This window comes from Budorcas taxicolor, chromosome 13 (assembly GCF_023091745.1).
Source record: "Budorcas taxicolor isolate Tak-1 chromosome 13, Takin1.1, whole genome shotgun sequence".
Classification (NCBI taxonomy): Eukaryota; Metazoa; Chordata; class Mammalia; order Artiodactyla; family Bovidae; genus Budorcas; species Budorcas taxicolor.
This window is the reverse complement of record NC_068922.1, coordinates 12,414,663-12,534,140: the sequence shown is the minus strand read 5'-3', so window position 1 is coordinate 12,534,140 and position 119,478 is coordinate 12,414,663. Positions and strand designations below refer to the sequence as shown.

General features: G+C 46.2%; 1 protein-coding gene across 4 annotated transcripts; it reads left to right on the top strand.

Moving 5' to 3' along the window:
• The first annotated feature begins 26,248 nt into the window (after positions 1-26,248).
• ITIH5 (inter-alpha-trypsin inhibitor heavy chain 5) lies at positions 26,249-111,813 on the top strand. 4 transcript variants are annotated; one of them, XR_008200483.1, is made up of 15 exons: positions 26,249-26,353; positions 38,402-38,446; positions 52,199-52,362; positions 53,586-53,687; positions 56,065-56,315; positions 72,699-72,868; positions 73,586-73,702; positions 90,740-90,863; positions 95,250-95,559; positions 96,369-96,934; positions 100,619-100,672; positions 102,660-102,776; positions 104,541-104,918; positions 106,977-108,379; positions 110,887-110,934. XR_008200483.1 is itself a non-coding variant. In XM_052650954.1 (15 exons), exons 1-14 carry the CDS (start codon positions 26,264-26,266, stop codon positions 107,264-107,266), a joined length of 2,823 nt encoding a protein of 940 aa, XP_052506914.1. In that variant the 5' UTR covers positions 26,249-26,263; the 3' UTR covers positions 107,267-107,287; positions 110,887-111,022. The 4 variants fall into 4 exon arrangements, 2 of the variants coding, with proteins under 2 accessions (XP_052506914.1, XP_052506915.1); XR_008200482.1 differs by having other exon boundaries at positions 90,695-90,863; XM_052650954.1 differs by having other exon boundaries at positions 90,695-90,863; positions 106,977-107,287; positions 110,887-111,022.
• The last annotated feature ends 7,665 nt before the right edge of the window (positions 111,814-119,478 follow it).

The window sequence follows — 119,478 nt, the reverse complement described above, 5'->3', positions numbered from 1 at the left end:
TTCATGAGCAGTGCTTTTTTCCCTCTCCCTTTGATTACCGAGAACCTATTTCTTGAAAGAACTGGGTGAGAAGCAGTGTGGGAGGCACGCCCTGCAGCGAGGAAGCTTCGGGAACATCTTTGATGAAGAGAACACGGTCTGTTCCCACTGCTTCCGGTCAGCCTCACTCAGGTCGGTGGAAAATCAGCTCCCCCTAGTCCCAGAACCAGGGACAGCCCAGCCTGGAATCCCTTCCTGCTCACAGTCAGGAATCCTAGTAACATTGATGACTAGGATTCATTAAGTTCTCTGTGGTATCGGTCTCTTTTACTTGCATTAACTTTAGCCCTTTACTTTTCAGCTATGAAAGAGCCATATCAGGTGTGTACTACATTTATCTCCATTCACAATGGAGGCAAAGAAGATTCGGTAATTGATTCCCCATCTCACAGTCAGCAAGTGGGGACTTGATTCAAGGTTGAGAATCAAAGTTCAGTAGGCCCCAGGAGAGGCACCCTGGGTTCCCTCCCTGGCATCGGGGTTCTGGGTGTGAATTTAGACTAAAATTTACCTGTGGTCTCCAAGCTGGGTGACCAGTCTATTTGATGAAACTTTTTCTTGAGCCTCTACTCCAGACATCTGCTTTCACACAGCCAGGCTGTGGACGTCAGTCTGCCCAGCTCCCATGTCTTTTCTGGCAGTTTCCTTTACCAGGATGGAACTACCGCCTTTCTGTCCAAAGTTGTTTGATCCAGCACCTGGTCAGAGAGCTGCTGCTGAAATAATTTCTCTAAAAGTTCACTAACACAAGGGAACTTGCACCCCATGAAAACAGGAAGTCTGTGATGACCCGTGTGACCTGCGATGTAGGGCTGTTTCTACTAGATCGGTACCAACCAGACTCGGCTGCTTTCCATGGACCTGACACTCACCTTGTGGATTGCAGTGAACCCAGGACAAACAGATCACTTTTTTGAGATTGTCTTCTGGTTTATTTTAAAGGGACATGGCTTAAAGTTTATTTCAAAAACAAGGCAAGTGGAAAGAGAAAATAACCATACCAAAGAAGAGAAATTGACATTCAAATAATGCAAGATGACCTTTAAAAAAAACTACAAATTTGTGAAATCCAAGCACATGCCCAAAATAACTGGGAGTGTTGCTTCAAATGTACTATAAATGCAAATGGATTACATTTATCTGTAAGATTATGAAGGGTTACTGATTTTTTTTAAATGTTCAACTGTATGCTGTCTCTAAGATTTACATTTTATCTCCAAGGGACAAATGCAGACTGAAAGTTGAGATTGCATTAAAATCTATCTTATTTTTTCTAAATACTTGAAAATGGGGGTTACAAAGATGGTATTGGGTTAAGACAGACGTTATAGCAAATAATAATAAAAGAAAGAGGAGAATTAAATCTAAGATTAGTAACTGTGCACATCGTTGTGAAGTGCCTCTCTCTAGAAATTGTTCATCTAGCAAAACTAAAACCCTGTCCCCAGTAAACAATCCTCCTCCCCCCAGCTCCTGGCAACCACCATTCGACTTGTTTTTTCTGTGAGTACGATTACCTTACATACCTCGTGTAAGTGGAATCATCCAATATTTGTCCTTTTGTGACTGGCTTATTTCACTTAGTATAACGTCCTCAAGATGTATTCATATTGTCATTTATGTCAGGATTTCCTTCTCTATTTATCAGACGTCCCTGGCAGTCCAAGTGGTTAAGACTTTGCCTTCCAAAGTGGGTTCGATCCCTGGTCAGGGAGCTAAGATCCAAAAAAAAAGACAAAACATCAAACACAAGCAATATTGTAACAAATTCAATAAAGACATTTAAAAAATGGTCCACATAAGAAAAGGCTGAATATAATCATCTACTGTATGTATATATCACATTTTCTTTATCCATTCATCCTGCCATGAACACTTGGCTTGCTTCCATTAAACAAGTATGTTTTAAATTTTCCTCTGTAATATTTCACAATTAAACATTTAAAAAACAATTTAAAGAGCAAAGAAAACTGATTCCAAATCAGTTAAAAATATTTTCAGCAAGGAATACAGGTAACCTTGGCAGAACAAAGAAAATCACTTGTTTTACACACCGCCTAATTTTGTTTAAGTAAAATAGAGGTCTAAGCTAACCAGATAAATCTATTAGTTGAAGACAGAGCAGCATTTGCAATGAGTGAAGATGACGTGGGGTCGGACCCCGGATAGTACTGATTTGGTTTTGTTAAGCGTGTACTGCATGACTTCGGTAGTGAATTTACACACACACCCCGCTCCCCCACCCCCCCCAAATGCTTGGTCTCAGCTAAGAGCGAACGTGGTAAGCATTTCTGGGAACATACCAGTTGGTCTGGATTCCACTTCCTCTCCATTCCCACTGTCATTATATTCATTAAGTTTCTGGAATGCTAGCAGTGTTTTCTAGAGGATGTCTTGGCTACAGTTTCTGAATCCATCACACTCACACCATGGCTGAACGCAGCACCCAGGTGCCGCTCTGAAGCAGTTACTCCTTGCTCCAGAGTCTCCACTCTCTTCCTATAGAAGATCCAGCCAAGAGTGATTTCACAGTGGTCAACCCACTACCTTCAGCCTGATCTCCAGGTGACCTACACACCACAAAGTGAAAGTCACTCAGTCGTGTTCGATGCTTTTCGACCCCATGGACTATATAGCCCATGGAATTCTCTGGGCCAGAATACTGGAGTGGGTAGCTGTTCCCTTCTCCAGGGGATTTCCCCAACCCAGGGACTGAACCCAGATCTCCAGCAGTGCAGGCGGATTCTTTACCAGCTGAGCCACAAGGGAAGCCAGGAATACTGGCGTGGGTAGCCTATCCCTTCTCCAGCAGATATTCCTGACCCAGGAATCAAACTGGGGTCTCCTGCACTGCAGGCGGATTCTTTACCAGCTGAGCTACCAGGGAAGCCCTACACCCACCAAAGCCAGACGATTTGCTCAGCTCCAAACCGTTCATCCAAGGGCTTCCCCGACACAGCTTCCTTGCCCGCAATTCCCAGCTTCTCCTCCAATGTCCATCTATCAGCATCACATCCCCTTTCAAAGGTCGTCTTCACTGCGGCTTCTGTCTCCAACAGGATTCCTCTGGCTGACATCCATCACTCGTGTCATTGGGGCATATTTGCGGCACACAGCTCCATGCCCTGCCACGTGTCCTCAAGCGCAGAGAGCACACACACCTTCATCCACTGCTCTTTACGGAGAAAGACAAATACCATACGATATCCCTTATATGTGGAATCTAAACTGTGATGCAAATGAACTTGTCTACGAAACAGGAACTGACTCAGAGACGTAGAAAACAGACCTGTGGTTACCAAGGGGAAAAGGAGGGGGAGGGATGGGCTGGGAGCTTGGGATCAGCAGATGCAAACTATTGCCGATGGAATGGATAAACATCAAGGTCCCATGTAGAGCACAGGGAGCTATATTCAATACCCTGTGATAAGTCATAATGGAGAAGAATAGGAAAAAGAATATATATATATATGTATAACTGAATCACCCTTCTATACAGCAGAAACTAACCCAACATGGTAAATCAACTATATTTCAATAAACTAAACTAAAAAACCCAGTCTTTATAGATAGCCTACTATGTGCCTGGCACTGTATACAACAGTCACCACAGTGCCTTTGAACATAACTGACCCTAAAGTATCAACACTGACTTGAACCACTCTTGGAAGGTGATCTGCCCCAAAAGTAATAACTCTTGCCTTTCATACGTTGTCCTTTTCAAAATATTTTTGCATCAAGCTATTTAGTTTCCAATAATGGAACATGATGTGCTCAGTCATGTCCGACTCTTGGTGACACCAAGGACTGTAGCCCACCAGGCTCCTCTGTCCATGAGATTTCCCAGGCAGGAATACTGGAGTGGGTTGCCATTTCCTCTTCGAGGGGATTTTTCCCGACTCAGGTCTCGAACCCAAGTCTCCTGCATCAGATTCTTAAGCTGAGCCACGTGGGAAGCCCCAGTGGGACATGACACCATCTTCAAAATCTAGAGTCTGTCTCTTACGAGATTAGTGACTGTAGCAGGAGATTTCCTCTCTCTGTAAATCAGTTTCTTCGCCGGTAAAACGGGGCTATACCATCACGTCAGTGCAGCAGGGAGGGAGAGTGCACCAAGAGGACGAGGTTAGGTGCTGGCACAGAGCGAGCGGCTGTCCTGTGCTTGCGTCACCACTGCTACTGTTCTAAACAGCAAAAGATAACCCGCCTGGAACGTAAAATACAATCACAGAGCATGTTACTGAGAGTTGCCTGTGTTTTTCTGCCCAGGTTTTCCCTTCGGCCTTAGAAATTGCACGGTGCTATACTTTCTGGGAAGATGTATCTTCTGGACGCTGGAAGTGAGAAAACCACTCCTTCCCTCCCTTGTGTGCAGGCTGGGCTGGGGGAGCTCCCAGCCAAGTGGGTGCCTCAACCCGGCCCTCACGGAAAAGTGCCATCACAGCTTTGCATCCTCCATCGAGATAATGACTGTTCAGACCTTACTGCATGTTTTGCAAACATAAGTATGAGTTCCAAAATTCTGGCCCCTTCCATTGATCAGTTCCTCTTGATGACTGTAATCTGGTATTTGTAATGACCTTAGGACAAATCAAGCTAAGAGCAGCCTGAGCCAGGCTTCTCTTTTTATGCTGATGACCTATCTCCAAATTCCAAGGTCATGAAAAAAAACCCACCACGTCTGATCTCTCTTGCCATCCAGAAGTGCCAGGTTCCCTACCACGGCAGGTGTGTACGCAGGTCATGGGGTCCTGCACCTGGGCTCCTTTCACTAGCCTTGGGGTCTGGGTGGCTGTCACTGGTGAATGGAAGGTATCCATTGGTACCTTCCATTGGTATTTACACGGTCTGGATTTATAGCATGGAAATCGCTACCACAAATGCTGCAGGAATATTCACTTCCATAGATGTGAGAATCGGTAGGAAATCTAAGAGAAAAAAATTTCAGTACATTTCATAATGTTTAAATAAAAGAATAACTCATTTATTGCCCAATGAGAATTCTCAGGAATAACGATACACTTGGGTTTGTGGCTTTGAGTGTAAGTTTTGGCGGCTTAGATAACGGTGTCGCGATAATTATCACACAGTTACAAAATCCAGTTTTAGTTCTACTGTTGTGAAAGAGAAGACTTTTAAAAGTCTAAAGTCAAAAGGTGATATAACTTACAAATAGCTGTATCTGACCCTTACCTGCTTGTTCAGATGGGGTGTGATATGGACCAGGCCTGCTTTCTACACGGATTTGAACTTAGATGCCTTCTTTATCATAGTCAGGTTAAGATATTTTGCATTAGATTCTTCAAGGATTTTTTTTTTAATTTCTCAAGATGCTACTCTATCATTCTGTCACGTCTTTTTTCTTCTCAAAAGATACACCCATCTGAATGCAGAGTTCAAAGAACAGCAAGGAGAGATAAGAAAGCCTTCCCAAGTGAATAATGCAAAGAAATAGAGGAAAACAATAGAATGGGAAAGCCTAGAGATCTCTTCAAGAAAATTAGAGATACCAAGGGAACATTTTATGCAAAGATGGGCACAGTAAAGGACAGAAGCAGAAGATATTAAGAAGAGGTGGCAAGAATACACAGAAGAACTATACCAAAAAGATCTTAATGGCCCAGATAACCACTATGGTGTGAACACTCACCTAGAGCCAGACATCCTGGAGTGTGAAGTCAGGTCAGCCTTAAGAAGCATCACTAAGCATAACAAAGCTAGTGGAGGTGATGGAATTCCAGTTGAGCTTTTTAAAATCCTAAAAGATGATGCTTGGAAAGTACTGCACTCAATATGCCAGCAAATTTGGAAAACTCAGCAGTGGTCACAGGACTGGAAAAGGTCAGTTTCCATTCCAATCCCAAAGGAAAGGCAATGCCAAAGAATGTTCAAACTACCACACAATTGCACTCATCTCACACACTAGCAAAATAATGCTCAAAATTCTCCAAGCAAGGCTTCAACGGTACGTGAACTGAGAACTTTCGGATGTTCAACCTGGATTTAGAAAAGGCAGAGGAACCAGAGATCAAATTGCCAACATCCACTGGATCATAGAAAAAGCAAGAGAATTCCAGAAGAACATCTATTGCTTCTTTATTGACTATGCTAAAGTCTTTGACTGTGTGGATCACAACAACTGTGAAAAATTCTTAAAGAGATGGGAATACCAGACCTCCTTACCTGCCTCCCGAGAAACCTGTATCCAGGTCAAGAAGCAACAGTTAGAACTGGACTTGGAATAACAGACTGGTTCTAAATTGAGAAAGGAGTATGTCAAGGCTGAATACTGTCACCCTGCTTATTTAACTTATATGAAGATACATCATGCGAAATGCCAGGCTGAATGAAGCACAAGCTGGAATCAAGATTGCTGCAGTCCCTGGGGTTGCAAATAGTCATACACGACTGAGCAACTGAACAACAACAAGCATGAGTGTGGGTTACTGTAAATTACATAAATTTCAGAAGAAAAATGTTAGAAATTTGATAGAGCTTGCATGAGCCAAAAATACAAAGTTAGAGTGTGTGACACATCATACTTTAAAAAATTTTTTTAATTTTATATTGGAGTATAGTTGATTTACTTTCATGCATTGGAGAAGGAAATGGCAACCCACTCCAGTGTTCTTGCCTGGAGAATCCCAGGGACGGGGGAGCCTGGTGGGCTGCCATCTATGGGGTCGCACAGAGTCAGACACGACTGAAGCAACTTAGCAGCAGCAGCAGCAGTTGATTTACAATGTTGTGTTGTTCAATTGCTCAGTCATGTCCAACTCTTTGCAACCCCATGGACTGCAACACGCCTTGCTTCCCTGTCCTTCACCATCTCCTGGAGTTTGCTTAAACTCACGTCCATTGAGTCAGTGATGCCATCCAACCATCTCATCCTCCGTCGTCCCCTTCTCCTCCTGCCTTCAATCTTCCTCAGCATCAGGGTCTTTACAGTGAGCCAGTTTGGCATCAGGTGGCCAAAGTATTGGAGCTTCAGCTTCAGCATAAGTCCTTCCAATGAACATTCAGAGTTAATTTCCTTTAGGACGGACTGGTTTGATCTCCTTGCGGGCCAAGGATTTCTCAAGAGTCTTCTCCAACACCACAGTTCAAAAGCATCAGTTCTTCGGTGCTCAACCTTCTCTATGGTCCAACTCTCACACAATGATGTTGTGTTAGTTGGAGGTACACAGCAGAATGATTCAGTTATCTGATTCTTTTTCAGATTCTTTTCCCATAAAGTTATTACAGAGTACTGAGTAGAGTTCCCTGTGCTATACAGTAGGAATAAATCAAGAGATCCCAACACCAAAATGCACCTTTAAAACTATGTCTGAGGGACTTCGCTAGTGGTTCACTGGTTAAGACTCTGTGCTTCCAATGCAGCAGGCTTGGGTTCAATCCCTGGTTACTGAACTAAGATCCCACAGGCTGCACTCCCCCCACCACTCCCCTAAAAATTAGTCTTTGTTTAAAAAATAAAATGAAATAAAAATAAAACTATGTCTGAAGCACATGGGAAAAAATGAAGAATACTAGGCCTGCAGCCAGGGAAAGCAGGGTAATGTCAACTAGGAGTTTATTTACTTTGGCTTTTCCTTAGAATGGGACCATCAACAAGAAGGAGGAGCATGAGCAATGGGTTAAGAGTGAAATAAACCCGGGAGGAATGTGGTGGTAATAAGCCTGCACTGCACTAATTTAAATTAACCATGTCTTGGCCCACACTAAGGGCCAAGGGAACCAAAAGAAGTTTCAGAGAAACAGCTTGTATATGATTCCCACTGGGTTCCCTCCATTTCCAATAAAGAAGACATTTAGATGTTATGCTTTATAGGTTTCGGAGTTGAGGTTGATTTTATTTTTAGTTATTTATTTCATTAAAGTTTTTTTCAATGTGGACCATTTTCAATGTCTTTACTGAATTTGTTACAATACTCTTTCTGTTTTATGTTTTGGTCTTTTGAGGTATGTGGGATCTTAGTACCCTGGCCAGGGATCGAACATGCAGCCCCAGGATTGGAAGATGAAGTCTCAACCACTGGACCACCAGGGAAGCCCCTTGAGGTTGATTTTATTTTGAAAAAATTAAAATAAAAAAAAAAGCCTGAGTGAATGAAACCATTCAAAAGAGGATTTAATAACTAGAAAAGGGAGCAGTCTGACAAGGTTCTATGTGTGTGGAAAGGGTTTGATGACTAAGGCTCCCTAGATTCTGCAGGACAAGAATAGGGTGAGAGGCACCAGGGTGATGAATCAGAATGGGATTCAGGGGGTGAATGGACTAGAGAAGGCAAAGCAGGCCAGCCTGAGGTCCGAAGTCCTAGAAGGTGGGTGCACAGGAGGCAGAAGGGGGATCTGAAGACCACGGGAAGTGATGAGTGCTGTAAAGACCAGTACTTTGGGCACCTCATGAGAAGAGTTGACTCATTGGAAAAGACTCTGATGCTGGGAGGGATTGGGGGCAGGAGGAGAAGGGGACAACCGAGGATGAGATGGCTGGATGGCATCATGGACTTGATAGACGTGAGTCTGAGTGAACTCCGGGAGATGGTGATGAACAGGGAGGCCTGGCGTGCTGTGATTCATGGGGTCTCAAAGAGTTGGACACGACTGAGGGACTGAACTGAACTGAACTCAAAGACCTTCTCAAGGGTCAGGAAGCAGGAGGGACCAAGCCACCTTCAGAGGAGTGCTGGCGTTGGCTGACGGCCAAACCAGAGGCAAGGGCCCAAGCCTGGCCAGGCACTGAAGGGCCATCTCACCTGTCACCAGAGCCAGGGGCTGGTAACACACACACAATCCATTAACACAATCATGTATCACAGCCTAACTCTCCCCTTGATTTGTGAGTTTGGGGAAGGCAAAAGGCCATTTCCTGCCCTGCCTAAAGGATCGCTGATTATACTATGCTTGATCAAACTAACTTCAGTTCTTTTTATCCCAATGTTTCTACACTGGAGACCCAGAATTCTTACAAGCACAAATGAATTCTAACGTGCTTATCATGGACAAGGTGGAAAATGAAAACGAACGAACTTTTCAAGCCTTCATTACGGAACCTGTTGTTTGAACAAACCCAAGCAGAAAAGCTCTGATGAGTAGATTCATGTTAACATGAAAGAATAGATTTTGTGGTGAGAAAAAAGAATTGTAAAACTTATGGAGCCTGTTCAAATAAAAGAAACTTGACGTAGAAGGGGATTAGCAGCAAAGGGGGTGCTAACTTTACGACATAATGGAAATATCATGACTAATCATGACTGTGGCATGATTATACAACTCTATATATATCAAAATTTATCCAACTACACACTTAAAATTGGTGAATTGTATTGTATACACATTGTTGTTCTTTAGTCTCTCAGTCATTTCCGACTCTTTGCGACCCCATGGACTGTAGCCCAACAGGCCCCTTCATCCATGAGAGTTCCCAGGCAAGAACACTGGAGTGGGTTGCCATTTCCTTCTCCTGTATATACGCTATACCTCAGTAATAATGCTGATTGAAAAAATGAAACAAACAGATATATGCTTGAAGTAGACTTGAATGAAATGCTGGACAAAATTTCAGACAACAAGTTGTTGGAAAGGGTGACTAATATTTGGAAGACAGGTTGAGACTTCAAAGACATCTTGATAGGCAAAAGTGAATTGCAGTTTAGGGTCAGGGCATTCTCCCGTGTAGACTCTACCTGGAAAATTGCCTTCAATTCTGAACAAAATAGCATGAGGGACTCTAAGAAATTAGAGATAAACCACTAGATGGTAGTCAGGATTGTTAAAGATTTGAAAACTAGGTCATATGAGAGCATAATGCTATGCATAATTTAGGAAAAGAGCTGCACAAAAAATGAGAAGATGGAATGGGTATGACAGCATCCAAGTTTGAAGCCCCCTGGCCAGGTTCATTATGGGGTTATAGTTCTATGTAGATACCAAAGCAGAACAGAGGGAAAATTCAGAAGCCAGGCAAAGAATATGTAAGCTGGATGGAGCTGGGCAGGCAGCCAATCTCCGTGGCAGGAAAATGAACAAGACCAACCCTGCTGGGAGGCTGTGGTGGAGAGACTGGAAGAGTGAGGAAGAGTACATTGTTTAGATGTCTATGTCTGGAAATGACATATGTCATTTCCGTCCACAGTTCACTGGCCAGGGGAAGGCAACACAGCCCAGCTTCATTTCAGCGGGGCTGGGAAAGGCAGTCTTTCTCAGGGCGCAGATGGTGAAGAGTCTGCCTGGAGTGCAGGGGATCTGGGTTCAGTCCCTGGGTTGGGGAGATCCCCTGGAGAAGGGAATGGCTACCCACTCCAGTATTCTTGCCTGGAAAATTCCACGGACAGAGGAGATTAGTGGGCCCCAGTCCATAGAGTCACAGAGATCTGGGCACCACTGAGTGACTGATACTTTCACTTTCACTTTCTATGCCAGGAAGTAGGAGGAAGCTGTGTTTTGGTACCAAAAAACCAGCAGAGGAAAGGTAGAACCGAGACTGGGGGTTCAGCAAGATGAAAAGTAGACGCTGCCATAAGAATAAGACATAGAATTTGCAGAAATTTGGGGAGGCCCTTGTACCATGCATGGAACAGCACATTCAAACAGCATTTACGTCAACAGCAAAGGTGTGCAGCTGACAAGAGGTGAGCGGGCATCAGGAGCCTGCATTTTCCATCATGCCCTGTAGCTGCCCTTAGGCACCCAGCAGCACTGCTGACTTTGCCAGAAGCCGCTGCATCACACAGTGAAGGAAGGAGATCTCTGAGATCCTATAAGTAGGGTGGTCTCTTCCAGGACACGTGGTGGGGGCGCGGTATTTTCAATACAAAGCTGCTGTGCAGAATCAAGAAAGGGGGGCACCGGGCTGGGAGAGTCTGAAAGAATGACTTTAGAGCTGTGGCTTAGAGGCGGAAAGATTCTGGTTTTATTCAAAGTTTCTGCCTTTACTGTAACTCCTAACTCTATCCAAAGTGGCTTTTAGATGGTGTGGGTCTGCAATTCCAGGTCAGTAAATCACTGGAAAAGCCCCTGCTGCTGGGAAAGATTGAAGGCAAAAGGAGAAGGGAGCGGCAGAGGATTAGATGGTTAGAGAGCATCACCGACTTGATGGCCATGGATTTGATCAAACTCCAGGAGACAGTGAAGGACAGGGAAGGCTGGAATGTGGCAGTCCATGGAGTCCTAAGGAGTCAGACGCTGCTAAACGATTGAACAAATCACTGGAAATGTTTTTTGTGTAACTCCACTAGATGGCGCAAGGTGCTCACCTATTTTGAGCTGATACACCCATCCTTGGAGAAGACTCTTGAGAGTCCCTTGGACTGCAAGGAGATCAAACCAGTCAATCCTAAAGGAAATCAATCCTGAATATTCATCCGAAGGACTGATACTGAAGCTGAAGCTCCAATACTTTGGCCACCTGACGTGAAGTGCTGGCTTATAAGAAAAGACCCTGATGCTAGGAGTTTCAGCTTCAGCATCAGTCCTTCCAACGAATATTCAGGACTGATCTCCTTTAGAATGGACTGGATGGATCTCCTTGCAGTTCAAGGGACTCTCAAGAGTCTTCTTCAACACCACAGTTCAAAAGCATCAATTCTTCAGCATTCAGCTTTCTTTATAGTCCAACTCTCACATCCATACATGACTACTGGAAAAACCATAACTTCGACTAGACGGACCTTTGTTGGCAAAGTAATAATCTCTGCTTTTTAATATGCTGTATAGGTTGGTCATAGCTTTACTTCCAAGGAGCAAGTGTCTTTTAATTTCATGGCTGCAGTTGCCATCTGCTGTGATTTTGGAGCCCCCCAAAATAAAGTCTCTCACTGTTTCCATTGTTTCCCATCTATTTGCCATGAAGTGATGGGACCGGTTGCCAAGATCTTAGTTTTCTGAATGTTGAGCTTTAAGCCAACTTTTTCACTTTCATCAAGAGGCTCTTTAGTTCTTCACTTTCTGCCATAAGGGTGGTGTCATCTGCCTATCTGAGGTTATTGATATTTCTCCTGGCAATCTTGATTCCAGCTTGTGCTTCATCCAGCCCAGCATTTCACATGATATACTCTGCATATAAGTTAAATAAGCAGGGTGACAATATACAGCCTTGACGTTCTCCTTTCCCCATTTGGAATCAGTCTGTTGTTTCATGTCCAGTTCTAACTGTTGCTTCTTGACCTGCATACAGATTTCTCAGGAGGCAGGTAAGGTGGTCTGGTATTTCCATCTCTTTAAGAATTTTCCACAGTTTGTTGTGATCCACACAGTCAAAGGCTTTGGCGTAGTCAATAAAGCAAAAGCAGATGTTTTTCTGGAACTCTCTTGCTTTTTTCATGATCAAGCGGATGTTGGCAATTTGATCTCTGGTTCCTCTGCCTTTTCTAAATCCAGCTTGAGCATCTGGAAATTCATGGTTCACAGACTGTTGAAGCCTTGCTTGGAGAATTTTGAGCATCACTTTGCTAGTGTGTTAGATGTGTGCAATTGTGTGGTAATTTGAACATTCTTTGGCATTGGCTGAAACTCCAGTACTTTGGCTGAAACTCCAATAATTTGGCCACCTGATGTGAAGAACTGACTCATTGGAAAAGACCTTGATGCTGGGAAAGATTGAAGGTGAGAGGAGAAGGAGACGACAGAAGATGAGATGGCTGGATGGCATCACCGACTCGACGGACATGAGTTTGAACAAGCTTCAGGAGTTGGTGATGGACTTGGAAGCCTGGTGTGCTGCAGTCCATGGGCTCACAAAGAATTAAAAGTGACTGAAACTGAATTGATGCTGGGGAAGATTGAAGGCAGGAAGAGAAGAGGATGACAGAGGACAGGATGGTTGGATGGCATCACCGACTCAGTGCACATGAGTTTGAACAAGCTCTGGGAGATGGTGAAGAGTTATGTGAGGTGAGTCAAACACGACTGAGTGACTGAACAACAGCAATGGTCTTTGTGGGTTTCCTTGCTGGCCCAGCGGTAAGGAATCTGCCTGCAATGCAAGAGACACAAGCTCGATCCCCAGGAAGATCCCCTGGAGAAGGAAATGGCAACCCTTCCCGTATTCTTGCCTGGGAAATCCCATGGACAGAAAAGCCTGGTGGGCCCCTGTCCATGGGTCAAAAAAGAGTCAGACGTGACCTAGCGACTAAAGGACAACGACAAAACGGTCCTTGTGCAAAACAGGGGACCAAGAAGTTTAAAGCAAAACCTTGACCAGACGGTAGGTAGACAGGAACTCCGGTGTCCTTCTAGAATAATCACAGAAGCTCTACTTTAGTGGCATTGCATAGGCACACACCTAATATCACCAGAGTCAACTATGCAGCGTTCCCTTCAAAAACACTGGCTTCACCACACATGAAAACTACGGATTCCAACATACAACGCATACAACTCATGAATACAGAAGACAGATTCATTTCTAAGTCTCACTCAGAAGCTGCACTTACGAAACGGAAGCAGTGGATAAGTACGTACTATAAATAATCAGCCAGTTGAGCAAGCAGCATTCACGAAAATACCTTCTATACGCCCAGTATCCTGACTGAGGCGGGGGTGGGGGGCGAACCCCGGGAGGGGGCTGGTTTGGTTTCCCTCCGAACAGGCTGCTGGCATGCTTTCCCGGGGCTTCCCAGGTGGCGCTAATGGTAAAGAACTTGCCTGCCAATGCAGGAGACGTAAGAGACTGTGGTTTAATCCCTGGGTCAGGAAGATCCCCTAGAAGGTAAATGGCTACCCACTCCAGCCTCCTCTTGCCTGGAGAAGCCCAAGGACAGGGGAGCCTGGCGGGCTGCAGTCCATGAGGTTGCAGAGTCAAGAGTACTGAAGTGCCTTAGCGTGCACTCTGCTGGGGTTACCTTGGCAGAGGCCTGTCTGTCTGAAGATGCTCAGTGACTGGCTCAACTGCTGGCCTCCTGCCTTGTGGTGCCTCCACTGGATCCTGTTGAGTGTCTCTCCGTGCATGGAAAGCAAGTGACCCCAGCCAGCTGCCTCCAAGGGACGCCCATCTCTCTTGAGAATGTGCCCACGTGCACGGACCACATATAGCTGACCCCTCAGTCTGCCCTCTCCCCTCGTAGATGGCTTCAGCCAGCCTCTTGGGGTGGGGAGGTGCCAGGGCCCCCCCCAGCAACCTTCCCCAAAGAGGTCCCTGACCTCAGTCTTTCCAGCATCGGCCCTGGAGGAGGTGATGGCTGAAGGGGCACAGAAGTGGGGTGGGGACGCATCTCCCTAAGACCCGCCTGGGGGCAGCACACATTTTGCAGCGTGGTACTATGTGCCATCTTATTCTTGACCTTGGGGGGTCTGCAGAAAGAGCCTTTCCTCTCTCCTTAGAGGTGAAAAGCACAGGCTTTGGGTGGTTGTTGTTGTTCAGTCACTTAGCTGTGTCCGGCTCTTTGTGATCCCATGGATTGGAGCTCACCAGTCCTCTGTCCATGAGATTCTCCAGGCAAGAATACTGGAGTGGGTTGCCATTTCCTTCTCCAGGGGATCTTCTGACCCAGGGATCAAATCTCTGTTGCCTGCATTGGCAGATGGATTCTCTACTGCTGAGCCACCAGGGAGGGTGCCAAGGAAGCCTTCTGACAGTGTGGTAGGATAAATAAGAGCCCCAGAGATCTTCAGATCTGAATCCCCAGGACCTGCGAATGTATAACTTACCTGGCAAGAGGGATTTTGCAGACGAGATTAACTGATCTTGAGATGAGGACCTGGGTGGACCCAAGGTGATCCCTGGGATCCCTGTAAGACAAAGTGGAGGATGACAGGTCAGGGTCAGAGAGGAGGCGTGAGGCTGGGAGCAGAGGCTGGAGGGATGTGGGCCTATGAGCCAAGGCAGCCCCATGCACCCTCGGAATCTGGAGAAGACAAGGAAACAATTCTCCCCCACAGCCCCAGGAGAAACACAGCCCCGTCCACCCATTTTTAGACTTCAGACTCTCAGAGCTTTAAGAGACTGCATTTGCGCCGTTAAAGCCACCAAGTTCGTGGTCATCTGTCACACCAGCCACAGGAAACCAGTCCAGATGTTCACGGAGCGTCCGTCAGGGACAAATATCATCGATGAGTAATATGAAGCTCTGCGTTAGTCACTCAGTCGTGTCCGACTTTTTGTGACCCCATGAACCCCTCTGTCCATAGGATTCTCAAGGCAAGAATACTGGAGTGGATTGCCATTTCCTTCTCCAGTAATACAAATACGTCATAGCAAATGATACTTCCCTGTTGTGATGACATTATCTCAACAGGAGTCTTGGTACAAGGGGGATACAATGGTATTCCTATTGAAAAAATGGTAAAATCATGGCAGTATAAAAATAAAAAGGAGAGTCCATTCCAAGATCATACTACATAATTGGTGGCATTTTCAATGATGTGTTTCATGACTGTAAAATTTTAGAGTGTAGCAAAGATGGCTTCCCTTGTGGCTCAGCTGGTTAAGAATATGCCTGCAATTTGGGAGACCTGGCTTCAATCCCTGGGTTGGGAAGATCCCCTGGAGAAGGGAACGGCTGCCCATACCAGTATTCTGGCCTGGAGAATTCCACGGGCTGTGTAGTCCATGGGGTTGCAAAGAGTAGGACACAACTGACCGACTTTCACTTTCACTTCAAAGGTGGAATAGTCAACAAGAGCACAGAAGCCTTGTGAGGAAATACCAGCTATGGAGCTGTTCTGAGGGTCAGATAGTCATGGATTTATGACTTCTTAGCGCCACCATTTCCAACTCTGTCGCCTGGCGAAGGACCTGGCCATCCTGAAGTCACCTTTTTATCGGTGTGTTAGAGACTGCCCTGAGGAAGAAGGAAGCCATGGCGTGTACAACACTCAGCGTCACCCGGCAAGTGGTTGCATTAAGTGAGGCAAGCTGGCTGTACCTCTTGTATTCAGTTACAAAGTTATCTTAGCAAGACTCAGGATAGAATCATGAGTCTTAGCATGACACTGGCATTTCATTTAAATGATGGTAGAAGCATGACTATATATATATATATATATATTTTTTTTTAAGATACTCCACTAGAAAGATAAATGACATAATCAGTGGCAGAGCTGAGAAATGACCCCATATAGTAGGATTCCATTGGCCAACAGTGTTCTCTATTAGATATGATGTCATGCCTTATTGATAAGAGTAAGCCAAGAAAGAATGATTTTGTTCATTTTTGATAAGGAAGATCAAAAATAAAGGTGGAGACTACGGTCAGAGGTGGGCGTCCCTGGTGGCTCAGAGGTAAAGAATCTACCTGCAATGCAGCAGACCTTTCCTTTGGTCGGGAAGACCCCCTGGAGAAGGAAACGGGTACCCACTCCAGTGTTCTTACCTGGAGAACCCCACGGACAGAGGAGCCTGGCGGGCTACAGTCCGTGGGGTCGTAAAGAGTCAGACATGACTGAGGGAGTTTCATTTTCAACAGTAAAAGGAGGTACAAAATGACCACACCCCCCGCACACAGATGAACAGCAGGAAAAAAACCTTCCCTTCTCTCCCTACCTCTTCCTCCACCTAGAGTCCCAAAGATGTAGGGTACAATAAACTTTCTTTTTTCAACTTTTGTTTTGAGATGGTTATGGATTCACAGGAAGTTGTAAAAATAATGCATCAGGTCCATGTACCTTCCACTTGACTTCTCTGTTGGTAACATCTCATGTAATTATAGCATAAGGTCAAAATCAGAGAAACTGTCATTGGTCCAACCCATAGACTTGTTCAGATTTCACCAGTTTTCTATGCATGTGTGTGTGTGTGTGTGTGTGTAGTTAATTCTGTGCAATTTTATCACACATGTAGACTTGTGTGACCACCACCACAGTCGATACAGGACAGATTCATCACCCCAAAGGTGTCCCTGGAATTGTTAGCCTGTATAGTTACCCCCTCCATCCCTCCATCCCTCAGTCCCTCCCTGCATCCCTAAACCCTGGCAACCAGATGGGATGATGCAAGTGCCAACATGAACAGATGCATCAGTCAGCTCAGGTAGCTGGAACACAACTCCACAGATGGGGGGCTTAAACCACAGAAGTTAATTCTCAGATCCTAGAGCCTGGAAGTCCAAGATCAAGGTGCCAGCTGTTTCGGTTCCAGGTTACGGGTTCTCTTCCTGGAATGAAGACAGTCACTTCTCACTGTGTCCTCAAAAGGTGGAGAGACAGTTCTGGCGTCTCCTCCTCTTATAAGGGCACTAATCCCATTATGGAAGCCCCGCCCTGGTGACCTCATCTCGCACTGATCACCTCCCAAAGGCCCCAACTCCCAATACCATGTCACCGGGGGTTAGGACTCCAACGTACGAATTTTAGGTGGATGCAAACATTCAGTCCATAACACAGGTGATGACTGAGGACCAGTGGCTCCTCCCTGTCTACTCCCTAATGACTTTATGTAACTTAGGACCCAGCCAACAGAGAGGAAGAAAGGCAAAAAAGCCTAAACTGACTAAGAAAACAACGGTAATTTTAAAGGTCCACACGCATGGTTTGGGGGTCCTCCCAGGTGGCTCTGTGGTAAAAAATCCGCCTGCCAATGCGGGAGACGTGGGTTTGATCTCTGGGCGGGGAAGATCCCCTGGAGAAGGAAATGGCAACCAACTCCAGTATTTGTGCCTGGGAAATCCCATGGACAGAGGATCCTGGTGGGCTACCGTCCAAGGGGGTCACAAAAGAGTCGAACACAACTTAGTGTCTAAACAACAATGCATGGTTTCTCGTGAACGGGCAAGAGTGAAGTCCATGCTACACAGGGGGATGGGAACTCAGTATGGAGGTAACCCTGAGATACGGGGGACAGGATTGCATATTTGGATCAGCAAGTGTGCACCTGGGAGAGTCATACCTGTGGCACGTGTTACACAGACGAGAAGGTTTCTCCCTCGCCAGCCAGGCAGCGAGCCTGTGAGCCGCGGAGAAAGCGTGATGACAGCTCTGCTGTTAAGCCTTGATTTCGGGGAGCGTGATCTATCTCTCGGCATCAACCGCAAAACCAACACTGTTTAGCTTGAGTCAAAACCCTTCCAAAGAGACACTGGCAGCTTTCAGTGAAGGTCGCTGGACACCTCCCAAGCTCTGTCTGGAAAGGATCTGGCAGGTCGTCAGGGAGAAAACACACACTGTGAATGAACTCCAAGCTTTGTGGGCTTCTCCATCCTCCATGCCTCAAGACAAAGAAAAAGCCAGGCGGGGCCCTCCCAGTTGGGCACCAAGGCAGGGTGACCCCTCATCCCTGTCACAGCATCAGCAAAGCCTCTGTGCTGTTGCAAATCTTCTGTGGTCAGGCTAAACCCCAGAACAGCAGGACACCTCTTGTGGTTCTAGGCGTCCTTCCAAAAGACAAGTTGTTGTTGTTCAGTCGCTCAGTCGTGTCTGACTCTTTGAGATCCCAAGGACTGCAGCAGGCCAGGCTTCCCTGTCCTTCACTATCTTCCAGAGTTTGCTCAAACTCATGTCCATTTGAGTCGGTGATGCCATCCAACCATCTCATCCTCTGTCGCCCCTTTCTCCTCCTGCCCTCAATCTTCCCTAGCATCCAGGTCTTTTCCAAAAGATAAGAGAAATTCCTAAGTTTTCACTGAGCTTGTTCAATGTTTAGTGAACACTTCTACAGGTACAGACCATTGCTCAACCAACAAATATTTCTGCAGAACCATTTGCATGGCATTGATATATTCGTTAATGCAAATGCAGGAAAGGGAAGACAGCATCTACAGCTAATGCTGAAGAGTGAGAAGCTGGCTTTGATTTTGTGTGTGTGTGTGTGTGTGTGTGTGTGTGTGTGCATTTCAGGAAATAAGGCAAAACTCATGCTCACTGTGCCTCTGAATGACTCAGGAATATTAAAAAAATTTATGACTACCTATAATCCTTAACATTTTCCAAAGGTTAAAAAATGATATAAATGAACTTATTTACAAAACAGAAAAAGATTCACAGATTTTGGGAAAACAAAGTTACGGTTATCAACAGGGATAAACTAGAAGTTTGGAATTAAGATACCCATACACTTCAGTTCAGTTCAGTTCAGTCGCTCAGTCGTGTCCGACTCTCTGCGACCCCATGAATCGCAGCACGCCACGCCTCCCTGTCCATCACCAACTCCCGGAGTTCACCCAAACTCATGTGCATCGAGTCGGTGATGCCATCCAGCCATCTCATCCTCTGTCATCCCCTTTTCCTCCTGCCCCCAATCCCTCCCAACATCAGGGTCTTTTCCAATGAGTCAACTCTTCGCAGGAGGTGGCCAAAGTACTGGAGTTTCAGCCCCAGCATCAGTCCTTCCAATGAACACCCAGGACTGATTTCCTTTAGGATGGACTGGTTGGATCTCCTTGCAGTCCAAGGGACTCGCAAGAGTCTTCTCCAACACCACAGTTCAAAAGCATCAATTCTTCGGCGCTCAGCTTTCTTCACAGTCCAACTCTCACATCCATACATGACCACAGGAAAAACCATAGTCTTGACTAGACTGACCTTGGTTGGCAAAGTAATGTCTCTGCTTTTCAATATGCTATCTAGGTTGGTCATAACTTTCCTTCCAAGGAGTAAGCGTCTTTTAATTACATGGCTGCAATCACTATCTGCAGTGATTTTGGAGCCCCCAAAAATAAAGTCTGACACTGTTTCCACTGTTTCTCCATCTATTTCCCATGAAGTGATGGGACCAGATGCCATGATCTTCGTTTTCTGAATGTTGAGCTTTAAGCCAACTGTTTCACTCTCCTCTTTCACTTTCATCAAGAAGCTTTTTCGTTCCTCTTCACTTTCTGCCATAAGGGTGGTGTCATCTGAGGTGATTGATATTTCTCTCAGCAATCTTGATTCCAGCTTGTGCTTCTTCCAGCCCAGCGTCTGTCATGATGTACTCTGCAAATAAGTTAAATAAGCAGGGTGACAATATACAGCCTTGATGTACTCCTTTTCCTATTTGGAACCAGTCTGTTGTTCCATGTCCAGTTCTAACTGTTGCTTCCTGACCTGCATATAGGTTTCTCAAGAGGCAGGTCAGGTGTTCTGGTATGCCCATCTCTTTCAGAATTTTCCACAGTTTATTGTTATCCACACAATCAAAGGCTTTGGCATAGTCAATAAAGCAGAAATAGATGTTTTTCTGGAACTCTCCTGCTTTTTCCATGATCCAGCAGATGTTGGCAATTTGATCTCTGGTTCCTCCACCTTTCCTAAAACCAGCTTGAACACCCATACACTACTATACATCAAATAGATAACCAACAGGGACCTACTCTATAGCACAGGGAATTCTACTCAAATACTCTGTAATGACTGATATGGGAAAATAATCTAAAAAAAGAATATATGTATAACTGAATCACTCAGCAGAAACTAACACAACATTGTAAATCAACTATACGCCAATAAAAAAAATTTTTTTTAAAGAGAACAAAACTCAGAAAGATGAAGGTGAGTAGATGAGATGAAACTCAGCCACTGCTGACCCCCAGTCTGAGTTTTAGAAGACACTGAGCTGGTAGTTTTCCTTCCCCATCACACACACCTTGAGAGCACTAAGTTAAAAATGAACTGATCTCACTCTACAGCGCCAGGAACTATGGTCAATATCCTGTAACAAACCAAAACGGAAAAGGACGTGAAAAAGAACACAACTGACTGACTCACTTTGCTGTGTAGTAGGAACTAACACACTGTAAATTAACTAGACTTAAATAAAATGAAAGTTTAAAAAGTATACGTGTTCTTCTCAAATGCGTGCGTGCATCACATGAAATGTTTATTGAGCCCAGTTTACACTGAGAATTTCGTGGCTGTGTAAACATTTCCATCAGAATCCTAAACAAGGTAACCAACCGATCAAGACGGCATCTGGCAACAAGCCCCTTCATTTAACTCTAATGGTTTATTAAGGACAACTTACTTGATTTATCACTGCTTGCTCACTTTTACATGGCTGCATTGAAATTTCAAGTTTATTTGATTTTCAGCTGTACTTTTTGCTTATATTAGGTTAGATCACTTACATTTATCAAGGAAAAATTACTTTTTAAAGTTTTATTAACGGCAAAGACTTGTTCAAAGAAACATATTTAACTACTCACTCTATAGTATTAATAACAGCAGTAAGTATGGGTCACTGAAATAGTAGTAATTTTTATACCACCTAGACATACGGTACCACGTTTGTGGGGGGTATAGGCAGAATTTTGGAATCAACTGGGCATGTTTTCCTCTCAACACCTTCCTGAGGCTCTAGTTCACCACCTCCTCCACTCACCTCATTCTCCCAATATATATATGGCCCCCCGGGAACATACTCTTCTCACACTTCCCCCCAAGGACCCAGAGAGACACCATCACTGATGGGAGTGACAAAAACCTTGAAGGAATGGACTTCTTTTAAAAAGTTAGCTCGATGGGAAAAGTTAGCAGATTTGCGCTTAGAGACTATTCGCTCAAGAACATTCTACAGGTAACTCCCCAAACTTAGACCTTTCCCTCAGCATTTTTTGAATTTTCCACGATGTCTAAAGCCTTTTCCCCACTTGCACCCTCTCCTTCTTCTGTCTCCTGAACACCCCACCCCGTCTTCTCCATCTGGCTTTCAAGTCTGATTCATGGAAAGAATAATTTTTTCTTCCTCCCCAAAGCCTTCTCTAATTATCCTAGACCACAGTCACAATCTCACCCTCCTCTCCACTTAGCATCTCACCCTTGAGCTCAAACTACACTGTTAGTTCCAGCTTCATATCTAAATGGTTAAATTCTTCCAGGATCATGTCTAAAACTCCTGTTATATCATGGCATACAGCTAGCACAGGGGTTCATGACACAGATACACATTCTTCCAATCCATCAAACATACTGCATGTCGACTCTATTCCAGGCTGACTGGAATAGAGATTCCAGGGGATATTTTTATATTCCAGGGGATATAAAAATGAGCTTTGGACAATCCTTGCCCACGGGCAAATCAAGTCTAGGGTCTCAAATGTGTAAGCAGAAAATTCAAATAGAATATGCTGTGCTACACTTCATGAGTGTTGACATATTTAGCAGATCATCAATCAAAAGAAATAGGAAAACTGTATTCTCTGCTTCCTCTCTCATAAGTCTCTCTGGGTAAAAGTCACCATCTGTAAACTAGGTGAAAATTGGCTTTAACCAACTCTGGGAGATAGGGAAGGACAGAGAAGCCTGGCGGGCTGCAGTCCATGGGGTTGCAAAGAATCAGACATGACTTAGCAACTGAAGAACAATCACATGACTCTCAAGATACCAAGGGGCCCTGAGAAATCGTGGAGGCAAAGCCAAAAGGAATCCATTTTCTCCTCCTATCATTTTGATTAAAAAGAAAAAAAAGTCACTAGGAAAAAGAAACTGTCGTGAGTACGCAAAGCTGTCAAGGGTTCAGGAGAAACACAAGGTCATATAAGCAGATCAAAAGGTGAGTCAGAGGAGGTGGGAAAGGGCTGGCCCGGAATAGAACAACGGCCTTCCAGATGTTCAGAAGGAAGCTTGGGTAAGGGGGCCTCTGGGGGGAGGCGTGGAGGAGGAGCTTGAATATCAGAGCAGCTAGACAGAGGGACCAGGAGGTGACCAAGGGTAAATTCGAGGGAGAAGAAAAGAAACCAGCGGCAGAGCCTGCCTTCAGTCTCTCTGCCCTAGCTACGCTGGCCAGGCCTATCCACTGGTGGTCTCACATGGGGGACCAGGGGAAAGCCCCTAACTCCAATGAGCCTAATTCTAAAATCCTGGATCCCTTGCCCCATCCTTCAGTCACACATGGGAGCTACTTCCTGGCAAGAGCCGGCACAGGGGCCTCCCTGACCAGCAGAGCCTCTTCACTCTTGTACTAAGACATCCTTGTTACTGAGCCCTGCACACAGACCCTGCCTGTGAACACATGGGTCCTGACTGGAGCTCTGTGTCTAACTGGAGAATGGGCCCTACAAACCCCTTACAGGTCTCATCAGAAAAATCGGGACTGGGTTTTAGGTCTTTTCCAGCTTTGAGGTTCTCTGAGCTCAGTGGTTTCACACAGTAAAACCAGTAACGCCTGGCATCAAAGGACATATGTGTGGGGATACCTCGGCTCCTTTGAAGGGGGATCATTAATTTATTCATCCTGACTGATAAGGCTAATAGAAATAATCGCCTATGCTTACAGAGACTTTTGGAAAGCTTTCACTGGATTTTATTTGTATGACACCTGCCTAGGTTTAAAGACCATCTGGTCACACAAACTCTCTGATGTCACTCAGAAGCTTAGGAAGTTCGGTAAATACTGGGAAGTTCAGAAACTCTCAAGTTGCGTAGCTAGAAAGGGACCAAGTTCAGAATACAGCCCAGCAGTCTTCCTCCAGCACAGCTAGCTCCCTGCCCCACCAGGCCTCCTGTCCCCTAATTCCATTCATCAAATGCTCCTTAAAGGCTAGGCACGCATTGAGCACAATGTTACAATTTGTGGAAGAAAACTTGGGGTCCTCAAGGAAGTTCTGATCCCTTAGGTCAAAGGTGCCATAAAACAAATGTAACAGTGAACCAGCACCACCACCTAGAGTAGAATTGGAGAGTCCTAGCAGATGGAGAAAAGAAAACTCATTTCCCAGCGACTTGGCCTCTGCAGAAACCAGTTGGGACACAATGGGACGAAGGGCAGATATAAGGTCAAAAAAAAAAAAAAACCAAAAACAACAAAACAAAAGTTGAGTAGGAGAGGGGAGAAGAGAAAGACCAAGACAAGGTCCCCAGTGTTGCCGGAGAATTGACAGATTGAAATAACAGTAGCTGTTATTGTTTACTTTCAAATAAACCAGTTTTGTCCAAATTCAACTTTCAGTTTTTAAGCAGGCGTTTCCTTTTGGAGGCAAGGAGGTGGTGGGGCCAACATTCTAGAAGATTTGGGGCTCTCCTCCTTTTTATTTTATTCTAGTATTTTTCTCCCCCTTAGTTTTAAAATGAGGAGGGGACTGCACATACTTTGCATGCTGCTAAGTTTCTAAGTGTGCCCAGGATGCATCTGTAACTCACGATTAGTAAAGAACCAAGAATAAAAACCCTCTGACTTACTTCAAAGCTCTCCTTTATCGGTGCTTTTGTTGCGGAAACCTTGTTGGACCAGCTTCTGTCACTCCATGGTGGAGGCATGTTTTTTTAATTAGCCCGTGGAAAGGCTATTACACGTTTAATTGCAAATGACAATGATTTTCCTTCCATTTATTTCACCAAAACAACACTCCCCTTGCCCCTTAATGTCTTTAACAATCAACATTTCAACAAGAGGAAACAAAATATTTAAAAAGAGATACTGCCGTAAGCTAACACACCCACTGTTCTCATTCTTCCCTAGTTCTGATGTCCACTCATATGTATTTTTACCCAATTAAACTCATACTTTTGATATGGTTATGTGATCTGATTTTTCCTTTAAATTATGCTGTAAACATTTTTTCTGTTTCCATGCACTTTATGGTTGTTTTATAACAGCTGCGTAATATTCCACAGGATGGATGTTCTGTCTTTTGAGTTAACCATTTCCCTGTTTTTGGCCACTGAGATAGATGCCAACTTATTACTCAGTGTATTAATTTAGAGGGAATTTTTACAGAGACATAAAAAAATGTCTTAAGGTGAAAAATTCAGGAGATGCATGATGATAACAGTTGCATGATAATGTGAACGTACTTAGTGTCACCAAATTGTACAGGTAAATAGGGTTAAAATAGTACTTTTAATTTTATGTGATTTTTATCACGACAAGGAGAAGGCAATGGCAACCCACTCCAGTACTCTTGCCTGGAAAATCCCATAGACGAAGGAGTCTGGTAGGCTGCAGTCCATGGAGTCTGGAAGAGTCAGACATGACTGAGCGACTTCACTTTCACTTTTCACTTTCATGCATTGGAGGAAATGGCAACCCACTCCAGTGTTCTTGCCTGGAGAATCCCAGGGATGGGGGAGCCTGGTGGGCTGCCATCTATGGGGTCGCACAGAGTAGGACACAACTGAAGCAACTTTGCAGCAGCAGTATCACGACAAAAAGCATTTTTAAGTGTCTTTGAGGTGATTGCCTTTTGGAAACAAGCAACTCCAGATCACTGTGCGTCTGCCAGGTACAAAGATGGAGCCCAGACTCTAAAAGGTGGGTGGGTGAATGGTTGGCAGATTATTAATAGTTCTTCCTATGACAGGACAGAAATATGACCAATAGTCTGTAACTATGATAACAGTGACATTCATTTTTATGATTAATAACCAAAAAAATCGGAAGTACTACGGCGTGGTGCCAACTCTAGCTTCCTCCTTTCCGTTCCCTTATGCCAGAGCCATATAAAAGGGGACCACGTTGCTGGTACTTTCCGCGTTAGACTGCTTAGCATTCCCTCCACTGGGCTTGTAGGCATCAGTGCTGGATGTCAAGGGGAACGCACTATTTTCCCAGAAGAAGGTCTCCTGATGCCTTCAGGCGGCAGGTGTGGGAATGGTGGTGGTATATACCGGGTGGGAGGTGGTATGTATTGGAAGTGGGCGGGCGGTATACATGCAGCGCGGGAGCGAGGTCTGTATAGCAGGTGAAGGGGGCGGACTGTATATGGAGGGTCAGGTTGGCCCTTACAGTGTCCTCCTGAGACAGGAATGGCGCGAGTTCACGAAGGAGCGGGAGAGGGGCATGCAGGTGGTAGCAGGTGCCCCCGGCGCAGGTTGGAGAAGGCGAGGGAGGGGCGGGGCAGGAGGGGGGTTGCTGAAGGTACTGGCGGGATGGCGGCGAGCGATGGGGCGCGAACCGTGCGCTCTAGGCTGGGGGCACCCGTTGTGGATGCAGCGGACCGGGGGCGGGCCTCGCGGGAGTGAGGAGTCTGAACCCGCGAGGGGTGAGGAGCGGCGGCGGGGCGCCGCGGGCAGGGCGGGAGGGGCGCAGGGGCCGGAGGGGCGCGGGGGCGGGGCCGGAGGGGCTAAGGGGCGGGGCCGGAAGGAGCGGGGGGCGGGACCGAATAGGCGTGGGGATGGGGCAGAAGAGGCTAAGGGGCGGCCGGAGGGTTCAGGGGGCGGGGCGCGGCGTGGGGGCGGGGCCGGAAGGAGCGGGGGGCGGGACCCGAGTACGCGTGGGGGCGGGGCCGGAGGGGCTAAGGGGCGGGGTCGGAGGGCTCAGGGGGCGGGGCGGAGCGCGAGGCAGGGCCGCGCGAGTCTGCAGTCCCGAGCGCTGCCCGGAGTCCTGCGCTGTATCCGCGCGTCCGGCAGCGTCTTGGTGCAGCCGCCCGGCCTCACCATGCTCCCGCTGCTCGGGCTGTACTTTGCGCTGCCGCTCTGCGCCGGGTTGCTGGAAGAGGCGAGGAGCTGGGGAGACACATCGGATCAAGTAAGTGGAGTTCTAGGGGGCCCCGGGCGGGCCCCGGGCGCCGGCTGCCGTCTCTTACCACCGCCGCCTTCGGGCGCGTGGCTGCGGGACAGGCTACTGGACGCGAGGGAGGGTGGGATCACCCCCATGTCCTGGCACATCGTCCCCCCTTCACCTCTCCGTCCCCAGTGTTCTGCTTGGGAGCTTACCCATCTACTGTTCCCTCGAGGAGAAAGTCTGGCTGACAAAGTTTCTTGCAGAATTGTGTCTGCACTTCAAAGTCCTGCGGAACCAAACCTCTTCGGCTCCTCTTACCTGCGCGGGTTTCTGCTGGTTTTGTTCATTTCTGAGCCAGGACCCTAAGCTAACTGCAAGGTTCTTTCAGATGCGCCTGTGGGGTAGTCTTGGCAGGTTGCTGTTGGCTTCCAGTTGTTCTAGAGAGAGAGCACGTCTAGGAAATGTTCTAAACTCGTGGAAGCCTCCGCTTTTCTCATCTGAAAACCGGGAGAACAGAGTTTTCATCTCTTATTGCTTTAGCAGCTTAAAGGTGGCCAAATGATGGGCGGAGGAGGAAGAACCAAAGGGTCTCAGTTCCCCTGGTTAATACTCTGTGTATCTGTCAGGATTTTTTAAATGGCTTAACCTCACAAGTGAATGAAACCTGCAAATATGAACTCTCAATACAATGTCTTATGGATAGGAAGGCTCTTGAAAGAATATCAAACAGGTTCCCACAGATATCAATGCACATACCTTATCGGGAGAAAGGGCTCTGTCCTGATTAACGAAGGCGGTGCATTTCTGCATCTCCGGTGCTGTTTGCTCACATGTATTTAAATTGTTTAGCCGAAAGCATGCTTTTGCAGGATGAGAGGAAGAGATAAGCAGGTATACTTTCTGACCCCTTTCCCAGAGCCTTGGTTTGAAGGCAGATCTGGAAAACAGAATCTGCCTAAACATCCCATAGTTACTTTCACGTCAACTCTGCCTTAAGGATATGCTTATCTACAAAATGGAACGATTCTTCTCTTGTAGGACTGCCATGAGGAATAACCCATAAAAATTCCAGGAGGCTGTGTGGTGGAGGAGGAATGTGCAAGCTTGGCATCCAGAGAGTGAGGCTGGTCTCTCCTTTGCCCTTTACTACTGTATGGCCTGGACGAGCTCCCCTATACCTCTCTGTGCCTCCCTTTCCTGTCCCTCACAGCAGGGCACACACCTACTCTTGAGCATACTTGTAAGGATCCAGCTGCTAGTTTGTGTAAAGGACCTCGTATACTGTGGTATATGAAATGGCAGATGTTTTGGTTAAGGACGGGGGCTTGATGCCCGCTACCGGGGCTCAATTCCAGATTCAGGCGCTTTTCAGCTCTGTGATGCTGAGCACAGTCCTGAGTGCTTCAATCTCCAATTTTGTACAAAGTGGGAAAGAACGGAGTAGTGAGGGTTGGGTAGGTAATACATCTAAAAGTGCTGGGGATGGTCAGCACTTGATGTTGGCGCCACTGAAGTGCTGAGGGAAGGAATTTAGGGTAAAGATCCAAAAACTTTTTAGAGGGCGGAGGGAGAAGATGTGGGAAGCACTGAAACAAAGATTCTGTGTATGAGCTAAGAGGAGGGATTAAAGCTCTGACATCTGCAAGTCCAAGTAGGCTTAACACTGAACTTCCCTGCTTGTAAGAACACGGGTTTGGCCCATGTTAGTGATTTCTTGCTGTCGTCAGCCCAAGGCACCGTTTATTCTTTGGAAAATGACTAAATCAGGAAAAAACTCTGAATATAAAGTTTTGTGAAAATTTGTGATTTTACCTTTTTATCCCTATCCTCTTAAAATAAAATTTTGTGTGTATAAGATGTGGAATTGAGAGCACAGCCTCTAGAACCAGACTTCTGGGTTCAAATCCTGTCTCTGCGCTTATTGGAGAGTTAGTTCACATCTGTGTGAGTGCTAAGTCGCTTCAGTCATGTCTGTCTCTGCGACCCTATGCACCGTAGACCACCAGGCTTCTCAGTCCATGGGACTCTTCAGGTTTGCATAGTGGAGTGAGTTGCCATGCCCTCCGACCCAGAGATCGAATCTGTGTCTCCTGCATTGTCAGGCAGTTTCTTTATCACTAACGCCACCTGGGAAGCCCTAATTCACATCTACGAGCCTCTATTTACCCATCTCGAGGATGGGGTTGACTAGATTACTTAATTAAAGGATTCTGAAGATTAATTAATATACTTTGAACAATGCCTGGCAATGCAGTTAATGCTGTGGTCTCAATAATTATGGCCTTCAAAATTATGTGTGTACCATTTTTTACAATTTGCTTTTATTGAATTTTAGTTGAATTACAATACAGTTGTAGTTGTATTAGTTTCTGCTGTATAGCAAAGTGATTCAGTTATATATATGTACATTCTTTTTTATTATATAATTTGATTGGGTCACTGTACTGTGACTTATTTGTGTTTTTGTTTTTTTTTTTTAATCTTTTGGCCACACCACAAGGATCTTAGCTCCCCAACCAGGGGATCGAACCCACACCCCCTGCATTGGCAACACAGTCTTAACCTCGGGACTCCCAAGGAAGTCCCGTATTCTTCTTCCGTATTCTTTTCCATTATGGTTTGTCACAGGGTGTTGAATATAGTTCCCTGTGCTATACAGTAAGACCTGTTGTGTTTCCATTCTGTAGCTAATATTTGGCATCTGCTAACCCCAAACTCCCAATCCAACCCTCTCCCACCCCCCTCCTCCTTGACAACCATCAGTCTATTCTCTATGTCCCTGACTCTGTTGGTGTTTCATATAGACAGGTTCATTTGTCATATTTTAATTCCACATGTGGTATTTGGTGAACAGCTTTCAGAGCTTTCCAGGTGGCTTGATGGTAAAGAATCTGCCTGCCAAAGTAGGAGATGCAGGAGACTCGGGTTCGATCCCTGAATTGGGAAGGTCCCCTAGAGTAGGAAATGGTAGGAATGGCAACCCATTCCAGTATTCTTGCCTGGAGAATCCCATGGACAGAAGAGCCTGTTGAGCTACAGTCCATGGGATTGCAGAGTCAGACATGACTGAGCAACTGAGCACAAACAATTTTTAGATGTCAGTGAACTTGTGAATTTTAATGTACCTGAATTTGCCTGTTAGCCTGCATTGTAATTCCTATTACTTGTCTTTAACTGAAAATATTACTAATATATGCTAGATTCAAGATGCTTCTTCCCCCACACCTCATCTATAAACAGTATTACCCGTAGTATAATAAACCCACGATCTGCAGTGGTTTTCAAACTTCATCTTGCAGAAAGACACTCAGGGGCTCTTTAAGAATTCAGATTCCTGAGCCTTACTCCCATCAATTTCCATCCACTAGGTTTGGATGGGACCCCGATGGTCCTGATGTGGGCAATGCATGGACCGCATTGAGACTGATACAGCTTTGAAAGCATCTTTCAGTAAATTAAGATTAAAAAGCAAGTCTTGGTCTTAAAAAGCAAGTCTTGGTCTTCCCTGGTGACTCAGTGGTAAAGGATCCACCTGCTGATGCTGGAGATGAGGGTTCCACCCCTGATCCGGGAAGATCCCACGTGCTTTGGGCCACAACTACTGAGCCTGTGCTCCACAGCCCGAAAGTTACAACTACTGAGCCCATGTTCTGAAACTAGTGAAGCCCACACTCGCTAGAGGCCGTGCTCTACCACAAGGGAAGCCAACACAATGAGAAGCCTGCGTACCGCAACTAGAGTCGTCCCGCTTGCTGAAACTAGAGGAGGAAGCTTGTGCAGCAATGAAGACCCGGCGCAACCATAAATAAATAATTTTTTAAAATAAAAGTAACTGCATTTTTTAAAAAAGCAAATGTCTTATATAAAATCAGTGTGCTTTCAAATTGATATGCTTTCTTTAAATAAGAATGGAACTGCATCCCCATTATTGCAAAAACAGTTTTTAATTTACAGAGTAATAGTAGCTACCAGGTATTGAGTTTCACGGAGAGTTTTCTAGGAGCTCTATATAAAAATTATAAGAAGTAATAAAGTATATAGTTAACAACATTCCAAGTGGAAGTAGGCTGCCTGGGTTCAAATCTGGATCCCACTGCCTACTGGCTGTGTGTACCTGGACAAGTAACTTAACGTCTCTGGGTCTCTTTCATCATCTGGAAGCTAGCACTGTTAATGGTTCCTACCTCATAGGCAGGGGTGGATCTAAATTTTTGAGAGGGGAATCAAGTTTACATAATTGGCAAAGCCTTCTTGACAAAATTCTGTGCTAAAATGAACAGTTATTTATTTATTTTTTAAAATTAATTAATTTGTTTTAATTGGAGGCTAATTACTTTACAGTATTGCAGTGGTTTTTGCCATCCACTGACATGAAGCAGCCATGGGTGTACATGTGTCCCCCATCCTGAACCCCCTCCCACATCCCTCCCCATCCCATCCGTCAGGGTTGTCCCAGTACACTGGCTTTGAGTGCCCTTGAACAGTTATGTAGAATGATAAATCACAACAAACGACACATTTTGACAGACTGACAAGCAACATACTTTTAGAATAACTGTTTTTTCTCAGACTTTTTTTTTGCAATTTATTTATTTATTTTCGGCTCCTCCAGGTCTTCACTGCTGCTCAGGCTTTTCCCTAGCTTAGTGCGAGGGCTTCTCATTGTGGCGGCTTCTCTTGCAGAGCATGGGCCCCAGAGAACAGGCTCAGTAGCAGTGGCGAACCGGCTTAGCTGCCCTGTGGCATGTGGGATTTTCCTGGACCAGGGATTGATCCCGTGTCTCCTGCACCGGCAGGCGGATTCTTTACTACTGAGCCACTAAGGAAACCCAGTATCATCATTGTTAAGGGACTGTGCCAAGTGGGGGATCCTGATGCTTACCTTTCATCAGCTTCTAAGTAATAATAAACTATTAAATAAAAAATAATCAACCCACTGTCAGGTAAAGCACTTACATATAGTAAGACTCAGGTCTCATGAGCCATTTTTATTATTTATGAACAGCCTGGTTGAATCCCTACCACTGCAAGGAAAGCCTCAGCAAGCTTCCTCTCCAAGGAGAAGAACCTTGGAAATCCCCCCAGGGGCAGTGATGCGCCCAAGGGGATATTTCAGAGCCTGAATTAGAACCCAAGTGCCTGACTGCCAAGCTGTGCTCTCAGTGACTCCTCCAAAGACGGCACCACTTTCATATTTACAACTTGATGTGGTCTGTTTAAGGATGACTTTAACTCTTATCTCCTGGCACACAGATAGTGTTGAGCCTCTGCTTCCGGTAACACATTCATTGTGGTGATCTGTTTGTAAGTCCCTGAACTGAGCATTTCTGCACTTTTAACTTTTGTAATCTACCACTTTGCATTTGGGAAAACAGAAAATCAAGACAATTTTTTTTAATTCTTCGAAAAATAAAGTCAAGGCAAGATCTTGTGAGCCCCAGCCCACTCAATCATATCTCCTTTATATGCACGGCTGTGATTGTTTCAGTGGAGTTGTAAGGCTGGATGGGGAAGAAGGATATTGTGGGAGAGATTCCAGAGATTGGCTCACTTCTGAACTAGCCGTGTCTGGTTTCTCTGGGGGTGGGATTGAGGAGAAGAGGGGGGAGTCCTAAGAGCTGAGTGATGAGTCCTGTGTGACCTTGTGTTTCTAACACACACTCCCCCAAAGTCCTGGATGCTCTAAGGTAAAGGAGCCCTGCCCACATGCTGTCAGAGGTCCAGCTGGAAGTCCTGCAAGCTTTCTCTTTTTAATTTTTTATTGACTTTATTACCATATTGCTTCTGTTTTATGTTTTGGTTTTTTGGCAATGAGGCATGTGGGATCTCAGCTCCCCAACCAGGGATTGAACCCACACCTCCTGCATTGGAGGTCTTAACTCCTGGACCACCAGGGAAGTCCCCTGCAAGCTTTCAGTATCTAAGGAACAGATGGTCGGTTTAGGAAGATGGAGCCATCGGATGGAGACCTGAGCTTTTTTTTGTTTCCTACTGGGAGGGTCCCCGACCTCTTCATTATCTTCCCACAAGCCAGGTCCATGTCCCTTGTTTCTCACAGATTGAAAGCAACAGGGTGATTCACCTAAGGCTGGTTGGTTTGGGTTTTGTTACTGTTTTCCTGGCTGCCTGGAAATTGTTTGAAATTTCAACCCACCCAACCCCCCACCCAACCCCAGATAAAGTTTCTTCTCCCATTGCTGAGGTTATGGGTAGCCCACATGGCACGTGGCACGTAGCTGAACAACGTGCAGCCCCATTTCTCCGAAAGAAAACTTTTGTGCCAGTGATAGAGAATTCCCAGAATGAGGCTCTTCGAAGACTGAGTGTCCTCAGCCCAGGTGATGGGTGGCATCTCCCGTGCCATCCAGCCTGTCACCCTGGGGTCGGTGTCAGGTCCTGGCCAGGTCTCTGAGGCAGCTGAGTTCCTGGTCTTAGCTTCAGAATGTCCTTGGCAGATGCAGGCCAATGGGTAGATAAGGAGCTCATGTCTTCAGCCATTTGATGATGTGTGGCTGAGACTGGCCTCAATGCAGTCACTCCTGGCTCTGTGATGGAACCTAGGGCGACAGAGCTGGTGGCAGAGCTCGGAAGGAATGAGGGCTTGAATCCGGCCTTTCTGTCTCTTGTTCAGTGGACCCAGGTCATGAAAGCACCCATCCCTAAAGGGAATGTGTATACGGTGTGTATTTCGAATACCCCTCACTCCTCTCCTCCCTTCCCATGCTCTTCCCCATCTGTGGACTTTCTGGAATGCTTTCTCTTCCCTCCTGGTCCTGATCCAACCCTGTGATTGATCCTGGGGGGAAAATACCATCTCTTTTATCCAGATGATGAACATTAAGCTGTTTTTCACCTGCAGTTGGACCGTCTGATGGTGGGATAGATGGGGATTCCAGTCCCCCAGCTCTGATGGGGTTATTGCTACATTCTTGGTGCAAAGGCAGTCTTCAGCCACCCATGCTCATTCTGGTGGTAAATGCTGCTTGGTCCATGTGAGTTGAAGAGGCAGATAATGAGTGATTTCTTGCATGGTTCTCATGTTGAACCTGATTCTCTTTAAATTTGTCTTCCCCCTTTATTCCACTCCAACCAACATCCTACACACCGACTTCAAGCCATCCCTCCATCGTAGAGGCTCTCTTGGTCACTTGAGAGTGTAGTGAACTCTTCTTTTTTTCCCATTTTCTTTGTAACTTATAAGAATTACCTCATCTGGTAAGTTTTACTGAGCGTATTTTCTTTGACGTTAGGTAGTATGGTCGGTCCTTCATGGCAAAGGTTGTGACTGATACTTCTTATTAAATACTGTGGTCTGCACATCTGTTCTGGCACTGGAGAAGTAAGCTCAGCTTGGAAGGAGTAGAAATTCCTATCTGAGCCATCTCATAAATCTGTGATTTGGGGCCCATGCTCTGAGGTTATTTATTATTCAGAACACTCCTTGCCTTTAAGCTGGATTCGGTTACCTGTCCTTAACCCCCACTTCCAGGTTCTTATAGGGGAACAGGAAAGCTCTCAAACAATAAGAGGGGTCAGGAATTCCTAACTAAAAACAATGAAGATGACATTAGTGTCATTTCCACTTCTAATCCTAGCTGGCACCAGGAATCTCTGTGCACCAGGAAGTTTTGATTCTGGTTTGGTCTGTGTCTAAATCTGGACTCAAGTGTTGCCATGGTGATCGCCTGAGATATCAGATAGCCACCTCAAAAATGAAAAACCAACTTCTCTTGTTCTCCTGAATACTTGTTTATTTTCTTGGAAAACCTATTCTTCAAAGGAGGAGACTTCAAAGAGAATAGTTTAGATCAACCAGAGAACATAATACCTGAGCAGGGCCAGGCTTCCCTTCTGACCATGATTAGTTATTTTAAGTGGCCCCCAGCCGATTCCACAATTTTAGGAAGGGAGAGGCCTGAGACGAACCTGCAGAACTGGCGGACACCTTGCCCAGGACACTGATTCTGGTTTCCTTCGGACCGTTCAAATCATTCCACCTCATTTTAGAAGTAGAAAGCAGCAGCCGCCTAGTGACTGGTTCTCATTTGGCGTCAGAGCACATGTCAACTGAAATCCTATACGAACTCTTCCTATTCCATGTTCTGTAGAATAGGAGACACTACGATGGCTTACAATTGTAGTTTACAGTAGCACATATCTATTTTCAGAAGGGATCAGAAGAGGATCATGATTAAACCAGTTTTTTAGTTTACAGAATGGAAATATCTTTATTGTTTTTTCTGTTTGCAAGTGATACAAAACTAAGGTACTACAGAAGAGTTTAAAGAAAAAAAATTCAGACATCCAGAGGTAATTGCCATTAAAATTTTGGGTGCATTCTGCACATACAGACACTTATACTTAAAAAATGAGATCAGTAAAGATAGCATTTTGTTACCTGATTTAATCGTTCAAAGTGTGTCTGACTGTATCAGTGAGGACAGGCCAGGCAGAAACTGGGGTAAGAACCCCCAAACTGCAATAATTTAAATGACAAACATTTCTTTTTTAAAAAACTTTTTGTTTTATATTGGGGGTATAGCCGATTATGGAGAAGGCAATGCCACCCCACTCCAGTACTTTTGCCTGGAAAATCCCATGGATGGAGGAGCCTGGTAGGCTGCAGTCCATGGGGTCGCGAAGAGTCAGACACGACTGAGCGACTTCACTTTCCCTTTTCACTTTCATGCATTGGAGAAGGAAATGGCAACCCACTCCACTGTTCTTGCCTGGAGAATCCCAGGGACGGGGGAGCCTGGTGGGCTACTGTCTATGGGGTCGCACAGAGTCGGACACGGCTGAAACGACTTAGCAGCAGCAGCAGCAGCAGCATAGCCAATGAACGATGTTGTAATAGTTTCAGGTGGACAGCAAAGGGACTCAGCCATACATATACGTGTATCTATCCTCCCCAAGAACCCCCTCCCGTCCAGGCTGCCACATGACGTTGAGCAGAGTCCCCTGTGCTATACAGTAGGTCCTTGCTGGTTCTCCATTTTAAATACAGCAGTGTGTATATGTCCATCCCAAAGGCCCTAACCATCCCTTCCCTGCATCCTTCTCCCCACTACCTGGCAACCATAAATTAGACGAACGTTTCTTTCTTGCTTGTATGACGTCCATCTTGGGGTGTCAGTGGAGCAAGTGAGACCTTAGGCTTGATGGAGCAGCAACCTCTCAAACGTTACTACTTACTGTGCAGGTGAGAAAAGGCAGTTCTGGAGAATCTCATACCTTCCATCGAGTCCTTGGTGGAGAAGTGACAAGGCCACTTACATTCGTAAGTTATTGGCCAGAACCAGCCATGTGGCTGTCTTCCCACCAAGGGCCAGGAAATGCAATCCTTCCAGCAGACAGCTAGAGAAATATTTAGTGAACAGCTCAGAAGTCCGGTAAAACTAACATTTGACGTAAATAAATATAGGCCCATACCATTATTTTTAATAGCCGTATTCTGATTAATCACTGTATCATAATATATTTAACCAAACCACATTTAAATAATGTTAGGCTATTTCCAACGATCAACAGTTGTTTCAAAAGTTGCAAAGAAGTCTTTTCCTGCTTTCAGTTTTTTGTATTGACATCCCCCCGCCAAGATGATACATTTCTGAAAGTATGATTTCTAAATTATAAGACATGCATACTGGTGGGAATGTAAAATGTTACAGCTACTTTGCAAACTGGTGTATCTATTTCTCAAAAGTTAAATTTACCATATGACCCAGGAATTCCACTTGTAAAGGTAATAAACACAGAGACATCTATGTGAATATCCATGCAAGTTCCACAGTATAAATAATAGCCAAAAGGTGGAAATAACATTAGAGTCCGACAACTGGGAAGTGGATAAACACAATGCGATGTAGCCACACAATAGACTATTATTCAGACATAAAAAAGAATGAAGTGCTAATAAATACACAAGATTATGCTAAGTGGAAAAGGCCAGTAAAAAATGACCACAATAGTACAATAGTACGATTCTATTTATTCGGAATCCCCAGGATGAGTAAATCCATAGAGACAAAGTAGATTAACGGGTGCCTAGGGCCTTATTTAACTTATATGCAGAGTACATCATGAGAAACGCTGGACTGGAAGAAATACAAGCTGGAATCAAGATTGCCGGGAGAAATATCAATCACCTCAGATATGCAGTTGATACCACCTTTCTGGCAGAAAGTGAAGAGGAACTAAAAAGCCTCTTGATGAAAGTGAAAGAGGAGAGTGAAAAGGTTGGCTTAAAGCTCAACATTCAGAAAACGAAGATCATGGCATCTGGTCCCATTACTTCGTGGGAAATAGATGGGGAAACAGTGGAAACAGTATCAGACTTTATTTTGGGGGGCTCCAAAATCACTGCAGATGGTGATTGCAGCCATGAAATTAAAAGATGCTTGCTCCTTGGAAGAAAAGTTATGACCAACCTAGATAGCATATTGAAAAGTAGAGACATTACATTGCCTACAAACATCTGTCTAGTCAAGGCTATGGTTTTTCCTGTGGTCATGTATGGATGTGAGAGTTGGACTGTGAAGAAGGCTGAGCGCCGAAGAATTGATGCTTTTGAACTGTGGTGTTGGAGAAGACTCTTGCGAGTCCCTTGGACTGCAAGGAGATCCAACCAGTCCATTCTGAAGGAGATCAACCCTGGGTGTTCTTTGGAAGGAATGATGCTGAAGCTGAAGTTCCAGGACTTTGGCCACCTCATGCGAAGAATTGACTCATTTGAGGGGACTCTGATGCTGGGAGGGATTGGGGGCAGGAGGAGAAGGGGACGACCGAGGATGAGATGGCTGAATGGCATCACTGACTCGATGGACGTAAGTTTGAGTAAACTTAAAGAGAGATGGTGATGGACAGGGAGGCCTGGCGTGCTGCGATTCATGGGGTCGCAAAGAGTCGGACACGACTGAGCGACTGAACTGAACTGAACTGAACTGAGGGCCAGGGAAAAGCTGGAGTTTGGAAGTGACAGGTAAAGCAAGGTTTCTTTGGGGATAAAAGTGTTCTAAATTGATTGTGGTGATGGTTTGCCCAGCTCTGTGAATATATTATAAAAACTTGAATTGTGCACGTTAAAAGAGCGAATTTTATTGTTTGTAAGTTATATCTTACAAAGCTGTTAAAAAAGGTTTATGCAAAGTCTAAGCATATTTTCCAAGGTTTTGATCGACATTGTCATACTGCCCTCCAGGAAGGCCAACTTATTACTCACAGCAGTGGAGTCCACACTTCTGTTCTTTAAACAGTGATTTATCTTGAGAAATGGTTGGCAACCAGCTAGGATTTCTGCATGAGTCCGGAGGGGCTGGTTAATTATTAGATGATTTTAAAAACTAAGGATGCTATCACTTCCCCGTGCCCCTCCTCTGCCGGTGGGAAAGTATAGCAAATCATCCAGAAAAAACACAGTAAGAAAGTTCAAGGCAAGTTCAGTTTTGCCTTCAGAACTTCCTGGGGTTTTGACCGGAACGAATGAACCCATCAGAGGCAAGCGGACATGTTTACTCATTGTAACAGACACAACAGCGAAGAGTTGATTTTCAGGCCAAAAATAAATGGAAACCAAATACAAGTCCTTTTTTTTTGAAATAGATTTTTCTTTTGATGTGGACCATTTTTCAGGCCTTTGTTGAATTTGTTACAGTATTGTTTCTGATTTATGTTTTGCTCTTTTGGCTGCAAGGCATGTGGAACCCAGCTCCCCGACCCGGGATTGAACCCCAGCTCCCCGCATTGGAAGGTCTTGCCCACTGGATGGCCAGGGAAGTCCCTGAATACAGATATTCTAGTGAACTCTGTTCTGGTCATTTCATCTGCTCCCTTAATAGATGTAAGACCCCTCAGATGAGGAGGTGGTCTGATATTGTGGGTTAAGCAGCCAGCCAGGTCTGAGAAGCATGAATTCTAATCTTGTTCTGGGTGCTTCCTGATTCAAAGTCAAAACTGCTTTTCACGTGGTGGATAACCCTTCGTGTGTCTTCATGGGCCTTAACCCTCTTCGTGTAACTAACCCACATAAGAATGACCTCACAATCGTATTTCATGTTTCTTTCTTCCTTCTAGGTTGGACTCAGGATCCCAAGGCAAGTCAGGCTGTTGCAAAGGCTGGTACGTATATTCACATAAATTCTCTTAAAAGTCTGTACCCTTCACGAGTCTGTGTATTTGGAACCAAGTAACAGCTATGCTCGCAGCTACTCCAAACCTTACAGTTGCATGTAGAAGAAATTGAATGTGAAACAGGATAGCTTTTAAAAAATGTTTATTATGATGATATTGTCATGTTCTCTTTTTTTTTTTTGGCTTCACAACATGGGGGATCTTAGTTCTCCAACCAGGGATCAAACCCTCACCCCTTGCATTGGAAGCATGGAGTCTTATCCAGTCGACCACCACGAAGTCCCCAGCATAGGTTTTATAAACCTTTCTTTGATAAACTTTTTCTTTAAGTAGATGTTTTTCTGAAACGAGACCTGATTATTCCAGTAAAAGTATAAGGACGAAGTGTGAAATTTTCAAAGACCTTCTTAGAAAAAAGCTAACGCCTAAGTGAACCTTTCCTTTTTTTAATAATGTTCTTACACAAGAAATAAAGATGGTGTTAGGAAGCAAACAGTGAAAGCAAGCAGAGGATTCCCACTTGTAGATTGAAGCTTCGTGTGATAGAAGTTGGGCCAGGCTCTCGGTGTATGCTGCAAGCTCCCAGATGGAACTTGGGAAGACGTTCAGGATTCTAAGTGTTTATTTGAAATGACTTCAGTCCTTCCTTCCCACGATGTGTACACTGATGTATCCAAGTGTGGGGACACGCCTTCAGGCTCTGAGGCTACGGAATCCTCTGCACACCCTCAGGGATAAGCCATAAGCCCAAGCCGTTTACCCCCTGCTCCTGGCTGGTATCCGAATTCCTGCTGAATTGCTCATGACCAAGGTCACAATCATTCCCACCTTTTTTTGGACCGGGACTTTGTATTCTCCTCATTTTCTGCATGGCTTCCTCCTCCCCGTCCACCCCCATCCTCCCAATCCTGCCGCCCCAAATGTATTACCCTCAGTCTTTTTCTGTTTTTCTGCATATTCACATAATCATAGACAGACATATGCGTAAGGTATAGTTCGGGCCGAGGCAGAAAAGAAGGAGAGACGACCTCAACGGAAGTAGGTTACCTTTATTCAGGCAAGGAGGGGCGACAGTCATCCTAACAACCAGGCTGAGCGCCCAGAGGGATCAGGGAGGCTCCATATTTATATGGAGGTTTGTGGAAGCAATAATGGAAACGTTAATCAGGCGTGATTTTTTGGGTATTGGTGCTCAGATGGTAAAGCATCTGCCTGCAATGCGGGAGACCTGGGTTCGATCCCTGGGTTGGGAAGATCTCCTGGAGAAGGAAATAGCAACTCACTCCAGTACTCTTGCCTGGAGAATCCCATGGACAGAGGAGACTGGTAGGCTACAGTCCATGGGGTCGCAAAGAGTTGGACACGACTGAGCGACTTCACTTTCACTTTCACTTAGTTGAGATGGCATTTGTAGTTGGGCAGGGGTGATAAGTCTTCTGGGCAGGTGTAGGGGATGGGAGGTTTCTGAACAGGGGGTGATAAGTCCCAGATAGATGCAACTGGCCTGGAGCATCAGGGCAGGACCTAAAGTTTGGTTTTGTTTTCTCCAAAGTTAGATGATTCAAAGGCCTTTGAGACTGCTGTTTTCTTTTCTAGGCCCAAAGACTCCTTCAATATGTGAACATAAATGGGGGGGGGGGGGGGGACGCGACACCTACACACCTGGTACCTGGTTGGTTTGACCACAAGAGGGGTACTGAATACTGAGGGGGTCGCCAACCTCTAGGATCTAATGTCTGATGATCTGAGGTGGAGCTGATATAATAATAATAGAAATAAACTGCACAATAAATATAACGCACTTGAGTCATCCTGAAACCATCCCTCAGCCTCCTGGTCCATGGAAGAACTGTCTGCCATGAAACGGGTTCCTGGTGCCTAAAAGGTTGGAGACTGCTGTGGTATAGCGCAGGGAACTCTACTCAGTACTCTGTAATGACCTATATGGGAATAGAATCTGAAAAGGAGTGGATATATGTATGTGTATAACAGCAGAAACTAGCACATCATTGTGAACCAACCATACTTCAGTTCAGTTCAGTTGCTCAGTCATGTCTGACTCTGCGACCCCATGGACTGCAAGCACCCCAGGCTTCCCTGTCCATCACCAACTCCTGGAACTTGCTCAAACTCATGTTCATCAAGTCGATGATGCCATCCAACCATCTTATCCTCTGTCGTCCCCTTCTCCTCCTGCCTTCGATCTTTCCCAGCATCAGGGTTTTTTCAAATGAGTCAGTTCTTCACATCAGGTGGCCAAAGTATTGGAGCTTCAGCATCAGTTCTTCCAATGAATATTCAGGACTCATTTCCTTTAGGATTGACTGGTTGGACCTCCTTGCAGTCCAAGGGACTCTCAAGAGTCTTCTCCAACACCACAGTTCAAAGCATCAATTCTTCAGTAAAAATTCATAAAAAAGGGAGGAGCCCTTGCTCCCAGCAAGACATAGATGCACATATTCATTCATTCAAGGATTTTGTTGAGTCCTCACTGTCTGCCCAGCACTGTTCAAGACATTGGGAATCCAGCAATGGACAAACAGGCAAAGACACTATCTTTCATAGAGCTTGAATTCTAAAGAGGGGCAGAGATAGGCAAAGGCTATAAATGAATGGTTAAATGTGTTAGGAATGGAGAAGATAAGTACCACTGAGGGAAAAAAAAAAAAAAAAACCCAGCAGAGGAAGGTGGGGACCCTTGTATACATTTTGAGATTTTGAGATTTTTCGTATTTGCTGTCAGACAGTGGGACTATGCAAATACAGCTGCTGTTCCCTGCATGCTGACCACAGGCCAGGTGTTGTCCTGAGTATCTCTTGTGTTCTAGCTCAGCCAAGTATAGACATGTTTTACAGACAAGAAAACAGTCACTTATCCAGGATTACACTTTCCATAAGAGGTGATCGAATAAGGGTTTTGAGTCCCAACAGCCTGGCTTCTGAGTTTGTGCTCATCACTAATACACCCAACTGCCTTCTCACCTGAATGTATTTCTTTCTTATTATTTTCACTCAACAGTGCCTCAGCTGGCCTAATTCTGTCCCTTCTTCTAGATGATGAAAAATATACCATGTCGTTGGCACACCATAGTTTATCAAGCATTCTACTATTGAGCCTTCAGTATGGTTTCAATTTTTTGGCCTCTGTAAATGCTGCTGCAAAAACCTTTTTGCTTTTTCTAGTAAGTGGATGCTTTTACTTTCAGCAGGAGGGTTGCTGGATCAAAGTGCACATACATTTTTTAAAAATGTGATAGATGTAGTCAGACTAGTTTTTGAATACTCCTAGTCCTTTCTGTCTTAATTCCGTTCTATCCGCGATGATGACGATGTACATTTGTGCCAGCAACAGTGAAATTACTCTCTTTGCTTTGTCAGTCTCTGAAATATACAGTGATATCAGTCCTTCAGTGTGTATTCCCCTGACTTCTGAGTTTGGACTTTTCTCCATACAGAGGCGTTCCTCCATGAATTGTTTTTCAGGTCGTGCAGCCATTTTTCAATTGTGATTTCTTTTCAGATTTTTCTTGTTGCTTAGTCATGTCCAATTCTCTGCAACCGCATGCACTGTAGCCCACCAGGCTCCTCTGTCCATGGGATTTCCTAGATAAGAATACTGGAATGGGTTGCCATTTCCTTCTCCAGGGGATCTTCTCGCCCAGGAATAAAACCCATGTCTCCTGCATTGGTAGGTGGATTCTTTATGGCTAACCCACCAGAGAATCCCTCTTTTGTGATTTTTATCTCTTGATTGTCAATATGGGCTTCCCAAGTGGTGTTAGTGGTAAAGAACCCATCTGCCAATGCAGGAGACAAAGAGAAATAGGTTCGATCCCAGGTCGGGAAGATTCCCTGAAGGAGGACATGGCAACCCATTCCAATATTCTTGCCTGAGAAATCCTGTGGACAGAGGAAGGATCCTAGCAGGCTACAGTCCATAGAGTCGCAGAGAGTCGGACATGACTGAAATGACTTAGAATGCACGCACGCACTTATCAGCATGTGGGAGATCTCTGTGTGTTTTGGATACTCTGTATTCTGAATTGGAAGAGTTCTTCCCTAAATCTGTCATTTGTCTATTAACTTTGTTTATGAAATAATCTCAGATTTTTTTCTAGAAATCTAGGAATGTTGAAAGCCTCTCTTTAACAAGTATTATATACATTTGTTAATGTGGACTTCATTTACCCATCCAGACAGTACCAGAATGATCTTTCCAGCATGGGTCTGGTGTATCACTCTCTTTTACAGATGTCTTCAGAGGCTTTGTGGCTTCCCTGGTTTGGCTCAGTGGTAAGGAAGCTGCCTGCCAATGCAGGAGACTTGGGTTTGATCCCCTGGGTCAGGAACATCCCCTGGAAGAGGAAATGGCAACCCACTCCAGTATTCCTGCCTGGAAAATTCCATGGACGGAGGAGCCTGGCAGGCTACAGGCTATGGGCTTGCAAAACAGTTGGACACAACTTAGTGTCCAACTAAAATGAAAGAAAAAATCAGTGACTTTGTATCACCTGTCAGATTAACTCTGAGGATGTCTAAGCCCACCCCCCACCCGACACCCGCTCCATGATCTGGCTCCTGCCTGCCTCTGTAGCCTTAGTTCACCCAAAGCTTCCTTGTATTTCACGTTCTAGCTGTACCACACTAATCTGAATGTTCTCTACTCTGATTAATGAAGAGGATGTGGTGGCAACAGCTGAGATCTTCCTATCACTCCCAGCTCATGGACCCCCCGGGACATGCTTCGATTTTATTCTGAATTAATTAGATACCCTTTTAAGGAAGCGCTCTGCTATCACAGATACCAACAGTGTTTACCTTTTGAAAAGCAGGAGTATTTTTTTGTCGGAGTCTCCCTGGTGCTCGACAACTACTGGCCCGGTTTTCCTAGAATAATTTGCTGTCATGCTTTGACCTCCCGATGGCAGAGCCTCGTCTTGGCATCCCCTTTGACCTCCCGATGGCGGAGCCTCGTCTTGGCATCCCCTTTGACCTCCCGATGGCGGAGCCTCGTCTTGGCATCCCCTTTGACCTCCCGATGGCGGAGCCTCGTCTTGGCATCCCCTTTGACCTCCTGATGGCGGAGCCTCGTCTTGGCATCCCCTTTGACCTCCCTATGGCGGGGTCTCGTCTTGGCATCCCCTTTGTAGCAGAGATTCTAAGATTTGCAGCCAAGATTTGTTTTGAGCGGATGTGGTGAGACACCCAGACACAGGAATGACCATCACGAAGGAGGAGGTTCACACTCACAGGCCCCCAGGGACGAGTGGCATGCAGGGCCACGTGGAGAAGCACCAGGTCACTTGGGGCAGCAGGGTCAGAGAGGAGAGCATGGCCAGGAGCCTTTACTGGGGTTTTTGCAGGAAGGAATTGATGAGTCAGGTTAGGTGTGCCGAGTAACCATAGGATGGGGTGGTGGTTTAGTCACTCAGTTGTGTCTAACTCTTTGTGACCCCATGGACTGTAGGACTGGATAGCTGAAATAATCTTGGCAGGCTCTGGGCTACAGCATCTGACCATGGAGTGATTTGGGGCAGGGGGAATATTGGCTGGTGTGCAAGGGCTTGGCAAAGTGGGTGGCTGGTATGGGGGTGGTGCTGTTACTGACTGGTTGTATCTTGAAGCTGTGCTCACAGGGCAACGTTTGCTCTCTCCAGGAATCAGCTGACCCTGGGAGGGGCGGAGCAACCTCTCCAAGGTCAAATCCCCAGATGCCGGAGCATCAAGAATATAGAACATAATATAACAACGTAAAATTGATGTCCTGTGAATTAGGCACACAATCCCTACTCCTACCCCAGAAGACAAATGGAAAGGACATACAAAGGACCCACCCCACCCCTACTGCCACCAGCATAACTCAATAACATACTCAGCAGAAACCTACCTCTTCTACTGTATCACGTTTGTTTAAAAAAAACATTTATTTATTTGGCTGTATTGGCACCTGGGATTTTTCACTGCAGTGCACCAGGCTCAGTTGCCCCTTGGCATGTGGGATCTTAGTTCCCTGACCAGGGACTGAACCCACATCCCCTGCATTGGAAGGTGGATTTTTAACCACTGGACCACCGGGGAAGTCCCTGTCTTATTAATCTTTAAAATTACACTCAGCCTAAACATTCACTTTTTTTCTTTAGAAGGTAATGTCAATATAGGGCTTCCCTGATGGCTAAGTGGTAAGAATCTGCCTGCAGTACAGGCGATGTGAGTTTGATCCCTGGGCCAGCAAGATCCCTTGGAGAAGGAGATGGCAACCCACTCCAGTATTCTTGCCTGGAGAATTCCATGGACAGAGGAGCGAGTGGGCTATAGTCAATGGGGTCGCAAAGAGTCAGATACAACTTAGTGACTAAACAACAGCAACTCTGTCAGTATACACAGCTAATAAAATGTAGTAACAAGCACTTTATAATCTATAAAAATGACCTATATATTAATATTTGTATGCTGACTACAATCCCAGTTTTCAGTAATTTAATTTTTCTGTAGTATTTCTAAGTATTAAAACATGACTATTTTTCTTGGTGCTAAGAAAAAGGGATATAGAAAAGAAAAAATACAGTCAGTTCAGCAGGCAGCATGGGGCTGGCACTGTTACTTCACTGAGAGCTAGTAATGTATGTATCTCCCTACTCCCAACATCTTGGTTCATCTTTAATTTTTTTTTTTTTTTTTGGCCACAAAAAGGTGAGTGAGTCCTCTATGTTTTTAAACGACTTACGTGGGCATGCAGGATCTTAGTCCCCCAATCAGGGACTGAACCCACATCCCCTGCACTGGAAGCTCAGAGTCTTAACCACCAGACCACCAGGAGAGTTCCATCATGGTTTATCTTAAGAGATAATAGGATTTTCTTTTTCTGAATATAGGTGATAATTGCCTGCTGTGTTTCCTCTCTAAACAAAATGAAATATCACGCCATAGAATGTATTACTGTAAATAGGCAATTCAGAGCTGATGACACCCTCTATCTACAGAGGGGCAATTATTTCCCCAAGGTGGTAAATACAGTCCTCAGGGAGGTGCCGTGTCTGGAGGGCTTCTGCTTCATGTAATAGCAGCATGAACTTTTTCTAGATAAGAAGAAGCATTAAAAAAAGAAGAAGCAGCACTGAGGTTTATTAATAGTTAAGATCTCTGGACTTGAGGCTTCCCCGGTGGCTCAGATGGTAAAGCGTCTGCCTGCAGTGCTGGAGACCCAGATTCAATCCCTGGGCTGGGAAGATCCCCTGGAGAAGGAGTTGGCAACCCACTCCAGTATTCTTGCCTGCAGAATTCCATGGACAGAGAAGCCTGATGGGCTACAGTCCATGGGGTCGAAAAGAGTCAAAAACAGCTGAGCAACCTCAGTTTCCTCTCTGGACTTGGAGCCAGCCAACTGCCAAGCTCCATCGAGTGGGGGAGCGGATGAGGTGGTTTCTGAGGTTCTCTTCCACCTCTGAGATGATTTATTCTAGTGGCTGAGGAACAATTGTTAGCCCAGAATAAAACAGCAGGAGGATAATCCTCTGGGAAGTGGCCTGGCTTCTGGCACTGCCCGTGGCAGACACTCCCGGTCACCTTTCCAGTTGGCATCGTGGGTGATTCGGGGTGTCTTCTGTGTGGCTTGATCTTGAACGGCTCACATGAATCACACGGAAACCTCTGATCCCTGACTAATTCAGACCCTCCCTGCCTCAAAACACTTTTCCATCTGTTTAGCTTTTGTAGGGAAAAATAATGAAGAAATAATTATGTCGCAGGAAGGCTTGGTTTCTCCCCACATCCCTAAACAAAATACTGAGTCGAATACAAATATGGAAAGCATGTTGGATTTTTCAGCACTGTGCTTTGGCAGAGGTTGAGGCCACCGTTTTATATCCTTCTACGACACATGTTTGTCAGCCTCTGCCATTCCAGGTTCTGTGCTCATCCTTGGGGTGGTTCATCTCCTCACGATTTTATGTCCCCGGCCAATATTCTTCACCCCACGCGCCCTCCTCTAACTAAACTGCTCTGTTCTCATGCCAGGAATGGGCTCTGGTTTATTCTTGTTTCTGTGTCTCTTATGTTTCTAGAATTTTGTTTTGTTCTCTTTCACTCCATACAAATTCTATCTCTTTAAAAAGCTTTTTCTTACTCCTACGGTCTTCTCTGTTTTTCTCTTCCTTCTGGACTGTGGAAAGTCTTCTAACCGATAAATAAATACATATGCCTCCTTGTATCTGCCTGTGTTTTCTCTCTCTTTTTTTGCACTTTCTTCCCACCGCACCTTGAGAGAACAGATTGTATGTTAATGTTTCTTCCCAATCCATCCTAGAATGTAGAGTTGCACTTAACACTCAATACTACTTATTACCATTTCCTGTTGGGGAGGATATATATTTTTCTTTAATTGGTCGAGATTCAGAAAACTCAGTTTTATAATTGGTTTTGATTTTGACTCCATGCTGAGAGCTGTGCATGAAAAAAAAAAAAAGTCACGAGCCCTCTTTTCCACATGTTTGCAGTGCAAGAGGGGCACGGGAAGGGAGGGAAAGCTTTTGGGGATGGAGATACAGGAGTGCATAATTGATGTTAATAGATTTTCAGCAGACAGTGCCATCACGGCCAGACAAGGGGTGTTCGTGTCAATAACACAGCCTCCTGTGGGAAACCAGTAACAAGGCAGGCACAGTACCACTAAAATAGTTTCTTGAAACTTTTCTCAGCCCGTCTCTTGGGGCCATGAGCCATGTACTGTGCGTTGTCACATTTTAGTCGCAGTGAAATTCTAACTCATCATTATCTCATAAATGAGACCAAATCAGAGTGACATCAAAGATAGTCTCAAGTGTAGCCGATCTTTCATTACATCAGAAACAGTACAGGGCAGAGACCCTCTACAAAAGAAGCTCAGCTTTGTTCAGAATGCTAGAACTGTCCTCTCTGTTTATCAAAGACGTAAACTTAACAAGATTTTTTTCTATGTTAGTACTCAACTTTTGTGTAAAGAAGTGATAAATTGATAAGAAAAAGACTGGGGGGAAATGTCAGAAGATGACACCAGTGTAGAAAGCATTCAGCTCCCTGCTTTGTCTGGAGTGTTCGTGATTTGATGGGGTGATAACTCTGAGGTTCACAGGTAACTTTGAAATCAGCGTTGTACTTAGGATGTTTTGGCAGCTTTGTATTTTACTGGCTGTCTAACAGTGACCGCTGTGAAAGCCTTGACTGGCCCGCTTCTGCAATCCTTTAACAGAAGAGGCAGGATTGGAAGTTAGGGACTCCCGATTCTTACGCTGGGTCTTGTTTAAAGTATCGTTAAGACTCTGACTTTATTTTTTAGAGCAGCTTCAGGTTTAAACCGAAGTTGAGAGAAAAGTGCAGGTTTCCTATATACTCCTACCCTGACGCAGGCATCGCCTCTGCTATTGGCAACATCATTCTCTAGAATGGGCCATTTTATCCAAAGATGAACCTGTATTGGCCCGTCATAATCACTCAAAGTTTATAGTTTACCTTAGGGTTCACTCTTGGTGGTGTACATTCTGTGGGATTGAACAAGTGTTTAATGACATGTATCCATCATTATCGGAGCTTCCCAACTGGCCCTAGTGGTAAAGAACCCACCTGCCCATGCAGGAGACGAGGGACATGTAGGTTCGATCCCTGGGTTGGGAGGATCCCCTGGAGGAGGGCATGGCAACCCACTCTGGTATTCTTGCCTGGAGTATCCCATGGACAGAGGAGCCTGGCGGCCTACAGTCGATAGGGTCGAACAGAGTCGGACACGACTGAAACAACTTGGCATGCATCCATCATTATCATATCAAAGGAGAAGGGGCGGCAGAGGATGAGATGGTTAGATAGCATCGCTGACCCATGGACATGAATTTGATATTCCTGGTGGCTCAGATGGTAAAGAATTCACCTGCAATGAAGGAGACCAGGGTTCGATCCCTGGCTTGGGAAGATTCCCTGGAGAAGGGAGTGGCTCCCCATTCCAGTATTCTTGCCTGGAGAGTTCCATGGACAGAGGAGACTGGTGGGCTATAATCCACGGGGTCACAAAGAGTTGGGACATGACTTAGTAACTAAACAACAACAACAAAACTGAGTATTTTCACTGCCCTAGAAATCCTGGGCTCGACGGTTCACAGACTGCCCCTCCCTGACTGCCCCTCCCTGCAACCGTCGTACTTTTGCCCTTTCCAGAACGTTGTAGGGGTGGAGTCATACGTAGCCTTTTCACATGGACTTCTTTCATTAGGAATATGCATTGTATGGTTCTTCCATGTCTTATTATGGCTTGATAGCTCATTTCTTTTTACTCTGGATTTCTTAGCTCCCCCTGTGTGACTGGAGGCAAGTACCTTATCCTGATCTTCCATTGGTTAAGCGACGCGATTGAGCTTGAGTTTCTTTTTCTTCATGTTTGCCTTTGCAGCTTACACTAAAACTTCTTCATTTCAGGAGTGTTTCTAATATGCAGAAGTCTAGTTCCCAAAACAAAACCAGTAAAATGTGTCATGATCAGACAGAGCATAGAGTTTGGAACAATTAACCCAATATCTAAATGTAGCTCAAGGGCAACTCCCAACGAAAGCAGGGTTGTAAACGCAAACATCTAAAGAGACAAGGAGGGTGTGCAGTTTTTACTGTTGTGTCAAATTCTCTCCAGACACCGTAGCGCCATGCAACAGGTTTTGTCCTAAAGAGACCAGATGTACATAAAGAATATTTTGTCGTCAGTTTTTCCTGATTTCAGGAATAATTTCCTAAAATCCAAAGCTTTATTCCTTACTTTTGGCTTTGCTTTATATTCTTGGATCTCAAAAGAAGACATAACTTTGGTGATTTATTCAAGCCCTCTCTATTTATATTGTTATTTAGTTGCTAGGTCGTGTCCAACTCTTTGCAACCCCATGGACTATATATAGCCCACCAGGCTTCTCCGTCCATGGGATTTCCCAGGCAAGAATACTGGAGTGGGTCACCATTTCTTTCTCCAGGGGATCTTCCCGACCCAGTGGTCAAACCTGTGTCTCATTCTTGACAGGCAGTTTCTTTACTACGGAGCAACCTGGGAAGCCCTCTCAATTTAGAGATATTGTAAAGTGAGTGAAGTCGCTCAGTCGTGTCCGACCCTCAACGACCCCATGGACTGCAGCCTTCCAGGCTCCTCCATCCATGAGATTTTCCTGGCAAGAGTACTGGAGTGGGGTGCCATTGCCTTCTCTGGATATTATAGGGCTATAGCAGAAATACATGAAGTGTCATCTAGTGATATTAATTTTAAAAAGTGTTTCTCAAACATCAGAGTCCCTTAGAGGGCATGTTGAAACATAGATTGCTGGCCTGGCCCCCTGAGATTCTTGCTCTGTGAGTTTGGGATGGAGTCCGAGAAACTACATTTCTTCTTCTAAAATATTTTATGTTTTAATCAGAGGATAATTGCTTTACAGTGTTAGTTTCTGTTGTACAAGAACGTGAATCAGCTGTATGTATACATATATCCCCTCCCTCTTGAGACTCCCTCCTACCCTCCCCTCCACCCCTCTAGTCATCACAGAGTACCAAACTGAGCATCCCGCGATATTCAGCTGCTTCCCACTCGCTGTCTGTTTCATGCCTGGCAGTGTATATGTGCAGGCTAAGTCGCTTCAGTCATGTCCGACTCTTTGGGACCCTGTGGACTATAGCCCACCAGGCTCTTCTGTCCATGGGGATTTTCCAGGCAAGAATACTGGAGTCGACTGCCATTTCCTCCTCCAAGGGATCTTCCCAACCCAGGGATCAAACTTGCTTCTCCTGGGTCTCCTGCACTGGCAGACGGATTCTTGACAGCTGAGCCACCAGGGAAGCCCGGTACAGTATATAGGTCAATGCTAATCTCTCAGTTCGTCCCACCTTCCTCTTTACCCACTGTGTCTACAAGTCCCTTCTCTGTGTCTGCGTCTCCATTCCTGCCCTGCAGATAGATCATCAGTACCGTTTTTATAGATTCCACGTATATGTGTTAAAGTTTCTGCGTTTTTAACAAAAGTTTCTGGGTGATACTGTTGTTGCTGATCTGTGGACCACATCTTGAGAACCATTGTTTTGAAATAATTCCTTCTCAGACCAAATGAGAGAACTTCTTTTCTTTTTAGGTGAAAATCTTCCAAATGCAGTTAGATTTTTTTTTTTTCCTACTTGAAGTTCAGCCACCGGATGAATAGTCTCCAAAACTCTGCCTTCAACCCCGCCCCTACTCTGGCTTGGCTCAGTGCTTGTGATGAAGACACTTTGCTGAAATTATAATACAATGAGATAGAAGCATATACACATATTATGGATGCACAGAGAACAGTGAATAGTTTTAACCAGCTTTTAAATTTGCACTTTCTAGCTACTGCCCTTTATCAGAAGCTTTAGGGATAAATGTAGTTAGCATACACTTTCCTTTTTTGAGGTTCTAATTCCCCAAATACTTTCTTGAGCTCAGTGTTGATTCTCATTGGATAATAGTGGGATTGTCATCTGGATGGAAAAACCCCACAGTATAGTTTCTCTCAGTGGATATTGAAATTAATTTGGAAGTATGAGAATTTCTTTAGGCATGCTCTGATCTTGTGATCAATTCAGTGATCCTAGAAATGTGATCTAAAAATTTATAAAAGTGTTATGTGCTTCACATACTTATAACATCCCAATAATTTATTAAATTCTTTAAGCAAAATTAACTCTGTTAAGTTGAAAACTTGCATGTGTCTGGTTTTTTTTTTTTTTTTACAGTTAAAAAAATTTTTTTGAAGTAGATTTACAATGTTGTGTTAGTTACAGGTGTACAGCAAAGTGATTCAGTTATATCCATGCATATATCCATTCTTTCTCAGATTCTTTTCCCATATAGATTATTAGAGGGTATTGAGTAGAGTTCCCCGTACTCTACAGTAGGTCCTTGTTGATCATCTCTTTTATACGTGTGTGTGTGTGTGCTAAGTCGCTCAGTCGTGTCCGACTCTTTCTGACCCCATGGACTGTAGCCCTTCAGGCTCCTCTGTCCATGGGATTCTCTAGGCAAAAATACCAGAGTGGGTTGCATGCCCTCCTCCAAGAGAATCTTCCCGACCCCGGGATCAAACCCAGGTCTCCTGCATTTGCAGGCAGGTTTTTACCACTAGTGCCACCTGGGAATCCCTATTTTATACATAATAGTGTGTATGTGTTGGGTTTCGCTCAGCTGGTGAAGAATCTGCCTACAAAGCAGGAGACCTGGATTCGATCCGTGGCTTGGGAAGGTCCCTCTGGAGAAGGGAAAGGCTACCCACTTCAGTGTTCTGCCCTGGAGAGTTTCATGGACTGTATCGTCCATGGGGTCACAAAGAGTCGGACACGGCTGAGCGCCTTTCACTTTCATTGTCATGTATGTGTTAATCCCAGTCTCTAATTTATCCGTCCCTGCTGGGTTCATTTCTTAAAGCTGGGCTAAGCAGGTTGTTTCTCTGTCATGTACTTGTTCAGCTGTGGTTTTCTTACAAGTGAAGGGGAAGATCACAGGAACTCAGAACAAGACAAAGAAAGAAAACAATCACAAGTTCAAGGACTCCCAAATTGAAGATGATTTTCTCTTACAGAAAATAAAGACCACCCCTAACCCCAAATGGTTGAATCATGCTTTTGTGGGCTATGTGTGTGGAAAATACTGTGTTTTTTAAAAATTGAAAGTATGGTTGATTACAGTGTTGTGATAGTTTCCAGTGCCCAGCGTACTGTGCGTTTTGATTCCAACAGAAAGCCAAACCCTTGATGACGGAGTTCTCGGTGAAGTCTACCATCATCTCCCGTTACGCCTTCACCACAGTTGCATGTAGGATGCTCAACAGAGGGTCTGGGGACCAGGAAGTCACGTTTCAGATGCAGATTCCAGCTGCAGCTTTCATCACCAACTTCACTGTGTAGGTGAACCCTGGAATGAAGATTTCTCTGTAGAGTGGTCAGGAGGAGCCTGAGATGCTGTGAGGACCACAGCCTTTGACCCTGAGAATATATACATTCTCAACCCAAAGGACTGTCCATGGGAAAGAAGGTTGATTCCCTCCCCTCTGCCTTCTTCTTTGCATTCCCCATTTCCCCTTTCCTCCTCTCTATTGTCTCTTCTTTCGTCCCATTCCTCTCTTCTTTCCTTCCCTTCATTTCCTCTTTCTTTCCCTCCAACAGATGGCTCCCCACCCCGGGCCAGGCACACTTCAAGGTGATTGGTCTACTTCTTTGAAAAAGATGAGTGTTGCTCTGCTCTAGAAATTCCTCTGGGGAGAAACAAATAAGCAAACAGATGAATAATGAGATTGCCTTCAAACGGTAGTGAGTGCCATAGAGACGACAAGTAGGATTGAGGGGCTCTTTTAGATCGGGGAGTTGGGGAGGTGGCTCAGGGGAGTCAGTGTTGAAGCTGACATCTGAAGGACCAGCCAGCATGATAAGCCTTTGATAACTAGATACCATATATTTCTTCTTTTCACCTGAACTAAGAGGTAAAGAGATGCAAAATAGGTGTGTGGGTTTAATGCTAGGTCTGGGCAGGATTCCAGTTGGTGCATCTTCTTGGAAGTTTGTTTGAGCAGGTCTTTTGTGTTCCTCCTGGAGAATCAGAGACACCATGGGTTGGCTCTTAACACGTGGACCTGTTGAAATTTGCCCCAGAACGAAATGAGTGATGCAAGGGTAGTGCCCTAGTCTGGAATGCATTCCCAGTGCATATCCAAGAGGCAAACAAAAATATTTTCTAGGGTTGTCATGGTTATGAGATCCATGCTTGAGTTTGTCTTGGCTAGCTGGCAGCACAGCTGTCTCTCTTTTTTTCTTTTCAATTAAAGGTTTTATTTTGTATTGTGGTATAGCTGGTTAACAATGCTGTGATAGTTTCAGGAGAACAGTGAAGGGACTCAGCCATACATATGCATGTATCCATTCTCCCCCAAACTTTCCTCGCATCCAGGCTGCGACATAACGTTGAGCAGAGTCCCCGGTGCTATACACTAGGTCCCTGTTGGTTATCCAGTTTTAATACAGCAGCATGTACATGTCCCCTCCAAACTCCCTAACCTCCTCCTCCCATCTCTCCCCCCGACATCCGTAAGTTCATTCTCTTAAGTCAACACAGCTGTCTCTTATGTTTCAGGCTTATTGGAGACACTGTGTATCAGGGAGAAATTACAGAGAGAGAAAAGAGAAATGGTGATAAGGTAAAAGAGAAGAGGAATAAAACCGTAGAAGATAATGGGTAAGTACCATTGAATTCCCTTGTGGCTCAGACGGTAAAGCGTCTGCCTACAATGCAGGAGACCCGGGTTCCAGACCCTGGGTGGGGAAGATCCCCTGAAGAAGGAAATGGCAGCCCACTCCAGTATTCTTGCCTGGAAAACCCCATGGACGGAGGAGCCTGGTGGGCTACAGTCCAAGGGGTCGCAAAGAGTCGGACACGACTGAGCGACTTCACTTCACTTCGCTTCACCATTGAATTCAGGAATTAAAAGTCCACTACAGCCAAGTGTCAAGTTTTCTACCTCTTTGACTTCTCATCTTGTTTTCACCCTGTTTCAGGGATTTATCTTTTTATTTTTATCATATTAATAATCTATAATATAACTGGTTAACAATACAGTAGCTAAGGGTTTATGATCAAAAGTCCACTCACCCCCATTCCGCAGTTCTCACATCCTAGAAAGATCCACTTCTGATATTTCTGTAGTTTTATGGTAGTTACCTCCCTTATTCTAAATATCATGGTTGTTGCTCTTGTTCAGTCACTTAAGTCATGTCCAACTCTTCGTGACCCCATGAACTTCAGCACACCAGGCTTCCCTGTCCTTCACTATCTCCCAGAGTTTGCTCAGACTCATGTTAATTGAGTCAGTAGTGCCGTTCAACTATCTCATCCTCTGTTGCCCCCTTCTCCTCTTGCCCTCAATCTTTGCCAGCTTCAGGGTCTTTTCCAGTGAGTCAGCTCTTCTCATCAGGTGGCCAAAGTATTGGAGCTTTATCTTCAGCATCAGTCTTTCCAATGAATATTTCCTTTAGTATTGTCTGTTTTGATCTCCCTGCTCTCTGAGCGACTCTCAAAAGTCTTCCCCAGCACCACAATTTGAAAGCATCAGTTCTTCGGCACTCAGCCTTCCTTATGGTCCAACTTTCACATCTGTACGTGACTATTGGAAAAACCATAACTTTGACTATAGTCTTGCTTTTTAAAAATTTTCTTGATAAAAATCAGATGTTTATTGTTGATTCTCTGCTGTCAAGAAAGAGGATTCAGCAGGTTTATAATACTCCCACTTCCTCTCTGCATTCCAAATTTTTGTATTATTTCTTTTTCTTCTTCAGTATAAGCAGAATTATACCATCCTGGATGAGCCCTGTTATCTTCAATGGTAGTATTCTCTCTCCTGCATGTCACCCAACCTTTTCTTTTCCTACTTAATCATTTACTTTTGCGTTGTCAGAATTATCAACATTTAAATTCTGATCTGTCATGGTATTTGAATTCTTTGTCTATAAACTGAATCCAAACATTGAAGACCAATAAGTCAATTCACTTTGAATGACTGTAAATAACATTAACTGCAGAGCCACCTAGTATTCTGAGATTTGTTTCCTTCTCTACTAGACCAGTTGAAAAAATTATCTGTTCCTTTTGAAGAAAAACGATCACAGGGTCTAGAGAAAATGGTGTGGGCTTTATGAGGATTATTATTATTATTTTTTACACTTCACAAATTGTTCAGAATCATGCCATGTTATGTTTAGTTGGATCACAGATTTATTTTGGCCACGCCTCGTGTGGTATGTGGGATCTCAGTTCCTGGACCAGGGATCAGACCGGCAGCCCTGCGTTGACAGTGCGGAGTATTAACCACTGGGCCACCAGGGAAGGCCCTGTGTGTTTTTCCTTGAGGTCACCTGTGTCAGTCCTCTTCCCCTTTGCCCCCTCAGGTCTGCGTCAGGGAGAAAGAAATAGAAGAGTTCCATGGTCTTTGAACTCTCTGCTCTTCAGGATTCCTAGGACCCATATAACCTTCCTCTAGTGCAGGCGTTTGGTTCTCCTCCCAAAGCTAAATTCTAGTTTTTCTTTCTAATGTCGACTGAAAAATCACGCACCACCTGGAAGCTGAGGATTATGTTTTCTTGGAGGCATTTTTGAGGACTATAGCCCTGGAGACCATCTCTCAGGCAGCTCTGAGGGACTGTTCCAGAGAGATAAGGGAGGACTAGGATACGGAGGAGGTTCTACCGAAAAAATAAATGTAGTCGAACATCAGAACATGACTGCTAATCAGAAAAAAATCCAGATGTCTCAGGTGAATGGTTTTAGTGCTTTTCTGCGTATGGGAAGGTACGAGAGTCTGGGCTCGTTGAAACGAGTCCTTAGGTATGCACCTTAAGTACCTAGAACTATAACCTATAACTAACTATAGGTCAGGCTCCCATTTCCCTCCATCCTGAAGCCCCTCAGGGTGCATCGTGGGGACGGCTGCAGTGGCTGGTGGCTTGCTGGTAGGGAATGCTGAGGGTTCTCACTCAGAGCGCTTGGCTGGGACCGTCTAGGACTTGAGGGCACCTGGCTTTCTCCAATCCCCCGTCACCTTTTCTCTTCCTTCCAGGGAGAAGGGGACGGAGACATTCAGAGCTTCTGTGGTGCTTCCCAGCAAGGACAAGGCTGCCTTCCTCCTGAGTTACGAGGAGCTCCTGCAGAGACGGCTGGGGAAGTACGAGCACGTGGTCAGCGTGCGACCCCAGCAGCTGGTGGGGCGGCTGATGGTGGAGGTGACCGTGCTGGAGAGGTCAGGCATCGCGGAGCTGGAGGTGCTGGGGCTGCAGAACAGCCGGCAGAGGGGCAGTGGCTGGGGCCTAGGTGAGAGGTGCTGGCGGGTGCGCTCAGGTGTCCCGGCATTAAAGCAGATGGTGCCCCTGCCGTCCAGGCCCAGGGTGAAGCAAGGATCTGAAGGACAGCAGCCAAGCAGAGACAGTGCCCTGTGCATTTTCAAAGACAATTTATTTCTTTGGCTGCATCGGGTCTTGATTACAGTTCAGGGGATCTTTTGTGGTGGCACACAGACTCTCTAGTTGTCCCGAGGCATGTGGGATCTTAGTTCCCTGACCAGGGAGCAAACCCATGTCCTCTGCATTTGCAAGGCAGATACTTTACCATTGGACCACCAGTAAAGTCCCAATAATGCCTTTTTTTTAAGCCATGCTCTATCAGGGGATTTTACAATGTTCTAATCATCTCTCACGGTTGTGTCGTTTCTGGGAATCTACCCTTGGTGAGATATCTAAAATGTTGGGATGGTTATACATACGAACGTGTTTGATAATGTTTGTAGTAGCAAAAGCATTCCTTCATCCTAAATATTCAAGTACATGGATGTGATTAGTAAATTGGGGTTGTAAAAACAATTCGTCGTATAATAAGGAAAAAAGAGACACATTTGTGTGTACGCTTTAATGTTAAATATGGTAACTGTGAAGCTGGCCAAAGTCCAGGAAGTCATATAAAATCATCATTTATGGGTGAGGGATGACCGGTCATTTTCTAATACTGTTTTATTTTACCTTATTTTTAAATACTATGTTATCAAATCAAACATTTAACATTAACACAAACATCTAAATAATGTGCTATATTCTTTCTAAAATTAGAGAAAAATGTGTACTGGAAATTTGATTTAGACACAGACATTTGTGTTCATCAGCAGGATCTCTTAATTTGAGTTTTTCTTAATTTTAATTTTAATTTTTTTAAAGTTAACTAATTAATTAATTTTGGACTGTGCTAGGTCTTCATTGCTTCGTGTGGGCTTTATCTAGTTGTGGTACTTGGATTTCTCTTGTAGATGGTAAACTCTAGGGCGAGCAGACTTCACTAGTTGCTCCTAGAGGGTTTAGTTGCCCCAGGGAATGTAGAATCTTCATTCCGGGTCCAGGCATTGAACCCATGTCCTCTGGGTTGGCAGGCGGGTTCTTAACCACTGGACCACCAGGGAAGTCCCCTCATATTTTAATTTTTTAAGTAGCACTCTTTGCTGAGATGATCATGAAAAATTCGATCTAATTTAATTGCTATATTAACGTCAACTAATAGTTCACTTGCATTTAGCCTCATCCTAAATATATCTGTAAGGTCTAATGTCAAGTTGGATAACGAAACAGATGTGCCCCCAAAATTGCACCAGGGTTAAAATGACAAGACTTTGGGTACCTGTGATGCTGAGGTAAGGGAAAGGCTGAGTGATAAGAGATCACAGAAAACGCAGAACCTGAGTTCAACCTCTGTGACTGCAAGGAGGGTGCCGAGTCGCCCAAGAAGCCTTCTCGTACGAGAATATTTACGGATGAGTTTGCAAGGAAACAAGAGAAATGAGTTGACACAAGGAATGAGAGAATGTCGTTTATCTTACTTGAGGCGAAAATAGTGAAGACCTGGAGCTGTTGGTGGGACGAGTAAACGGTATGGAACCTAGTTGTGCCCCCAGCACGCAGTTCAGTGAACGATTCTGGATGAGAGAGGTAGTTTGCTCTCAAAGACTGGAGCATGGATGCAGGTCTTTATTAGAAGTTAACTCCAAGCAATGAGTTTGCAGTCTGTCCAGATCTCATCAAAAAGTTAAAGATATTGTCAAGAGACCCGACATTCAGAAATGATATGAGATAAAAGACATCATTCTTAGATCATTGAGGTCACCATGGGTAGGGTTAATGGATTTGTGATCAGTTAAGAGTTAATATCCTTGAAAAAAATGACTTGGGCCCTGTGAGACTCAGCTTACACAGCTGTAAATAAGGATTATAACTGTCTCTTAGGGTCATTGAGAAGCTTTCGTGCCGAGTAAGATCTTAATCATCTTCATTATTACAGTTCCCTTCTGTTTAGTTTTTCCTCTGCAAATCTTATCTCTCCTATTAGATCATAAATGATTTTGAAACAGGACTTTGTCAGATTAACCTTTGTCGCCTTGTAATAGTTTTTTAAAAAAATATTTATCATTTATTTATTTAGCTTCATCCAGTCTTAATTGTGGCATGTGGGATCTTAGTTCCCAGACCAGGGATGGAACCAAGGCCCCCTATATTGGAAGCATGGAGTCTTAGCCACTGGACCACCAGGAAAGTCCCTCTGTACGGTATTAAACACTATGCCTTTTAAGAGTAGATAGCTAATTAGGTGTCTGCAAAGTAGAGAAGAAAAGGGAAAAAAAGAAACGAAAAAAATACACACCTAAACTAATAACAAAGAATGTTTTAAAATTTCATTTTTTCCTAATCATAATTGATCAGGAAATTATCCCACATGGGAAGGATGGTCATCCTGCTGTAGAAATAAAGTGCCTTGCGTCCTGCCGGGTTCAGAACCACCATGCCTCTTCCGAGATGTGTCTGTGTGGTGGTGTGTGGGTCGTCCTGTAAGGGGTGGGTCTGAATCCTGATGGTTGTTTGTAAAGTTGCTCACTGCTTATCAGCAGGGCCTGTGGGAATCTCTGAGGAATGTTTCCAGACCATTGATCTCCTGGGAATTTGTTTATTTTTAAGAAAATTGTTTTCCTGGCTCTTTGCACCAGACCAGATATCTGGCCTTACAGAGCAGTAGATCTCACAGGCCGTTCCCTGGGCCAGGTGCGGTGGACTGGGGCCCTTTTTGCTCCTCTGTCGGTCCAGAGCTCAGCTGCCTCTGTTCCTGCAAAACAGCCACTGCAGGAAGGAGCCAGAGGCACAGGATGCTGTGATTGTGCCTGGATGTTGTTGCGTGTGTTCTGAAAGCACCCGGGCAGAGACGCAGCTAGAATAGAACTGAGACCAGGACGTGGGCTGCGAGCGTGTGAATGTGGACTGGAGCCAGCACGGGCCTCTGAGGTCAGACTTCTGGATGCTCTCTGAGCAAACCTCTATCCACTGGACCCGCTGATGTCGTTAGGGAAGCAGTTCTAGGTAAGAATGACCGTGTGCTAGCTACTAGACTCAGCTTGTGCACACCAGACTTCTAGGACAGCCCTCCCTGGGAGTTTTTGTAAAATACTTAGGGTGTGAATTCAGATTCCATGTCTCACCCTAGGTTCATAAAAAGAAGAGAAAGCCTAAAAGCTGTGGAACCTACTTTTGCCTCAGTTTCCTTGTCTGATGTGTTGGGCCCATGGCTATTGAACCATAAATGAATGAACTTTGTCTCAATGTGAAAGCCAATGCTGTGAGACGTAATTTGCAAGTCTACTTTCTGGATTCTACTTTCTGGATTATTAAAGCAGTTAACTTGTGTGTGTGGTTCAAACAGGTTACAAATTGGTGTTCCGTGCAAGACCACACTCTCTCTCTTCTGTCACCCTGCTTCCTTCTCCCTCAGTAACTTGATGATTTGGAGGCTCAATGGAACAGGAGTATTTGAAATTAATTCTTTTCTGGAACATCCCTGGATGTCTGATGATCTTAAGTTATAACCTGGATAAATATTCCACCTATGTGATTGGTTTAAAGCTGGTTACTTCACTCTCTAGGTTAAAATCTCAAACTTCTTGTGGTCCTATGGCACCCGAATCACTGCCCTTTCCATGATTCAGAAAAAAAAACACCCACCAAAAAACCAAAGCAAAACAAAAAACTGGTTGGGGCCATAAAATTTTCTTTTATGATCAGATCCGTGATGGCTCAGAGTAAAATAAAATGAGATAAACAATATTAGAAATAAGGTACCTTGCCTTTTTCACCTCCTTTAGCTTTATATCAGTGATGCTCAAATCTGGCTATACCCTAGAGTCTCCTGGAGAGGTTAAAAAAAAAACAGATGACTGAATCCTCACTCAAACACTTGAATTAGAATTTACCCAGGTTGAGGCCTTGATAACTGTATTTTGAGGTGTGATATTCTGAGTCTATTCTACGAGAAACTGAAAATTTTATGAATGCTTTTAATTTATTTGTAATGCTCAAGAATAATGCTCAGAATTTTTCCTACCACTAAACAGATGTGGCTCTGTGACTTGCATAGTCTATCCTTTATATTCTTTGCTTATTTCTTTTTAAAATTTTTTCTTATTTACTTTTGGCTTTGCTAGATCTTCATGGCTGTGTCTGGCTTTCTCTTGTTGCGGTAAATGGGGTCTAGTGGTGGTCTCCGGGTTTCTCGTTGCTGTGGCTTCTCTTGTTGTGGAGCATGGGCTTTAGGCATGTGGTTTTCAATAGCTGCGGCTCACCGGCTCAGTCGTTCCGGGGCATGTGGGATCTTCCCAGACCAGAGATTGCACCCTTGTTCCCTGCATTGGCAGGCAAATTCTTAACCACTGGACCACCAGGGAAGTCCTGTTCTTTGCTTTTTTAAAAAAGCAGTTTTATTGAGGCTGAGCATAAAATTGACTCATTTTAAGTCTTGTAACTCAGTGATTTTTGTACACTTGCAAAGTTGCGCAACCATCAGCCCAATCCAAGTTTAGAACATTCCTATCACCCCGAAAAGATGTTTGTGCCTCTTTGCAGTCACTCCCTGTTCCAACCTCAGCCCCAGGCAACCACTAATCCACTTTCTGTCTCTCTTCAGACAGCTGCATTTTTCAAAGCACCCCAGGTGGTTTTGACAGTTGGTAAATGTTAGGAGCCTTACTTTGGACCTCCCAGCAGAATGTATGGACATGAACTCTGTTAGGATCCTGACCTATAGAAGCAGCTTTTTTAGATGAATTACTGTCATTCATTAATTTTTAACCATTTAAAAAAGTTGAAGTATAGTTAATTTACCATGTTGTGTCACTCCGGTGCACAACAAAGTGAATCAGTTATACGCACGCGTGTATCTATTTTTTCAGATCCTTTTCCCTTATGTACTGTGTGTGCTTAGCCGCTCAGTCGTGTCTGACTCTTTGTGACCCCACGGACTTTAGCCAGCCAGGCTCCTCTGTCCGTTGAATTCTCCAGGAAATAACACTGGAATGGGTTGCCATTCCCTTCTCCAGGAGATCTTCCTGGCCCAGGGATCAAACTGGGGTCTCCTGTATTGCTGGCAAATTTTTTACTGTCTGAGCCACCAGGGAAGCCCGTATATAGTAGTATATGTTAATCCCAGACTCCTAATTTATTTCTTCCTTTATTTCTTCTTACCCCACCTTTCCCCCTTTGGTAACCTTGAATTTGTTTTCCATGTCTGTGGGTATATTTCTGGTTTGTATGTAAGTTCACTTGTATCTTTTCTGGGGAAAAAAAATGATGCTTTAGGTTTTTAGAACCCATACCCACGCCCCCCCCACCCCCACTCCCAGCCCCCACCGAGTGCTCTGCAAGCAGTGTGCTCTTTGTCCTTTACCTGCCCAGGAACTCAGCCTACAGCTTGCTTTTTAATTGTATCACTCCTAGGTCAGCTTCCCATAAAATAATTCTAAGAACCGAGAAAGCTTCATTAGAAAGAAAAGAACCACTCAAAATACAGTTTCATTACCTTTGATGTTGGAAGATGAGATTGTTGACTCTGCCGGGGTCTTTGAGGATAAATTAATGACCAGTCTTGAGTCCTGCAAGCTCAAGTCACCTTTGACTGCCGGCTAGACTTGTATGTGTCTACAGTGTCTTGTGTATCCGTAGACACCAGTGAGGAGTTCGTTGAATCTGTTTAAAAATCAAATTTTTCTTTCCCTTTGTTTGGTCTGTTAACCTCCTGACCCTGCCGTTTGCTGTGATGGCTCTCAGGATTGAAATGGAGGCACCTAGCATGGTGCCTGCCATAGAATGGGTGCTCAGTAAGTATTTGTTAAAAGAATTTAAGAATAAATAACTGTCAGCAATGAAGATGCCACTGAGTTTTCAGCACCTTCCTGGTTTGTTGTTGCTCAGTTGCTAAGTTGTGTCTGACTCTTTGCGACCCCCTGGACTGACTGTATATAGCATGCCAAGCTTCTCTGTCCTTCACTACCTCTTGGAGGTTGCTCAAACTCATGTTCCTTGAGTCAGTGATGCCATCCAACCACCTCATCCTCTGTCGCCCCCTTCCTGGTTTAAGTTGGTTAAGTTCTCCAGATCTTGGGTGTGGCTCTTATTCTGTTGTGAAGGAGGGATTCGGAGGCAGAGTTTGGTTCCAGAAGACTCGTTATAAGAATGTAGATCCCTCCCTTTTCCAGAATGTCAGATAAAAGAGGGGATGCTGGGTTTAAATTTGAAACTCCAGGTAAACAATGTGTCCCCTACAGTATCTGAGACATGCTTATCCTAGAAAGTCACTGGTGGTGTATCTGAAATTCAGATGTGACAGGGCATCCTTTTTCTTCGCTGAATCTGGCCACCCTGCACTATTAAAGGCTGCATTGTGACTAACGGTTCACCCCCAGCTCCGGTTCCCCGCTGGTGTGTGTCCCTCCCCGGGACCCAGTCTCCAGGCTGCAGCTGGAAGGGTATGGCCCTGCGTGGCCTCTGCACCTTTGCCAGGAAGCAATCTGGCTGTTATGCGAGGGTTTCCAACATTGTTCGGTGCAGAAATCACTGATGTATGAATCATTTGGCTCCACAGTAGGATCTGTTTTGTTTTGTTTTTAATGCTAATAGGAGGGGACCCACACTGTCTCGTCTGTTTGGTCGTCGGCTGTAGCTGGGTGGGGGTCGGCTGTGAACAGGATGGCTCGGAGCCACCCGGGAGGGTGACCTTCTCTCTTTCACTTAATACTGGTGAGCATCCTCCTCTTCTTCAGGAAACCTCACTCTGCTTCTTCCTTTTCCCCGCTGTGTTAGTTTGCTATACGAGGTGGGATGTTGTCCGGGCAAATGGCGCTGTCTGCCACAGGTGTGACTGAAACCAGAGGTGGAAGCATGTGCCCTGTTTCAGCTAGAGCACTGCCACACCCATCAAAACACTTCCAAGATGACCCTCTTGAAGGGTCCCTCCGTCCACCTGCCCGAGTATGTGCCGACGTGTTGAGCCGTGTCCACGTTAAACGCTCCAAGAGCTCACAGCGAGTCCTCACCGTGTTCCTGCTCTGTGCTACAGATGTCCACCGCCATCGTCACTGCCCTGGGAGAACTTAGAGTGGGCAATTTTTAAAAATTGACAACAGTGTTTTTCTTTAATTGACATGTATTTGATTTGCAACTCTGTGTTAGTTTCAGGTGTATGACAAAGTGATTCAGTTTACACATGCACATATCTGTTCTTTCTCAGGGACTTGCCCAGTGGCTCAGTGGTAAAGAATCCACCTGTCATGCGGGAACCATAGGAGATATGGGCTTGATCCCCGAGTCGGAAAGATCCCCTGGAGGAGGACATGGCACTCCGGTATTCCTGCCATGGACAGAGAAGCCTGGCGGGCTCCGGTCCATGGGGTCACAAAGAGTCGGACATGACTGAAGTGCCTTAGCACGCGCACATGTTCTTTTCCAGATTCTTTTCCATATGGTTTATTATAGAATATTAAGTATAGAGATCCTTTTTGATGATTTATTATTTATATATTGTTTCTATTTAGTCATTAAGTTGCATTCAACTCTTTTGTAACCCTGTGGACTGTAGCCTGCCAGGCTCCTCTGTCTGTGGGATTTCCCAGGCAAGGATACTGGAGTGGGTTGCTATTTCCTCCTCCAGGGGAAGCTTCCTGAACCAGGGATCAAACTCACATCTCCTGCATTGCAAGCAAATTCTTTACTGTTGAGCCATCGGAGACACCCCATTTTATAGTATATATGTTCATCTCAAATGCCTGATTTATCCCTCTCCCCTTTCCTTTTTGGTAACCATAAGTTTGTTTTCTATGTCTGATTTGATATTTGTATATGACGCAAAATGATGATCGCAGTGAACCTAGGTGACATCCCTCACCATACACAGTTACAGAATTTGTGTGTATGTGTTAGATGAGAACTTTTAAGATCGGCTCCCTTAGCAACTCGTAAATATGCACTACTGTATTATTAACCATAGTCGCCATGGTGTAATTATATCCCCATCACTTTTTCCGTTAACGCTCTGTCGATTGGCCTGAATTTGTCTTTTTGTCGATGACAGGAGGGTAGTTGCCCGATTATTCATTCCCTCTGTTGAAGAAATCTCCCCACTGGAGCCCAGGTGAGCAGGTGACATAAACAAACACAGGCAGTTTAACCTCTTTTCCAAGGGGAAATGAGACAGTGTTTGGAAATGCTTTTGTAAAATCACCAGGTGTTGGCTGCTTTTCCCTGACAGTGGGCAAACCCAAGGCCCACAGGAAACAGAGGCCAGGAAATCCCCCATCAGTTGACCGAAAGGGGCGTAGCATTCAGCTGATGACCTTGACTGTGGTTCTTTGCTCTTAAATTCTTTCACCTTTAGACACTGTACATAGCAACTGGCTTTCCTTTCCCCCCATGTGGTTGTCTAGGAGGGGAATGTTTGTCTGTAAATAACATCCTGTACTTTTCACCCTTTATGCAAAATAAACAATGTCTTATCATACAAGATAGAATCGATGGGGAAAATAGGAATTTTTAAAAATTATTTATTTGTTTATGTGGCTGTGCTAGGTTTTAGTTGTGGCACATGGAAGCTTTAGCTGCAGCTCTCAGACTATTAGCTGTGGCATGTGGGATCCAGTTCCCTGACCAGGACTCGAACCCCAGGCCCCATGCATTGGGAGTCTTCGTCCCTGGACCGCCAGGGAAGTCCCAAGGATAGGAATACCTCATAGCACTTGTGTGTGTTGTTCTTAACCTTAAGAGGCTCCTTGGAGAATCTGGCGAAAGCTACAGACATCTGTCCAGAGAAAAGTATACATGTACAGTTTCATGCCAAATTCTGTATATAATTTCAGGGAACTCTTGAGGAAGAGTTGTTCCCTGTATGTGAAGCGAAAGTGAAGGTCGCTCAGTCATGTCTGTGTCCATGGAATTTTCCAGGCCAGAATACTGGAGTGGGTGGCTTTTCTCTTCTCCAGAGGATCTTTCCAACCCAGGGGTCAAACCCAGATCTCCCGTATTGCAGGCAGATTCTTTACCAGCTGAGCCACAAGGGAAGCCCAAGAATACTGGAGTGGGAAGCCTATCCCTTCTCCAGGGGATCTTCCTGACCCAGGAATCGAACCCAGGGTCTCCTGCATTGCAGGCAGATTCTTTACCAACTGAGCCAGACATTGTTGGAGTCCCTGTTATGAATGTTTTACACGATGTGCCTTTTTCCCCTCCCAATAATGAATATTTGTTTTTACTAAGTTTTCGGTGGTGCAGAAAAACCTGCTACTTACTGGAAAATGTAAACTATATGTTAACAACATGTCTTTGTTTTCTCATGAGTTGCCTTTCATCCTAGACAGAATAACAAGGTGCTTCTTGAGGGAAAGAAGCTGGGGGCTAGTACGTATTGAGCGTTTATTGTGTGTCTGGTGAGACTTCCTTGGTGGCTCAGACAGTAAAGAATTCACCTGCAGTGCAGGAGCCACGGGCTCGATCTGTGAGTCAGGAAGATCCCCTGGAGAAGGGAATGGCAGCTCACTCCAGTATTCTTGCCTGGGAAACCCCATGGACAGAGGAGCCTGGCGGGCTACAGCCCAGGGGGTCGCAGAGGGTCGGACACGACTCAGCAGCAGCACCGTCCTTAGTTCCCTTTAGATGTGATGTCATTTAATTCTGACCATGATTTAAAGGACATGGAACTAAGGCTCGGAGACGTTACGTCAGTCTTTTGAGTCTTATCAAACCCTGGAGCCCACTTCACTTGATATTGTATGGGTTCTAAAAAACACATATTTTCCAGTTAAAAAATATGGGACTTCAGACAGGAAGAAGGCCTTGTGGGGATGCTGATGATCTGAGAAGCAGGGCAGAGTGGGTGGAGACAGACCAGTTGGTGCATCTTCAGGGGCTGCCCTAGAGGCAGTCCTGTGCCCGTGAAGGTCATCTTGCAGGAGACCACTCTTGCTTGGGTGAAAACAGGGAAATGGCATGAGAAGACACAGCTTCCTCCAATTCAGAGGAATCATGAAGTTCACTGCTAACCCTGACCAAGTGGGTGTGAAGCAGGGCAAGCCAGGATATGTGGGTTCTCCTTAGAAAAGTAGGTCAGATTCTCATTCTCTTCATCTGCTCCCAACCTGTTCCCTTGCACTCTACTTTATGTTTAGGACACATCCCGTGATTGCTGAGGGCCCTGCTAATAAATTAGCTCATTGTGCTTCCAATTTTGCGGCAGGCAGCAGGACCCCTGTTCACACGCAAGAAAAGCTAAATAGTACTATTCTGCTTTTCGATCTTGGTCAGTCATTAGGGGCAGCCTCATTGATTTTTTTTCTTTCTCTAATAAAAAGAGGATTTTATGTTCTAGAAATACTTCTCTGGGATTTTTCCCAGTGGGCCTTTTTTTTTTTTTTTTTTTTGATAGGTAGTGGAAAATTCTTTGAGTCACATTGACTGTCTGATACTTAGTGGGTGGAGGTCAACCTCAGGAACTGGGCTTCTTGGTGAACAACCCGGTTGGGAATCAACCCACTCTTTGAGCACATAAAAGAAGCCCATTTAGAGGAATCTCATGAATTTTCATCACGCACAGTAAACGTCAGAGGTCAGTAGGAAACTAAAATAATAATACACTATCCTTTCTCATGGCTTATATCAAAGAGGCTAGTCAAATTGATTATGAAGAGAGAAATTATACTTTTTAATCCTTGGTGCTTTCATTCAACTATGAATGGTATTAATTCAGGGTAATTGTAAAGACCATTTCAACAAGAAAGACTTGGAACATGAAATGGTAGGTACGTCCTGACAGCGTTGTTCAGTCGTGTCCAACTCTTTGCCACCCCGTGGACTGTGCATGCCAGGCTTCCCTGTCCTTCACGTCTCCTGGAGCTTGCTCAAATTCATGTGCATTGAGTCAGTGATGCCATCTAACTATCTCTTCCTCTATCGTCCCCTTCTTCTGCCTTCAGTGTTTCCCAGCATCAGGGTCTTTTCTAATGAGTTGGCTCTTTGCATCAGGTGGCCAAAGTATTGGAGCTTCAGCTTCAACATTGGTCCTTCAAGTGAGTATTCAGGTTTGGTTTCCTTTAGGATTGACTGGCTTGTTCCCCTTGACAGTGTAAAGAGAGTAAAATCTCATTTGTGTCAACTTGGAAGGTTAGAGAGAATCTAGTGCCGCCCACTCACATACGTCAAAGGCATACTGCCATTGTCTGTGCAGGAACCAGAATCACCTGGGAAGCCTTGTGAAAACACGGACCCCTGAGTCCCACCTGCAGCGTTTCTGACTCCAGGTTTCTGGGACGAGCCCAAGAACTTGTGTTTCTAGCAAGTTCCCAGGTGATGGCTGCTGGTCCAAAGCCACAGTAGAGCTGAACTCATCTGGGGCTTGCTGGAGCACTGCTGGAGAGACGAGTGTGAAAGTACCTCTGCCAACAGGTCACCTTTCTCAGAGCTGAGGGGCGCGGAGGGCTTCCCTGGTGGCTCAGTTGGTAAAGAATCTGCCTGCCAAGCCGCAGACTGCCTGCAGTGCAGGAGACCTGGTTTCAGATCCCTGGGTCAGGAAGATTCCCTGGAGAAGGAAATGGCAGCTCACTCCAGTATTCTTGCCTAGAAAATTCCACGGACTGAGGAATCTGGTGGCGACAGTCCATGGGCTTACAAAGTCGGATACAACTGAGCATGCACACTTAGGGACGCTGCACAAGAAATTGTTTCCCTGGACCTCTGTCCCTGGACCTCGTTCTGCCAGCTATTACACTGTGTAATGCCACCAAGTATTACTGTGAATGTATAAATGCCCACAGAAAAAGATTTACCCTAAGACAGAGGTCCACTTGACAAATAATACTATGTTCCATCTTGGGAGTTACTTATTCAGGCTCTTGTGCTATGCAACTTTCAACAAGTTTAAATTTTTTAAAAAATTGGGGTATGCATACAATCAAGTGTATAAACCTTATGTGTGTAGCTTAAGGAAGTTTTACATATATACATATATATATACACACACACCCAGCAGTTACTTTCAAGTCAGGCTGTAGAGTATTTTCAGCACCCCAAAATGTCCCCTTATCCTCTTTCCTGGTCAGTGTTTACCCTCCCCAAAGGAAATAGTATACTCTTTCTTTTTTCTTCTCCAACAGATTTATTTCTTTAAAGGAATGCAGTTTGAAAAGAAAAAACATGGGGAAGACAGGTGTGAAATAGAAAATAAATACAAATGTAAGCTGTTTTGCTCATTGCTTTGTAATCACAGCAACCTAGTACAGAGAATGCCCTGAACAAAACACAATAAAGGTTCAAAGGTGGAGGGGTTCCCTTAGGCAAGGCTGAAGACTTCAGTCTCTGGAATTCGGAGTTGAGGCTGCAGTCCTGCTTTTTGGATGGATCGCTGGGTGTGTGGCATGGTCCATGCTTTTAACCAGATTTGAACAGAACGGGCACTTGGCCCGGGGAGAAGTGCATGAAGTGTTTGGCATCATGTGTCACATAACTCGTTCCTCCCCATGATGCAGCGCCGGGTGGGGTTGTGCTTCTTGCTACACTCCTTAATACGGGCCGCGATGCCGTTCTGCATATTATATCACCCAGTGCCTGAGTAGCACACCCCACTGAGTCCTGTCGCATCTCCTCTGACATAGCAGCATTCTTGATCACGGCCTTTGGGTCACCAAGAAGCAGGAGCTGGCCGGCTGCGACAGTCTTCTGCGGGAGGGGTTGGCGAGGCTCACACCCGCGGAGAGGGGCCCCAGTACGCTCTTTCGATTGCTGTGAGTTTTGCCTGCTCCGGAGCTTTGTGTAAATGGAAATAGTGACTACTTTCTTCTGTATCTTACGTTTTCACTCAGAATGACTCTGATTCAACCATGTTGCCAGTAGCAGTTCTTTCCTCTTCCTCTCATAGAGTGTCCCAAGTTTGACACGATGTATTGTTTCACGTCTAATTCACCGGGACTTCTATTTTGTACCTGTTTCTGGTTGATGATAACATTAGCAAGCATGATTGCTCCCTATGAATCAGAATGGTGCTAAGTACATCACATCACAACCATGTCAAGAGTGTGTTTGCTGCCTGCCAAGTCACTTCAGTCGTGTCCGACTCTGTGCGACCCCATAGACGGCAGCCCACCAGGCTCCCCCGTCCCTGAGATTCTCCAGGCAAGAACACTGGAGTGGGCTGCCATTTCCTTCTCCAATGCATGAAAGTGAAAAGTGAAAGTGACGTCGCTCAGTCGTGTCTGACTCTTAGCGACCCCATGGACTGCAGCCCACTAGGCTCCTCCATCCATGGGATTTTCCAGGCAAGAGTACTGGAGTGGGGTGCCATTGCCTTCTCCCAAGAGTGTCTTTGGTAGACCACTAATCCATTTTACAGATGAGATAACTAGGGCTCAGTAACCTGCCCCAAATCTCATAGATAACAGGTGGACCCAAGTTTCAAGCGCAGGTCCTTGTGGTCTCTCACCTGTGATCTCAAGTTCTTAGCTAGGGTATTTTCATACCTCTCACTCTTAGTGCTTGAGCAGTAATCATCAGTGAGAGATGACTCTAGAGAACACAGGCTGGCACTCTTAATGGTCCCCTGGAGATTTTCCCAGCACCTTTTTCACATAAGCAAGTCTGTTGGAAGTATTCTCTTAACTACAATTGACTTTCTGCAAGAACAGACTTCCCTGTTTGCTACCTCTCTGTCAGTCCTGAAATTCCTGCCCTTGGTAAGTATAAATAATAGAAGAATCAGTTCTGCCTTGTGGTTCCTGTTAAGGTTACACCTAAACGGTCTCTTAAAATTAATTGTCTCTTTTGGTGAGGGAAATGTTTAAAGTTCCTTTGACTTTTGTCTAATAAGCCCTTAGCAGGAGGAAGTTTATTCTTAGACACAAATTATCATGGGCAAATGATGCCTCATTTCCTTTTTTGTTTGCTAATTAAGGATGGAAAATTGTTGGTCAGCTTACTCCACGGTATCAACTTGAATAGATTTAAAAAGAGAATCTGATGCTTTGCAGCAATTTCAAGCCAGCCTTTGATTCAGTATCTGGATTAAAAGTCTCCACATACTGTTTAGGAATTCCTCATTTTCCTATTCTTCGTAATGCATGCAAATCTCAAAAAGCTAGTTGCTCAACATAGACACAGTATTGATTGGATTTACAGAGCTGGGTAGTCTGTGAAATAATTCTCCGTAGCGTGTCTTACTGAAGGACATGAAAGTTAGAGTAAACGAGATTGTTCTTTGCTTAATATATCATCTCACTCATTTTACTTAAATCACAGAAAAAAATCATTTATTTCTTCCTCTTCCTGGAATTTTAATTTATATCCTAAGTTTCGTGCTGGGGAAGGCTTTGGGCGATGTTTTTTTAAAGAGTCATAAACCTTCTGGACAAGCAGCACGTTATGAGAACCAAATGACTGACGGAGGGGACACGCTCCTTATGGAAGAGCTGCGTGTGGAAGGAGTGAGAACCTCAGAAACCGCCCTTCTGCGACTCTGATGAAACAGTGAACAAACATCACCAGTGACTGATAAATCTGCTAAGGGAGAGACTGATGAGGAACTTCCTCCTGGGTGATCAGAACCGCCCAGCGCTCTTACTGAAACTGCTGCTGCTAAGTCGCTTCAGTCGTGTCCAACCCTGTGTGACCCTATAGACGGCAGCCCGCCAGGCTCCCCCGTCCCTGGGATTCTCCAGGCAAGAACACTGGAGTGGGTTGCCATTTCCTTCTCCAATGTGCAAAAGTGAAAAGTGAAAGTGAAGTCGCTTAGTCATGTCCGACCCTCAGTGACCCCAGGGACTGCAGCCTTCCAGGCTCCTCTGTCCATGGGATTTTCCAGGCAAGAGCACTGGAGTGGGGTGCCATTGCCTTCTTACTGAAACTAGAAGCAGACAACTGGATATCGCGTACTACCTGATGGGATAAGGAAGTAAGGACTCAGCATCACCAGGACGTACTCTTGTCCACAGCACTGAACCTGAATCTAACCCGCCTCTAGCTCTACCCACCGAACACAAGGAGGTGCAGGGGCCTGAGCTGGGAGCCTCAAGCTTGACTGAGTGTTAGATCACGGGGGGAATTGAAAAGACCCAACCCCCCAGCTGTATCCCAGAACATTAAATGAGCACTTGGCCTGGGCATTGGTACGTTTTCTGCGCCCTGTGACACTACGTTCAAGCCATAGTTGGGGACCAGGAGAGCAGGGGACCAAAAGACAGGACAGGAAAACCATCATGACATACAGAATGTGAGAAACTCCATGGAGGAGAGAACCATCATTTCACAAGATGTATATGTAGCATTAGTAAAAGGGTAGAGAGAGGGGACATTTGTGGATTAAGAGAGATTTCAGAAATATCAGTCAAAGGTGATGTGGGGACTTTGTTATGATCCTGAGTCAAAAAAAGCTGCCATTCTAGGGTATTTTCCAGAGAATCGGGAAACTTTAAATACAAGCTGGGTATTTGATGATATTAAAGCACAAAGCATTGATTTTGTTACTTGTCATGCCAGTTTTGTGGTTACGCTGAAAAAAGTTCTTGTACAGATACATAAAGAAGTATTTTGGGCTTCCCAGGTGGCCCTCGTGGTAAAGAACCCATCTGCCAATGCAGGAGACTTAAGAGGTGCGGGTTCAGTCCCTGGGTCAGGAAGATCCCCTGGAGGAGGAAATGGCAACCCACTCCAGTATTCTTGCCTGGAGAATCCCATGGACAGAGGAGCCTGGTGGGCTACAGTCCATTGGGTCGCAAAGAGTCGGACACGGCTGAAGTATTTATGCACTTCACAAATGCACTCACGCACAAAGAAGCATTTATAGATGAAATATGATGCCTCAGATTTGTTTTAAAATTCTAGCAAAAACAAAAATGGTGAGAGGGAGATTTCCCTGGTAGTCCACTGACTTAAGACTCTGTGTTGCCAATACAGGGGGTACGGGTTCCATCCCTGGTCAGGAAACTAAGATCCCACATGCCATGTGGCACATTCAAAGGATTAAAAACAAATGGTGAGAGGATCCATAAAAACAGATAAAATAAGACTGGTGAAATGTTGATAATTGTTGGGTCAGATGATGGTTCCATAAGAGTTCACTTTACTATTTTCTCTCCTTTTGTGTGTTTTTAAAATTCTTGTAAGAAAGGATTTAGAAGAAGACATAGAGATGAAATGCAAGCTAACATATCTCATGCATTGAGATTTATTACCAGTACAAAGTTTTGGGAGTTCATCTGAAATACAAACCTGAAATAAAATAAAGGCTAACTTTCTGTGTCCATGCAAAATAGATCTTGTTTCTTTTCAGAAAAAGTTATATGTTCAGTTATTTGTTATGTTTCTATCTTGCCTACAGATGATTCTGGGCCACCTCCTTCTACTGTTATCAACCAAAATGAAACTTTTGCCAAAGTTGTTTTTAAGCCTAGTGTGGTCCAGCAAGCCAAGATTGCCCAGAATGGCATTTTGGGAGATTTCATCGTTAGATATGATGTCAATAGGGAACAGAGCATTGGGGACATCCAGGTAACGGGTTTGTTGTTGCTGTCTCTCATTAGTTGCATGACACTTTTAGTTAGACCCAGAATCAGGGATTTCAGTACTCACCTGAGAGAGTGAGAACTCCCGATTCTTAGGAAATCTGCTTTAACCCCAATGTGTCTCTGAGACCACCAGTGATGTTCCCTTGCTAGAGGCTGGGGATGTCTATTTCCTGCTTCAGTAATCTAGAGGCAAATGAAACCTATAACCTAATTTTCCCTGAGGTGCTTTAGATGAAATTAGAACTTAGTTCATCTTTTCAATTTAGAGAAACTGGCCCGTGACTCAATTTCCTGTAGGTCATATTTCTCCAGAGACAGGGTAGGATTATCAAAATGTATTAATGTGCATCCAGCATGTAGGCAGTCTTTATGTCGGAACATGAAAGATGCTTAGGAAAAGAAACAGATGATGCAGGAAGCAGGATTCTCAAGTGACAAGGGTCGAGAGGAGATGAATGATTTCAGTGGAGTCAGTGTAATCGATGTATTTTTAAGGAATGCTTTTGCCCTTATCCCAATTAAGTTAGCAAGTAGCTGGAGGGTCAGGACCACGGACGCCTCTGCTCTGGATGCGGCATCTGGCCCGAGGCCCTGTTTCATGCTGTCTGTGACTTTTAGACGTTCCATGGAATCTCCATTTTGGTTTGTTTTGCTACCTAATCTGGGCACTATCAATTTTACTTTCTCTTCCCTCCACCAGGTTCTAGATGGCTATTTCGTGCACTATTTTGCCCCCAAAGACCTTCCGCCTTTACCTAAGAACGTGGTGTTTGTGCTTGATAGCAGTGCTTCCATGGTGGGAACCAAACTCCGCCAGGTGAGTCCGGGCTACTTTTTCCTCTTTCACATTTGTCGAGGATAGTGATGTTCTCAGTGAACAGGATTCAACTGATGCGAAATGTCCGCTTTACCATTCATCTGTTCCTGCCTGCGGGGAACATTCCTGAACAGATTCAGGGAAGCCACTGACATGAACTGTCATTTCAGCATGGGGGTTTTAGGAGAGCAGAGGGCTGCAGAAACACTTTGAAATAAGGGGAACTCGGGGATAATGTGAGTGAGATAAGAATACCATGAGGAGGCCCCTGAAGAGCACCATTGTGGATGGAATAATTCTGTTCAGTGATGGTGTCCATTGAGAATAACAGATTAAAGTCATTGGCAGCCCCTTGGCCTGTGGTTAGAACCAAAGACTTGTATCTCATTAATTCAGGACTCCCTGGTAGCTTAGCTGGTAAAGAATCCTCCTGCAATTTCTATTCCTGGGTTGGGAAGATCCAGGAATAGGCTACCCATTCCAGTATTTTTGGGCTTTCCTGGTGGCTCAGACAGTAAAAGAATTCACCTGCAATGTGGAAGACCTGGGTTCAATCCCTGGGTTGGGAAGATCCCCTGGAGGAGGGCATGACCACCCACTCCAGTGTTCTTACCTGGAGATTCCCCATGGACAGAGGAGCCTGGCCGGCTACAGTCCATGGGGTCACAGAGTTGGACACGACTGAGTGACTAACTAGAGCACAGCAGAATTCAGGACTCGTTCTCACAGTACTTAGGGAGAACCTTAGCATTCTAGGGATGGAGGGCATTACGGGGACATGTAATCTATGCTGAAAAATTAAGTTATCACCCAAATGTAGCCATCTACTTTTTTTTTCAAAAACCACAGGAAAAGGCTATTCCTTGTCTTACTCTGGTATCGGAAATGTCATAAATTTGCATTTCTATTTCCAACTTACAGAATGGAAAACAGAAAGAACTGCAGGTTGCCATACCAACAAATATCTCAACATTCAACAAAAAATTAGGCCTCTTAGATTTTCTTTCTTAATTCATTATCCGTTTTTATCAATTAACAATAAATATGTGGTCTAATGAGTAAAATAGCATCTCATACCTCCTAGAGACCCCGTGTCCCCTGTTTTCCCCTTTAAGTGCCCCTCCGCATAGAATTGAACTTGATCTTAGCTCATAAACCATTGCAAATATTTTCTCTCAGTCATCACTTTGTAGTTACTTTGGCCATTTATATGTAAATGTTTAGTTCACACGTTTTTTAACGTGTCATGTATGTATATATATGTTCTTTGTTTCAATGTGCTGCATGGTTGTTCAGACCTTAGTTCTCCAGCCGCAGATTGAACCTGGGCCTCCTGAATTGGAAGCCCAGAGTCTTAACCACTGGACCACCAAGGAATTCCCAGTATAACATACTGATCTTTTTTCCATGATGTCTGATTTTGCCCTACCCCAAAATAGTGAAAACTACATTCCAAAATCTGATCCAAGGATTTGCTTTAGCCTTTTTTTTTTTTTTGAAGGATAGGTAAGTATAATTTCTAACTGGTATTAGAGGAGGATACCCCATAAGCCAGATTCTCGTTGTTCTTCAGCATTGCGTTCTTGTATCAGCCTGCCGACTCCTTCGTCTCCTGTTTTTCTTGCCTGTGCTGGGTCTTCGTTGCTGCGCTCAGGCTTTCTCTAGTTGCGGTGATGGAGGCTGCTTTTTGCTGTGGTGTGCGGGCTTCTCATGGCAGCGGCTTCTCTTGTTGGAGAGCACAGGCTCAGCAGCTGTGGCCCATGGGCTCCGTTGCTCTACAGCATGGGCTGTCTTCCTGGAGCAGGGACCACAGCTGTGTCCCCTGCACTGGCAGGCAGATGCTCCTCCACTGAACCACCAGGGAGGTCCCTAGAGCATCTTCAGTATGCTGAGGCGTTTTGCTAAGGGTATTACATGGATTGTTGAATTAAGGGATATTTAATCTTTATAATAATTTAGTTGTCATCCCCATTTTACTGATGGAGAGACTGGCGCTTTGCAGGAGCAGATAACAGCTAGTACATGGCAGGGCCAGGCTTTCAAGCCAGGTCTGACCCTGAAGGCCATGAATCAAACCAAGATACTATGGGGTCTCAGGGCGAGTAACACAGTGATGAGGCAGCCTCCTCGTGTGCAGTGATAGGCGTGCAGGTGGCTTCAAGGTCAGTGCCTTGACGTTACAAGACTCCATGGCAAAAGCTGCATCTCAGGAGGAGGGATTTCCTTGCCAAGAGCAGAGGAAGGATAGATGTCACCCTATTTGTTATCCTCCCCTCTCCCTTCGTTCTTGGATTCGGTGTTGTTTAGTCACTAAGTTGTGTCTGACTCTTTGCCACCCCGTGGACTGTAGCCTACCAGGCTCCTCTGTCCATGGCATTTTCCAGGCAAGAACACTGCAGTGGGGCTTCATTCCTGGGTAGGAAACTCCATTCCTTGCTAGGCGCTGAGCTTCTGGCCTGCAGTCTTGCTGGCTTTTAAACCACAGCATGGCCTCTTTCCAAGGAGAACCACCTTAGACCAGCCAAACACGTCAGAAGCCTCCAGGAAATTTCTAAAGCCTGTGGCTACCTTAAGTGGTTTTGAAAACCACTGAGTCTTTAAGCAGCTGTCAGCTTCTCTAAGGCCACAGCCCTGAGTGAGCAGCTTAGCTGGCTCTCAGTGGAGTCTGTACACGGTATCACGTTCCCTGGTGAAGAGGAAAATTTGCCCCAAGCAAAAGGCTTTGGTGATGTGTCTTCGGGCTTGGCAACACCAGACATTTGGAATGGGTCCCTTGAATGCTGTGAAGACCATGAAGCGTCTTTCTTGCATTCTTATCCAAATGTTCTTGGCTCCCTTCATCTTCGATGGGCCTGAGATGTTTCACTGTAGTTATCAGAATCTCAGCACATAGTTGCTACTGAGTAAGTACTTGAACAATTGATCTGTAAGGAATTGTAAGGATCATTTGAGTTGAAAATGTGTTTTTTTTAAATTAAAAAAAATGTGTTTGGTTGCATCAGATCTTAGTTGTGACACAGGGCCTTACTTGCCCCATGGCATGTGGGATCTTAGTTCCCCGAGCAGGGGTTGAACCAGCATCCCCTACATTGGAAGGCAGATTCTTTACCACTGGACTATCTGGGAAGTCCCCTGAAAATGTGCTTTTACCCAAGGGTCTGTCAGTACCCGGGAGCAACCAAAGCTGTGGGCTTTTGGCATCTTCCGGTTCTGTCCTGATCCTGGTAGGAATGTGAGCCTGGAAGCCAGGACTTCACCAGCCTAGGGGCAGCTTCAGCCTACGCTACAGCCATCGATGCCGGGCTCAGCTCCATGTTCTCTCTACTTGCTCTTCTGCTGAGTCAGGCAGGGTTTCTGCCTCCCAGCTTGAGTTTGTAAAACTTAGTGAGACAGGGGATCTGAAGAGAAACAAAAACATGGGGAGCAGGGGGCAAACATATGTGTCCTTTGGAGTGTGAAGGCTTCTTGCTGTTCAGCCTCTCAGTCACTTCTGACTCTTTGTGACCCCATGGCACGCCAGGCCTCCCTGTCCATCACCAGCTCCCAGAGCTTGCTCAAACTCATATCCATTGACTCGGTAATGCCATCCAACCATCTCATCCTCTGTTGTCCCCTTCTCTTCCCGCCTTCAATCTTTCCCAGCATCAGGGTCTTTTCCAACGACTCAGTTCTTTGCATCAGGTGGCCAAAGTATTGAAATTTCACCTTCAGCATCAGTCTTTCCAATGAATATTCAGGGTTGATTTCCTTTAGGATTGACTGGTTTGATCTCCTTGCCGTCCAAGGGACTCTCAAGAGTCTTCTCCAACACCACAATTTGAAAGCATCAGTTCTTTGGTGCTTAGCCTTCTTTATGGTCCAACTCTCACATCCATACATGACTACTGGAAAACCATAGCTTTGGCTAGATGGACCTTTAAGTGATGTCTCTGCTGTTTAATACGCTGCCCAGGTTTGTCATAGGTTTTCTTCCAAGGAACAAGCGTCTTTTAATTTCATGGCTTCAGTCACCATCAGCCCAATAAAATAAAGTCTGTCACTGTTTCCATTGTTTCCCCATCTATTTGCCATGAAGTGATGGACTGGATGCCATGATCTTAGTTTTTTGAATGTTGAGTTTTAAGCCAACTTTTTCACTCTCCTCTTTCACTTTTATCAAGAGGCACTTTATTTCCTCTTTGTTTTCTGCCATTGAGGGGGGTGTCATCTGCATATCTGAGGTTATTGAAATTTCCCCCAGCTAATAGATGTCTATTAAATACAGTTTCCATTGACAGGGTCTAGACATTCTTTTCTTTCTTTCCCCTAATCTCTATAATTTCCCCGATGGCTCAGCAGGTAAAGAATCCACCTGTAGTGCAGGAGACACAAAAGATACAGGTTCAATCATTGGATTGGGAAGATCCCCTGGGGTAGGAAATGGCAACCCACTCCAGTATTCTTGCCTGGGAAATCCCACGGACAGAGGAGCCTGGCGGGCTACAGTCCGCAGGGTTTCAAAGAGTCGGACACGACTGAGCACTTGGGACATTCAGTATAATTTCTATCACTTTTGCCCTCGCTTTTGCCGTTGGCTAAGGGACCTGCCTTGGTGGCCAAGCAGTGGCTAATATATCAGTTTCCAGATGTCTTCAGTGATGCAACTTTCTGCGGCCCTGTTCCCGGGTTTGTTCCCGTAACCGGTGCCATTCTGTGCCAATCCTCAACTCCAGTGTGGCTTTGGAAGCTTGGCATCCTTTTTCTGCTTAATTTAGTCAACAGTTTCAGAGGCTAAAGAACAAGCATAGGGATTCCTTTTATACTGAAGCATAGGTGATTTACAATGTTGTGCCAGTCTCTGCTCTACAGCAAAGCAACTCGGTTATACACATGCAGACCTTTCTTATATTCTTTTCATCATGGTTTATCACAGGATATTGACTATAGTTCCCTGTGCTATACAGTAGGACCTTGTTGTTTATCCATTCTAAATGTAATAGCTTGCATCTACCAACCCCAAACTCCCAGTTCAAGTACAGTGTTTCTTATCTGTAATTCTCAAACTAAAATGAGGACAAATGTGAGCTAGTGGATTAGAGAATCAGCATCTGAATTTCATTTGCACTTCATTCGTGGGCTTACTTCACCCTCCAAAACCTCACTTTCTACTTCTCTGTGCAAAATTGGGCTTCCAAGTGCTATTTGCGACTGAGCGACTGAACTGAACTGAACTGAATGTGTAACCTTACAGGCACGTAGTCCATGAGCTCCATGAATTTGGGAACCACCTTGGTTTTGATCATTAAAGTACACATTTCCAGCTCCTAGCACTGTACCTGGTAATGATTTTTGCTGAAAAATCCACGAGCCCATAAATTATGAAATGTAACTTTTAAAGGCATGGTAGCTTTAGCCCCTGAGTGACCAGCACATACCCAGCACTCTAAGGTTTTGCAAACATCTGTTCATTTCAGCTGCCAGCCAGTGGAATAGTCATGGTTATCCCTGCTTCATAGATGAGATGGTGAGGGGCAGAAAGGTGATAATAGTGCACTGAAATACATCAAGTTTCAAGTAGAAAAGTTTGGAGTCGAGCTCAGTCCACCCCACTCTGAAGCTCTTCACTGCATTATCAGATATAACCTCAGACCAGCTCTCAAGCTTTTAAGCTTTACCTGTCCTCTTCTTCTTTTTATAAATTATAGTTCATTTGCAATGTTGTGTTAGTTTCAGATGTACAGCAAAGTAATTCAGTTATACACACACCTCCACACGTACACTGGAGAAGGGAATGGCAACCCACTCCAGGATTCTTGTCTGGAGAATCCCATGGACAGAGGAGCCTGGTGAACTACAACCCATGGGGTTGCAAAGAGCTGGACACGACTGAGCTACTGAGCACACGTGCGTGCACAAATGCACGTATACACATGTATATCTTTCCTCAGATTCTTTTGCCTTTAAGGGTATTATGAAATATCCAGTGTAGTTCCCTGTCCTTATTGTTTATTTTCTTTATTGTACCTGTTCCTTTTATTTGTTGATTTGGCTGTGCTGAATCTTAGCTGTGGCGCATGGGATCTTTAGTTGCAGCGTGTGAACTCTTAGTTGCGGCATGTGGGTTCTAGTTCCCTGACCAGGGATCAAACTCGAGCCCTCTGCATGGGGAGCACAGAGTCGTAGCCACTGGACCACCAGGGAAGTCGCTATCGTACCTGTTCTTAAGCCAAGTGAGGAGATCTCTTGAATGCTGTGCACCGCCGGTGACATGGTTGGGGGAGAGAACTCCCTGCACAAATGCAGGCAGGGCTGCAGAAAAGGAGGGAGGCAAGCACACGTGCCAAAGGAGATCTCGTCTAAGAAACTTGTAGAGCCTCAGGAGCAGGCACTGTGTGGCTGTCTTGCAGATGAAAAAATGGACGATATAAGGTTTGGATCCTCCTGCCTCTGAAAGCATAGCTTCAGTTCATAACACAGTGTCCAGCTTCCCTCTTTGCAGTTTTCCAGGACAGGGGTCAGCAAACATTTTCTAAAAAATGACAGGTCAGTGAATATGTTAAGCTTTGCAGCCTGGAAGGTCTCTGTCGTGATGACTCAACCCTGCTGTTGTAGCACAAAGGCGGCTGCTGCAACGTGCAAAGACATGGGTGTGTCCTGTTCCCATAAAACAACACTTATTAAAAGCAGGGAGCAGCCTGGATTTGGCCCCCAGGCCATGGCTGGTGGACTCCTGGCCTATAGTGACGGCTAATTGGTGCTGGCTAGAAATACTGTTTCAGTTGATAAATACTATTTATTCTCATCCCCTGAGCTGCCCTTGTCCAAACAGTACCTCTAGCAAGCATGCATCTTAGAAATACATTGCAAAACAAAAGTCTGGGCCTTGGGGCCATGGACAGAAGGCAGCAGGGGAATCTGGTGTCTTTTGGCTCAAACTCAGAAAATTGAGAAAAGAAATAATGGACAAAGGGCAAAATATTTTTACCCTGGGCCACTCATGAAAACTTGGACTTTTTGTTTCAAAAAATTTTTTTGCTCTTCGACAAAATCATAAAGAAAATTTTAAATACTTTGGAGGTACCCATTTTTAAAAAGGGCTTCCCTGGTAGCTGGTAAAGAATCCACCTGCAATGTAGGAGACCCTGGTTCGATTCCTGGGTTGGGAAGATCCCTTGGAGAAGGGATAGGCTACCCACTCCAGTATTCTTGGGCTTCCCTTGTGGCTCAGCTGGTAAAGAATCCGCCAGCAATGCAGGAGACCTGGGTTTGATCCCTGGGTTGGGAGGATCTCCTGGAGAGGGGAACAGCTATCCACTCCAGTATTCTGGCTTGGAGAATCCCCATGGATAGAGGAGCCTGGCGGGCTATAGTCCATGGGTCACAAAGAGTCGGACACAACTGAGCACATTTTAAAAAAATGTTGAAACAGTGAAGATTGAGCCAAATGAGGTCATGTTTAAAAACTTTTGAGGGGAATTTCCCTGGTGGCTCAGTGGTAAAGAATCTGCCTGCCAATGCAGGGGACACGGGTTCGATCCCTGATCGGGGAGGAACCCACATGTTGTGGAGCAACTGAGCCCATGAGCCACAACTGTTGAGCCAAGCTTTAGAGCCTGTGCTCTGCAACAGGAGAAGCCACAGCAGCGAGCAGCCCGTGCACCTCAACCAGAGAGCAGCCCCCTCTGGCTGCAGCTAGAGAAAGCCCATGCACAGCAGTGAACCCAGCGCAGGTAAAAATAAAAGTGAGTTTTGCGGATCTCTAAATGAAGGCACTGTGTGGTGATCGTGGGAAGGGAAAATGAACAACACAGAGCTTTGAGTTCTCTTGCATTGTCTGTTCAGAGTGCAGGCCTGGCAGAAGGCGTCTGGAAGCATGGGCATCCCATAACCAAGAGCCTTACTTGCCCTTCCTGGTGTCCTGACCTTGCCCTTAAGTTTCTCCAGTGGGCATTGCCATCAGCCAACTTTCTCTGTAAAGGGCTAGAAGTTTAGGCTACAAGTCAAAATGAGATAACCTCTGTTGGTCAAAGAGGATTGACTGAGATGAGAAATGTGGAAGCGGTTATCAGAGGGCCTGCGAGTGTTATTGTTGGACTGCAGCTGTTTGGTGGCTGCTGGAAGCTGCAAAGGGGGTGCAGTTCCTAAGAGCTGCCCGGGCTTGACGTCACAGCCATCTCGCTCTCTTGCTTAGGACCCCACGTTCGTCCAGGCTGCCATCTTGGCTTTGACCCTGGACTTCCAATTATCCAAAATTAAACGTCACGTTGATTATGCATTGTGGGAGAGGTACAAGGTGTGGGGATACAAAGATAAGCAAGACAGAACCTTTCTTCCCAAGCGGTCCAGAGGAAAAGAACAAGTCATGGAAAAAACTGTAAGCAAGGTGCTCCCTGTGATAGAAGTGAATGTAGGATCCGGTCACAGAGAAACAGGGGTGCTGGTCAGATTTTTCAGGGTGGAGCAGGGGCAACCAGGGCTTCCTAGGGGAGGGGAGAGTGATTGAGTCTTTCAGAAATTAATTCAGTGGATGGGGCAAGAAGGGAGACCGAGAACATTCTTGTTTTGGCCACCCCTCAGCATGTGGGATCTTAGTAGGGAACGAACCTATGTCTCCTGCAGTGAAAGCAGGAGAATATATTTTTAATATTTTTATAATAAGGAGGTTAGAGGTGGACCCCTAACCTCTAGACCGCCAAGGAAGCCCCTCTATTTTCCTGTATGATCCTCCCATGCTGAAGAGCTGTGTGTGCAAGAAAGAGAAATAGATGTCCTTAATACATGATAAAGAATCAAAGAAACATTGTTGGCAAAGAACTTTTTACAAACATGTATCATGACATTATTAGATAAATACTTGGTACATTTGTCAGAGCAAAGTCAAAACATTTGGTGATAGATTGTAACAATAACCAGAGCCTTCATACGAGAGAGACTTTGCTTCTCTAGTTAGAATAATATTAATCCAAACACAAAGACTCATAAAATATACTTATGTTTATATTGCAAAAGATGCTCTAATGTCTAAATATATTCAGACTTTTTTTATTTAGCCAAAATTTAGTTAGAAATTATTCTCTTTTGGAACCAGTCCTAAAGTATTACTTGCATTTTTGTGTGTGTGCCACTGAAATCTACAGTATTTTATTTATTTATTTTGGACTCTCCACACAGCATGTGGGATCCTAGTTCCCCGACCAGGGATAGAACCTGAGTCCCTGGCAGTGGAAGTGCAGTCTTAACCACTGCACTGCCAGGAAAGTCCCAATGCTGGCATTTAGATCTGAATTTGTACTAGAGCAGTGCTTTTCTCTCGCTATGAAGCAGCACCCAGTTAATATTAGTTTTGCACAGATTGGGTGATCAGAACTAGAGTTATAATCTAGCACAGTACTGCATTGAAGGAGCATTTGAAGTTAGAATTCAAACAATAAATAAAATTATAATAGCTTATAATAATGTATTTTAAAATACAGGAGCCCTATGATTTTGTTTAATTTCAAAAATAATGCTCTTTGTGACAGTTTGAACAGTGTAGAGACCTAAGAAATACTATTACTTTCTATTTCCTTCTAGGTGAAATTTCAAGTTACTGTTTAGTATTTACTAAACTGTTTAAGGGGAGAAGGCAGTGGCACCCCACTCCAGTACTGTTGCCTGGAAAATCCCATGGATGGAGGAGCCTGGGAGGCTGCAGTCCATGGGGTCGCTAGGAGTCGGACACAACTGAGTGACTTCACTTTCACTTTTCACTTTCATGCACTGGAGAAGGAAATGGCAACCCACTCCAGTGTTCTTTCCTGGAGAATCCCAGGGACGGGGGAGCCTGGTGGGCTGCCGTCTCTGGGGTCGCACAGTCGGACATGACTGAAGTGACTTAGCAGCAGCAGCAGCAGCAAACTGTTTTAGGGCTTACCAGGTGGCAGTAGTGGTAAAGAACACTCCTGCAAATGCAGAAGATGTAAGAAACACAGGTTCGATCCCTGGGTCGGGAAGATCCCCCAGAGAAGGGCATGGCAACCCACTCCAGTATCCTTGCCTGAAGAATCCCATGGACAGAGGAGCCTGGTAGGTTACAGTCCATGGGATCGCAAAGAGCTGGACATGATTGAAGCAACTTAGCACACACACACGCACAGTTCAGTTCAGTTCAGTTCACTCAGTCGTGTCCGACTCTTTGCAACCCCATGGACTGCAGCACGCCAGGCCTCCCTGTCCATCACCAACTCCCGAAGCCTGCTCAAACTCATGTCCATAGAGTCAGTGGACATCCAACAATCCAATCATCTCATCCTCTGTCCTCCCCTTCTCCTCCCGTCTTCAGTCTTTCCCAGCATCAGGGTCTTTTCTAAGGAATCAGTTCATCGCATCAGGTGGCCAAAGTATTGAAGTTTCAGCTTCAGCATCAGTCCTTCCAATGAATATTCAGGACTGATTTCCTTTATGATGAGCTGGTTTGATCTTGCCATCCAAGGGACTCTCAAGAGTCTTCTCCAACACCACAGTTCAAAAGCATTAATTCTTTGGCGCTCAGCTTTCTTTATAGTCCAACTCTGACGTCCATACATGACTACTGGAAAAACCATAGCTTTGACTAGGTGGACCTTTGTCGGCAAAGTAATGTCTCTGCTTTTTAATATGCTGTCTAGGTTGGTCATAGCTTTTTTTTTCACGAAGCAAGTGTCTTTTAATTTCATGGCTGCAGTCACAATCTACAGTGATTTTGGAGCCCCACCCCCCCAAATCTGTTACTGTTTCCATTGTTTCCCCATCTAATTGCCGCAAAGTGATGCGACGGGATGCCATAACCTTAATGTTTTGAATGCTGAGTTTTAAGTCAGCTTTTTCACCCTCCTCTTTCACTTTCATCAAGAGGCTCTTAAGTTCTTCTTCACTTTCTTCTATAAGGGTGCATGCAAACTGTTTTAAAATATTGGAAGATCTGATGACTTCTAGCCCCAATTTTCCAATGATGTAAAGAAAGCTTCTGAATTTCTGCTGTTTCTCTAAAAAGAACCCTCTGGCCAATAGAAAAATAGTTTTTGTTTTTTGCAACCAGCTCCTTGTATTGAACATAGACACCTTTTGATGTTTTATGTTTCTTGTATTACAGGTTTCATTTTTTATTTTTAAATAAATTATATAATGTGGTTCACTTTGGGAGTCATTCATGACACAGGCGACAGTGGGCACCAGGCTTTGTGCAATCAATGTTTTCCTTTATGAGTCTGTATAACCTCTTGAACTGTGCTTACTTTGTCATCAGTAGGGTGATATTTTTTAATGTTTGAGGTTCTTTGAAACCAATCTGTTGCTAGATTTTTCTGGAAAACAATGATATAGACATGAATACCTTATGGAGAAATGGTCTTTCTCACTCAATTTATTGCCTTGCTGGTAAAGACGGAATTTAAAAAAAAATTACTTGGTGGGTCAGTCTGGATATGATTTCAAAAAACTTCAAACCTGTAGCGTGTCCAAGTACAGTTGTGTTGCCTTTTATGGAATCCATGTTTGTGCCCTTGAAATGCCACGGTTTTGGAATACTCCCACTGAAGCATCATCGGCGCCCAGGGCCCGCTCAGAATGGCTGCTCTGGTTTTAGCCGCAACGGTGCCTGCAGGGTGACGTGGGTGAATGTCTGTGGAGGGCGCAGAGAGAGGCCGAGGTGCTGGATATCTCCATCCTTCTCAGTGACTGCTTAGATGGGTAGTTTGAGGTTGCAAGGAGGGCCTGACGTTGCAAACTTTGATGGGATCACAGACTCTTTTTGTCTGTCCTTCCAGTAGCGGGACTCCATTGCCAGTCCTGGGGGTAGAGCGCTCCCCCTGCTGGCCGCAAGAGGGACTGCACCGCACGGGAGGCCAGTAACACCTCTTTGTGGTCCCCGCCCGGGCCCCTTATCTCCACCCGCCTGAGAAGGGAGAAGGCCCGCTTGTGTCCAGTTGCCGATGGGTGTATTCCACTTCCCGGTATTACCTCTCAGAACTGAGGGCGTTCTAGGGTACTTCTCTATTGGGCACAATTCTGTCTTGGCTCGAGCTGGACTTTTAGCAGTTCTTAGCTTTCTTTTGCTTTTGATGAGAGAGGACTCACAGAGGATTTACTCTTGGGTTCATCCAGAAGCAAAGTGTGGAAAGGGAAAATGTCAGCTGCTCAGCAAACATTTTAGAATGGGGTGAGCGGGAGGACTGCTTCGGAGCACAGCAGGGCCGTTCTGCTGAAAGTTTGGCATGTCTGGTGTCTAAGACCCTTGACCTTGGACTTCCTCTATGATGTCATGGGCTCGTAACCACCCAGGGACTGGGGTACAAAAACCTTTTGTGTCAGACTTGGTTGCTGGTGCGGGTGGTTCAGCGGGGACACAGAAAGATTTGAGGAGAGGCAGCGGGGACCCCGATGGAGTGGGTGGGCAGCTGGGTTTTCCATGGGTTCCACTGATGGGTCACCCTAAGGGTCTTCTCTCCTTGCGGAACGTCTCAGAGTGAGTGGTTCAAAGCGTGTGTAGTTGGAACACTCACCCCCTCGAGGGCTGAGCCAAGAGCCTGCAGCTGCTCGGGCTCAGTTTTGTAGGGAAGGGAAAGGAAGGTCCATCTTGTCTGTAGGCTGGCTTAACACAGGGGCTCTAAGCCCGCCAGACAGAGCAGTTCTCAGAAACTCCCCGCCCCGGGAGCAGCCCTAACAAGGGGACAGTAAGCGTGTAAAAGGGGCTGCACCTCCCGGGGCCAGACACCGCCAGGAAAGGGTGCACAGTTGCCTTCCCTGAAGACCTGCTAGACCAAGAGGGACCATCACCAGCCAAGTTGGATGAACAGAGAATCTGAAACCGAGAGCTCCTTGTTTATTTACGTTCTCCTTGCTCCTGAAAGAACTTAAGTGGACAGAGATGAAAAGGCTTACTTAATAATAAACCAGAGGCAGAGCTGGAATTAACTTCTAAGACATTGTTTTCAGAGGAAATACTTTTCCCCCCTCCTTTTAACCCAAGGGAGGTACCTACAAGCAGAAGGATTCCTCACTACGGAACTGTTTCAAGGAGCCAGTCATCCCTATTCTCTTTGTTTCTACAAGGCTCGGATTAAAGGGAATCTTGTCTGAATGCTTCCTGCAGGCCAGGGTGCTTCTTTACTATCTGAATAATGAGAAGTATTTCCTTTTCTTCTCTCCATTGTGTTTGTGTACCTTTCGTACCTTCCTTCAGTTCAGACAACTTGGAACATCGCAAGGAGCCCTTCTGGTGACATGTAGAGGCTGGTGTTTGCCGAGTGCCCTTTGGGGTCACCAAGGAGTGGATATGACCAGTCAGTGCCTCCAGGGTAGCTCAGGCCTTTGAACCAGCTTGCACCATCCATTCTTATCTTTCTGGGCTTCCTCTGATCTTTCTAGAATGTGCTTACCTTGGTCTCTAGGGTGTGCTCTTGGGAAAAGCCTGCCTAGGTTTCTGTCTGTAGCATATAAACGCAGGGTGCAGAAACACCAGCTGAAGCCACCTCACATTCTCTCTTCTATCTGGGCAAACACCTTCCTCCTGCCTGTTCAGCCTTCTGCAGAACGCAGAGCTCCCCAGACCGCGCGGGTCAGAGCTCAGGAAGGGTTAATGGGCGGCGGTGGCTCCAGGCAGTGTCCGCCCCCGCCCCTTGGAATAAGGACCTGGAGACCAGTGCAAAGGTCCCGAGGCAACTGGAAGTGGAACTCCCGGGAGCCCGTGGGCCTGCCTGCCTGCCCCAGTGCTCCTGAGGACAAGTCAGAGCTGTGGCCTTACACGGTCATCAGAAGCCCTTCATTGCTGAGCTCAGGGGAGGAGGGTGGAGAGACTTGAAGGACTGCTCCTAAAACAGAGAATCCTTTACGAGGTGGGAAAATAGCAGCCAAGAAGCCAGGCCAGCCCCTCTCGAGGGCTTGAGCTCACTATTTAAGGATCCCTAGGGATGACAGCCGCTAAACAAACAACAGCCTTCTGAGGAGATTCCCCAGGCCCCAGCCTGAACCCTGGGGGGGCCCTGCCAGCTCTGAGCCCCAGCAGCGGGAACATGTCCAAGTGGCCGCCTTAGCAGCGGGCCCCCGGCTGTGTTGTCCCCGGGACTGCCTCGGCTTGCCGGTCCTGTCTGTCACCGCCCAGCTGTGGACCTTCAGGCTTCCCAGAGGTCCAGCCTGTCGGATGGGGAGCGATGCTGAGCCTGTCTTTGCTCAAGCTGTGGTCGTGCTGGCTCTGAGCGGGTGGAAGGGTGAGGGGTCAAGGTGGGGCCAGCTTCCCGGAGTTCCGTCAGCAGCGCGCTCAGGGCCCTCCACCCACCTCTGTTCATTGACGCGATCTGATCTGTTCATTCTTGCTTTAATGCTGTCCATCATTCAGCCGTGTTTCGTGCACATCACCCTTCTCAATGTTCTGTCTTAGCTTCTCAAGGGTGGGGGCTGTGTCTCTCCTCCCTTCGTATTCAGTCAGTAGAATTCTCCCTCTCTCTCTCTCCCTCTTTTTCTCTCAATTGCTCATTCAGCAGCTATTTACTGACAGCCCACAATGTGCCAACTGTTGTGTTGGGAGGGCAGGGAGGAAACAAGGGGACAGCTGTTTGGAGGAGTCTGGTGTCACAGATGGACAGTCTTCCCAGCACTCACTTTTTTCTGCAAGCCTGTTTCAAGAATCTGCCATGCAGGCAGGCCCAGCTGGGTATGACCCAAGAGTGACGGAACAGAAAAAGCTCCTACACTCGGAGACGCGGGGCTGAGTTGGGCCGTCCAGTAAATGCACAAATATGTCATCACATTCTCTCTATCAGCGCTGGGAAGGCAGGGGCCAGGGTGCCAGCTTGAAAGGACAGAGGAGCGAGTGAACCCAGAACCGAAGGACGAGGAGGGGGCAGCGGGCACGCCGACTGTGGGACAGAGCGTCATCACAGGGAACGGCAGACGCAGAGGTCCTGGCAAGGGGAAGGGCTGGGAGAAATAACGACACTGCCATGTCATGAGTGCCAGGAAAGATGTGTGTGTGTCGCGTGAAAGAGCATCTCAGAGAAGGGGGCTGGTTTTTTTTGTCCCTTGATTTCCCCCAAGTTGTACTGAGGTACAGTTGATACACAGTGCTGTAAGTTTAAGGTGTGCAGTGCTCAGTTCCGTTCAGTTGCTCAGTCGTGTCCGACTCTCTGCGACCCCATGAATCGCAGCACGCCCGGCCTCCCTGTCCATCACCAACTCCCGGAGTTCACTCAGACTCACGTCCATCGAGTCAGTGATGCCATCCAGCCGTCTCATCCTCTGTCATCCCCTTCTCTTCCTGCCCCAAGTCCCTCCCAGCATCAGGGTCTTTTCCAGTGAGTCAACTCTTCGCATGAGGTGGCCAAAGTACTGGAGTTTCAGCTTCAGCATCAGTCCTTCCAAAGAACACCCAGGACTGATTTCCCTTAGGATGGACTGGTTGGATCTCCTTGCAGTCCAAGGGACTCTCAAGAGTCTTCTCCAACACCACAGTTCAAAAGCATCAATTCTTCGGCGCTCAGCCTTCTTCACAGTCCAACTCTCACAGCCATACATGACCACTGGAAAAACCATAGCCTTGACTAGACGGACCTTTGTTGGCAAAGTAATGGTAATATTTTTAAAATATTTATCTAAATTTTATTTTGGTTTTAATCGGAGGGTGATTGCAATGTTGTGATGGTTTCTGCTGTGCATCCACATGGATCAGCCGGAAGCACGTCCCCTCCCTCTTGAGCCCGCCTCCCACCCCATCCCACCCGTCTCAATTGTCGCAGGGGACCGGCTTTGGGTTCCCTGTGTTGGATACAGCAAATTCCCACTAGCAATCTGTGTTACGTGTGGTAACATATGACCTTCTTGGCTTCTTTCCAGGATGTCCTCCCTTATATTTCAAGTTACCCAGGTCCTTCGGGCCTCATCCTCAGATCCCCTCTGTTCTCTGAAACGCCTTCTCACATCACTCCAGCCCACGCTGCTTCATTCTCTCTTAAAACCCAGTGGTAGTTCTGATTCGTACCCTTCCTCTGTAATTCACGAATCGTCCTCGTGTTCTTTCGTCCGCTGAACTTCTCTCTAGTGCATGTCAGGAGTTCTCTGCTCTGGGAGATAACAAAATAGACAGAGGAACGTCCCTGGTGGTTCAGTGAATAAGAGTCCACCTGCCAATGCAGGGGGCACATGTTCAATCCCTGTTCAGGGAACTGGGATCCCACGTGCTTCAGGGCAACCAGGTCCTTGCTCCTCAACTAGAGAAAGCCCAAGCGCCACAACGAAGACCCAGTACAGCCAAAAAAAAAAAAAGAAAAGATGGAACCTGCCTTCCCTGGAGGAAGGGAAAGAGACAGAGAGCAGACTGTAGTCGTGACGAGTGATGCACGTTACTCTATAAGTACGTTGAGGGCAGTGCTAGCCTAGAGGAGAGAAGGTCCGCTCTCTTTAGAGGAGCTCGAAAATGTTTCAAATACAGAATATAGCACATTGGCTGGGTTTTGAAGAATGACTAAGGTCTTGTCAGATGAAACAGGGGCATAAGGCAGCTGGGAAGGACACTCCAGGTCTCGAGAACAGCAGTCGTGAAGTTCCAGAGACTTGAGGCTTGATGTATGTGGATCAGAACAGACAGGACATTTCGTATATGAAAAACATTCGTGTCTTATATGAAGTTGTAACATGTTGTTGTTTAGCTGCCCAGTCTTGTCCAACTCATTTGTGATCCAATGAATCGTAGCCCGCCAGGCTCCTCTGTCCATGGGATTCTCGAGGCAAGAATACTGGAGTGGGTTGCCGTTTCTTCTTCCAGGGGATCTTCCTAATCCAGGGATCAAACTCAAGTCTCCTGCATTGCAGGCAAATTCTTTCCCACTGAGCCGTATTTTTTTTCCTGGCTAGGTGATAAAGTTCCTTGACATTTACCCAAGTCCCTTTACAGAGCAGGCACTCTATTATAACCCTGGGATTGTCCCCAGCATGCAGTTTCCAAGCCAGGGGATGTGTAGACTCATGCAGTGGGACATGACTGGCCTTGCTTTTGTGTTTGCCTAGACCAAGGATGCCCTTTTCACAATTTTGCATGACCTGCGACCCCAGGACCATTTCAATATCGTTGGGTTTTCCAACCGGATCAAAGTGTGGAAGGACCATTTGGTGTCAGTTACTCCCAACAGCATCAGAGATGGCAAAGTCTACATCCACCACATGTCGCCAAGCGGAGGTAAGTATGTCCTGCTTTGCCTGTTTGCTGAGACGCGATACAGGAATTTGAAAGTTGACGCTGATCACAGGAAAGGAGATAACAGGAGAGCTTTCCCCAGGAGCTTGCTTCTCCTTTTCTGGGCACTGAACTAAGATGGTCAAATAAGTTACAGGGGAAATACCTGATAGGTTTTGGAGCCTTTCCTGGTTTATCTCACAGATCCCAAACAATGCAGCTCTTTTTGTAAATCGGTTTTCGGGGCCAGGAGTGAAAGCCAAGTGGCTGATTCAGTGTTTTGTGTGTTTGAGTGTGAGAACCTTAAGGCAGCAGATGGAGCCGCCCCCCTGAGCTGTCGGTCCTCCTGGACTACAGGTGGCCTGGGAGATGCTCTAGGTGGAAAGGTGATGGAGCCTTGGCACCCTCGCCTGGGGGTGGTGCCTAGGTAAGGACGCGGATGAGGGAAAAGGCCAGAAAGAGCTCTGAGATGATCTGAGACTCAGGACAGTGTGTTAACAGCTGTGCTGGCTGTCAATGCCATCAACCCTGGACCCAGATCTTACTCCCGCTGTCGACTCGTCCTGAGGACAGTGGGCGCCTGGTGGAAGCTCAGTATTGGCATGTTTACTGGACCTTCACCATCCTTCCTAAAGGCCCATAGAGACACTGTCTCCTGGGGGATTCAGGTGATTCTGCTTTTGCGATCTGGAGACGTAAAACACCCGGTTCTGTCCATCCTCTTCCATCTGAGTTTCTCATCACTCATATGTTGGTTATTTTCCGTCCAAGGCAAAGCTCTGGTGTCCCAAATGAACTTCGGAACTTGATCTTGTGTGAATGGAATTTTGATTTATGGATACAATGGGATTTCCTAACAGTTTCCACAACAGTGTGATCTAGGAATTGTTTTACTGGTTGAAGCGAGAAATGAAAGTTTAGAGTTAATATTTTAGTGATGATCCTCGGAAGGAGGTTGGGAAGTCTCTGAGGAAAGAGACTTCCCTTCATCTTTGTTTAGCCTGTAGTTCCTGGAGCCAAATCAATGGAAAAGACCCTGATGCTGGGAAAGATTGAAGGTGGGAGGAGAAGGGAATGATAGGATCATATGGTGGATGGCATCACTGACTCAAAGGACATGAGTTTGAGCAAACTTCAGGAGATGGTGAAGGACAGGGAAGCCTGGTGTGCTGCAGTCCATGGGATTGCAAAGAGTTGGACACAACTTAGTGACTGAGCAACAACTTGGCATCGCTCCTGACGTACAGTATCTACTTAAAGAATATGCATTAAAATGAGTTTATTCAGATGCTTCTTACTATTGGAATGCTATGTGTGTGTAGGGGGGAGCAGGATAAAGCTTTAGAAAACAGATAATGTGTGTTATGCCCTTTTGGAATCTAAACCTTAGAAACCACACTGGTTTCCTTTTTTATTTTTATTTTTTTTGGTCTCAGCAGTTCATTGACCCAAGCTCTGCAGAGGAACAGAAAGTTAATCTCTCCTCGTCAGGAGATGAGCATGGATTCTGAAGCCAGACTGCCTGGATTTGAATCCAGCCCCACCAGCTATGAGGCATTTAACCTCTACCTCCTTCTCTTCATCTGTAGAATGAGGATATAATGGACTTTTTTAGGATGAGTTAAGATATTTAAAGTACTTAGAACAGTGGCCGCACACAGGAAGTCTTCTCTAGCTGTCAGAGATGGCCATGTGGGGGCTTCCCTGGTAGCTCAGCTGGTAAAGGATCCGCCTGCAATGTGGGAGACCTGGGTTCGGTCCCTGGGTTGGGAAAACCCCTCCCCCCCCGACCCGAGGAGGGCATGGCAACCCACTCCAGCATTCTTGCCTGAGAATCCCCGTGGACAGACTGGCAGGTTTTGCAAAGAGTTGGACATGACTGAGCAACTAAGCACCACAGACATGGCCATTTTTACCCGAATAGACCCTCTTGCTGGTGCACTGTGGTCCTTTAATATCCCTGGGGGAGCTCTCAGTGGAGTGGTTGGGACTCTCTCAACTCTCCGCGGGAACTCTCCCGTTGTCTTTCCATTTTTTGTTTTTATTTGGCTGCACCAGGACTCACTCACATCACGAGGCGTTGTTTAGTTGTGGTATGCCAGCTCTTAGTGTTGGCATGTGGGGCCTAAATCGCTGACCAGAGATTAAAGCGGGCCTCCTGCCTTGGGAGCCTGGAGACTTAGCCTCTGGACCACCAGGGAAGTCCCAGCCCCCGCTGCCCACCCCCGTTGTTAAGTGTGCAGGAGATGCCTCAACTTAACAGAGATTTGATGCCAAGCCCTGCTGTGCCTGGCGTGAGAAAAGCTAAGCACATCCTTTGCCTGGGGCTGTCCCTGGCTTTAAAGTGCAATGAGAGATTTGGCATCATCGCTTAAGTTCTGGATCAAAGAGGAACTAAACACCTGCCTTCTGGTCCATGTCCACACCTTCAGAGGCAATGAAGCTAGGTGAGGCTTTCAGAGAGGCAAGCGGGTGAGCCCAGGAAGTGCTGCGAGCTGTCTCAGCTGTAAGTTCCCCTTCCGTGTGGACCATGTGTGCATCTTAGAACGAATTAGTGAAGTGTTTGCACAGCCACAGACAGCTATATTTTCAGCCAGAAATTCTGCAGGACGTGAAGCAACGGGGGAAATGTTCTGGTTCAATCAAATATGGTAGATTTTGCAGGGAGATGAAAAAGCACACCAGTCAGGTGGCAGGATGGTGGTAATGGGTACACAGCTTTATACATTTACTAAAAATCATTAACTGTGTACTTAAAATGAGTGAAATATTTGGTCTGTCAAGAAGGACCCTTAAAAAAATAACCACTGGGGTCAGAAAAAGGAAATGGGTGTTCACGTCAGCTGTCAGAACTCTCGGCTTCTCTGGGCAGTGGTAGAGCAGCTGCAGCAGGGTTGAATGAAACTCTTAGAATCTAGAAGCCTCGTGTTGCCTGGTAGATTTAACTTCCACCCGCCACCCATCTCACCCTACCCCAAGCAAAATACCTGTCCAGCATCCAGGGCAGACAGTGTCCCCTGACTTTAATCAGAGCTGCTAGTGACAAGCGTGTCTGAATTAGAAATGGCAGGGGTGGCGGGAGCTGTAAGCTGGACAGCCTTTGCTTGGTGGGGTCCTTATGAACAGGGGAGACCCTGAAGAGGCAGGAAGCCAGAAAGGCAATACCAGCAATAATCATTAAAAAAATAAGTGAGCTCTCTAATCCTCGTCCTCCAGCCCCAGGCCACACGGGGCATCCCCGCGAAGGTCTCCACATTCCCACCTCCAAGCTCGGTGCTCCCTGCTTCCCTCTGGGGTGCGTTCTTTCTCCAAGTCCCTGCACCCAACACCCTCCTGCCCTTTCAAAGCAATTCTCCGAAAGAGGTGCAGATCGGTCATGCTAAGGGAATGGAGACACCTAAGCTGAGGCCCCTATCAGAGGCCCTCGTGTGCACTCTGTGACCCCGTGGACTGTAGCCCACCAGGCTCCTCTGTCCATGGAATTCTCCAGGCAAGAATACTGGAGTGGGCTGCCATTTCCTCCTTCAGGGGATCTTCCTGACTCAGGGATCGAACCCACGTCTCCTGCATTCTTTTTTTTTTTAATTGGAGGCTAATTACTCTACAGTATTGTAGTGGTTTTGCCATACACCGACATGAATCAGCCATGGGTGTACATGAGTTCCCCATCCTGAACCCCCCTCCCACCTCCCTCCCCGTCCCACCCCTCAGGGTCATCTCAGTGCACCGGCCCTGAGCACCCCGTCTCATGCCTCGAACCTGGAGTGGTGATCTGTTTCACATATTATAATACGCATGCTTCAGTGCCACTCTCTCAAATCATCCCACCCTCGCCCTCTCCCACAGAGTCCAAAAGTCTGTTCTTTACATCTGTGTCTCTTTTGCTGTTTCATGTGTAGGGTCATCGTTACCATCTTTCTAAATTCCATATATATGCGTTAATATACTGTATTGCTGTTTTTCTTTCTTACTTCACTCTGTATAATAGGCTCCAGTTTCATCCACCTCGTTACAACTGATTCAAATGCATTCTTTTTAATGGCTGAGTAATATTCCGTGGTGTATATGTACCACAGCTTTCTTATCCATTTGTCTGCTGATGGACATCTGGGTTGCTTCCATGTCCCGGCTATTGTAAAGAGTGTGCAGGCGGATTCTTTACCCCCTGAGCCACCTGGGACGCCCATCAGACACCTTCAGGACGAGGTTATATAACTCTGCACCATTCCTATGCATCTGCGGAGTTTCTAGCCTGCCTGTGTGACCTGGAGAGAGTGCAGGGGGCTGCTCTCCCCACCTGTCACTCCTGCAGGTACATGGGAGGGGTGTGAAGATGTGTCCAGGTGAGGGAGGCAGCGAGCCTCCAGCATCGTGTTCTGTGTCCCGCAGGCACGGACATCAACGGGGCCCTGCAGAGGGGCATCCAGCTGCTTAATGACTATGTGGCCCACAACGACATCGAGGACCGCAGCGTGTCCCTTGTGGTCTTCCTGACAGACGGGAAGCCCACCGTCGGGGAGACCCACACCCTTAAGATCCTCAACAACACCCGGGAGGCCACCCGGGGCCGGATCTGCATCTTCACTGTGGGCATCGGGGCCGATGTGGACTTCAAGCTGCTGGAGAAGCTGTCCCTGGAGAACTGCGGGCTCACGCGGCGAGTCCACGAAGAGCACGACGCCCGAGCCCAGCTCATCGGGTCTGTGGTCTGCCTGTGTCCTCAGGGCGAGGGGAGGGCAGGGGCGGGCTCAGCGGGAGGCCTGGACGTGAGGCTGGACCCCAAGTCTGCCTGTGTCCTTGGGATGGGGAGGGCAGGCTCAGCAGGCCTGGACACGAGGCTGGAGCCCGAATCTGATCTATACGTCTTAAAATCAGGCTGATCTGGGTTCACATTCTGGCCCTGCCTTATGACTTTAGGCCTTAAGACCCTCTGTGCCTCAGCCTTCTCACCTGTGACAGGAGGATTCTGGCCGGATGATAGAATTTAATGAGAAAAACCACGTGAAGTATTGGCAGGACTGTTAGGGATTCTTGAAATTATATTCTGTGAAGACTTGTTAAGATTAATTAGGCTAGGTAAGAAGGAGCATGCATATTCACGGAATATGCAGCAGTGTCTATATCCTTCTGAAGGTCAGTGTCCTCCTGCATCTAAATACTGAAGGTGGATTACCCTCATTCACACTGTGTTACTCCAGAAGCAAAACTGAGACCAGTGGGTGGAGCTTGCAGGAAGGAAAATGGTGATTTACTGCCAGAAGCTCCCTGGTTCTCCTCAGATCAGTGGACAAGAGACAAGGGAGCTTGTGGGGCAGTGAGTTCCCCATCACCAGTGGTATTCAAGCCTCTGCTGCACGGCCTCCTGCCTGAGATGTTCTGGGTGGAATGTTGGACTTGGCTGCTTCTAAGATCAGAACTGCCTCCCCAGCAGCCCATGGTTTCCTCTAAGCCCTGTCCTGCTTGCCGCCTGGGCAGGCCCTGATTCTCCCCTCCATTCCTCCTCCCCAGGTTCTATGATGAGATCAGGACCCCGCTCCTCTCTGACATCCGCGTGGATTATCCTCCCGGCTTGGTGGAGCGTGCCACCAGGACCCTGTTCCCCAACTACTTCAACGGCTCGGAGATCGTAATCGCAGGGAAGCTGGTGGACAGGGCAATGGACCGGCTGCACGTGGAGGTCACGGCCAGCAACAGTAAGAAGTTTGTGGTGCTCAAGAAGGATGTGCCCGTGGAGCCCCGGAAGGTGGGGATCGACGTCCCGCAGAGCCCCAGGCCCAGGGGGCATGGCCAGGAGGAGCCCAACCACCTGGAACGTCTCTGGAGCTACCTGACCCTGAAGGAGCTGCTGAGTGCCTGGCTGCAGAGCATCGAGGAGCCGGAAAGGGAGCGGCTGAGGCAGGAGGCCCAGGCGCTGGCCGTGAACCGCCGCTTCCTCATCCCTTTCACATCCATGACGCTGAAGTCAGCACCGCGGACAGAGACCCCAGAGGCCGCCTACGGCATGTCCAGCGCATCTGTGGCCACTGGACCCGAAACGGTGATGCAGAGCCTGCGAGGCACACGCCTGCAGCCAGGTGAGCGTATACGTGGTTCAGTGTGGGGACCCACACGGCCCTTTCTGGCTGCTTTTTCAGGCCAAGGTCCTCTCTTATTTTCTTGTATCATAATTTTTATAATCAACGTTCTATTCCTGCAGCTCCTAGCTAGCAGTGGGTTAGCTTGTGTTTGTATTGTTATTATAAACCGTGGATCGCTATAGAGAAGTTCAAGGAGGTAAAGTCAGTCTATTGATAAATCATCAATATTGAGTGCCTACCACGAGCCACAGGAATGAACAGACAAGTAAACAAATGTTCATTTATAAGTGCCTTTCTATATATTTTTAAAAGATTTATTCATTTTATTTTTCTGGCTGTGCTGGGTCTTCATCGCTGCACGTGGGTTTTCTCCAGTTGGGGAGGGGGGGCTCCTCTCTAGTCGCAGCGTGCAGGCTTGTTTGCAGTGGTTTCTCTTGTGGAGCGCAGGCTCTAGGGCACACAGGCTTTAGTACTTGCTGCACGTGGGCTCAGTTGTTGTGGCTCCTGGGCTCTGGAGCACAGGCTCAGTAGTTTGGCACACGAACTTAGTTGCTGCACGGCCTGTGGGATCCTTCCAAGTCCGGGCTCAAAGCAGTTTCCCCTGCATTTCAAGTCTACTTTTTATCCAGTGGACCACCAGGGAAGCCCACCTTTCTATATTTTTAAACACTTCAATTATGTCATTTGATGCTTATGCTTGATTTTATATAGATAAAAATAAAATTTATATGATAAAATTTTATAGGTACAATAAAATGAAATTTTACTACATATTGTATTTTATTATTCAGTCACTCAGTTGTGCCCAGCTCTTTGTGAGCCCATAGACTGCAGCACGCCAGGCTTCCCTGTCCTTCACTATCTCCTAGAGTTTGCTCAAACTCATGTTCATTGAGCCGATGATGCCATCCAACCATCTCATCCTCTGCTACCCCCTTCTCCTCCTGTCCTCAATCTTTCCCAGCATCAGGGTCTTTTCCAATGAGTCAGCTCTTCGCATCAGGTGGCCCAAGTATTGGAGCTTCAGCATCAGTCTTTCTAATGAATGTTCAGGGTTGATTTCCTTTAGGATTGACTGGTTTGATCTCTTTGCTGTCCAGGGGACTCTCAAGAGTCTTCTCCAACACCACAATTTGAAAGCATCAATTCTTTGGCGCTCAGCCTTCTTTATGGTCCAACTCTCTCATCTATACATGACTACTGGAAAAACCATAGCTTTGATTATACAGACCTTTTTCAACAAAGTGATGTCTGCTTTTTAATATGCTGTCTAGGTTTATCATAGCCCATGTCTTGTATATTTTATGAATTTTACTGCTCATGTTTTTATTAAAATTGTATTTTTAATGATTTTGTTTACAACGAAATAAATGAAATTTTATTTTATTATAGATATTATTTAAATTATATAGAATAAATTAAGTTCTATATAAGAGAATTCAGAGTTGAAACAGAAATTTTTTATTATCTGTCCCCATGCTATTTTTCAGGGGAAATTAGTAGAAACAAGAATGAGAGGGACTTCCTTGGTGCTCCAGTGATTAAAAATCTGCTTTCCAATGTGAAGAGCACAGATTCAATCCCTGGTCAGGAAACTAAGATTCCCACATGCCTCGAGGTGCAGCCAAAAAAAAAAAAAAAAAAAGAATGGGAAAAAGGCAGGAAAAGTAATTCAACCAAAGCAAAGGGTTATATTCTCAGTAATATCTGCTTGTGGAAAACAGCACTTTTTTCATATGTGACGTTTTTATTAGCTTCCTGCCAGGTTCACATGTCCTAAGGTGAGGGAACTGACATGCACCCAGGCCTCGCATGATCCTCAGATCTAAACTCTGAGAATCACCTGGGCGTGGTGGAGAGAGCACAACCTTAGGATCCAGACTGTTTCAGCTCGTGGCATCTCCTCGCCAGCTGTGGCCTGGGGCAGGCTTCTGAACCTCTCTGAGCTTCTGTTCTCTCACCTGTAAAATGCAGATAGTGGTGTCTTTCCTGAAGGGCTGTTGCAAGGATTAATGTGCAGCATCTTAGGTACAGAATGAGGGTTCTGCACATGTTAGATACCCTCTCCCATGAGGAGTGCAGAACTAGAAATTTAGCGAAAAGTCCAGACCCTAATGTAGAGGCGAAAAATGCTACATCACGTTTTTAGAAAGAGTGGAGCTTGTCTTGGCAAAACTAGGACAGTATTCATTCTGGTGAAAAGGATGAAGAATAAGTCAGTTGCGTGGTGCTATGAGTTCAGGCTGCAAGATCTGTGCCACATCCAGGGAAAATGGCTTTTTTGCATAACATCTTGATTTGATGTTAGTAACTCAAATTTCTGCAGCTTCAGGAGATAGCAAACTCGTAAATGACACAGGACTCAGAGGGCCAAGAAGACAGATGAGGAATAACCAACTGATTGAGCAAAAGGCTCGTTAGATATAAAATTTTCCTGAAGCATCAGTTAGTACTCAGGACAATTTCCTCGTTTTGTTTAAAGCTCTGATGATTTTTTAATTTTAAGATTTTTTGAGTGTCTGTGACAGTTTAAGGCTCCCAAAGCGGCATCCAGACTGAGCTGCCACTTCTCCCCTGTGGTTGACCTGATTCTGTCCATGTCCTGCTTATGAGGGGTCAGTTAGAGAAGGGGGCACTTAAAAACATTCAGAAACTATGATCTTCATTTTCTGGGTGCAGAGATCAATGAAGCACAAGCATAAGAGGAGCATAAGCTTGTTAATACAGACAGCTTGAAACAATATATTAACTTTATTTTATTGACAGAAAGTAATTTACTTTTGGGTTATTTTTTAATATTTATTTTTGCCGCTGCTTTGTGAATTGTGTTTACACTCACGGCTCTAGACCTGGATTGCCATGATATCTTTTTCTTTTACATTTTTGTATCCTTTTGGTTGTTGTAAAGTGCTATTTTATTTAAAAAAATGTTAAATAAAATTTACCATCATAACCATTTTTCCATTCTTTTTTTAAAATTGAAGCATAGTTGATTTACAGTATGTTGTTGCTTTCTGCTGAACAGCAAAGTGATTCGGTTATACATATATCAGTTCAGTTCAGTTCAGTCACACATATACATTCTTTATTTTTAGTCTTTTCCATTATGGTTTATCATAGGATATTGAATATAGTTCTCTGTGCTATACATTAGGGCCTTGTTGTTTATCCATTTTATTTGTAAAAGCTTATATCTGCTGACCCCAGCCTCCCACTCCATCCCTCCCCTGACGCGCTCCCTCTTGGTAACCACCATTCTGTCCTCTGCATTGTAACCATTTTTAAGTGTACAGCTCCGTAGTGTCAAGTATATTCACATCATTGTGAAACAGATCTCCAGAACTTTTTCATCTTGCAAATCTAAAACTCTGTTCCCATTAAACAATTCTGCTTTCCCCCTCCCCCACAGCTATAGAATATTTTCTGTATTTTTTCCTATCATATACACAGAAATCACAGCCAAGAATATTATTTTAATTTATAAGGAATAAAATAATTACCCCTCCTTATGTTACACCTTCATTTTGTGTTGGGAGGCCAAGCTCCTCCTGTAAAACAAATGTTTTAAAATTGTCACAAATGTATCTGAAAGCTGTATTTGACTCATCTCAACTCTCTATACCTCTCACTTCCTCCTCTTTAATAAATAACAATGGTGGGTCTCTTCTTTCTCCTCTCTAGGACCTGCTGTCAAGAAACCATACAACCCAAGGATTAAAATCTCCAAAACATCAGGTAAAGGAAAGAAATATGCTTGTGTGTGATTGAGAGTTGAGATATTTAGCACTAAGATGACCAGGAATTCCCTGAAGCCAGTTAGATCAGCTCATAGAACAAGATGTGAGGACCTATATTTATATAGCTCAAGTCTGCAGCGTGGGGGCAGTTCTCAAAACCCCGACTGTCATTACACCATCACCTAAACTCCACAGATAACACAGCCTAGCAGGAGCCCTGGTAGAAGGATGGGTTGGACAGAGGCACACGTTCATCATGATTGACTTGAAAAGACATTTGTCTTTAGAGATCTGAAGTATGCTCGCTTCCGGCTTCTGGTGTTGCAGTTATCTGCCACAGTGCACACTTTGTAAACATTATTATTCTATTATTTTCATAATCCTTGGCTTTAGAAGGGAAGAGCAGATAACGATACCATAAAATTTCTCTTGGCCAGCTTCCTGGGATTATAATAAAAATCTGGATGGAATAATGACCCAAGCCCTGCGTTTTGTTCTTCAAATGTACACATCTGCCTTTGTAAGCCTTCCTTACTGCCTTGCTGATGATGTACTGGGCATGCGGGTTCACGTAGCCAGGGACATTCTGGAGATTAGCTCTGGGGAGAGGAAACACATCGTCCCCAGTGGGTAGGGTGTCATTCCTTTGAGCACACACGCATTATGGAATGCAAGAAAACTTTCCTCTTGGATACTGAGTGGAGTAATGACTTCCAGACCGCTCCTCTCTTTTCTTGGAGCAAGCAGCATCTTCCCTTGTAAAGGAATTTGGTAGACTGAGTACAAATGCTGTGGAGTGAGCACAAGACGCTCTCAGAGAACCGCCACGCAGTTATATGCGTGCCCACAGAGCGCCAAAAAAATGCACTTTCATCTTCAGTGGTTGTCATTTTCTCATCTACAAAAGACCAGTGCCTTGTATGTCTTCATTACATTGTCCTTCACGGGATGCTTGAGGCAGTTTACAGTGAGATCAACCAGATTCTTCCAGAGGCCCCTCTGAGTCAGGCTGGGGACAGAAGGGGTTTCTCAGCAGTTCCTCCAAGACCCTTAACTGGCTCACAGCTTGAAAACACTGAGCTCCTGGTCCACCACCCCTCACCGTATACAAATGGTGGAACGTGTGCATAGACAGGAAAATCAGTCCTGTGCACGCATATGCGTGTACACACGAAGCAGAGGGGAATTCGGAAACATGCTGTGCTTGGTGTATAGAGAGAAACGAACCCTCCAGTCTTGTGGGAAAAGAGAGCTGGTGTAGACTCTCAGGAAATATTTTGTCTGTACGGTGAGAGGCAAGGCCATCCGTCTTTAGCAGAGGTGAAAACGAGGGGAACAGGCGAGGAGCGGGGGTCAGCCAAGCTTTGGGGTCTTATCTGCGGACAGAATTTTGAGAGCAGGACAGTCAGTGGGACCCAGAGGATGAGCTGCCACGGTCGCTGCTGGCTGGCCTCCTGCTGACTCTGTGTCCTTCACTTGTCACCAGCTCTAAACTGGGCTCAGTCATTGCCACTCACGCGAGGGCTGTGTCCGACTGGCGCCGAGAATGTCTCTAGGGCCGGGGCTCTCCAGAGACAGGACAGGAAGTTCTCATCCACATCACTTAACTAGGCTGGCCTAAGCGTGACAGAAGGGGTTAGGAGCAGCCACAGAGGGAGCTGAAGAATGTGGGCCCAGTTGTCGTGGGGGTGTAGGGTGAGGCCCCCTTACCTCTGCAGCTCAGCTGACTGCAGTGTCGTCACAGGAGCATTGGATTTGAATTTAGGGACCTGTGTTCAAATATTTACTTTCCACAATCTACCTGTGTAGCCACTGCATCGCTTCATCTCCCAGGCATCTTCCTCGTGTTGACACGGAGGACCTGCCGTTGACAGGATTAAGTCAACAACACAAGAGAAAATAGGAAAAGAAGTGCTTACACAGAAAGGTGCCCAATAAATGTCTCTTCTTTCTTTTTCTCTCCCGTTCTTGCCCTGGCCTGGCAGCGGATGGAGACCCCCACTTTGTTGTGGATTTCCCCTTGAGCAACCTCACCGTCTGTTTCAACATTGATGGAGAACCCGGGCACATCCTGAGGCTGGTCTCTGATCACGCAGACTCTGGTGAGTTCTGCCTGGAAAGTAGAAGATCTTGCATTTGCGGACTAGAAATAAATAAGTCCTAACCGTTGCATTTTACCCCACTCCTCATGGTGTCACGGCATCTGGTCCCACCGCTTTATGGCAAATAGATGGGGAAACAGTGGAAACAGTGACAAACTGTGTTTTGGGGGGCTTCTGCAGATGGTGACTGCAGCCATGAAATTAAAAGACACTTGCTCCTTGGAAGAAAAGCTACGACCAACCAAGACAGTATATTAAAAAGCAGAGACATTATTTTGCCAACAAAGGTCTAGTCAAAGCTATGGTTTTTCCAGTAGTCATGTATGGATGCAAGAGTTGGACTATAAAGAAAGCTGAGCACCAAAGAATTGATGCTTTTGAACTGTGGTGTTGGAGAAGACTCTTGAGACTCCCTTGGATGGCAAGGAGATCAAACCAGTCCATTCTAAAGGAAATGAGTCCTGAATATTCATCGGAAGGACTGATGCTGAAGCTGGAACTCCAATACTTTGGCCACCTGATGGGAAGAACTGACTCATGTGAAAAGACCCTGATGCTGGGAAAGATTGAGGGCAGGAGGAGAAGGGGACGACAGAGGATGAGATGGTTGGAGGGCATCACCGACTCAATGAACATGAGTGTGAGTAAACTCCAGGTTTTGGTAATGGACAGGGAGGCCTGGCGTGCTGCAGTCCATACAGTCGCAAAGAGTCGGACATGGCTGAGTGGCTGAACTGAACCGAATCTTTGCGTTTTACCCCACTGCTCATGGTGTCCCGGGGTCTTCAAATCAGGAGGAGTGGAAACTAGTGGATCAGAAATGCTGTGTCAGGGCCACAAGAGAGTTTTTGGAACAAAAGCAGACAAACATGTCAACCCCCTTTTATTTTCTATTTTTCAACTTTTTTTTCACTTTTAAATTTTTATCAGAGTGTAGTTGATTTACAATGCTGTTTTAGTTTCAAGTGTACAGCAAAATGAATCAGTTCTACATATACATATATCCACTCTTTTTTTTTTTAAGATGCTTTTCCCATATGTTGTTGTTCATTCGCTAAGTCGTGTCTGACTCCTTGCAACCCCATGGAGTGCAGCATGCCAGGCTTCCTGTCCTTCATTATTCCCGGATCTTGCTCAAACTCATGTTCATTGAGTCCGTGATGCCATCCAACCATCTCGTCCTCTGTCATCCCCTTCTCCTCCTGCCCTCAATCTTTCCCAGCATCAGGGCCTTTTCCAGTGAGTCGGCTCTTTCCATCAGGTGGCCAAAGTATCGGAGCTTCAGCTTTATCAGCAGTCCCTCCAATGAATATTCAGGGTTGATTTGCTTTCTGACTACTGGTTGGATCTCCTTGCAGTCCAAGGGACTCTCAAGAGTCTTCTCCAGCACCACAATTCAAAAGCATCAATTCTTCGGTGCCCAGCCTACTTTGGGCTCCTTTTCCCATATAGGTCATTACAGATTATTGAGCAGAGTTCCCTGTGCTTTACAATAGGTCCTTGTTGATTATCTGTTTTATATATAGTCGTGTGTATCTTTTGGCGGAAACCTACATCAGCTTCTTCTACCCAGGACACTGGTCACACATCATGTACGCCTTCACACATTCGTTCATTCGTTCACTACGCAGAGTGGTCCCTGCGTGAGAGCAGAAGTTCTCGGTTCTAGAAACACAAGGGAAGACGGAAATTCTAATGAGATCCCTTCATGTGGCAGTGGGGGCAGTTTGTCTAACCGCTGCTCTCTTCCCCTTCGCCTTTGAGGTGTGACGGTGAACGGAGAATTGATTGGGGCCCCTGCTCCTCCAAACGGCCACAAGAAACAGCGCACGTACTTCCGTACCATCACCATCCTCGTCAACAAGCCGGAGAGATCTTACCTGGAGATCACCCCCAGCAGGGTCATCGTGGATGGTGGGGACAGGCTGGTCCTCCCCTGCAACCAGAGTGCGGTCGTGGGGCGCCGGGGGCTGGAGGTGTCCGTGTCTGCCAATGCCAACGTCACCGTCAGCATCCGGGGCACCGTGGCCTTTGTCGTCCTCCTCCACCTCTACAAAAACCCAGCCCCTTACCAGCGCAACCACCTGGGCTTCTACATCGCCAACGGCCAAGGCCTCTCCAGCAACTGCCACGGCCTGCTAGGTAGGTGGCTGATTCCCATGCCCGTCACAGCACAGAGTTCAGTTTCCCATGGTGAACCTGATGCTGCCCGTGCCTTGCATGGCTGAGAAGTTCCCCAGAAGTGTGGTCTCCTTTCCACATTTTTGTTTTGGCTCTGCTGGGTCTGCAGGCTTTCCTCTAGTTGCGGCCAGCGCGTGCTGCTCTCCAGTTGCCACGACGCTCGGGCTTCTCACTGTGCGGACTTCCCTCGTTGTGGAGCACAGGCCCTGGGCGCGTGGGCTTCAGTGGTTGTGGTGCGTGGACTTGGTTGCACCGAGGCATGTGGGATCTTCCCAGATCATGGATCAAACCTGTGTTGCCTGTGTTGGCAGGAGGATGTTTAACCGCTGGAGCACTAGGGAAGTCCAGGAATGTGGTCTTTATGTAGCTTATGAAAAGTCTATTTCTTTCTCTCTTTTTTTTTATTTTTAACAATTTTTTTGTGACTTGCCTGGTGGCTCAGACGGTAAAGAATCTGCCTGCAATGCAGGAGACCCGGGTTCAGTCCCTGGATCGGGAAGATCCCCTGGAGAAGGCAGTAGCTTCCCACTCCAGTAGTCTTGCCTGGAGAATTCCATGGACAGAGTTGCTGCAAATGGCAAAATTTTGTTCTTTTTCACGGCTGAGTAGTATTCCATTGTATACAGACCACATCTTCTTTATCCATTCATCAGGTGACGGATACTCAAGTTGCTTCTCCATCTTGGCAGTTGCAAATAGTACTGCTGTGAACTTTGGGGTGCACATATCTTTTCAAATTAGTGTGAAAAGTGTATTTCTTGCTTCATGACTACTTTCTAGAGTAGGAATGAACTTTACTAATTTTCACTCACCTTCAGGGAGAGGGAGCAAAGAAGTGGGGCATCCTTCTCTTCATCCCTCTCTGGTTCTTTACTCTCAGGGAGGCCATGCAAACACAGGGCAGCCCACAGCTCAGCACCCAGTGGGCCCGCTCTGCCTGGCTTCCCTCCGCGTGCCATTGCATGTGGGCCCTTTGACCACAAGTAAGGAGGGAGCCACTGCCAGGGCTGGGTTTAGAAAGCAGGATTTCCTGGCCCTCGCGCTGGAAGTCTCAATGCAGCCTGCCTGACAAGTGCGAGCTCCTCTAGTGGACGCGGAGCTCAGGTCCCTCGACCTTTGTGATGTCCTGGCTTGACCTGGAGAATTCTGACGCTGCTTCCCACACCCACTAAGTGCATGTATGGACGAGGTCGCCGGGCGGGAGGAGGGCGGGGAAGACTGGACCCTCCTCTATTTATCCACCCCCATCTCGTCCTCCTGCCTCAGTAGGAGACTGGGTATCTATTTTTATTTTGTAATTTTTTAATGTTCATTTTTGGCTGCGTTGGGTCTTCGTTGCTGCTTGGGCCACTCGTTAGTTGCAGTGCTCAGGCTTCTGATCGCAATGGTCTCCCTTGTGGCCGAGCACAGGCGGCAGGGCGAGTGGGCTGCGGGAGTTGCGGCTCCCGGGCTTTAGAGCACAGGCTCAGTAGTTGTGGAGCACGGGCTTGCTTGGTCTGAGGTATGCAGGATCTTCCTGGATCCGGGATTAAACCAATGTCTCCTGCACTGGCAGGCGGATTCCTTACCACTGAGCCACCAGGGAAGCGCCTGGTTTTGTTTATTTAAATATTTACTTAGCTGCACCAGGTCTTAATGGCAGCTTTTGGGATCTAGTTCCCTGACCAGGGATCGAACCCAGGCTCCCTGCATTGGGAGCTTGGAGTCTTAGCTGCTGGACCAGCAGGGATACCCCCTGGGGAGTCTCTGTTTGCAGGCAGGGCATCTTTCCTGTGTTGGCTTCCAGAAGTGGAGGCTGTAGGTCTCCCCTCCCTACACCCCTCCAGACACTGATACAGGTGCCTCTGGGGGGGTCCAGCCCAGGATGGCAGGCATCACCTTAACAATGATGTCGTACTCCCCTTCCTGTGGGTCCCACCTGGGCATATGTCGGTCACCAGCACCCGAATCGAAGTTAGACGTTGTTCAACTGCATTGCTTGCGCTTGACCTAGACCTGATGTCTTTTGTGCCCTCTCAGGTCAATTCCTGAACCAGGAGGCCAGACTCATAGGGCTCAGCAAGCGCCCTGCGCATCCTCCGGTTCCCGAGGCAGGAGAGAGGTCTGAGGCCGTCCTTGAGGTTAAAGGTCGCCAGGTCCCGGTGGTCTGGAAGCAGAGGAGGATCTACAATGGGGAGGAGCAGGTGGACTGCTGGTTTGCCCGGAACAACGCTGCCGGCCTGCTTGACGGGGAGTACCAGGGCTACCTGGCGGCCCATCCTTTTGACTCCGAGACCGCCTTCGGCCCGGGCCCCTCCCGGGGACTCTGACAGCAGCAGCCGCATGCAAGAGTGCGTGGCAGGGGACCCCGTGGTCTGGTTCTTGGCTGGTTCAGTCTGGTAGCCACCGCCCTGACCTCAGCCCTAGTGGTGGGGAGGTCTGCCGTCTGCTTGAAAAGAGAGTGGGATCAGGACCTTGAAGGGAGGAGGGGAATTTTCCCCCTCTCCTCCCCCTCCCTCATCTCCAGCAGCAAAAGATGGTGGCACCAAGGGGCCAGTCACAGCTAAAAGCAAGTCTCTGTCTTGTCCCAGCTGGCCTGTCCATCTCACCGCCAACCCTAAGGTGACTGATGAAGGAAGGTCGGGTCTGTTTTCTTTGCGGAAATGGCCAAGTTCGGGCACTCTGCTCTGCGCCTCATACTAATGCTTAGGGATCTCTCTTCCTAGCCTGGCTGTGTCCTCCAGACATGCGGCCAACCTCTGCCTCAGGGGAGCCTTTCCCTGGCCTCAGCCCCCCACCCCCACCCCCTGGTATTGCACACAGCATGCAGACTGGATCATTGTAAACCACTCGGCCTGGCTTTAGCAGAGGATTTTCTTCTGCCTTGATGTCTCGCCCTTGAAAATTTGTTTTCATTTAAAAAAAAGATCAATTCAAAATAGAAACGCTGCATTCCAGATACCAACATTCTTCTAACAGGCTCTGTAAACCCCTTGTCTTTTGCTGGTGAGATTCTATTTATTCCGGAAAGCTGATAACACACAGGGCGGCCCACGTGGGAGTATTTCACTGGCCCGTCTCGGAGCTGGAGTGCCGTCCAGCTGCACGATGAATCTTCCATTTGGCTCTTCCAGCCTGGTCCTGCTTCCAGCCTGGTTCGCTCGAGGTCCCCAGGAGGTGATGAGGCAGGCTCTTGCAGAACTGTGATGGGGAGGGATTGGGTCAGCACAGAGCCGACCTACAGGGATCAAACTCTCAGCAGGAAGCATGGACAATGGGGCCCACATCCCAGACCCAGAGGCCGGAAGTCAGTATGAGCGAGAGGCTGGGGACAGATCTGATTCCATCAGGACAGGTTACAGTCAGGGGTCGGGGGTGATATCAGAAGTCAGTGACGTCACCCTCCTTCTTGCGGGAGCTGTGAAGCCTGCTGCATCATCAAGGTGATTAGAGGCGGGCAGTGGCCTCGGGACCTCTTTTCTTGCCCCCAGCTTGTGCTCCACTTGGTCTTCTCTGGACCACAGAGGTTGTCCTGTAAGTCTGACCCTCACAGCAGTCGGAGCACACGTGGACACAGAGGGCCAGAACAGCCAACAGTGGGGGAGGAAAGACTTGGGTCAGAGAAATGGAATATTTTAAGGCCAGACTGAATAGAATAAAGGCTTTTGTGCTGGTTTCATGGAGGTTCCGTCCAGGACGGAGTGACTCTAGAACTTCCATGCCATGTGGAAGCCGGAGCACTAAGAGAGAAATCAGAGTTAAGAAAATCGCTTATCATCTTGGCCCTCCCGTATGTGAGCAGCAAATTGACCTGCCGGTGTTTCTGTGGACCAGGCGACTGCAGGAGGTGAAGGTAGTGCCGGGACTGAGCCGGGGGCTGGGGGCTGGGGGGCGGTGGTCGGTTCTGTCTCAGAGTCTCCGAGCCGCTCCACTCTGGGAACCCACTAGACCAGAGCTGGCAGCTATGTTATTTTTGACTCAACTCAGATGCCTATTGTGCCCGTGGTGTGAGCGCACCAGTCCAGGCCGCTGACAGCTGAGTCCATATTTCAGAGAGAGAGGAGGAGCGGGAGGCGGGCCGGCAGGGGCCTGGGCAGGCTCTGCAGGGTCCTTCCTGTTCCATAAACCTCGGCCCCAGCTGGGCAGATGACCCTGCGGCCGTGGGGTTGTGTTCCAGGCTGTGTGTTCCAGGCGTGGCCTCAGCTGCAGACAAGACGAGAAGCTATTCCTACGGGACTAGCTACTTCCCTTACTCTCCTATTCAGGGGGGGAAAAAAATCCATTTTGTAAAAGTATTAGGTTGAACTTTCATTTTAACGTTTTTACTTTAGACACATCCCACTTTTCTTTCTCCTTCTCTTCCATTGTATACCTTTTTTTTTTTTTTTGCAAAAGTATGTATCAGGACATTTTCTGTTTCAGCCAGAGACTATGAGATTTGTGGGCCCCAAACTTCACACCAAAGTCATACTTCAGGTTTTTTTTTAAACTTGATTGAAAAAATGTTATATTTTCTGTTGGTCACGTGTGTGGTGAAGAGCAAGATCTTTTCAAATAATCGTAAGTCCCCTGTATACAAATGAGTCCCATTCTGAGGGTGCATTTGTAAGTCCAGTTTGATCAGCAGCCCAGGTGACTCCAACAGAGTTAGCCCAGGTACCCAACTAACACAGTCGGCTGTATGGGACTGTACTATAATAGATTTATAATGCTTTTCATGCAAATAATGCATAAAAAACAAACACAAAAAATAAAGCAACTATACTCCAATAAAATTAATTTTAAAAATAATTTTTTAAGAAATGAGACATTTTTAATCTTACAGTATAGTACCTTGAAAAGCACAGTAGTACAGCTGGCATACGGAAGCACGTATAAATCTTTAAAAGCGCACAAGCTCACAACTTGAAGGTCTGTATGTAGAGGACTTACTGTAAATGCAGTGGCAAGGAGGGATTCTTTTCTGGGGGGTACATGGAGGCAGGGGCAGGTGGGCAATTTCCCCTACATCGTACGAGACCTAGAGCAGGGCCGGGCTGAGTCTCCAGAATCCATTCATTAGCTTTGACACAATGTCGTCGTCTGGACAATCATTTATTTTCCTTGAGTATTTAAAAATAAGGTGGGGTCAGGGATACTCAATGAGCAGTTCAATGAGCTTGAGAAGTCCGTTGCAATAATGAGGGTTTACACCTCAAGTTACGACATCACTAATGTCGACAAGTCCTAACTTGCTAGGCTGGGCTCTAGAAAGTCTCCACCCCTGGGTTCCTAATCCCCTCCCTCGTCTGAAAAAGAGAGGCATCTCCATGTGTTCTCTTCAAGGGTCTCCAGATGTAGTTTCACATTCCCTGAATAAAATGGACTGAAGTTCTGTCCTCATACTAGATGCTTTATCTTCTGTTTGCCTTTTCGCTGGTTTACTAGTTTAGGATGCAGGGCATATGTGTTGGGAGGACAACCCTTCCTGAACCTCCATCACCCTGGGGAGCATGGTGCTGGTCTCTGGAAAGGGAGAGATATCACCTCTGTTTCTATCAGATGAAATATTAGATCTTTAGTTGAATCATGTGTCCCCTCAGGTGGACTAGGGACAGGTTTCATTTTCTTTACATTTATATCTTGGCTGTGCTGAATGCTGTGGGCAGAAAGTCTGTGTCCCTCCAAATTCATATGCTGAAGCCTAAATCAAACCCCTAAGGTGATGGCACTAGGAGGTGGGACCCTGGGGAAGGGATGAGAGTGTGAGGATGGGGCCCTTGTGATGGGATTGGTGGTTGGTGGTTTAGTCACTCAGTCGAGCCCGACTCTTGTGATCCCATAGACTGTAGCCCACCAGGCTCCTCTGTCCATGCAGTTCTGCAGCCAAGGATACTGGAGTGGGTTGCCATTTCCTTCTCCAGGGGATCTTCCTCACCCAGGGATCGAACCTGAGTCTCTTGCCTTGCAGACAGATTTTTCACCAGAGCCACCAGGGAAGCCCTTTGTGATGGGATTAGTGCCCTTCTAAGAAGAGACATGAGATGGTTCTTCTATTCTCCACCCCGTGAGCACTAGAAGGAACACCTTCTAAAATCGAGAATCGGGTTCTCATCAGACACCAAGTCAGCTGGCACCTTGATCTTGGATTTCCCAGCCTCCAAAATTGGGAGAAATAAACGTCAGTTGTAGAAGCCACATTGTCTATGGCATTTTTTTTTTTTTAAGATTTATTTGTTTGTTTTTGGCTATGCATGTACCTCATTGCTGCAAGCAGGCTTTCTCTAGTTGTGGCAAGTGGGGTCTCCCTTCATGGTGGTGTGCAGGCTTCTCGCCGTGGTGGTTTCCCTTGTTGCGGAGCACAGGGTCTGAGGCGTGTGGGCTTCAGAAGCTGCAGCTTGAGAGCTCTAGAGCCCAGGCTCAGAAGTTGTGGTGCACAGGCTTAGTTGCTCCGAGGCATGTGGGATCTTCCCAGATCAGGGATCAGACCCGTGTCATCTGTATCGGCAGGAGGATCTTCTACCACTAGGGAAGCCCCTATGGTATTCTTGATAGAGCAACCTGAGCTGACTGAGCCGCTGACTCTTTTAAGATGCGAATTCCTTTTCTTCCCTTCAAGCTACCCTGAATGTATACAAACAATGTTATTACTAAATCCACAGGACTCTTGGAACCATTCATGCATGATCCAACCAAAATAAACAGCAAAAAAAAGAATAACACAGCTCAGCAAACACTTAGAATTGTGACTTTAAATATTTATTCTGTTCAGTTTAAAATAACAAGTAGGGCACGAGCTAGTTCACCTTCAAGAAGCATTTTCCCTCCACAAAAAATTTGTAAAAGAATAACATCTGAAAACAAACAACACCCTGGTGTATTTGTTTTGAGGGGAAATGACGAGAGAGAATAAAACTTGTTGATTCTAACTACACTGTTTGTAGACATTTCTGAATTCCATAGAAATATATGTACATCGAGCAAGTGACTTGACACTGGAAGAATCATGTGGAAACGGCAAATTGCTATATGGAACAGCCAATATACATCAGCCATCTCTGACCTTTTATAAAGCAGACAGATTCATAGAGAAGTGCCTTAAGCGCCAGTCCCTTACCTTCCAGGGGTGTGAGCATCCCAACCCTTCTATCGCCTTCTTCTTGGGTCATTCACCTGCCCAAACTGCCCATTCCCTTGCTCAGGACTTCTTCCACTGGCTCAGGGCATTGGTCGATGGTGGTTCTGGCATTTCTACCTCCAGTTCCTGCGGTCCTGCCAGATTCTGCTTAGGTATTAGATTCTGAACCAGAACCAGAGCAGACCTACAGAAGGAATGAGACATCACTGGGAGGCTGTGCTAAACAGAAAACAGGCCAACTCCGTATCTCAAGGGGATGAAATCAACCTCTCCCGGCTTTGGCTTCGGCTTTGTCTCTAATGAAGGGGCTGAACAAGGTAACGTGCTCAGATCCCATGATCTTTATTTTCTGATGGCATGGAAATCCTACCAGAGAACTCTGCAGAGGCCTAGCTGTGAAGGGAGAAGGAGGTGGGGAAAACATTCCAAAGATGGAGTGTATTCAGCTGCAAGGAAGAAGCACATATTCAGAGGCTCCCACAGGAAATATCTGAAGCAGCTGGGGACAGCTTATGACTTGAAGTCATCTTCGTGCTCCGTTCAGTCTCGGTCAGTTTTGACCGGTGCCCGGTAGATTCGGGGGTTACTGAGACCCCACGGTGGTTGATGCTGGGCGGGCCTGCAGACTGCTCTCTCCCTGCGCCCTGGCTGGGTCTGTCTCCAGCCCCGCGTCCTTCACTTGTGCCCGCAGGTATGGACGCATCGGGAAATCACAGAGTTCTGCCGTAGGTCCCTTCAACCAGCCGGGTTCCTGCTGGCCTTTAGCAAAACTTAATCTGTTTTCCTTGAAGTGCATCGGCCTCCATGGCGCCTGCGTTCTGTTTCAACTTTCTAGGTTACCTCACTCCCCAGCTCTCCACAGAAATTCGCCCCCTTTTGCACCGAGGACACTGGCGCGGGAGCTGCCTCCGTTCTTACCGTGTCTCATCACGTCTCCGTCTCCATCTGCTTCTTCTGGGCTCCATTCTTCTCGCTCTCCGCGCACTTGTCTCAATGATTCCTTGTCTTTCTAGAATCTCTAGACTCTTACCCCCAGAGGTTCTTCCCTCTTGGATAGCCTTCCAGAAGTCTCCTCCAGTGCTCCTCACTGGCCAGGCTCCACGGGGCTTCCTGCTGGTCTTTTATTTCACTGTCAAGCTTGTGCTGGTGGTCGGTGTTTAAACCCTCTTTTATTAAGATTTTTTTTTTTTTACAGGGATCATTTTTAAAGTCTTTACTTAATTTATTACAATATTACTTCTGTTTTGTGTTTTGGTTTTTTGGCCCCGAGGCGTGTGGGATCTTAGCCCTCCGACCAAGTATCCGACCTGTACCCGCTGTGCTGGAAGACGAGGTCTTAACCACTGGACCACCAGGAAGTCCTGAACCCTCGTTTTTTCACCTCCTAGCCTGTTGCTTAAGACATCAAATTTAGCTTCAGTCTTCACCACGTTCATTACACCTTGTCTTACATACATGTCACGCTACCGCTTCTGATGTCCAGTTCCTGTGATGGGTGTCTCCAGCCTCCACCGCGTGACCATGCCAACCTCACCTCCACCACGTGACCATGCCGACCTCGTCCTCTTTTTTAAATGTTGGATCCCATTGTTTCTCTTAGCTGATTAGAATTTCTTCCTAGTCTCCTTTGCTACTTGTCTTTCCTCCTACAAGCTGTGGATGTTCCCCAAGGTCGTACTTGTCCTTTAAAATTTTTTTTTTTTCTTCTTTTTTGGCCAAGCCATGTGGCTTTCCCTGACCGGTGGCCCTGCAGTGGACGTGCGGAGTCCTAACCCCAGGACCACCAGGCAAGTCCCCATACTGGTCCTTTATAGTCTCCGCTCCCCCCTTCACAGTCTCACTTCTTGGTCTCAGCATCTGACTCGACGTGGACTTGAGAACATTTCCCTTCTGTTATTCTGGCATCAGCTCAAACTCAGGAGTAAAAACAAACTTTCCATGTTCAAAGTGGTTGGTCGTTGAGTCACTAAGTCGTATTTGACTGTTTTCAACCTGATGGACTATAGCCCACCAGGCCCCTCTGTCCATGGGATTTCCCAGGCAAGAATACTGGAGTGGGTTGCCATTTCCTCCTCCAAGGGAGCTTCCCAACCCAGGGATCGAACCCACATCTCCTGCATTGCAGGCAGATTCTTTATCAACTGGGCCATCAGGGAAGCCATATTCAAAGTGTCTGTATATATATTAGAGAGATTTGAGATTTGGGAGGAAACGAAGAAGTTTTGGCACAATATTTTAAAATTTTGATTGTTGCAAATAAAGGTGGAAATGTCTGTGTGTGCATGTGTGCGTGTGTGTGTGTGTGTGTGTGTGTGTGTGTTTGGTACATTTCCTAGACCAATTCAACATTTATTTTTATTGACACGGAGTTCTTTCTGAAAATTCTCTGTTAATCATATTATTTTTTCAAAACAACAGCTGTGTTTGTGTAAGTGACGACTCCATGTCCTGATTGCTCGCTGGGAATGTCTACTTATAAAAAGATGAAAATTGCAGGTCCTAAGTTTATCAGTGCATCCATTAAGTCTCTTCATTGTAGTGCAAGTACGAAATGCATCCTAAATGTGTGTGGTTTTTTGAAATGAATACACTTTGTTTGAAATGTATGGGGCGATGTAGAAAATACAGCATTGCAGATAACTTGAGTGTGAATAAATGTCTGTATGGTAGACACACACTGCTCCATCTGGGACATTACCTGCCCAAAGTCTTCTCAGGCGCTAGGATCCTTCCTTCTGAAGATAACACAACCCGTCTACCTGTTATGGAATGCTAGAAAAGAAACAAACTTTCCAGGGGAAAGCAGAAACAGTATGTCTGAAGGCTTAGCTCCAACCTGAAGTGTATTTGCTTTTGAAAAAGGCTGGATTCTAGGAATATCCTAGAAACTAAACATTCTCCTAAGTTGGAAGTAACTATCCTTTTGATCTCGTCATTGTCCTGGCCTGGAAAACTTAATAAGACTTTAAGACCTTGTGATGAAAATATAGGATAAAACTGTGTATATTATTGAAAGACAATAACACTTTAAATTGTTCCTGCAAATTTCCCAGAAGAGAAAATGCTTCAAAGCAAGTCCATTCACTTATTCATTCATTGGACTCATGGAAGTGGGCGCTAACCATATGGAGGGGATAGAGGGCCTTCCCTAGCCTGCCCTAGAGACAACTTTGTATGTGATTCGTTACAAACACAGGCAGCAGTCTGCCCTTAAAAGATTCAGGGAAAAAATGTGGGTGGGAAGGGGTTTTAAAAAGAAGATCCGTGGGTAGAAGAGGTGCTGGTATTTGATCTGGGTTGTACAGAACAGGTGAGGAAAGAAGGGGGAAACGTCTAGGAGTATTTTATACAATAACATTCATAATAAAAAACATTATAAAGGCAAGGAAGTAAACTGTGTAAAGGAACTAAAATTTCAGAGAGATGGCCTGACCAGCCCTCATCACAGAGCTAATCTCTGGGCTTAGCCTGGATGCAGGAACTCTGCTCTTCTCATGATCCTGAGATGCTCTGGACCAATCAGGAGCAGCTTCCACAGACGGCCAGGATGCTGGACCACAGGGGCAGGATCTCACCTGTGTGTATCGGCTGAGCATCACAGGGCAAGAAGTAAGGCTGGGGAAGGGGGATTCTTTAACATGTCTCTGAATGCACTGGTTTCAAGACTGCTTTTTCTCTCTAAAAGCCGGTGTCCCTTTCATGGAATGTTGGACTGCTTTTTGCCACCAGTCTGGGCCTGAAGTGGGCCGGGAGTTCTATGGGCCGGAGATACAGGGTTGCTCCAAGTTCATCTTTCTCTCTGTTCTTTAGAAACGACATCTTAGAAAACATCTCACAGTCAAGTAGCTCCCTGAAACAAACTGCCCTCTGTGCGAAGGACACAGACACACCGCTGGGGAGTTGGGGCGGGGAGAGCCCTCTGGAGAAGGGGGTCCCACCCCACCCCCCAGGCGCTTAAATTCACAGAAATGGAGACAGGACTCGTGTACATCCGGTGGCTGTTAAATGTCACTCGTCTTCTTGGGAGAGGCGCGGACAATGCGGCCCTTGACTTGATTAACGAGCCTCTGGCCGCACCTGGCCGAGAGAGACGCAACGCAGGCTGAGGTGGTGGAAGCACGGGAAGCTCCCTTTTCTCTGTCAGACGCTCAGCAGCGTGCCCACGGAGGCGCTAAGGGAGGCTGACAGGCAGAGAGGAAGAAACCAAAGAGCCGACACAGACTCAGATCAGGGTCTGTGGGCTGGAGAAGCGGACTGTGGGAGCTGCTCTGCTGGAGTATTCCCCTGGCCCGGAGGTCCAAGACCTGGGAAGGAAGTCTCCAGGGTCCCTGCCCAGACTCTCGTGCACATCCTTCATCGGGCGGATCACGTGGGCCATGCACAATTGGATGCGGCTCTCCGCAGGTCCTGCTGGCAAGCGCTGGCTTCTCTTTCCATCCCGCCCCCTCTTGCTTCCCTGCCCTTTGCCTGGGTTACTCCCCCCACCCACCCCACCCCACGGCCTGACACCCATGAGGGTGTTTAGGTCCTATCACCACTGCCTGATCCGCTTGCCTGTGCCCATCACCACTCACAGCTGTTTCTGCTCCAGGCACCTCCGTCCTACAGTCCGGAGGACGAGTCAGTGGAGAAAGGCTGGAGAAGTATGGCTGCAACTTGCCACTCATTAGAGAACCAAAGGCATCTTGACAGGTCACAACAGCTGGATTTTTCTTTCATTTTACTTTTATGAATTTATTTCATGTATTCACAGAAATTCGAAGTTGCATGTACAGGATGTTACCACTTTCTAATAACAATAAACACACAGATACTAAGAAATGGCTATCTTTTCTTTAGATACTACTAGACGAAGAGTCGGACACGACTGAGCGACTTCACTTTCACTTTTCACTTTGATGCACTGGAGAAGGAAATGGCAAGCCATTCCACTGTTCTTGCCTGGAGAATCCCAGGGACGGGGGAGCCTGCTGGGCTGCCGTCTCTGGGGTCACACAGAGTCGGACACGACTGAAGCGACTTAGTGGCAGCAGCAGCAGCAGCAGCAGCAGCAGCAGACGACCATCAGAGGACTTCCAGTGGCTTGAGGCTTTGCCTTTCAGTGCAAGGAGCAAGGGTTCAATCCCTGATCGGGAAGCTAAGATCCCACATGCCTTGAGGCCAAAAAACCGAAACATGAAACAAGCAATATTGTAAGAAATTCAATAAAGACTTTTAAAATGGTCCACATCAGGGGAAAAAAAAAAAAAGACCTAAAAAAAGAAAACAGCCACCAAGGGCATATTAATTAATACCTCAGTCTATAGCTGTTTTAATAAAACGAGCAATGTATTATGTCTTGTATATTCACATAGAAAGCTGTCTAACATACATGCAATTAAAAACCAAGTGGATCAATAGCCTGTACAGAATAATCCTACAGATCACAGCACCTTCATGTTTAACATCTTTGGAGTCAAAGGCGCTTCTGAGCACGTGATCAAATAGGAAAGCTAAAATATGAAATCTGTTTCCCTCCCCCTCTCCAAAAAAAAAAAAAAGCTCACTTCTAGGTTACTAAAGCTCTTCAAAGCAGAAGACTGCTTGCAGTCATGTTCAAGTGTTAAACTCCAGTCAAGCCTGAGTGCCTGGTGCTCTGATTTCACCCTGATTCATCCAGGACAGGTCCTTAAATGACCCTCCCTACCCTGGTCTGCTCCCAACTGCCGGTCCCTTTGAGGGAGCAGTGCCTAATTCTAGAGAAAAAAAAAAGTACCAAATATAACTACTGATGCTCAAAGGAAATAATATAAGTTTTGAATCACAAAATCCAGTTTTTATATTATGAAAACTCTTTCATTGTTCTGGTTAACAGCAGTTACTGTTTATTAGTCGGAGCTAATATTGAGCCAAGATGTGCCAGGATGACAAACCCCTGCTGTTGGGGGGCACTGAAGCGACTGATAAGTAATGGATATTAAGGATTTTGAATGTCAAATTGTACTTACAGACCCTTTTGTTGTATTCTCTTTCATCTACAATGTTAAGTTGTTCAGCCACTAAGTCATCTCCAACTCCTTGCCACCCCATGAACTGCAGCACGCCAATCTTCCCTGTCCTTCACTACCTCCCAGAGTTTGCTCAAACTCATGTCCACTGAGTCACTGATGCCATCCAACCATCTCATCCTCTGTTGCCCCCTTCTCCTCTTGCCTTCAATCTTTCCCAGCATCAGGGCCTTTTCCAATGAGTTGGATCTTCGCATCAGGTGGCCCAACTATCGGAGCTTCAGCTTCAGCTTCAGCATCAGTCCTTCCAGTGAATATTCAGGGTTGATTTCCTTTAGGACGGACTGGTTTGATCCCCTTGCTGTCTAAGGGTCCATTACAATGTCATAACTGACTAAAAATAAATTGAATAAATAAAAATATCAAAGGGAAAAAAACAAAAACAAAGAAAAATACTTAGAATTGTTGTGTTTTCCCACCAGCTCTGCAACCCCTTTTCTCCGTGGGACTTTCGCATTTAGACTAAAGGTTCCCAAGTCCTCTCTGCAAGGTCAAGAGAGAGAAGCCTGTTCTTTCTTGCTTCTGGGGTCACGGTGGAAGCTGAGACCCGCCGACCCGCCCTTGGCCACAGAGTCTGGGAGGCCCGGCGGCGTTCTCACCCCCGGCAGGAGCCAGGCTGGGCTCCCCTCGGCCCGACGGCTCAGGTTTCCGAGGAACGGACTGCAGAAAGGCGAGAAGAGCCGCGAGCAGGTCCCGCAGAGCCGGGGTCCCCGCGCGGGAGGTCCCGGGGGCCGCTGCTGTGGAAAGAATGAGGCTTATTATGCGCGGAGGCGAGGGGGCGGCGAGGTGTCCAGTGGAGCAAACGGTTGAAACCCAAATCGCACGGATGCTGGCAGCGCGGCGCCTGCTGTGAGACAGTCAGATGAACCCTGATAAACCCCGGGCACTTTCCTCACCCGCGCCTGCTCCCCGCCTGGCCCGGAAACTCCAGCATCACACGGAGAGCAGAGGGCGGGGAGGGGTGGGCGAGGTGGGCTGCTGGGGGTCCAGGGAGGGGCTTTCTGGATTTCCAGAGGGACAGCGAGAGGCTGACTGTGCTCAGGCCAGGCTGCTCAGCGTTGGCCTGGTGACAAATGGAGTCTGCGGGGCGGATGGGGGTTGGGGGAGAGTGCATGGCCAGGAGGGACCCCGCTGGGCTCCCAGCAGGGGCTCAGTGAAGACGGAGGGAGAGCAGAGGCCCAGAGTCCAGAAGGGCTGAGCTGGAACCACAGTGGGTGACCAGAGGCTGGAAGGGAGGCCAGTGAGAAGCCCGCCTAAGAAACACCCCAGGGTTCTCTTTCTAAGCCTGGAGATGGGGCGGCCTCCCTGCTGGGTAAAACTGGTACTTGTGTGCTTGATCCGAAATCTTCAGTATCTATGCACAACAAGGTGACTGTAC

What these genes read in the sequence shown, in the direction of transcription:
- ITIH5 (XM_052650954.1), top strand. Translation starts at nt 26,264, where the DNA reads ATGCTCCCGCTGCTCGGGCTGTACTTTGCGCTGCCGCTCTGCGCCGGG. An exon ending in AAAACCGTAGAAGATAATGG is followed by an intron (nt 53,688 to 56,064) that starts GTAAGTACCATT and finishes TCTTCCTTCCAG; the next exon opens with GGAGAAGGGGACGGAGACAT. An exon ending in CTCTGATCACGCAGACTCTG is followed by an intron (nt 102,777 to 104,540) that starts GTGAGTTCTGCC and finishes TTCGCCTTTGAG; the next exon opens with GTGTGACGGTGAACGGAGAA.